Source organism: Echeneis naucrates, chromosome 11 (assembly GCF_900963305.1).
Source record: "Echeneis naucrates chromosome 11, fEcheNa1.1, whole genome shotgun sequence".
NCBI classification, from domain to species: domain Eukaryota; kingdom Metazoa; phylum Chordata; class Actinopteri; order Carangiformes; family Echeneidae; genus Echeneis; species Echeneis naucrates.
In genome coordinates this window covers 18,543,505-18,679,331 of record NC_042521.1, presented here as the reverse complement: position 1 = coordinate 18,679,331, position 135,827 = coordinate 18,543,505, and the positions used below count along the sequence as shown (strand labels likewise).

General features: G+C 40.8%; 5 protein-coding genes across 15 annotated transcripts in view; 2 read left to right on the top strand and 3 right to left on the bottom strand.

Annotated features, from left to right (window-relative positions):
- bag6l (BCL2 associated athanogene 6, like) overlaps positions 1–15,333 on the top strand; it is a 25,026-nt gene extending 9,693 nt beyond the window's left edge. The window contains exons 9-25 of the mRNA XM_029514205.1: positions 1,154–1,357; positions 4,020–4,248; positions 4,635–4,697; positions 4,825–5,108; positions 5,295–5,373; positions 6,403–6,716; positions 8,032–8,281; positions 8,362–8,531; positions 8,610–8,663; positions 8,795–8,897; positions 9,094–9,218; positions 9,313–9,447; positions 9,584–9,646; positions 12,767–12,955; positions 13,067–13,174; positions 13,566–13,712; positions 14,277–15,333. Of these exons, the coding sequence (XP_029370065.1) occupies positions 1,154–1,357; positions 4,020–4,248; positions 4,635–4,697; positions 4,825–5,108; positions 5,295–5,373; positions 6,403–6,716; positions 8,032–8,281; positions 8,362–8,531; positions 8,610–8,663; positions 8,795–8,897; positions 9,094–9,218; positions 9,313–9,447; positions 9,584–9,646; positions 12,767–12,955; positions 13,067–13,174; positions 13,566–13,712; positions 14,277–14,375 (2,616 nt within the window). The 3' untranslated portion in view covers positions 14,376–15,333. The remainder of the gene's footprint in view (positions 1–1,153; positions 1,358–4,019; positions 4,249–4,634; positions 4,698–4,824; positions 5,109–5,294; positions 5,374–6,402; positions 6,717–8,031; positions 8,282–8,361; positions 8,532–8,609; positions 8,664–8,794; positions 8,898–9,093; positions 9,219–9,312; positions 9,448–9,583; positions 9,647–12,766; positions 12,956–13,066; positions 13,175–13,565; positions 13,713–14,276) is intronic.
- Positions 15,334–17,116: 1,783 nt separating this feature from the next.
- c11h6orf136 (chromosome 11 C6orf136 homolog) lies at positions 17,117–35,565 on the bottom strand. 6 transcript variants are annotated; one of them, XM_029514238.1, is made up of 8 exons: positions 35,338–35,564; positions 33,666–33,917; positions 32,021–32,710; positions 23,979–24,067; positions 23,688–23,888; positions 23,494–23,563; positions 22,910–23,045; positions 21,295–21,429 (listed from the first exon to the last, which is right to left on the bottom strand). In XM_029514238.1, the coding sequence occupies exons 2-7, from the start codon at positions 33,762–33,764 to the stop codon at positions 22,929–22,931; spliced, it is 1,266 nt and encodes a 421-aa protein (XP_029370098.1). In that variant the 5' UTR covers positions 33,765–33,917; positions 35,338–35,564; the 3' UTR covers positions 21,295–21,429; positions 22,910–22,928. The 6 variants fall into 6 exon arrangements, with proteins under 6 accessions (XP_029370095.1, XP_029370096.1, XP_029370098.1 ...); XM_029514241.1 differs by having other exon boundaries at positions 22,910–23,031; XM_029514237.1 differs by lacking the exon at positions 21,295–21,429 and adding an exon at positions 22,015–22,813 and having other exon boundaries at positions 35,338–35,565.
- A 4,588-nt stretch (positions 35,566–40,153) lies between these two features.
- Positions 40,154–43,366, top strand: LOC115050772 (ADP-ribosylation factor-like protein 4A). The gene is made up of 2 exons (XM_029513821.1): positions 40,154–40,228; positions 41,121–43,366. The coding sequence occupies exon 2, from the start codon at positions 41,196–41,198 to the stop codon at positions 41,829–41,831; it is 636 nt and encodes a 211-aa protein (XP_029369681.1). The 5' UTR covers positions 40,154–40,228; positions 41,121–41,195; the 3' UTR covers positions 41,832–43,366.
- Positions 43,367–57,524: 14,158 nt separating this feature from the next.
- eepd1 (endonuclease/exonuclease/phosphatase family domain containing 1) lies at positions 57,525–83,761 on the bottom strand. 2 transcript variants are annotated; one of them, XM_029514325.1, is made up of 7 exons: positions 82,629–83,761; positions 71,466–71,517; positions 68,156–68,266; positions 66,656–66,790; positions 65,629–65,767; positions 64,691–64,885; positions 57,525–58,658 (listed from the first exon to the last, which is right to left on the bottom strand). In XM_029514325.1, the coding sequence occupies exons 1-7, from the start codon at positions 83,477–83,479 to the stop codon at positions 58,471–58,473; spliced, it is 1,671 nt and encodes a 556-aa protein (XP_029370185.1). In that variant the 5' UTR covers positions 83,480–83,761; the 3' UTR covers positions 57,525–58,470. The 2 variants fall into 2 exon arrangements, with proteins under 2 accessions (XP_029370185.1, XP_029370186.1); XM_029514326.1 differs by lacking the exon at positions 64,691–64,885.
- Positions 83,762–88,182: 4,421 nt separating this feature from the next.
- Positions 88,183–119,360, bottom strand: LOC115051268 (septin-7-like). 5 transcript variants are annotated; one of them, XM_029514602.1, is made up of 15 exons: positions 119,232–119,360; positions 118,373–118,374; positions 111,681–111,783; positions 105,613–105,719; positions 101,654–101,754; positions 101,418–101,552; positions 99,067–99,184; positions 97,582–97,674; positions 97,256–97,352; positions 95,650–95,701; positions 95,166–95,291; positions 94,720–94,740; positions 92,863–92,998; positions 92,608–92,753; positions 88,183–89,047 (listed from the first exon to the last, which is right to left on the bottom strand). In XM_029514602.1, exons 1-15 carry the CDS (start codon positions 119,284–119,286, stop codon positions 89,011–89,013), a joined length of 1,329 nt encoding a protein of 442 aa, XP_029370462.1. In that variant the 5' UTR covers positions 119,287–119,360; the 3' UTR covers positions 88,183–89,010. The 5 variants fall into 5 exon arrangements, with proteins under 5 accessions (XP_029370462.1, XP_029370458.1, XP_029370463.1 ...); XM_029514598.1 differs by lacking the exons at positions 111,681–111,783; positions 118,373–118,374; positions 119,232–119,360 and adding exons at positions 106,880–107,063; positions 107,511–107,564 and having other exon boundaries at positions 88,183–88,345; positions 88,984–89,047; XM_029514603.1 differs by lacking the exon at positions 94,720–94,740.
- Positions 119,361–135,827: the final 16,467 nt, after the last annotated feature.

The following is a 135,827-nucleotide window of genomic DNA, read 5'->3' as shown; positions in this document are numbered from 1 at the left end:
CCTGACAGCCTCATCAACCTCCTTCCACCTAGGTGGTCTAACATCCATTTCCTGATTTATCTCCCCTAATGGTGGCATGTCAGGTGGAAGCCCTACTACTCTATTCTGCTCAGAATCTGAATATGTATTTCTCAGGTACTATTTCTGTCTTTGTTGCTTTAAGCTGCCCTCCCTTTTCCTGGTTAAACAATCCTTTAACAAACTTGAATCAGTCCCTGTAAAACGCTTTATTTTTCCCAAGATCTTCAGCCCTTCTGAGTATCGCTAGCCTACTTCTCATTTCCTCTTGCAACACATTAATTCCTTCCCTCTCTTCCTCTGTAGCTCTTTTCCACTGCTTTCTTAATTGTCTTCTTTCTTTAACTAGTTCATTTCTCTTTGCAGTCTAGACTTAGCTACCTGTACTCTTTCAATCCTCTTTCTATCTTGCACCCCAAATCTTTCAACACCATAGGAGTAAATAATGTTTCCCATCTTCTCTAACCTATTGCTTGCGTTTCCTCCTAGTCTGCTCAGAATTATTGACAAGTCCCTGTTGACTGTCTCCCATTCTTTGCTACTATTTGCCGTAGGCCATTTAACTCTAGCATTCTGCTCCATATTTCTCTCTTTGACTGGCCTATTCACCTCAGTATCAGCTGCATCCCTTCTTATAACCTCTCTCTACCTCTGGCTGTGTTGTTAATATCCTTTGAACTGTGGTTTTCTACCTGTCACTGGATTTCATCCGACTTACTCACTTGACTTATTAAAATGTCCTGATGGTTGTAGCCACACTGTCCATCCTTTCCCACACATCTTCTCCTTCCCTGATGCACTCTAAGGCCTCTAACTGATGTTACTTTACTGGATTTATAACACGTTATTTTTAAAATATCTTTTAAAATGAACTTTCATTCAGATTTTTTTACTTTGTATACTGTGTAATACAGTAGGTAGGTATCTGATGTGTCTGAGTACAGTAGTTCAGCTGTTGAAAAATTCATGGATCCAGCTGTGAATCAGTCAAGGGAAGGACATATAGGCATATCCGCACATTTGTGGTTTTTAATGTGGTTTTGGGACATTTTTGTATTTTTGGATGTGTAGGCATGTGTGTTACATATCACACATACAAAGTAGACATAAAAGTAATTGACATATCCATTCACAGACACAAGAGCGAGAGGAGGATCAGCGTATTCTCAACCTTGTTGGAGATGCTTTGCGTCTCCTAGGAAACACCTTGGTCGTTCTCAGTGACCTGCGCTGCAACTTGGCAACTTCTCCTCCACGTCACCTGTATGTGGTTCGCCCCATGGCCCATTACACCCATCCTGTCCTGCTCCAGGCTGGCCTGCCACATATGCCCATTCCAGTAGGTTCCCTTTACTTTAGACTTTCGAATTTAAACTCAGCTGATTGTGACTTGGTTGTGTGTATTGCTTGCTGAGTTTTGTTGATGTTCATAAATGTGTTTGGTTTCTCACATGTGCTAATTTTTAACTTGATACCTGCCTGCAGCTACCTGAGCTCCTGGCTTCATGGTTCACACGAAGCTCCTGACTATAAACATGAATTATCAGATAAGGGGTGACCTGCGATAGTATAGACCTGTAATTCCCTGTGCAATTAGGTAACATTTGTTGGAGCTGACCTAGTCTTAATGAATGTAGAAGCAGCTACTGACTTCCCATGTGTCATCATGTTCACTCACTCAGCACTTTAATACCAACTCAATACAAATAGAAATGAGTGACAATAGAAATGAGTGACAAATCAGTTTGCTTCCTGTGGAAAATTTCACTGTGTCAGCTTAAGCTGAAACAGTTCTAATATCCAATCATTAGCAGGCTGTAAATCAAGGTTCAAGGTTCAGTTTATTGTCACTAAAAACATCAAATCAAATCAAATGTATTCGTACTCTTCCCATCCAAACTATTTATGGCAACAAGTTATTTAACCCTAACTGATGCAGTGAGTAGCTTCTCATTTCAAACAACCATGTTGGAAGACACATCCTCTGGTCATGGAAAACATGGTTGTCTTTTTCAGAAGGGTAAAATTATTGGTACACCTCAAGCAAAGAAAACTTCGAAGGAGATTGCTGAAACCACTAAAATTGGGTTAAGACTAACGCATTGTGAAAAACTGGAATGATAGTGGGGAAACCAATCATCTTCAAGGAAATCATTTACAAGTTTTGTGAAATCAAATCATAAGAAAACAACAATAGAACTCATGGCAATAGTGAAAATAAGAGCATTTTCACCCTCACAATGCGAAGGGAATTCAAACAGCTATGACCTGGGGTTGCTGCAGTTGGCCAGGTTTTGGTTCAGCAACATTATGTGCCCAAAGAATTAGGTCAACTGACTACCTGACATGCTAGAGAAGACTTTGCGCAGCGGTCCATCTTTCCCATCATCAATACAAGATCTTGGCAAAAAATGTATGCACCTCTGGATGGAAATAAATTTTGTGACATTGCAGAAGCGTATAAAAATTATGCCACAGCAAATGCTTGCTGTAATCAAAGCTAAAAGCAGTCCAACCTGACCCAGTCTGACCCTTTTTCTTTTTTTGGATGGGCAGTGCATAACACCAAATCATAACAAAGTTACATCAAAGTTAGGTACTTTACACATAGAGCAGGTCTCTTTATGGAGTTGTTATAGAGGCCCAACAAATTCCTCCAAGAGCAAGCACTTGGTGATAGTGGCAAGAAAAAAAAACTTCCTTTAAAGGGCAGAAACCTCAGGCAGTACCAGGCTCAGGAAGGGCAGCCATCTGTCTCAACTGGTTGGGTTGACAGAAAGAGAGTGAAGGAGTGAAAAGGTGGGGGTGTTGGGTGCGAGAAAAGAAGAGGCCATAAAAACAAACAAAACATTCAGATGTAAATAGTATTTGAAGCCTGATAACAATGAGTAAGAACAAATAAATGTTCACGGTAGGGAAAAATAGGTTTTTGGCAGAGAAGTAACAATGAGAAATGAATAGTAGTATGTAATGCTAACTAATGGTAACTATTGCAACGATTAAGTAGGAGCACGGAGCAGTGATGATTCAGCACCTGTAAGACAGAGAATGAGAGAGATAGACAGAGATACAAGGGGAGAGAGAGAGTGGTGCTCAGTGAATCCCCCACCTGTCTAGGCTTATAGCAGCATAGCCAAAGAAACAGTAATTATACCTAAACTTTTTAACTTCAGGCTTTGTTATAAACGAAGGTATTAAATACACTACCAGTCAAAAGTTTGGACACACTTTCCTATTCATTTGAATGAGAAAGTGCGTCCAAACATTTGACTGGTAGTGTAGATTAGACTGAGCTGGGCCATTTGTCCTGAACTGTCTGCTCACAACCTCCCAGCGTCCATGCTGCATCCACCCATCTGTATTTGAAATGGTAGGGGGGAGGTGTGGGGGGGTAATGAGCAGCTCCTTCCCTCCTTATCCCGCCTTAGTTCCTTAAGTTGGTTGCGTTGCTGGTGTTGCAGTTAAGTTAGCAGTCGATGCTAACTTGAGGCTTGTTGCTTGCAGGAAACAGAAGGGAGATGTGTTGAGTCTGCTGGCGTTCAGCTTGTCCACTCTTAGACATTAGGTAGGACTTCACATCACTACCATAGGCAGGCTTAAGAGTTGCCTATGTGTTGCTGTAATTTTATAGGTACATAGTCTCCTACTCTGCCTCTGCATCTGACACTGTCAGTAACACCAACAACATGCCTCATTTACTGTTAATGTTAAAAAAAAAAAAAAAAAAAAAAAAAGAAACTAATCATATTTTTTATCTAAGGGGCCAGCTGTGGACCCTCTTTTCACCCTAATGTTTATCAAATCCTGCCCACCAATATTATGGACTGGTGAAAGAGTGTGGAGTTGGTAGCTCATCAGTCAGAGCTGAGATTGAATGTGTACTTTTGTCCAGTAGCTCCTTGAATGTTTTGTCTCTGAGCAGTAATGTCTTCATGAAAAGTTACCCAATATGTTATTTAGGTGACTCACACTAAACTATGAAATTGATCTGTCTGCTCCAGATCAACTTCGGAACAACAGTAACTATGACATCTAATGGGAGACAGACAGCTGAGGGACAACACCACATCTCTCAGGGCTCTGGCCAATCAGATCAACAGGCTACTGACCAGGCTCCACCTATTCAGAACAACAGGACTATTCATCAACAGGGACAGGGTGGACCCCGAGTGATCCGGATCACTCACCAGACCATGGAGCCAGTGGTCATGATGCAGATGAACATCGACGGTATGTGAGTAGTGTCTGTTGAGGCATCAAGTGCATGATGTACTGCAACTTTAGAAACACAAGCAGTCAGAAAACATTTTCATCAATTGGGCAATCCATGAGCTGAAAATACTTACAAAAAAGCAAGGCATAAGCACACAGACCACAAAGATGTTATTAATTAATGTTTTCTGAGATTGCTTGTGTTTTTTCTGCTTAGATCCCCGAAAGTAAAATAAATCTGGCCCATACTTTACCAACTCTGACCCAGTACAGAGGCTTGTGGCCCATTTACAGCAGGATTGTCAGATTCCTCTTAGAGGCAGATGTGTGGTGTCAGACATATGTATAATGCATGGCTGATATTGATGTTCCGCCCTGTCTCCACCCTCCTGTTTTCTCACCAGGTGAGTCCACAGCAGAGTCTCAGGTTCCTGGACAGCCAAATCTGGCAGGTTCTGGACAGCCTGGTGAGTGCTGCTTTGTGATTTGGTAGTTTGTTGCTATTGTAATGGCTTTATCTCTGAAATGGTTGGGTCAATTAAACTTTAAGTTACATTCTCAAAGAGGATAATCTCCTCCCGCCCCCGTGTTCAGGAGTGACACCGGTCCACTTCCCAGGGCTGCCCCCAGAGTTCATGCAGGCCATCGTGCACCAGATCTCCCACCAGGCAGCGTCAGCAGGACACCCAGAACAGTTGGGGTCTGGCCCTGGCTCCACACCCAACATAGAGGCAACTGCTGCCCCACAACCCCTCCACCCCACTCAGACCAGGGTGGTCATCACCAGACCCTCCTTCTCTCCTCGCATTCCTCAGCCTATGGGAACTACCATTAACCTGAGGGCCACAGTGCCCACAGCAGGCCAACACCCAGGGCAGGTAACACCTGCACTGACCAATATTTTCATAATTGGCAGATATGGTCTACATGACACTTTTTAGAGACAACAGTATTTAGACATCAAAAATACAAAAAATTACATTTACCTTAGAATATGCTCGTATTTTCATAGCAAACTGGATATTCTTTGGAGAATCTTAACACTTCCACCTCTCCTTGTGCAGGGCCCACGTCTTGCTCCTTCCTCCCTCACCCAAATGATCAGCGGTCTGGTGGGGCAGCTCCTGATGCCAGGGCATCCAGGTCAGTGTGCACATCTCTACAGTCAGCCATACCAAATTTGCTTTTTGGTGTCCTGTTAAGAAATTAACAAAGCGTTTGTAGGAGCAATGTGAGAGTTTCTGGTGTGTAAATTCCTTGAATTTCTATTCTATTCAGCTCAAAGAGACTACAAATCAAGGTGTGTAAGCCCAGTTTGATTTAGTTGCTGTTTTAAATCTCCAGTTAGTAATTTGCCTGTAGCCATCTTGGTGGAGGAGGCAAAGTCAGGCCTTATTGAACTTTTTTTGTTTGGCCCTTTCTGGCTTTATTTTGATGGAACGGCTTGAAAATTTACAGGAAATTGGGGAATGACATGTGGCATGTAATATCAGCTGGAACCAAAACAGCATCGCCAACAAGTACCTAGTAGTCTCCTCTTTATGGGGCATGTGCTCGCCCCACTATACCATTATTAATTCAGTAACGAGGAAAATAGGCCATAAAAGAGGGGATGAAGAGAGAGGGGTCTACACTGTGATTGACAGACTGTATCAAACAATCAGGGCAGAGTACAGAGCAGATCAGGCCTAGCCCTCGCTCCTCCTCTGGTTCACTTTCTCTTCCAAATATGTTTTTTCCTGGTCAAAATTCTAAAATAGCCTGTAAATGAAAAACTATAGGATTCATTACATACACCAAAGGGTGAAATATTAGGACAGTATTACTCTCATTGTAATGACAGCTTTAAATCAGTTAGTCAATTAGTCAATAAACAGTTAACCTATATCAAATCAACTTCATATCAACTTTTTATTCAACAATCACTTTCCAGGCTGTTACACCATCGTTACACCATCTTTCAGATAAATTATATTGATGATTGCCAGCTGATTAGTCCACTAGAGGAAGCTGACTGGGGTGGTGTATGGGTAGAGGTTTCAAGAGATTTATCTAATATCAGATTGTTGTTTGATTTAGTATTTCTGCTATTAGTTTATAGACCTCAATCAATACAAAGACCAGCCTCTAAAAAGCTGCATGGGTTCAGCTCAGTCCTGTTCTTTCCTCCAGGTGAGCCTGCCTCCACATCCTCTTCAACCAGTTCTCAGTCCTCCTTTGCCTCACCTTCATCTGATTCTTTCGCCATGCCTCTCACACTTCACTCCACCAACACATCTGGACAGACATCCACTCACACCACAAGTACGGCCTCTGTGGGACAGCCGGCAGAAGGCAGTGCTGAAGGAAATCTGTCCCAGCTCCTTGGATCTTTGCTGGGAGGAACAGCTGAGCTGGGAGGTCACAGCTCTGGACTGGGCCCTTCTATCACCGTGACACTGCCAGGGTTGCCTGGGTTCTTCCAGGGCATGCCAGACTTCACACAGGTGAGTTAACTTGGCATTCACGCATAGGAGTGTTATTTTCCAAGAAACATGTTAGTAAATACTACAAAGGGAAGTCTCATCACACTCTTCCCTGTCTTCAGAACTGGTTTGCTAGAAGAAAAAGGAAGCAGCATAAAACAGATGGTGTTGGTGTCAAAAGAAAGTTATTTATTTAACCAGGAGATGTTGCAACCAAAAATACTGAAAGATAACTACAACAGGGAAAAAGGCTGACGGATTCTGCCCAAAATATGAAAAAAACAAACAAAAGAAGACTCCAGCCTAGAGCAAAGACCACAAATGAAAAGCATAGCACACACATAGACAGCATCTAGTAGAAAATCAACAAAAACACAGGGGAGGAGAAGCACCTTGAATTTTTCTATCAAAATTCTTACTAACCACGAGAGGAAAATATAAATATAGTAAATATAAAGTAAGTAAATATAAACCCAAACCCACTATTACTAGCCCATTAGTACATAATTGTCACGGTCAGACAAATTAACAGGCAAACAAAGCTTATGGCTTTCAAATCAAATCAAATCAGATTTATTTGTCATTATCATAACAAAGTTACATCAAAGCACTTTACATATAGAGCAGGTTGAGACCACACTCTTTATAAAATGATTTAAAAAAAAAACAAAAAAACCAACAGATCCCCCCATGAGCAAGCACTTGGCGACAGTGGCAAGGAAAAACTTCCTTTAAGAGGCAGAAACCTCAAACAGAACGAAGCTCAGGGGGGGTAGCCATCTGCCTCGACCGATTGGGTTTAGAAGGAGAGAGAGAGACAGACAGAGAGAGGCACACACACATGGGGGCAAAGTTGGGTAGAGGAGGGAGAGAATGAGAGCTGGAGGAGGGGATATTCAATACAGGTGCAGGCAGGAACATGTGATGCTGTTCCTCACACAAAGAGGTGAACTTCTCAGGTAGATCCAGCCATCCAGACTGAAGATACACTGGCTTTATATGTGTCCCACCTCCTCCGATTGTTATTCCAGGATTGACGCATTGCACTGGCAATTGTGCCACACCAATCAAGAACCCTGTCGCCAATCAAAAAGAGGGAGTAACTATTGGTCTTAAGCATAACTAGTCAAGGCACTGAAACAAGACACACACATCCACATACTGGGCCGTAACATAGTTAAGGTTTGTTTTAGTGGTCAATAAAAACTTGAATGATACTATGTGTGTATCTGACCTTCTTTATTTTTATCTTGGGAGAACAGCATGACTACCAGCCTCCTAATATTTACAGGCTGGTTTAAACATATTGATTAAGTGTCTGCTGTTTCATGTTCAGCCTCCTCCTAGTGACTCTGGAGCCCCAGTCCCCCCTCTGTCTACTAATGCTGCCCCGCCCCATGACAACAGCAGTGCAGGTTCAGAATCTCTGAGCCCAGAGCTCTTCACTGGTATTGTACAGGGAGTCCTGTCAACCATGATGAGCTCTCTGGGGGCACAACAGGGCAATGGAGAGAGCATTGCGCAGTTCATTCAAAGACTGTCCCAGACAAACAACCTGTTTACTCCAGGCTCTGGAGACGCTGTTGGTGAGTCATTAAACAGTCCCCACCATTAGACTCCCCTCTCATATCATTTACATTACTGACAAGACCTGTTATCCTGGCAGGATTCTTTGGGGACCTGCTTTCCCTGGTCTGTCAGAGCTTCTCCATGGTTGACATGGTGCTGTTGCTCCATGGGAATGCTCAGCCCCTGAGCCGCATCCGGCCACAGCTCACTGACTTCTTCAATGAGCACTACCTCCAGGGCCGAGAGCCCACTGATGCCAGCATAGCAGTAAGTTGTTCTTCAGGTGATGTCATGTGACACATGGTGATGAGAGTTTTCAGTAAGGACCCTGTGTGCTCTCTGCAGACAGCAGCTGAGGACCTCATAAATGGGCTGGAGGAGTACATAGCTGAGAGCTTTGTAAGGATGGCCACACACACACACACACACACACAGACACGCACACAGACACGCACACAGACACGCACACAGACACGCACACAGACATGCACACTGATACTGGAATATTGAGCTGTGAGTTGTGTGTCCAGGCCACAGTGACATTGAGAGAAGGAGTGGACATCGTTCGTACCAACCTGTCCTTCCTCAGACAGCAGTTCACACACATGGCTTCACACATCCTGCGCTGCAGCGGTAAGTGAGCACCCTTGAGCACAGCATGAGGCACTCAGCCTCAAGGCCATGGTAATGCTATTTTACCTAACCCTGCAGTCATTATTGTGTTGTTGTGGCATCATGTCAGCATCTCAATAGCCTCAAAACAGAAAAACAGGAGTGGAGACAAATACACTGTGTTGTGACTGCTAATGTCGTCTTCTTCCTGACGCAGATCACACGTTCGGCCCCCACCTACTGCTGCTGTGCACTCAGGGCTTGTTTGAATGTCTGGCTCTGAACTTGTTCTGCCTGGGGGGAGAGCAAAGGGCTCTCACTGCTGTCATCAACCACCGCATCGTCAGTATACATCATCTCTAACTTCCATGTGACGCTTTGCTCCTGTCATACATTGTGTCACTGCAGGTGTCTTTCTCCCTGTGTCTTTCTGTAGAGGAGGATGTCTGCAGAGGTCAACCCCAGTCTGGTCAACTGGCTGACAGGGATGATGTCCCTGCGGCTGCATGTCATCCTGGAACACAATCCGGTCACTGAAGACCAGATCCAGCACTACGTCATCTACACACAGGTAGAGTACAGGATCAGATCAGTGGGCTAATGATCCAAATGAAAATGCACATCCATTTGTATGAAACCTGCTAAACTCGGTGGTGTGATTATGGAGGTTCAGAGTCAATCACCAGGTCTAAACGGTTTGATTTCAGGGTGCCGTGAACCAGAGGGCAGAGGGTGAAGCACATCAGCCATCAGAGATTCCTAGTATGGAGGTGAGGTGGAGGTTATTGCGAGTGAAAACGCATTGTAGCATTAGTTTTGGCATGGGAAAATTGTATGTTTTTTACATATTGAATTAATTGACGAAGCCTTTCTAGGTGTGTTGAAAATTTTTCACTTTCTAAAACCTATCTCTCAAGGCTAGTGACGTCCCTGTCGAGGACCCAGCATTAACCTATGTGCCAGTACTGAGGGTTGATTCATATGTTGACCAGAAATTAAAGACACTAATGACAACTACCATATTCTACTTTTTCCCACATCTGCACTGAGTTGTTTTCTGGCCACTTCCCCGTCACTCCACTAGGTCTGGTTCACATCAGCCAGGCCTATATATCAAATCAAATCAAATCAGATTTATTTGTATAGCGCCAAATCATAACAAAGTTACATCAAGGCACTTTACATATAGAGCAGGCATATATAATAACAAATATCCAGACTCGGGTGAAAGGATGCTGTTGGTGGTACACATTATTAGAGCCAAGTTAATTTTATTTATAGAGCTGATGATCAAAGTACTGTAGATCACCAGGAAAACTCAATCAACAGACACAGTCACGAAGAGCGACAGACAAGTGACCATACCAAAGTGAGAAAGATGGCACAACTAGAACTGCATGATTCTAAAAATATATATTAATTTACTTTCAGTTAGAATTTTTTTCAGCATTTTATTTTTTGTTTAGATTCTGTTTGATGATATGATGTATGTTAGGTCTTATACCAAACGACTGTGTTCCCTTAGGTCCTGAAAATATGATCTTTCGCTCAGAGGGCGTCTGTAGCAGTATAATGCTCGCTGCACAACATTGATATGACACCTTAACCTTTATCACAAACAGAAGATGGATGTTGTGTCATTTCCGGTCACTGGCGGTTGTGCTCTCTGCTGTGCTCTGTGTCTTGTATGTTGTTTCCACTGTACGTCTGCTATTATAAATTATTTTCACACCAACACTAGGTTTAAAAGTCAATATCTCCCCTTTCTCCAAAGATTATAACCGGTTCTGCTCCTCCGCTAATCAAACTACCCGATTAGCAATGTCCTAGCTCTCTCTCCACTCTCTGTTCCTCCTTTTCCTCCTCCTCCTCTCCTCTCCTGTTCTGTGTGCCTCATGTATAGTTATTCTTCTGCCTCCTTTTATGATAGCACCTCTTGTCATAGATGTAGGATGATGGTAGAAATGGAGGCGAAAATTAATGAGTTAGAACACCGACCAGTTCACGTTTCCAACAGGTTCTCCCCTCTCAGCGACACACCCGCTGAAAAGCCGACTCTAGTGATTGGTGATTCTATTCTGAGGAACGTGAAGTTAGCGACACTGGCGGCCATAGTGAAGTGTATCCCGGAGGCCAGAACAGGCGACATCCAGTCTTATCTGAAACTGCTGGCTAAGCGTAAACGTAAATATGCTAATATTGTTATTCACATCGGCAGTAACTACACCCAACTTCGCCAGTCGGAAGTCACAAATAGCTGCAATATTTCAATCAAGCCTATTAATCAACCCCAGACCAAAATCTGGCTGCAGGTCTTTTGAAAGCCTCACTCTTAGTCTTTCCCACTCAGACTGGAAAGGTGATCTCCCTTGATTAATCTGACTTTATTTCTGGGTTATGCACCTCAGGCACTTAAGACCGCCGTCATCAAACCCCAACTTAAAAAGCCTAATCTTGATCCAGATGTTTTGGCAAACTATAGACCCATATCGAACCTTCCATTTATTTCTAAAATCAATGAGAAAGCTGTAGCAAAACAACTACACGGCCATCTGGATGGGAACAGTTTGTTTGAAGAGTTTCAGTCAGGATTTAGAGCCCATCATAGCACAGAAACAGCACTGGTTAAAGTCTCCAATAACATTCTAATGGCTTCAGACAATGGATCAGCCTCCATACTTCTCCTTCTAGATCTCAGTGCTGCATTCGACACCATAGATCATAATATTTTACTACAGAGACTGGAACATGAAATTAGAATTAAAGGAACTGCACTAAGGTGGTTCAAATCCTATTTATCAGATAGACATCAGTTTGTTCATGTTAACAACAGCTCCTCCTCATGTACTGTAGTCAGTCATGGAGTCCCACTGGGTTCGGTATTTGGACCAATCCTCTTTACGCTTTATCTGCTTTCTCTAGGCAACATTATCAGGAAACACAGCATCAACTTCCACTGCTATGCAGACTTTTGTCTCTCACATAAAACAAGTTAGTCGGGCAGCTTTCTTCCACCTGAGAAACATTAGGAAAACCAGAAACATCCTGTCTCAGGATGATGCAGAAAAACTAGTCCATGCATTTGTAACTTCTAGGCTGGACTACTGTAACTCATTCCTATCTGGATGTCCAAACAAATCTCTAAAAGGCCTTCAGTTGATTCAGAACGCTGCTCCCCTTCTCCCTCTTTTTCTTTCCTTCCCTCTCGCTCGCTCTCCTTTCCTCCCTTCCTCCCCTATCAGCCCATGCAAGGGGGCTGATAAGAACCATCCTTCTTAAAAAACACAGTTTCACCCAGTTCTAAGCATTTATACTGCATTTACTAACCATGTTCTGCCAAAGTCTCTGTCTCCCCCAGTTCCTCTCCTCTCCTCTCCCTGTCCTCATCCTGCAGGTGCTATTTCATGAATTCTGTACTACAGCTCCATGAACTTCATACAGCAACATGTTCCTGCCTATACCCTCCACCCAATGCTTATCTCTCTCTCTCTCTCTCTCTCTCACTCTCAACCCAATCGGTCGAGGCAGATGGCCGCCGCCCTGAGCCTGGTTCTGCTCGAGGTTTCTGCCTCTTAAAGGAAGTTTTTCCTTGCCACTGTCGCCAAGTGCTTGTTCATCGGGGGATCTGTTGGGTCTTTTTAAAAGTTTTTTAAAGAGTTTGGTCTAGACCTGCTCCGTATGTAAAGTGCCTTGATGTAACTTTGTTATAATTTGGTGTATACAAATAAATCTGATTTGATTTGATTTGATGTTACACCAACCTAAATATCTACCTGAAGACAATTGCGAGCCAGTGGAGAGAAGCCAGGAAAAAGAAGATGAAAATTATTGAATATTGTTGCCTAAACAAAGATAAGTCTGATGACACGTTTGTCTCCATCCCCCTTCAGAGTCAGTCTCCCACTGCAGCCATTACAGCAGAGAAGGCCATGGCTCCATCAGCTGATGGTGTAGAGAGGGAAGTGTCTCCTGGAGATGGCACTGCCTCATCGGGGGAGGCGCAATGTCCTTCCCGGGCCCCAATAGGTCCAGAGGGAACAGCACCTGAGGTGGAGCCATGGGCAGCAACTGTTCCACCTGTAAGGCGCGAGGGTCTTTAAAAGCTGCTCTTAGTGTTCATATCTGATTCTGCTGTAAAGTGCTGTCAGTGGGATGGATGGCTCTAACTCCACCATTATGATGTCGGGTAGGAATGGGTTCCCATCATCAGACGTGACATGCTGTCTCAGAGGAAGATCAAAGCCCAGCCACCACTGTCTGATGCCTATATGCACGGGATGCCTGCCAAGAGAAGGAAGGTGAGTGACAGTCTCATTCTGTCAGAGTTGCAGTTATTCCAGATAATTTTTACCCCTGCAGAGGAAAAGTCCGAAGCTAAACAGCAGTTAAAAAAAAACCCAGGTGCTTGGTATACACGGTACAACTGTACGGACAGCATATGGTAAGAATCAGTGTCTGTGGTAGAGCTAAAGTCCCTGGCAGTGCTCCACTATTTGAGCAGCAGGAGGGGGAGATGAGATGTTCTTTGGTTGCTTGGTTGCTGTGAAAGTGTGAAAGGCAACTTGGTTTAACACAGTGCTGCTAATAAGACAGAATAGACAAACAAAAGTTTGTGCTGACCTAGGCTGCCTTCATCCTAGAACTGTCTATGTAAGCATGTATCGAGAAATGTCCTGTTTCCCTCCTCAGACCACACAGTGTGAGGGACCACATTTGTCTCTGTCAGATGCTGTGAGCCGAGCTGCTCGGACTGCTGGAGTTCTGCCTGTCACCCCCTCAAACAGCCTGCAGGGGGAGCTGGAGAAGCCAGAGCTGCAGGAAGCTTACACCAAACAGGTAGGACAGATTCAGCTGAGTCAGGAAAAAGTAATGTTGATCTCCACTCAGATATAGTGATGCTGAGAACTGCACACAAGCTTTAAAACCAAAACTGACTTCTAAAGTTTCTAATTGAATAAAATGTCTCATTCATAATGAAGACAGGACCCTCCTGTCCAGATTTTGACTGATTTGGCTTTTAAAAAAGATTGGTTCACAAGTCTGAGAGCAGAGTAAAAGAGAGGTTTTATGTAGCAACAACAAATGATTGTCTTAACTAAGATTTCCTTTCCCTCATCGTTCAGAGAGAGGGAGATTGCTATTTGGGAATGCTACTAAGGTCTTTATACCTGTTGTCCTGGATCTCACTTCCAAACCCTAAGAAGATTGTTTCCTGTCAGGACAGAATAGGTCTCCTTGGAAATCTTCATTAATCTGTCTTCATCTCAGCTATTGAATGGCCATGTGCATGAAAGGCTTGCTGCAGTGACTCCAGACCTGCGTCACATCAGCAGTGACATGAAAGAAGTCCAGTGAGAAGTCAGGATGTTGTAATAACCTGCTGTGTCTCTGACTTGTCAGGTGAAGAGCGACATTAAGGAGCGAGTGCGAGACGACCCGGACTACAGTGCCCAGAGGTTCCCCAACACACGCCGAGCATTCTCTTTAGAGGACTCCTAATATTCCACAGCCATGTGCCACAGAGGAGCAAGGACAAATCCAGACTAGAAGAGTGAGGCCTGGCCCAGGGCAGCTGCTTGCAGCATGGAACTCTGGTACATGTAGTGTGATAATATCCCATCATAGTCCAGGCCTGAAAGGATGACAGCTGCTGAAGCTTCCTCCTCTTCTACTGTAGTCTGGTTAGAATGGAAACACCTGCAGACTGACTATGGCCCCTCCATGGCACATGGAGACCCAGTGAGCTCCCTCTGTTCTCTTGATACCTCTTCGAAAGTAATCATCTGAGTCAAGTAGTGAAATGTCACCATCATAAACACTGAACTTTAAATCTGGGTGCAGAAGAGGACTGGAACCATGAAGCAACTAATCCTCTTCTGTGATAGTCTGAGCATCACTGATCCAGACACATACCAACACCAGGACCAGAGGCAAACCCTAATGTACAGAAAAAAAACAAAACAAAACACAGGTATAATTGTATACTATGGGAGTCGAGCTGCAATTTTACAAGACACTGCTGCAATAATAATAATAATAATAATTGTAATTTAAAGGTTATAAAGAAGAAGTTGTACAAATGCAACAATAAATAGTATAAAGGGAAGAATGAGGAGTAAAGGGAGTAGAGAGATCCTGATGCTCTGTCATGCTGGACAGTGCTACCCCAGTTTGCATTATACGGAAAACTGTACATAGTGAGTTGGAGTGATTCATAGAACTATGTCAGTGTCAGTCGGGTTACCAGTGCTGTTGCTATGACGTCAGGTTTTTATCTTTTAGCGTTGTGTATTTGGGGAAAAAAAAAAAAATCACAGCAAACATTACGGACGATTCCATAAATATATCCTCAACATTGACGTCATCTGTGTGCACCCTCCTGCTGTAGCATGACAGGTCGTGTGTGTGTGTGTGTGGTTGGACTTTGTTAAAGTCACTGAAATAAATCAACATCAGATCAGCTTTCACGGCATTATTTACAAACACTCAGCTTTAGAGTTTCTTCCACCAGACGTGGCGTGATAACCTATTACATATAATTTCTAACATGAGCCCTTACAGCTTAGCAAAGTAATTGTACATAAACAGCATATAGTTTCTCACTTTAGCTAGCTAAACTAGCATGCAGTGCCATTTCCAATATTAGTTTAGTGTTAGATTGCCAATATAAAATGTCCTACAATCAATGATGGCAAACATTGTGCAGTGATTTTCAGACACTGTGGGAAAATATCCACTTCCACGAAGGGATCTACTGCCTACAGGACTGTTTTTGCTGTACCAACTATGATCCGGTTCAAAGACAATTGCAGAAATTTAGGTGAGCTGACAGAATTGTTGTCTGCCTACATTACTCTCTGCGAGGATTCTGTTATTTCCTGGAAATCAATGTCCAAATAACAAGCCATGAGCTTCAAGTCTGTTAAAAACAGTATTAATCAGAGAAACATTGGTTTTATTCAAAGGCATATGAATCTGCACAGAGTACTGCAGAAACGAACTAAAAAAAGAACTGCCACTTGTGAAGTGCAGGTATGAAGGTAGGATGGAGTGCATTTAAACATCGGTTCAAACTCAAATCCAAGTGATCCCAATGTATCACTGCTTCCTGCATGCTTCCTGCCCAGCGCATGTCAAGCCAGAGAACAGACCACAGTGACATTGCAGCTGTTCTGAATTCAGCAAAATACTTAACTCCATTAGATCCAGCTTTCATGTCTCATAATAACATAACTGACTCTGAGGCATGATAGTGACCACAGGTGTAATAGTTTACACACATCTGCTCTCACTTGTTGCCAATGATGTGATTAAATCACAGTATACAGATTGAGTTAGAAGGTAAAAAGAGAAGTGCTCAAGAAAACGTTCATCCCCTGGAGCTGTGAATATGCACAGGGGAATGTAGAGTGAGTTTTTCACATTTCAGAAACATCCTTCCTGGACCAAAATGGTCTCCATCACCATCGCTGTGCAAAGACACAAGACAACAGGAACACTCGTAACTGTAAATCATTAGATTGTTTATTCACACAACCAGGATTCATACAGACGTTATTGCAGGAACTAAGCAATACAGAGTTGACGAGTCATGACTGATAAATACACACCAGAGCAGGTTGAACCCCTGATACACCACAGCTACTGTTACAGCTTGCTTTGCCAAAAAAGACTGCTGTGTCAAACTTTACAGTAAAGTCACCACAGATGGTTTAGGTCCCCACTAGGAGTATTTACAGCCACTCATTTAGGCACAACTTCACAACCCTAACCAGTTCAGAAACTGTTCCTCAGTAGGTTCACTGATGGCAGGAAGCACTTTGTACAGGTTGCCTCACATGAGAGGCTGATGGATTAGGGCTAGGGTAACCCTAACCCTGATTTTAATGTTTTTGTTTTGAAAATAAATAAATAAAAATCCTACCCATTGTGTGGGATGACAAAGAACCTAAAGGTGTGACAGACACCTGATCGATAAGGGAAATGTGGCTTAAACTGTCCACTGAGTAGACAAAAGAAAAGTGTTGCAGAAATTTCACATATGACTAAGAATACCCTGTAAGAGCAGGTGAGACACAAAGACAAACAGGGCTAATATTACACTTCCACAAAGACATTGATGGTGTTGAGCTGGTCTGTTCAAACAAAATGACTGGTGAAGCTATATGAAGGATTTAATGGATATATATATATATATATATATATATATATATATATATATATATATATATATATGTTTATTTATTTATTTTTTGTTAGCATTAAAAGCTGTACCAAGAAAAGCTGCGATAAAACTTCCCATCCTCTGTCTCAAGAGGTGGAACCAAACACACGACAAACAACTTCAGTCACACAGAAAACACCAGAATGACCCCATTACAGTCCTGACCTGAGCAGGACAACCATATCAACCAGTCAACGCAGCAGCAACTTTAAATTACAAGTTCGAAGAGATGAGTTTTAAGTTTAAAGTGTAGAAGAAGAGAAGATATTTAAACAAAAATGCAGTCGTGGGGGCTCAGTTCTGTTCTCTTCACACTTCTGTCACTCTGTGTGTGGACAACTGAGAACAATGTCTCCCTGGAAGACTCATTCCTGCTAGACCACAGACAACAATGAAGGCATCAGAAGGCTGCAGTAAGGAGGAAGCGCAATCCCTATGGACCGCTCCAAACCTACAGTCAGCTACATTTGGAATAACTGAACTACCTGGTTTAATTAATTGTTCTTTTTTCAGTTGTTTGTGATTTAAGAGCATATCATATGTACAGTATCTTTGTGACAGATATGAACATCAGCAATCTGAGTTTCATCAGTGTCTGTCCCTCTGAAATATAGTTAACCAACGCTTTCATCACACTCATCACCTGTGATTTAGACAATGGGTTTAACTAAAATTGCCTCTACAAACATCAACTCCCAGCACTGCAACAACACATGCATCAAGTACTTCAGTATCTCGAATTAAACCTTCATCTATTACTGTGTGCTGAGAGGACCAGCTGGCTTTGAGTCTGTGTCCCATTGTGTTAAATTGTACCACATGTGTGGTGGGACTGCTGCATACAGGACCCAAACTCAGACCCAAACCCAGGCAGAACCCAGGAAACAGGCCCGGAAAGTCAGGGCAAACTTTGAGCTAATTCTCAAACCAGCAATTCCTTTGTGATGTATTCATAGATCAAGATGTTTATGATATCATCAGAGGTCAGACACATCCCCTCCACATGAGGACACTGTGATACTGATAATTTAATGGCATTATAATTAATTATTCAACAGTGAGATGAGAATAGATATTGATCCGGTGCCATTTATGAAGTTGGAACCAGGATGTGGTTAGTTTAGCGTTCAAAAGACATGAACATCTCTGCAGCTGTTTAACATGTTGTAGCTGGTCAGTTGTCAGTTGCACAGCTGGTTCCCCTGGCATCAAAGGTTTGATACCTTCATAGATCAGAGGGAAGTTCTAGCATGCAGCTCTCCATGATGCATCAAAGGGAGCACAAATGAATAGCTGATCTAGGAATTTTTAGACTAGACAAACGTCTCAATATATTTTCGGGGCTAGGATGATCAAATTTCAAACAATGATCTGATACTGATTTCAAAACTTACAAAATTCAACACCTAAAGACATACATCTCTTAATATATCTTTTCTCGCTTGTTGTGGAACTGTGAATCTGTGACCAGTCTCATGGTGACAGAAATGTACATACAGTGGAGAGTATGTATTTGATACACTGCCAATTTTGCAGGTTTTCCCACTTGCAAAGCATGTAGAAGTCTGTAATTTTTATCATAGGTACTCTTCAGCTGTGAGTGACAGAATCTAAAACAAAAAGCCCAAAAAAAAAAAAGTCACATTGTATGATTTTTTAAGTAATTAATTTGCATTTTACTGCATGACATCAGTATTTGATCACCTAGCAATCAGTAAGAATTCCGGCTCTCACAGACCTGTTAGTTCTTCTTTAAGAAGCCCTCCTGTTCGCCACTCATTGCCTGTATTAACTGCACCTGTTTGAACTTGTTACCTGTATAAGAGACACCTGTCCACACACTCAATCAAACAAACTCCAATCTCTCCACATTGGCCAAGACCAGAGAGCTGTGTAAGGACATAAGGGATAAAATTGTAGACCTGCACAAGGCTGGGATGGGCTACAGGACAATAGGCAAGCAGCTTCGTGAGAAGGCAACAACTGCTGGCACAATTATTAGAAAATGGAAAGAGTTCAAGATGACGGTCAATCTCCCTCCGTCTGGGGCTCCATGCAAGATCTCACCTCATGGGGCATCAATGATCATGAGGAAGGTGAGGGCTCAGCCCCGAACTACACAGCAGGACCTGGTCAATCACCTGAAGAGAGAGCTGGGACCACAGTCTCAAAGAAAACCATTAGTAACACACTACACCGTCATGGATTAAAATCCTGCAATGCATGCAAGGTCCCCCTGCTCAAGCCAGCGCATGTCCAGGCCTGTCTGAAGTTTGCCAATGACCATCTAGATCAGTGGTACTTTTTTTCATCATTCCTCACTTTGAACCACTGCGGATTTTCAACCCCCACTTGACCCCCGTCGCCCCAACAAAATTTTTGACAAATGGCATTTAATTTTATTGAACTGCAGCTGTGAATCCTAGACCAAGATAGCTCTCATCATATTTTCTTTTCAGTTGGATTTTTGGTTGACTAGGCCCGTCTGTCTTGTGTGTATGTGATGGTGCTGTCTCTTTTATGGTCCACGTCACAAATTTATTCATGTTGCTCACGGTTACCTACTAACTTGTTGTCCTGCTACAAATATTGGCCCGCTGCAATTAACATCCCAATGTCAATCATTGTTTTTGCACTTTACATTTACATCTTTCTCCCGGTCTCCTAATGCTCAATCAGGCCCCACCTGTCAAATCTCCATCCTCCACCAGTGGGTCATGCCCACACTTTGAGAGGCACTGATCTCGAAGATCCAGAGGAGGAATGGGAGAAGGTCAAGTGGTCTGATGAGACAAAAGTAGAGCTTTTTGGTCTAAACTCTACTCAGTAGTGGTTGGAGGAAGAAGGATAAGCAGAACACCATCCCAACCATGAAGCATCTTTGGGGATGCTTTTCTGCAAAGGGGACAGAATGACTGCACCATATTGAGGGGAGGATGGATGGGGCCATGTATCGTGAGATCTTGGCCAACAACTTCCTTCCCTCAGTAAGAGCATTGAAGATGGGTCGTGGCTGAATCTTCCAGCATGACAATGAACCAAAACACACAGCCAGGGCAACTAAGGAGTGGCTCCGTAAGAAGCATCCCAAGGTCCTGGAGTGGTCTAGCCAGTCTCCAGACCTGAACCCAATAGAAAATCTTTGGAGGGAGCTGAAAGTCCGTATTGCCCAGCGACAGCCCTGAAACCTGAAGGATCTGGAGAAGATTTGTATGGAGGAGTGGGCCAAAATCCCTGCTGCAGTGTGTGCAAAACTGGTGAAGAACTACAGGAAATGTCTGTCTGTAATTGCAGACAAAGTTTTCTGGACCAAATATTCAAATACTGATGTCATGCAATAAAATACAAATTACTTAAAAACAATGTGATTTTCTGGATTTTTGTTTTAGATTCCGTCACTCACAGTTGAAGAGTACCTATGATTAAAAATGACAGTGTATCAAATACTTCTCCCCACTCTATTTGTAATAATGCACCAGGTTAGAGGAAGAAATTACAGCTTTAGTTATGGAAATCTATGAAACATCTGTGAAAATTACAATTCACCCTATTGAAGCTTTGCTCTGTTCAAACTGTCACAGAGGACAAAGACTCTGCATCTGAAAAATGAAGCCAAACAAGGCCACAAACCACCAGATGACGTCACACTGGTTCTGAGCAACGGTAACATGAGCACGGACAATGTCACATTAAGACCCAGGGTGAAAAGTACTCTACTCTTTATGTCCTTGGACACAGACATAACTTAAATTATTACTCTTGCAAATAGATTATCATACTTCTCAACATGCTGAGCTTCTTCATGGAGGAAGAAGCACGAAGAGACTTCATTTGGAGCTGCAGGTTTTGCAGCTGGTCAATGTGTCGCATTGACTTTTGCGCTGCACTGGAGTGTGACCTCAAATGGAGCCAGATGATACTCTTTGATCTTTGTTTTAATGTGTTTAATGTTTCAGTGACACATGGAGCCTGTGCTCAGATAAACTACACTCAGGTGAAGGAAAAGCAGAGTGAGGACTTAAGTCTGTATTTGATTAAAAAAAACAAAACAAACAAAAAACCTCACACCAGATGGAAATAAAATGAAGCTTTCATGCTAACATTCCTATGATGACAGTGAACCAAGCTTTTTAGAGTCACAAGGACCTCAGAGAGGCTGCTGATTGGCCGTAGCACTGCCAGCAGTCAATTTCTGCTTTGACGAAGCGTGGACAGGAGGAGGGGCAGCAGGTTGAGTGCAGGTCGATGCTCTTGCACCCCCAGAGCCACCAAAGCTCCTGCCAGGAGGGAGGTCACTCTAGGCAGGAAAGGGATCTGAGTGGGCATCACCTATAGTAACAAAGAGAGACAAAAGTCAGACACGAAGCTCTAATATTAAGTAACAATAGTTGTGTTAAAATAAAAGGGGGGGCACTGTGAATGACCAGTACAACAGCATTGCCAGAGGCAAATATTAATCAATGAATTAAACTAAATTGTAAATCATAGCCAGTCTCTCTGAAGTATGAAGAGATTAACTTAACGAAAATGTATGATTTGTAATTACAACCACTTAGAAAAGCTGCACTGAATCATCATGGTCATGGGTAGGGTTCCATGTTATACAAAATTATGTTGGCAGCTATTTTGATCCCAGATGGAATAATCATGTTTCCATTTTCAATGTGTTTTTCAAAAGGTGATGTGATTTTTGCTGGACCTTGTTGATTTATGGAGAATATGATCTTACCCTTTACCAAAATATAGCGGCATATACAGTGGGGCAAAAAAGTATTTAGTAAGCCACTGATTGTGCAAGTTCTCCTACTTAGATAGGTGAGGTGTATAATTTTCATCATAGGTGCACTTCAACTATGAGACAAAATGAGAAAAAAATAAAAATAAAAAAATAATAATCCAGGAAATCACATTGTAGGACTTTTAAATAATTTATTTGTAAATTATGGTGGAAAATAAGTATTCGGTCAATAACAAAAGTTCAACTCAATACTTTTGGCCCATTCCTCCATACAGATCTCCTCTAGAACAGTGATGTTTTGGGGCTGTCGCTGGGCAACACAGACTTTCAACTCCCTCCACAAATTTTCTATGGGGTTGAGGTCTGGAGACTGGCTACGCCACTACAGGACCTTGAAATGCTTTTTACAGAGCCACTCTGTTGCCCGAGCCGTGTGTTTGGGATCATTGTCATGCTGGAAGACCCAGCCACGTCCCATCTTCAATACTCTCCTTGATGGACGGTGGTTTTTGATTAAAATCTCACGATACATGGCCCCATTCATTCTTCCCTTAACACAGCTCAGACGTCCTGTCCCCTTTGCAGAAAAACAGCCCCAAAGTATGATGTTTCCACCCCCATGCTTCACAGTAGGTATGGTGTTCTTGGGATGCAACTCAGCATTCTTCTTCCTCCAAACACGACGCATTGAGTTTTTACCAAAAAGTTCTATTTTGGTTTCATCTGACCACGATATTCTCCCAATCCTCTTCTAGATCATCCATATGCTCTCTGGCAAATTTCAGACAGGTCTGGAAATGTACTGGCTTAAGTAGGGGAACACGCCTGGCACTGAAGGATTTGAGCCCCTCTCTGCGTAGTGTGTCACTGATGGTGGCCTTTGTTTCTTTGGTGCTAGCTCTATGCAGGTCATTCATCAGGTCCCTCCGTGTTGTTCAACGTTTTCATGATCATTTTGACCCCACAGGATGAGATCTTGCGTGGGGGCCCAGAACGAGAGAGATTATCAATGGTCTTGTATGGCTTCCATTTTCTTACAATTGCTCCCACAGTTGATTCATTCACACCAACCTGCTTGCCTAGGGTAGATTCACTCTTCCCAGCCTGATGCAGGTCTACAATTTTCTTCCTGGTGTCCTTCGATAGATCTTTGGTCTTGGCCATGGTTGAGTTTGCAGTCTGACTGTTTGAGGCTGTGGACAGGTGTCTTTTATACAGTTAACAAGTTCAAACAGGTGCCATTAATACAGGTAACGAATGGAGGACAGAAGCATTTCTTAAAGAAGTTACAGATCTGTGAGAGCCAGAAACACAGATGGCAAGCCTTTTCACCAAAAATCTGCCAGTATACCAAGGTTGTTTAATTGCAGGTGAAGCCACAAGTAAAGCCCAATCAACACCTTTCCATTGTTAATAGGTTTGCATTTTTTCTCCAGACAGAAAATGCACAAAATAATTTGATCAGCAATTGTGTGTTTTAAAAGTTATTTTGAAGCTCACCAAATGGCCATTGTGGCTCGGTGCAAGCCATTGGAAATTAAGTGTTCCTGAGCCCATGGGTACCATTGTAATGTTCTGACTGAAGGTCCTATAATAGTTTCATAAAGTATTGTAAATGTGTGTCGTCAGGTGTATCATGGGGTTGGGCTTCTTACCTTTTCAACTTTATGACAGTGAATGAGTCCATTCTTTCCAATGTAAAATGTAGAGAAAGCATCAAGTGACCTTTGAAAGACAACACGTGGATAAAGTTAAATAATAAACATTTCAAATCCCACTGGTCTGTTTGATGCATATTTCACTAAAAAGAACAGCCCTAGCCACAGCTCTAGTCTGTGGTGTGTTTTACCTGTACATATGAGACTTGTCTTTGCGATAGAAGCGCAGCAGCAACGTGTAGAAGGGAAGGCCCCTGATCCTCCAGCGAGCCTTGATGGTCTTGTCCTCCATATGCTTGGTAAGTTTCAGTACCTCAAGCCGAACATCGACATAGTAGCAGAGAAACAGCAGGCGCCACAGGTACAAAGTGAGCTGGTACAGCACCCGGCCTCTGCACCAACACACAGCAATAGTCATACAAAAGGCAACACAATCAGAGAGTGCATACCTGTAGTTAGCAACAAAGATGGAGCACATTCACCTGGTCTTAGTGTTCAGGAGGCCGTTGATGAATTCCACATCCCTTGAGTACATGCTGTAATCGTGTCCCTTCCCAAAGAAATTTGGAAGCTGCAAAGCAGGTAAAAAAATCCTCTACTCAGTATATAATAGATGCAACTAAAGTCCAATGCAACCTGCAACAACAACTCCACAATCAGTTCAAATCAGATCTTCACCCTGTCAAAATACAGATAGGCTCAAAACAGGGCTTATTCAGAAATGAAAGATGGTAATGTTAAATGTAATTGAGGAATTATTCAATTAGCAATCATTTGATTCAGTAAAGGACAATTTATACAAAAACAATTTGTAAATAGTTACAGGGCAACAGTAAACTATAGTTTTCTGATTCTAAATACAAAATATGAAATAAATAACCAAAAGGCTCGCTGTCTCTGACCTCCTTTCTATCCACATCTTCTAAGTCCTTTGTCTGTTGTTTGGCCAACATGAAACAATGGAAACTACGTTACTCACAACTTTTCTCCACATAAGTCTTCTATTTGGAACAATGAATGTATCACTAAAAGGAGCAAATCGCTATTTATACACTTCTGGTCTCCGAGGCTACCAGGAACATCCTCATCATGGAGCTGACGGTGCCATGGGAAGAACACTTGGGGGAGGCTCATGAAAGGAAAAGGACCAAATACGAACATCTGGTCATCAGCTGTCGAGAGCAGGGCTGGAAGGCTAAGTGCATGCTAAGTGCATGCCCATCGAAGTAGGCTGCAGAGGATTCATGGGACAATCACTCCACAGACACCTCGGTGTACTGGGCATCACAGGAGGAGCAAGGACCAGAGCCATCAAAAGCATCACAGAGGCAGCCAAGAAAGCATCGAGATGGCTCTGGATCCGGAGAGAAGGTCCATTGGGACAAGCAAATGCTACTTGAACACACAGCACGGTCTGATTAACCATGGTGGGGTTGCCTGAAGGAGGGTGTATGATGTTGAGAGACCCAAAACATCTGAGGAGATCAGGTTACATCACTGAGTCTCCAAGAGTAAATCTGGAGGCAGATCGTTCAGTTATCAGGCTCCTCTTCTATGGAACCAACTCCCAGCATCGGTCCGGGGGGCGGACTCATTAGTAACTTTCAAGACCAGGCTTAAAACTTTCCTGTATGACAGAGCGTACAGTTAAAAAGTCCTCTACTCTTTAGGTATGCTGCTATAGGCCTAGGCTGCTGGGGGAAGGACTGAGCTTCTCTCTCTCTCTCTCTCTCTCTCTCGCTTTCTGTCTCTCCCTGTCACCCTCTCTCCCTCTTTCTCTCTAACTCCCTCCTTGCATGCGCTGATAAAAACCATCCTTCTTAAAAAAAAAAAAACAAACAAAAAAAAAAACAAAACAGTTTCACCCAGTTCTAAGCATTTATACTGCATTTACTAACCATGTTCTGCCAAAGTCTCTGTCTCTCCCAGTTCCTCTCCTCTCTCTCCCTGTCCTCATCCTGCAGGTGGTGACTCATCTCCATCCCATGTTCCTGCAACACCTGCTGGTCCCATATAGCATGAATTCTGTATTACAGCTCAACTCCATGAACTTCATGCAACAACATGTTCCTGCCTACACCCCCCCCCCTCCAATGCCTGCCTGCCTGCCTGTCTCTCTCTCTCTCTCTCTCAACCCAACCGGTCGAGGCAGATGGCCGCCCCCCCCCTGAGCCTGGTTCTGCTCGAGGTTTCTGCCTCTTAAAGGAAGTTTTTCCTTGCCACTGTTGCCAAGTGCTTGCTCATCGGGGGATCTGTTGGGTCTCTTTAAATAAATTTATAAAGAGTTTGGTCTAGACCTGCTCTATATGTAAAGTGCCTTGATGTAACTTTGTTATGATTTGGCGCTATACAAATAAATCTGATTTGATTTGATTTGATTTGATGATGTGTTCAGGTGCATCAGACGATGTATTCAAGAACTTTAACTCAAATGGGCAACTGCTTAGTTATAAAGATTTTCTAACAGAAAGAGCATTCCCTATCAAATTCAAAGACTTTAGTTTGTAATAAACTGCATTCCCAATGGATAGAGTTGATGAAAAGCTATAAAAAACAGAATGTGCATAATCCAACTGTTGATGCCCTTGATGCCCTGGTATACACTCACCGGCCACTTTATTAGGTACACCTGTCCAACTGCTTGTTAACACTTAATTTCTAATCAGCCAATCACATGGCGGCAACTCAGTGCATTTAGGCATGTAGATATCGTCAAGACAATCTCCTGCAGTTCAAACCGAGCATCAGTATGGGGAAGAAGGGTGATTTGAGTGACTTTGAACGTGGCATGGTTGTTGGTGCCAGAAGGGCTGGTCTGAGTATTTCAGAAACTGCTGATCTACTGGGATTTTCACGCACAACCATCTCTAGGGTTTACAGAGAATGGTCCGAAAAAGAAAAAATATCCAGTGAGCGGCAGTTCTGTGGGCGGAAATGCCTTGTTGATGCCAGAGGTCAGAGGAGAATGGCCAGACTGGTTCGAGCTGATAGAAAGGCAACAGTGACTCAAATAACCACCCGTTACAACCAAGGTAGGCAGAAGAGCATCTCTGAACGCACAGTACGTCGAACTTTGAGGCAGATGGGCTACAGCAGCAGAAGACCACACCGGGTGCCACTCCTTTCAGCTAAGAACAGGAAACTGAGGCTACAATTTGCACAAGCTCATGGAAATTGGACAATAGAAGATTGGAAAAACGTTGCCTGATCTGATGAGTCTCGATTTCTTCTGCGACATTCGGATGGTAGGGTCAGAATTTGGCGTCAACAACATGAAAGCATGGATCCATCCTGCCTTGTATCAACGGTTCAGGCTGGTGGTGGTGGTGTAATGGTGTGGGGAACATTTTCTTGGCACCAATTGAGCATCGTTGCAACGCCACAGCCTACCTGAGTATTGTTGCTGACCATGTCCATCCCTTTATGACCACAATGTACCCAACTTCTGATGGCTACTTTCAGCAGGATAATGTGCCACGTCATAAAGCTGGAATCATCTCAGACTGGTTTCTTGAACATGACAATGAGTTCACTGTACTCAAATGGCCTCCACAGTCACCAGATCTCAATCCAATAGAGCATCTTTGGGATGTGGTGGAACGGGAGATTCGCATCATGGATGTGCAGCCGACAAATCTGCAGCAACTGTGTGATGCCATCATTTCAATATGGACCAAACTCTCTGAGGAATGCTTCCAGCACCTTGTTGAATCTATGCCACGAAGAATTGAGGCAGTTCTGAAGGCAAAAAGGGGTCCAACCCGTTACTAGCATGGTGTACCTAATAAAGTGGCCGGTGAGTGTATATAGCTTGAGTAAAAAAATGCATTAATAAACATATTAGAGAATGTTTCTATAATGCTAGGAAAATAACACCATGAGGCAACCTTTTTTGTAATACTCTATTTGTAAATATTAATTGGCACAAGGCATGGCTTGATCCTTTTAGTTTGTATTACAAAAAAAAAAAAAAATCAGAGCATTAAATTAAAAAAAATATATAATAATACATATCCATCTAACACATATATTTCAAGATTCTGTGACATTGATAACAAGTGTACCTTTCATAAAACTGAAAGTGAAAGTGTAACTCACTTGTTCTATGGTTGCTCATATAGTAGTACATTTTGGAAAAAACTTGAGAACTATATACTGTGCAAAACAACATGTAAAATCAACATAGAAGGGAAGAACATTATTACTTATTTTGAATTTAAAGACAAAAGGATTTGCACTATTGTTGACTTTTATATTTTATTTGTTTATATGTTTATCAATTATGGCTGTTCATTTGGAGGTTTTTGGCCTTTGGTTTTTGCCTTCTGGCTCAGCTCCCTCTTCATCACAACAGTGAACGCGAACACAACACCGCCCCTACTGCACCGATTCTCCGGTCAATCTCATGCTCCATCTTACCCTCACTCGTGAACAAGATACTTAACTTTTTCACCTGGGGTAATTTCCTACCCGGAGTATGCATGCCACCGGTTTTCTGCTGAGAACCATGGCCTCCAATTTAGAGGCCCTGATCCTCATCCCAGCCGCTTCACACTTGTCCAGTGACAGCTGGAGGTCACAGACTGATGGAGCCAATAAGACCACATCATCCGCAAAAACCAGCGATGCAGCTCCCCGAACTGCAATCCTCCTCCCCCCCAAATACGCCTTGATATCCTGCCCATGAAAATCACAAACAGGATTGGTGATAAAGCACAGCCCTGGCGGAGGCCAACCACCACCTGAAACAAGTCCGACTTATTGCAGAGAACTCGGACACAGCTCTCACTTTGGGAATACATAGATTGGATGGCCCTCAACAAGGCCCCCCCTCACCCCATACTACCACAGCACCTCCCACAACATATCCCGAGGAACCCGGTCATACGCCTTCTCTAAGTCCACAAAACACATGTAGACTGGATAGGCATACTCCCAGGGCCCCTCCAGGATCTGGTCCTTTGTTCCATGACCAGGACGGAATCCGCATTGCTCCTCTTCAGAGGTTCGACAATCGGCCGGGCCCTCCTTTCCAGCACCTTGGAGTAGACTTTCCCAGGGAGGCTGAGGAGTGTGATGCCCCAGTAATTGGCACACATCCTCTGGTACCCTTTTTTGAACAAGGTAACCACCACCCCGGTCTGCCACTCCTTTGGTATTGTTCCAGACTTCCACACAATATTGAAAAGGCGTGTCAAGCACGACAGCCCCTCAGCCCCTGTTAACCCGGAGGAGAAAAAAATAAGTTTGACATATTGTGACTGTTTGCTGAACACTAAATATGTGCAGTAGCCATTTATGTTTGTTTTGGAAGCAGTCATTTCCTAGTTTGACAACTCAGAGCTATTTTTTTTCCCCCAAGTTGTTATGAATGCCTCATCATTGGCTGCTGGATCTCAACCAAGTTCTTCTGATTTGCTAGTGATGTCAATTCGGTAGAGCGGGAAACCTGCGTTATTACTCAATTGACTGATTGAACCTGACAATATCCCGTATCAAGTTGGTTTTTTTTTTTATGTTCAATTTCATTTATTGTTTAATCAGCAACACTAGCTGGAGATCGTTCACTGCCCCAGAATACTTTAAGCCCTGTCAAAAGAATGAAGAGTATTTATCTATAGCACACAACTCTCACTCTCTATCGTTTTTAAAACTATGACAAGCAGCAGCAGATGGTCAACTGCTAACTACTGGTAGTGCATTGTGTCCACCTAGTGGTAATTTTGAGGGATAGAAATCACATTCTGTTTTTGCTTTTGCTTTTGCTTTAATTCAAGATCCAGTATCACATCGTCCTTTTGCTCCATAAATGTGCTCCACACACCAAAGCCCTGGGTAAACTGAACTATGGACCAGAGGGCCTAAGTGTGTAGTGGTTTTTGAACTGGACCTGGTCTGATATTGGAGTGAAACAAAATAAAGATTTCACAAATTCAGAAAGAAGTTAGGTTTCCCTTAACCCTCTATAACTGCTGAATAACAAGCTGACTTTAGCGTTCTGAGAGTCCCAAGGTCCTTGTACTTTGTCAGCAAACTAGTCACAAAACTGAAAAGTCTCTGACCCAAACAAGATGAAACTTAACAGGCATACATACATCAAAACCGTGACAATAGGCTACATGAGAGCTTTTATCCGAAGGTGGCAAATTGTTTTTATATCAAACCTTTTAACTCTGTACTGAGCAACAGCTGCTGTTTCTGCCTGACATTAATAAGTCATAGTAGTTGACCTTTGACCTTTTAAATACAAAATTTAATTTAGGGCAGCAAGATTAATTGACTTTTAAGCTAAATTGCAATTAGCATATCTCAAAAGACTGCAGTGTTGAAAGTACTGCATGCAGTGAGTCAGACCCAGAGTAAAAGCCTGGCTTTCCAGCTTGTAAGACAGACATACTAATCAATGAAGTAAGCAGTTCTCCACGCTCCTCAATTAGAAGGGGCTTCAGCCAACTGTGCATACGCCCAGTTGGGAGGTGCAAGTTGACAGGTATTCATGTCACCCAACATGAAGACAGTTTGATCTGAATATAAAGTATGCAGCTTCTTTATTATTTGTCCCTGTAGACAAGTGGTACTTGGATTTTTCCAAACTCCCACAAAAAAACAAAATGGTTTAAAAGATCCCAACAGCAGCATGTAGTCTCTCATGCACTTTGAATTGAGTGGCCCATGAAGCATCTAATAGGAAGTACAGTCCTCAACCGATTTGTGGGATGTCACTTTATCACAGTCTACCCTGACATCCATCAAACCCAATGTCCGTGCTGTCCTTATGCAGCCATGTCTCGCTGAAGCAGATTAGGTTACTCTTTGGAAAATCCTCCTCAAGTCTGAGTTGCACTGTGATTCCATCAAATGTATTATTCAGTGATCAGACGTTACAATAAAAACTGGGAGCCACATTAAGAAGAAATACAACAAACCTTCACCAGCACTTGAAAAAGCTCAAAAAAATAAATAAATAAAAATCACAAATCAAATGCGATTTCTCTCAGAAAAATAAAAAAACCAAAATACAAATAGACCAGCCCTAATGTCTCTGCGTCAATTTGTCTTTAAGGTAAATTTATCTTATGATTAATATAAATCTGACACAATTTCACTCTTCAAGCAATTGAGGTCATGGTACTGCAGCTCATTATAGTGTACAAGCAGCACTGTTCCAAGTAAATTATGCTATCCAAAAGTAAATAACCATTACTAAGGTAAACAACCAATCTCTATGTTAAGAAATATTATAATCAATGCAACAACAACAACAACAACAATAATAATAATAATAATAATAATAATAATAAGCGTAACTAACCTGTGCACTTGACAGTTTACACATTTTTACTCTCTACCTTAATTTCTATTGATTATGCCTTGTTTTTTTTATTTTCATGTAATTTATTATTAATTATTTTTGTGCCAAACATTACACCATTTAATATTTTGCAGAGTGTGTTTTTTGTTTCATCTTCGCTGCTGCAACAATGGAATTTCCCCACTGTGGAAAGGCACATAAATATGAATTTGATTATTTGTTACATACCTAAAGAAACCCAACATAAGCTATCTATACAAGAGAACATTTACTATAGGTCTGAAATTAACCCTGTGGGCAAGAGCCACAAACTCCACACAGGCCACAGCCTATAAACTAAATAGGGACTGTTCATTATTGTATGCAGTGTAATGCACCAGCACATTGCTGCCTTGCTACAGTTAGTGTTCCAACATAGCAGGATGAAACCTTTTGTCCTACACATGGATTCTTTGTCAGAGTCATCTGTTTAGTCTAACCGTTTACAAAAGTGGATGTAGAATCTGGCTCTAAAAAGTGAAGCCAATGCTTCACCAAAGTGTCTTAAATGCATACTTTATCTAATGACCATCAGGGGGAGAGTCAACTAGTTGTAAAAAGAAGTCAGACTGTATTGAAGTGTGTGTGAAAATGTCTATTTCTCACTTGATTTATTGGAGGGGTGGTGGTTACTGTGATTGACAGACATTACCACCCAATCATAATAGAGTACAGAGCCAGTACAATCCAGCCCTCGCTCCTCCATAGTTCAACCTTCTCCTCGAAATATGGTTTCTTCTGTTTTCAAAGAACGGATGCAGTAAAACATATTGGCTCCAGTCCTGCCTTCCATAAATACACATTAAAAACTTGAAGAAATTAATGTTGACACCTGCTACTGTGGTTGCATGTACACCTCATGTTACTGGATGTGTGGGTTCTCCCTTCATTATTTCGGAGCAGCAGTAAATTCAACTCTAGTGACACAGAATGCATTACAGCCATATCTCACACAGATCTGACAGAACACAAAACTTACAGGGTGATTACTATTGCTTCACTCTCATAATCCAAGCCTGCATCTTGTATTTATGCTGAGTCTATTTTCTTGGATTTAACATGGGAAATTGCCACTGTGTGTTGGTACTGAACATGAACCCTATGTTAGACAGAGAAGTGATGTTGCTGCTGGTAACAGCTAGACTTTATGGCACCCAGATGTTGCAGTCTTACCTCTATCCTCAGTCTTTCATACATGGAAGCCAGTTTCTGCTCTCCTTCGCCATCTCCTTCAGAGTGCTCCCCTTCTGCTCTCTCTATAAGGCTACACAGAGTGGTAGGACGGAGAAGAGGCAGCTCCACAGGCAGCTGCTCATGCTTGTTTTTCAGTCCAGTATCCTGCTTGGATTTCAGCCCGTTGCCATGCACCGGCTCAGTGCCTGGGCAGTGAAAACAATAAAAGTGCGAGCCAGACATGAATGGTGCAGGACATCTCTCCTTTTCAAACAGGCTTCTGAAACAGCCATGTTCTCTCTTCACAGCATCAACACTATGTCTCTTCAAGTTGTCCATGCTGATGTCGTCCTCTCTCCTGCCATCCACAGTGGTTATATGAAAGGAGAACTCAGAGGGCTTGTGAGCCCCCAGGGCAAGGAACTCTCCCAGTTTATTGTGCCCAAGGAGAGGGATCTCAAGCAGGGTGTGCAGGCCATCTGATTCACCCTGCCGCACCAGCACACACATACCAAGAGCCTCCTCCCAATCATCGAAGTTTCCTCCTCTCTGAGGCTGGCTGGATTTGTGGAATGGATGGGACAGCACCGGCTGCTTAATGTTCTGATATCTCAGGCTGTTTGGGGGTGCCAGGGCCCATGATGCACTGTTCAAAGGTCGTGTCTGACGAATGCACAACCAATCACCTGCCTGAAAGCACAATATAGAACCTGACAAATGATTGTGAACGTATACTTTTGTAAGAAGAATATCTGTGGACATACTGCGTTTATCCGCACATATTAATCAGACGTTGTCCAACATGATACTGATGCTGATTAAAAGATAAATTCAAACTCTGAGTCTCTTGTAGGTACAGGAGAGGTTTGGCTTAGATTGTTGTAAAAAGGACACAGGTGGCCTTACTCTTATAAAATCAGTTTCAACACTGATGTTATATTTGATCAAACCTTTTTTATTGAAATATTTTTGGGGGGTTATTTTGTCTTCATTTCAATTTGTAAGGGGCAGAAAGGCCGACAGGAAATAGGGAGAGAGTGATGGGAATGAGCTGAAGCAGAAGTACTGGGCTGGAATCAAATCCAGGAAGTTGCGAAAACATGGCATGTGCACTGACCACTCAACCTGCCATGCTGCCACATTTGATAAAATGTTTATCTGCTGCTCCTAACCATCACAACTGGCGTTAAACAATGACTTTGCATGTTGCTCAAAAGTTGAACAATTATTTTCTCCTAACTCCTGAAAAGTGTGAAGAGGACAGAGTTTTGAGTGCATCCTTTGTTTCTTAAAGTTTTGCAAGCCTCAGTACTTTAAAGTGGCATTTTTTCATCATGATACATAAAATAATATATTATTATTGCAGACATAATTTTGATTAGAAGGCTCATTTTACATTTGATTTTCACAAAAAAAAAAAAAAAAAATGTTAAAAGAACAAAAACATCTTCCTTTCTAACTAGAGAAGATTATTCATCAGCCAGGGTGCCTCACACATTTGTGCTCCTGAGATTTTGATATTCTTATTGGTCATGTTGTGATTTTCATCATATTTTAATGTATTGTGCAGCCCTAACACACTAACATGACCATATGTATGCTGGTTGAACCTTAAGCACAAAATCACATATAAAATGATGATTACCTGAGAGCCAGTCCAGCTCTGTTTTGTGATGGGTTGCTTTCTGCCATGGCCACGGACACAGCCCACCCAGAAAGCAACACCCCCTCTACTCACAGCCATTCACAATAGGGGCCGAGGCAACCCCAGTCACAAGCTTAGCATCACCCACTGCACAGAGGATGTCTCAAGGACACACGCACACAGCGTCTCTTTAGGACTTTGTTGCTCTGAAATACTTCCAGCTACAGCAGCAAGTTTTCCTCCACGGCAAACCTGACACGAAAGAGCAGAGAATGCAGTGCTAGTTAGTTAGGACCCTAGAGTTTTCCCCCAGGCATCAAGAAATTTTCAACCCACAGTGTGAAAATCTTTCTGGTTTTCTCTACAATATGTGATTAAACTCCTTTGAAATGTTTATTCATTGCCTGGTCAAAACCAAATTCACTTTGGGTGGGTTTTATTTTTCACTATTGTTGACACTTTGCAGATGAAAAATTAATCGAGAAATTAAATGAGGAAATTCATCTTTAGTTGCAGCCCTCATTGGGACAGAGGATAAAATTGTCTCAGATGTAACATTACATATTCATATTTTTACGATTGGCATAGGTAATTTCTGCTGTGTTTATGTTTCTGTTGAGCCTTCATACTCATGGTCCCAACAATTAAGCTTTGTGTTTTTTTAATTGCAAGACTGAAGCTGGGCTATGAATAGACATGAAAAACAGACTAAAGACCCCGTAGAGGTGAGGGGTATAAATCTCTGAGTTTTGTCACTTTGTGGAGCAGCTTTTACAGCACTGTCATCTGATCCTTTAACGTACAGTTAATATGTGCACCCCTCAAGAGATCAAAATAATAGCAGACTCATATTGGCTCCTTGTTTACATTAAAGAGTGCCACTGTGGTAAATACAAATGGGTCAAGCCAGATTTAGTTTAACACACTGATGGATTTTTCTGACTGAGGAATTCTGAGCCAATGTTGGGAGCACATGACCTACAGCTGACCACAAGTTTATAATCAGAGACTAAAGAATGACAGTAAAGCTGGACGCTAACATGACTATAAACTGTTTCACAAGACTGCGCCCTTACAACCTGTGAGCAAGAACAGGATCTTCAATATGCAAGACTCGACTTTGTACTTTGTATTCAGCACGATAGGCATTACTGATGGCATGACGCTTTTTTCATGTCTGGAAACACGACCTGCCCTTCACAATGTCCTGCAAACATAACAAATTGCGTTACTAAATGCCCTCTGATCATTAGCTAGGTTATTTTTGGCCATCACACCATTACTGAATCAATTCATTGTGAGCAAGTAATCCCCCTGAGGCAACTGAAAAGAGACTAAATACAACAATTATAGTTTTAACTAAATTGCAGAGAAGGGATGATAAACGCCACTCTGTTCGCATTATGCTTGTGTTTAATGTCAAGCACTGAGAACGTTGAATTGCACATTAGGTTGCTTTTAAAGACTGCTAGGTTACATGTGTAAAACGCAATAGCCTCCACAAATAGCTGGAACATAGGGTCGACATATCTTCCCTTAACCGTTGACACTGCCGCCCATACTGCTAGCTAGCGCTGTCTACCCATCATGACACCCAATCATACCAGCTAGCTTGCTAGGCTAGGTACTGAGCAGCTAGCCGCCGGCTCGTCTAACGTCCCTGTAAAGTTACCTTCTGGCAGGAAAAAAACCCAGTGAAATGTGTCCAGCTGCGGCGTTTCTCCGCGGAGACAGGGTAGGCCGTTATGGGCAGGTTTGTGTTGATAACAAACTAGTCAGCATTACTTAGCTAACTCACATAAATGTCATTCCAGCCAAATTGTGTCCTTGCACGACCGAACACAACTCATGCAGCCAATGGCAGAGCGGCTTTCACTGAAACTGGAAACACTGCTGCAGCCCAGACACCACAGCTCCTTCTTTTGCTAATGACGGCTGGAAACCAATGGTAAGGCTCTTTAGCGCTTCCCGCTGGGGAAATGGCCAGGGTGAATAACGCTGAAATTTAACAAGAATCATATATAGCTCAAGCAAGTTACCGTGTTGTAACCAATCCTTTCTCTTAAGATGATAACGTTTAATGTTTAGTTTTCTACCACTTACTTGTTCTGAGTTACCTCTGTAGTCTTGCTTTCTGAGTAAAGATGAAAATGAAATCTATATGAAAATGTTCCTATTTCTCCCTTGATTAATTAGCTCAGTATACATTTTCCCTAATTGGTCTGTGGTCTCAGTCATTAGTGTCAAGTCTTCAATTCTTACATTTTTTAAGTGATGGCCACTTTTAGGTCTCTGTCTCTGTGATGTCCAGGGTGTACCCCCTCCCTCACCCAATGCGAGCTTGGATTGGTTCCAGCACCCTTCATGACCTGGAAACGGATATGCGGTAGAGCATGAATGAATGAATAAATGTTAGCAGTGACACTGTGTGGCAATTACAGGTAATTCATTCAATACAGAGAAATCGTGTGCCGGTGACTGTTTGATTTTTGATTTTTTTTTTTTTTTTATTCCCTCTTTCGGCTTTTCCCTGTTTGGGGTCGCCACAGTAAGTCAGCTTCCTGAGACTGTCATGATTGTTTGGCTACAGTTTTACTCTGGATGCCCTTCCTGACACAACCCTCACATTTATCCAGATTTGGGACCTGCACAAGAGTACCACTTGTGCCTGAGGTAAGTCCATGTATATGTGAGGAAATTGAACCCCGATCTCTCGCATACAAAGCATACATAATCAACACTATATTAATAACCAGGCTCAGATATTGGTCAGGTAAAAAAAATGTGTAGCAAAATGTAAATATACTTGTATAAAATCTGAAAAGGAAAGATAATAAAGAATCAAAATTAAAGGGCTCCAGTCCAAGATCAATGATAGAAAATCTCATGGAGGACATAAAGCAAATCAGACTTCTGTTTCATGAATTAATAAGATAGAGTCATTCATATGATGGATATTGAAGTTACACCTGTATAGCATGGTTTCTCCTTTCAAAATTCAAACCTTGCTTCTTGAGTTAAACTTTAAACTGTATTTTTTACAGTTCAACTTTGATCTGATTTTGTAGGTTATGTATGTATAAATTAAAAGTGCATGTTAGTGGGGACATGTGGAAGAAACCCAAATTTAATATTTCATCAGATCAATATTTAACCAAGACCAATACTATTCTGCGACCTTAACTTCTTTCTGTGAACATTTGCAACAGGTAACACATTTGACACATTTTGAGGATGTTTTGGGGACGTTTGCAGTAGAAAATGAATGAATGAATTTCCTCCGAAATTTTGAGAGTGCCTTGGGGAGCTGTTGCCGGGGGATGGAATGCTGTGTCTGTCACTCAGTAATGTATGAATACAATGAATACAAACAATATTGATTTAAATTTTTTGAATTTGTGTTTGTCTGCCTGTGTGTGTCTGTTCTTGTATGCCACTCATCGTGTGTGTCTCTAAATATCTGTCTGTGTGTATTTGTAGTGGATTTAAGATCGTCCACAAGATGACAGATGCAGTCACCGGTAGATCAGTGGTAGATCTGCACATTTATTCTATGAAACAGTAACACAGGGCAAGTCTGTACACGTACACAGGGCAGCAGAGTCTCTCTCTGTCTCCATAACAACAGCTTCCCAAGTTTTTTTCTTGTTCAAATTTACTGCCATAAACAAAATGTGTGCAGAATGAAAATTTATGCATTTTGCAGTAATTGTAAGAAAGCAACAATAAAATCAAAACAAAAATAATCAGTGGATAAAACTGAAATACTCTGCAACAAAACTTTTTTTTTATACTAAATGTCTCTCATCTAGTTTGGTATTTCTTCAGTAGAAAAATAAAAATAAATATTCAATAAAGATCTCACTTTCCTCTGTCAGGCTATTAACCAATGCAGCTTTTACATATAAGTACACAAAACTATTACAGATAACGGTTGAAAACCATCACGCACCCATGAAACAGTAGCACAGAGCAAGCCAATACGGACACACAGGGAAGCAGTCTCTCTCTGTCTCCTGACTAGGGTCAGAGAATTTGCAAATGAGGCAATTTTTAACACAAATAATGGATGTTTTAAACCAAGACAAATTAATTTTAAACAAGCTAGCTTAAACAAGACAAACAGCAGCAGAACGCACGTCTCGCCATGACAATAGCTTCCCAAGTTTTGCCGAGAGTCTGCACCGACGTCAATTACGTTACGCTTTATAGAACTGTTGTACTGCCATGTTAATTAAGCCCCCGGCCATGCTACAGGTGAAACAGAACCATACAGATATTCAGCAATATAACCTATACACACAACAAATATCACACACAGGTTTTGAGAATGTTCATTAAAATTAATACAAATAAAAACTAAATAAACAACATACTGGCTCAGCTAAATATATATATATATGTGCGTGTGTCTGTCTGTGTTTCAGTTGATAAACTGACACATATACATGGACTTAACCCTGTCTGTCTGTGTGTCAGTATCTGTGTGTATTTGTATGTCTCTTATTGTATATCAGTGTGATGTGTGTGTGTGTGTGTGTGCAGTTGATCAACTGCACTCATATCAGAGGAGTCTGCACCTCAAGCACACACACACACACACACACACACACACACACACCTGCAGCTGTCACCTGTAGCTCCATGGTTGTCAGGACAACACCCTGAGAGCAGAGGCAAAGAGCCCAAAATCAGCTGATTTTTGGCCTGCTGAAGCCCTCAAACTGGGGTAACTTACGGCAAAATGGTAACTCCTATCAGAGAGCTGACTAGCCTAAAACGTGAACAATACATCAATGTAAAAAACTGAGATAGTTCTGATGTTCTCCTCAGAAATTGTAATGGAACAAATTAGAGAAATAGATGGTGGACATGTCTTCCAAAGGCTCACAGATCAAATTCTGTTTGACTCACTGTTAAAAGTAGACAGTTTGTCTGAAACAGGACAAAAATCTCTGTTACTTTGGAAAAAATGGTGTGGCTGCTCAAACTATGTGGCCATGAGGATGATTTATGATTTATATTTTTTTCAAATAATTTTCACCTCAGTTCTCTCTAACTAAACTAAATATCACTCTACCTCTGAACATTCCATGCCACACTCATTATAAATTGAAAATCAAGCATGACACTTGTGAACATGTGTTGCCCAAGCAGTGTGAAAGATATAAATGACTGAAAACTGTGACAAATAGACAAGAATCATTTAAGTCTGTAGCTGTAACTACGGGGAAGAAGTTGTGAGTCAAACTACACTCAAAAAGTGTAATAGACGGCCATTCTTTTTTGGCCACTTTTTAGGCCACCAAAAACCAGGCCTCACATTTTGACATTTGACACATTTACTGTGTTTTTCTCAAAACCCAAGGACAAGTGAGGAATCAAAGATTTGACGGAAGAGGAAGACATACACAGGATAGCAATGGTGGATGGAACTCTATAGCTAATGCTATTGAGGTTCATTTACTCTGTGCTGGGCCATGAGGAATTATTAATAATGACTGATGAGAAATCTCACATAAACGGGCTTTTTCAATCAATCGAGCAAATTCAACTCAATAGCGTAACTACCCTGTGCTGAGATTTAAAGCAAAGCCAGGGTTTTCAGAGCAAGTTAACTCTAAGGCATGTGCTTTGTGGAGCTCTTGTGTCTCGAATAAATAGCAACATTCATACAGGCAGCGGCTCTCCTTAGAAAATAAATCGGGCTAAGACATAAACAGGGTCGAACTAAAAAATAGCGCTCGTGTACTCAATCTGTCCAGCATGTTTTTGAGAAGTTGTTTCTGTCCGAGTGACGGAAACAGGTGACGGGCGTGAGCGTCTACTCGTGCGCGTTCGACTGTGCGCGCGACCGCGGCAGGCGTTGTCCACCGCCAATCACAGGGCGAAAAGGATCCGAGTCAAGTCATTGATAGTTGGGCTGAATAAAGTCGGAAAACTGAACGAATCCTTTCATAATAAAAGCATGGGATCGACCCATAGTATATTAGGAAGTGGTGTATTACCAAAATAGAACGTCTGAAACCAGAGAAATTTGTTCAAGTGCCTTACAATTACAATTTTATTTATTTTGTTATTTTTGATTTCTAAAACGTCAGAAATTACAGTAGGCCCATGTTTTGGAATGGCACTAATTTGAACAACCACAAATATAAACAAAAAAACTACTCATTGTTCTTTCTGAACCAATTAGATTAGTCGATTTTATTTGAATTGATTTATAGTCCCTTATTACCCTTTTACAGCAATTTATTGAGGGCGTCCTTCACAATTGAGTTTGATGACTTGAGAAAGGGGAAAAAAGAATTTTAACCATTTGCTAAAGGGCAGGACATTCTACTGTTTTGGCGCTTTATTTTGAAAAGCACTTGCTCAAACGCTACTGCAGAGTGCTTAGCTTGACTTTCCTGTAGAGTGGAGGGGTGTGTGTGTGTGTGGGGGGGGGGGGGGGGGGGTCCTTCCAGCTGGGTGTCTCAGTTGATGTGAGGATATGAGCGGAGCACCAGCAGAGACTGACCAACTGTGGATACTGACCCTCATGGACTCACAATTTTGTCAAGGTAAGTTGACTATGACTGCTGTCATCAGACACCTACAATCAATTTACCCTGAATGTGACAATTATACGATCACCTAAAATGACCCTTATATGTAAACGTCTGTGCCATTTAAACTAATGTGATCTGTTCAGATTGAATACATTTGAATAGCATATGAAATAATTTTCATGAACACATGCTGGCTCCACATTTTAAATCCAAGACTTCTGTGAGGAATTCTGACAGTTAATAGCCTGTCAGGCTTGAATCAGAAGCTAATACTTATCCACTAAAGAGTCCACAACTCTGTTGGGCCTGCTAACCAACTGTAGAAGTCAGGATTTTATTGTAGACAAATCCCTTGCATACCAGCCACTCATAGCAGATTTAGCATTTATCAATATGGCTTTGTGGTTTGTTACAGATGCCTTCTAGGTGCACAGGCATTTGATAATTTACAGATTTAATTGTATATGCCCTTATCCATTCCATGTAAGAGACAGTCAGTCAGTGTTGCCAAGCAACACCTTTTTTAAAGCTATATCTCCATGTCAGTCTGCAGGGGTGTTGTTAAAATAGCCCCGCTCTGATCGGTCTCAGAGGACTGGATAAACAGTGTAATCTAAAATTTCAGTGGGAGTGAAATCTTTCATCCTGTTGTTAACTGATTCACAAAGTTAATAGAAATTAGTGTATGAATTCTCTGGTGCTGTTTGTGGCTCTGTATGTGCAAATGGACCACATCCACCTTGCTGTTTTATTTCTGATTCGTCTAATACTGCCAGAATAATGCAAAGCTCTGTGGTCCAGAGGGAGTTGGGGATATAGTTAGTTGTCGGTGTTTTGTAATGCAATAGGCTAACGGTTGTTTGTGTGCTCTGACTCATTACGCATACTGTTTTGACCCCATCAGGCTTGAGCAGCATGCCCAGGGGATATAGATCAGCGTGGTGAATATTTGGTGACGTATCCTGCTCTGTGTAAGAAGATGGGGAACGGATCATCAGATCATCATTCTCTCTTCCCCTGCCTCCCTTCCTTCCAGGCTCTTCACATTGTCATTCTAGGACTCGACTCTGCAGGCAAGACCACCGTACTATATCGCCTGCGTTTCAATGAGTTTGTCAATACCGTCCCAACTAAAGGTTTTAACACAGAGAAGATCAAAGTGTCTGTTAAAGGCAGCCGACAGACTGTGTCCTTCCACTTCTGGGATGTAGGGGGCCAGGAGAAGCTGCGGCCTCTGTGGCGTTCTTACACGCGCTGTGCTGATGGCATTGTGTTTGTTGTGGACTCGGTTGATACTGACCGCATAGAGGAGGCAAAAACGGAGCTACACAAGATCACGCGTCTGGCAGAGAACCAGGGCGTGCCAGTTCTGGTGGTGGCTAACAAGCAGGACCTGAGGAATTCACTCAGTCTGTCTGATACAGAGAGCCTGTTGGCACTTGGTGAGCTCAGCTCAGCCACACCTTGGCATCTTCAGCCTGCTTGTGCCATCATTGGTGAGGGATTGCAGGAAGGTCTGCAGAAACTCCATGCGATGATCATGAAAAGGAGAAAGACACAGCGGCAACAGAAAAAGAAGAGATGCTGTAATAAGAGTGGGAACTATAAAGTATGAGCTTAATGTAAGCCAGAGAACGACTGTGCGTTGCACACAGCCATCTGGTTGATTGTGTTTGCTATGAAAGAGGCACCAAAAGTCCTGTCCAGTTATTTGGCTGCCCATTTTAGGTCTGCTTGACCAACTTTGAACATTTGAGTACAACTGTGTAGGTCAGCCAGTGTTTGGCACCCACAGAGGACAGAGGGACTGGGCATGCTTATCAGACTTTGGGTGCCAGCATTCTTTTCAGCAACATGGCAGTACAACAGTTCTATAAAGCAGCAAGCTATGAAATTTACATTGATCTCACTGAGAGGACACTGAGGACACTGAATTTTGCTTTTTGTTATCAGTTGGAAGATGTGCTGCTTTTATGATTTTATATTTCTATTCAGAATAAATAAAGAGAAAGTTGATCAAGTTGATAAAAATTCTTGATGTCAGGAAATCTGTGGTTTGAAAGAGTGCTGGAAAATTATTCTTAAGGAAAAGTTTTGTTTTTATTCAAGTGGATGTAAAAGAAAATGTGTAAAAATATATCTCTACAGTTGGGCTCTTACAGCCTGCGCATACAGGTGACTCCTCTTCTGCTCAGCTCAGAAACCAAATGGGTGTCATCATGGTGGCTTGACACTTCGGCTGCCCCATATACTTCCAAATCTGGAGTCTTTTAGTTCTAATCCAACTGAAAGATTTTCTGTGCACCACACATGCATCACATCTGTCCAGATGTGAAAGTGTTATCTTACAATCATGATGTATATGGGCCAGATCTGAGCCGTGACAATGGGTGCATGCTAGGCCAGGGAGAAAAATACATGATAACCCAAATACAAGCCAGGTGTATTTTTCTGTCTGATATTCTCCTCTGCACAGTGAGTTACAAAAATCAGTTATTCCTTGTCTGAAGGTCACTCTCACAGCCACACAGAATTTAAAATAAAACTGAGCATGATAACCTTCATGCCCCTGCAATGGACTGGTGACCTGTCCAGAGTGTACTCCACCCTCACCAAATGTGTAATAAGATTGGCTCCAGCAAACCCCGCGACCCAGAAATGGATAAGAGGTAGAAGATGAGTGAGTCATGAGTGAGCAATTATAAGCTTCATGAAAGAGGATTTATTAAAAGACTGCAGACTGCACCAGGTTTAACAAGATGTCCATCCATCCATCCCTCTTCTACCACTTTTCTGTTTTCCCAGGTCACAAGGTGCTGGAGCCAATCCAATCCCAGCTCACTCTAGATGAGGGCGGGGTGAAAAACAACCGCTTGCACTCACACTCAATTTAGACAATTTACCACTTAACCCAAACATGATGTCTTTGGATGGTGGGAGGAAGCGGGAGTACCTGGATCAAACCCATGCAGGCACAGGGAGAACCACTATGCTGCCATGCTGCCCTGTTTAAGAAGATGTTCGAAATAAATTACCAACAAACTGTACAATAGTTTTTATTGGTTGCATGCACAGACCCCAATGTGTTGCTTTCCACACTGTTCTAATTTGGGAATATATTCATTGAAATAACAAAGCATATGCCTTTTAGCCAAAAGATACACTTCAGTAATACTAATGTTATCATCTAATATAATGAGCAGTGTACATTTGTACATTGTACATTTTCACAGAAGTCTTTTTTTACTTCTACTTGAGTAGATATCTGTTAATAAGTGACAGAAGTGTGCCGATGTCTTCATTACCAGTTTATGTTAGTACTGTTTTATTGCTGCTCTGTCTTAACCAAGATAATGTTTCCTCCATCACAACACCAGAAGATCTGCTCTAAATTCAAAATGAGACTTTTCTTATAGTTCTTTTCATTATTTTGACCTGCTATTGTGCTACCTTAACCTAGCTGTCAATGCTGGTTCATCTCTCTCTCTCTCTCTCTCTCTCTCTCTCTCTCCATTGCAGTATGTCTTGAATCAACACATAAACTTTTTTGTGTTGTTTTTGTAACCTTAGTGTGGAGGATTGTGATGTTTATTACAACTTCATTGATAACATGCAGCTCCCCTGAGTCAGTGTAAAAAGAAATTTTTAGTGTTTATGAATTGGAAGAACTCAATAATTACAAAAATGCTGTATATTGCATCTGATAATCAGGCCAATAGTTTGTCAGTTGCCAGTTGAGGCCATAAAAGTAATGAAATATTCAAAAGTATACAAACACGTTTCTTGCAGTTTGTTTGTTGCTTTGTTACAATAATGTCACAGGGAGTTACAATGTGAATGACACATCAGCATTGTAGTGACAGTATTTTGTATCCAAGTTGTACAAATGGAGTTTAGTTCAGAGTTTTACAGGAGACAGCAGAGGTTTCACATGTGGTTTTGTTGTTTGGTAGTGTCCTCTTGCGGCTGTATGTTACTGACATAACAAAACTAGTGGTTCTGTTTACACTCAGTAGCAGTAAGAGAGAGATTGTCAATCTTTTTGATTCCCCAAAATATGTTTTGTAGTCTGATATCCAGCCTTAAATGCTACAATACATACCATCAATGTCCATTTATTTATATGAAGCTAATTTAATAGTATCGTAGGTCATCTGTCAATCATACCATTAGTATGACCAATTTTCCTTCTGTTGTACTCCTAGCTTTATTTCATTTATTTCATTCATTAGTGAATCTGACATCTGAACATGAGGTCATACACTGGGGTGTAGGCCTGGTACAACTTCAGCCCATTTTCAAGAAACCTGATTCGACCCACTATCATCAGGCTTGTATCTGCTGTTGCAGTTGTATCTTTAGTCCAAACAGAAAAATGAATTCGACTGACTGTGATAAAAAGTATTAATCAGCTTTTATTGGCGGGTTTGACCATATTAGATATTCATTATTATTTTGGTCTAAAATTTGTGTTTGAAGGGAGTCTTACAATTCTGAACCAATTATTAACTGTGCCTAAACATCTTTTAGATAGCTACTTAGCAGTCTGGAGCAATGGGAGAGAAAATCACTAACAGTTCAATACTGTATGGGCAAGTGTCAGAACCATCCTCATCTATCTGAAGACAACTTTAGATGTTCGTCAGGGCTCATGTCTTTTGTGTTTGATCTCCCATAATGCAAATGGACACTGGTTGTTTTTACTTTCATAGGAGATTTGCTGCCTGCTGGCACCAGGTTTCAATGCCATGCTCTGTTTGCAGGATGTTAACCTGTTAACGCCGACTGTCGTAAATTTGCAACATACGCAAATTTCTATCTATTTTATTCGCTATAGTCAAATTAACAATCTCCACTTAATTTAGCATCTCATTGAAAGGAAAATCACAAATACTTTAATACACTTGTACATAAATTCAGGTATTAAGGGGTTAAAATGTATATATCTGTCCACCGTTGACTTGGAATAAAGCACCAAAAAGACAGGGACAGCATGCTTGACGTTTGTTCATCACGTGTTGACAGAAAAATGGTGAGTTAGGGACTTCTTCGGCAAAGAGACCTGTCCTCGTTATGTGGAGCAGACAAACACCAGCTGTCCTTGCAAGCACTGGAAGTGACGTGCAATCATCTTCTTCTCCTCTCTACTAGTTCAACCTTTTAATATTATGAATATGAGTTTGTCTCATTAGTAAAAATATTAGAATACAAGCAAATGAGGGAGAGAGAGTACATGCATTTACATTAGCTGCTATTCCAGAGAGACAACATCCTGCTGCCTAAAATCTAAATGCTCTGCAGTTCATTCATTCATTCATCTTAAACCACTTATCCGTTTCCGGGTTGTGGGGGTTGCTGGAGCCAATCCCAGCTCACACTGGCCGATGCCGGGGTACACCCTGGACAGGTCAGCAGTACATCGCAGGGCCAACACACATAGACGGACAGAGACCAACAACCACTCACACTCAGTGCTCTGCAGTTTGCCTTTGATATTGATTTGCCAGAGAAGCTCATAACGAGATGAGGTCAAGACCTATTCAAATCAAAACAAATCACACTTTTATACTTATACTTTTATATTTATATAGCACTTTTCATACATTAAAAATGCAGCACAAAGTGCTTCACAGAGTTAAAACAACAACTTGAAAAACATGAAAGTAATATAAAACACAAAGTGAAAAACCCACCCCCTCCCCCGAAACACACACAAAATCGCACACGCAGTATAATGACATGATATAATGATATAATGAAAATATACATTATTCAAAAAATTTCTAAAAATAAGATGATTTAACTTCTTTGCGCAGTCCCCCTAGTGGTTGGGACGCCGGCGTCCCAAACTAATAAACATTTGAAAAGCTTCCTTTATACATTGAAAGTAGGCAGGGTTTAATGAAAATTTCGACGCAGACGTTTTTAACAGTTTCAGCTACATGCACAAAAATGTTGACGTTACTGGGTGCTCCGGTTTTATCGTAGTTACTGAAAATGTGTCGGACAGTAGGAGACGATGGCAAGACAACAATTGACGTCACGTCAACAACAAAGGGACTGTAAACATATGTGTACCATCTTTACACTGTTTCTTTCAAAAAATCAAAAAAATCGCATACTGTCATAGAAACAACACCATAGTGCAAAATTTGAGTTTATTTCCCAGTAAAGGTTTCAACAAACCTGCGCACCAAAAAAACAAAAAAGTCGCACGTCGTTTTCTATCTCCGTGAAATACGAATATTCTTCGATCAAACCCCGACTAAAACATTGAATAAAACCACAAGCTTGGCCTCATTTTAAAGCTGATGATGTGCCCAACAATCCGCGGTTCAACTTTGACCATTGTGTCCAGTTAATCGGACATTTGGTCCGATTAACTGGACACACAAATCCACATTTTTCCCCCTCTGAGCTAACGCTAATTTAAAAGCCCGTCAGACTGCGCATCTACTATGCGCAGGCAGCGTCTCCTGTCAATCAAAGTTACGATGAAAACAATCTTTCCCTCCAATAGCAAAGGAGGTTTCCTCTGACGTATAACAATCCCTGATTGGGCCGTTTGTCCCCCCCAAATAAGGGCTGCGTAACGGGACCACACTCGCACGGGACATACACGCAGTGACACACCCAGACGGCCCGGATGTCACTTTAACTCGGTGTTAAAGAGTTTTTTACCGTCGTTTTTGTTACTGTCGTGGAAAAGTCTGACGCTTTTTTTACACCAACATGGAGAATATGGTGTTTATGCCGACGGAGCTGCTGCAAATGTTGTACAGTAAGGACGAAAAGGAGGGCGACGCCGACGACGGCCGCCTGCAGCCAGCTGGTTCCTTTGTTGGCTCTCCTCTCCGTGTCAGCAATGGACATTTCGACTAAAAGTGTTTTTTTTACTGTAATTATGAAATTTATTATAAAAGACAGTACAGGAAATTTCCTAAATTCATATTTCGAAGGTCTTTGTTAATTTCAGCCATCACTGATAGTTGTGGGTTTATGTCTGGAGTTATAAAGCTTCAAAATAACAACATAAAACAGGCAAAAATAGGTCAAATTTGTGTTTGGATAGGTTTTGGACACCATATATTCAGCCCTATAAATGCAATTTTCAAATGAAATTTTACGTTTTGGATAGGTTTGACGCACTGGAGATCGCCAAGGGGCACCGTTTGGTAAAACCTATAGTTCCTCAGTGGCTTTACCTATCAACCTAAAATTTGGTACACACGTAGACAGGGAGTGTGTGAACCATATATGTATATAACCTGTTTCATAGTGAAAATTTGTCAATATGTATGATGACCCCACACTCCAAAGACATGCATGTCTAGGTTGAGTGGTTGAATTAGATGGTTGAATTGCCCGTAGGTAGGAGTGTGTTCGTCTCTGTCACTATTTGCTGGACCTGTGATGGACTGGTGACCCTACAGGGTGTACCCTGTCCTTGACCAATGTGAGCTGATATTGGCTCCATCACACCCGCAACCCAGAAATGGATAAGTGGTAGAAGATGAATGAATGAATGAATGCATGGTGACAATTTCTTCTTTTATTCTACAGCTTTTTCTACGACTTTATAAAGCAGTTTCTGGCTACACATCCTTTATTTGATTTTGCCATGTGTTCTTGCCCAATGGGCCCTGCTATCTAAATTATTTATACTCGTATTTAGACCCTCTCTGGATTTGCTGTTTATTTCTTGTCATATGAATAAAGAATGTATTTTTCATACAGCAGTCCCTATTTCCAGTTTATTCTGGGTTCTCTATGTTGTAATATTGTCAGGTCACACACTCATTTGATACAGTTGTTCTATAATAAATAATAATATCATAACTTGTTCTGCCTGAGGGCAAGATTGCCCACTGGAGACAATTTCTCAATGTCCGTAATATTGTTAAATCTTTCCTACTTAAAATATAGATGTACCCAACATGATCTTGTGCTTTACTGTGCTCTGAGAGTATAACCATCTCAGTGAAGAGTGTGTATCCAGCAGGAATGGTATGAAGTTTGTTGTGCCTGAGCTAAATGATATCTGTGTGAACTACTAAAATCATACCCAGTCAGTGTGAGCAGCAAAGGGTGTAAACTGTGCACTGAGTTGAGGACAGGAAAGGAGATAAGGAAAGAGGAACCACTCCCAGCCTTACTCAGCTTCCTGAGAAGGGTCTGGGTGCCTGCCACTGTAACCCCAGCACCTAAAAAGACCAAATTACAATAGCAATACCATAACCTGGCAAGCCCTTTTTAATGTTAAAGACAGACTGTTCTAAGACTTTTCACAGGTCCAAAACGTATGTTAAGATTTTAGACCCTATGCTCAGAGCAACCTTAAGAATCATCACGTCATCTGTATTCATCTAACATTCAAGGATGACAGAGAGTCAGAGGTACAGACTACTGGAGAGAAAGTAATATACTATCATATACAGTGGGATGACATAAATGCAAGAGAGAAAGAGAAACGTTCTCAGGACATCATGGGGGTATCCCTGGCAGACTAGGTATAAAACATAAAGCATAACTTGATGATTCAGAGCTTATCTGAGCCAGCCTTTACTCTGTTTCAAAGAGAAAGTTTATAGCCTTATCGTAAAGAGGAGTCTGCTTCTTGAACCCTGGGAAGCTGGTTTCACAGCAGAGGAGCCCAGCTAAAGGCTCTGCCTCCTGTCCCACTCTTAGTGACTGTTGGAGCCACAAGAAAGGCTGTATTTTCAGAGCAGTGTTCTATTGAGATAACAGAGTAGTATGAGCTCTTAAAGACACTATGGTGCCTCACAATTTACAGCTTTGTAGGTAAGAAGGAGGATTTTAAATGGGTGACTGGCTGCACCTTCCCAATGCATGCAGCTCATTTTTGACATAATTCAAAAAACATAAACTATAAACAAGTTCAAGTATGATGAACTGATGGAACATAAAGGGTCACTTGTGGTTCATTGGCGGTCACTGCTCTTTCAGAAGGGGTGTTCTAGATCTGATTGGGAAACAGCATAGTCTTTAATGCTTTTGTCTACAGCAAGAAGGTTGTGGGTTCCCAGGCGTGGGAATTGAACCTTTCTGTTTGGAGTTTTCATGTTCTCCTTGTGCCCCATCTCCTATGGGTACCACAGTCCTCCCACCATCAAAATCCATGCATGTCTAGGTTGATTGGTGACTTCAAACTGTCCTTCGGTCTGAGGTGAGTGTGAATGATTGTTAATCTTTGTATGTCTCCATGTGTTGGCCCTATCATAACACAATAAGATTAAATGTTTAGTAAGGTAAACTTCATATTTTTGTGTTTCACAGACATTGTCAACAGGTGAAAGGACAGAAGTTTTCAGTCAATGGAAAATTTGTTCCTCAAATCCAAAAACAAACACACAAACGTCAGTCTGTTTTTCTCAAATGCAAACTGGTGAAACAGTTTACATGTGAAGTTTGTGTTGTGCATGAAACAACAAACAAATTGCACACGTCACGGTAGAGTTGTTTGTATTTTTAATTGGGTAAAATATCAGTCGATTGATGAGTAGTTAAGCAACTGAAAGTACAATTAATTTACTAAAAGTAACATTCATTAACTTCTTCAACATGGCAGAGTTAAACATTAAAGAAACAGTGCTGTCTCTGGGCAGAGTGGTTACCTCTCAATAGCCTGGTTTGAAAATGAGTCCATGATTGGAACCAACTGCAGGTCTGAAGCTCCTTCAGTGTGATGTCACAGAGAGCATAACAGCAGCCGCTCTAGTTCTGATAATCTGTTCTCAGTGTTATGTAAGAGATGGTGTTCCTCCTTACAGAGGTCACTGAGTCTCACTCTGTGCTCACAGACTACAGCCAAAATGACAGCAGCAGCTCCAGTACCACTATGCTGCCCGCCCCCCTAAATAAACACTAACTGTGTCCCCCTCAACAACCATTTCTTTTTATCTTCTCTCTCATGTTCATCATGTTTGTATTCCTTGTTCTTATTATATATTGAACAAAAATATGATTTATCACTATTTACACCAGTCAAGACAATGTATATTTGGCACATTTTTGTCATCCCAGCCTGGACCCCCACATCAAGCCTGCTGTCCACTACTGCTGCCCAGCCTTTCTCCTTCTCTGTCTCCACTCTCTGTTCCTCCTTCTCCTCCTCCTCCTCTCCTCTCCTGTTCTGTGTGCCTCGTGTGTAGTTATTTCATCTGCCTCCTTTTATGATAGCACCTCTTGTCATAGATGTAGGATGATGTTAGAAATGGAGGCGAAAATTAGAATCCCGGTTCCGCACTTTAGCTAGCCCAACTTATGCTAGTGTAGCTAGCCTCCCCCCTGTAGCCGGTGCGGGCAGACCTAGACGAGCTCATACGACAGCCCCCCCCCCCCCCCCCCCAGTGGCTCCTGAGCAGCCGGGATCTAGTCAGGGCGGCTGGGTGACTGTCCGAGACGAGAGGCAGCCCCCGGTTCGCCACCGACCAGTTCACGGGTTCTCCCCTCTCAGCGACACACCCGCTGAAAAGCCGACTCTATTGATTGGTGATTCTATTCTGAGGAACGTGAAGTTAGCGACACCGGCGGCCATAGTGAAGTGTATCCCGGAGGCCAGAGCAGGCGACATCCAGTCTTATCTGAAACTGCTGGCTAAGGGTAAAATTAAATATGCTAATATTGTTATTCACGTCGGCAGTAACGACACCCGACTTCGCTAGTCACAAAAATTAATGTGGAATCGGTGTGTACTGCTAAAATGATGTCGGACACTATGATTTTCTCGGCCCCCTCCCCAATCGGCATGTCGTCATTTAACCGCTGGCTGTCGAGGTGGTGTCTCGAAAACAACATGGGCTACATAGATAACTGGAAGTCTTCCTGGGGGAGGCCTGGTCTAATTAGGAGAGATGGTGTCCCACCGTGGACGGGGCCGCTCTCATTTCTAGGAATATGGCCGATTTTATTAGAAATCCGAAACCCTGACAATCCCGAGTCGAGACCAGGAGGCAGAGCCGCAATCTGGATGGGAACAGTTTGTTTGAACAGTTTCAATCAGGATTTAGAGCCCATCATAGCACAGAAACAACACTGGTTAAAGTCTCCAATGACATTCTAATGGCTTCAGACAATGGATCAGCCTCCATACTTCTCCTTCTAGATCTTAGTGCTGCATTCAACACCATAGATCATAATATTTTACTACAGAGACTGGAACATGAAATTGGAATTAAAGGAACTGCACTAAGGTGGTTCAAATCCTAATTATCAGACAGACATCAGTTTGTTCATGTTAACAACAGCTCCTCCTCATATACTGTAGTCAGTCATGGAGTCCCGCAGGGTTCGGTACTTGGACCAATCCTCTTTACGCTTTTTCTGCTTCCTCTAGGCAACATTATCAGGAAACACAGCATCAACTTCCACTACTATGCAGACAACACTCAGCTGTACCTATCAATGAAGCCAAATGAAGTCACTCAGATAGTCAGACTGCAGGCATGTCTTGAAGACGTAAAAGTCTGGATGACTGGAAATTTTTTACTTCTCAACTCTGACAAAACAGAAGTTATTTTACTCGGCCCTGAGCACCTCAGAGAAATACTATCTAATCATCTCATCAGTCTGGACGTCATCACTTTGGCTTCCAGCTCCACTGTAAGAAACCTTGGAGTAACCTTTGACCAGGACATGTCCTTTGTCCCTCACATTAAACAAGTCAGTAGGGCAGCTTTCTTCCACCTGACAGGCTGGACTACTGTAACTCATTACTATCTGGATGTCCAAACAAATCTCTAAAAGGCCTTCAGTTGATTCAGAACGCTGCTGCACGAATATTAACAGGAACTAGGAAAAGAGATCATCTCTCTCCTGTGTTAGCTGCTCTTCATTGGCTGCCAGTAAAATAGAGTAGAATTCAAAATCCTTCTTTTAACAAAGCTCTTAATGTCCAAGCTCCGTATCTCAGAGAGCTCATAGTTCCGCTCTCTAGATGGAGGTTTACTTGTAGTTCCTAGAGTCTCCAAGGGTAAATCTGGAGGCAGATCGTTCAGTTATCAGGCTCCTCTTCTATGGAACCAACTTCCAGTATCGGTCCGGGGGGCAGACTCTTTAGTCATTTTCAAGACTAGGCTTAAAACTTTCCTTTATGACAGAGCTTATAGTTAAAAAGTTAAAGTCCTCTACTCTTTCACTATGCTGCTATAGGCCTAGACTGCTGGGGGAAGGACTGAGCTTCTCTCTCTCTCTCTCGCTGTCTGTCTCTCCCTGTCACCCTCTCTCCCCCTCTCCCTCTTTCTCTCGCTCGCTCTCCTTTCCTCCCCCCTTGCATGCGCTGATAAGAACCATCCTTCTTAAAAAACACAGTTTCACCCAGTTCTAAGCATTTATACTGCATTTACTAACCATGTTCTGCCAAAGTCTCTGTCTCTCCCAGTTCCTCTCCTCTCTCTCCCTGTCCTCATCCTGCAGGTGGTGACTCATCGCCATCCCATGTTCCTGCAACACCTGCTGGTCCCATATTTCATGAATTCTGTACTACAGCTCCACTCCATGAACTTCATGCAGCAACATGTTCCTGCCTATACCCTCCCCCCAATGCCTATCTCTCTCTCTCTCTCCCACTCTCAACCCAATTGGTCGAGGCAGATGGCCGCCCCCCCCAAGCCTGGTTCTGCTCAAGGTTCGGGGGGTGGGCCAGCAGTTTTAACTTCCTTGCCACTGTCACCAAGAGCTTGCTCATCAGGGGATCTGTTGGGTCTCTTTAAATAATTTTATAAAGAGTTTGGTCTAGACCTGCTCTATATGTAAAGTACCTTGATGTAGCTTTGTTATGATTTGGCGCTATACAAATAAATATGATTTGATTTGATTTGAATTTTTTGACAGCAGCATAGCAGTTAGTGCTGTTGCCCCACAATAAGAAAGTTGCGGGTTCGGTTCCTATGCCTTGGGCCTTTGTGCTGATTAAGCATGTTCTCCCCGTGGTTTCCTCCCATCATGTTTGGCATCATGTTTGGGCTAATTGGTGACTCTAAATTGTCCGTAGGCCTGAGTGTGAGTGGTTGTTGGTCTCTGTCTGTCTCTGTGTATTGGCCCTGTGATGGACTGGTGACCTGTCCAGGAGTGAGCTGGGATTGGTTCCAGCACCCCCCATGATACCAGATAAGTGGTAGAATGGGAATGGATAAATGGATGAATGTTATCACAATAGCGATGGACTGGCAACCTGTTCAGGGTGACCCTGCCCTTGCCCAATGTGAGCTGGGATTGTGTTGAACACTGTTGATCTTGAATGTGCTCACACATCACACTATCTAACAAAATAGTCAAGGAGTGGTCCATGGCTCACCTCATGGCCCTGCAGAACGCTGACAATCACAGAGTCTACGGCTAATTTTATAATAACCCTTGACCCAAACATGCTCTTATAGTCATTAGTGCAAAGCAAAGGTGACAATACACACCCCTGAGATGAGCCTGTGGAACACAACATGGCCTCAGACAGGGTTTCATTAATGACGACTTCACTACGGCCTAGTCATCAACTAACCAACATATGGTTCCAAAATCAACACTGGGGATTTTTGAAAGCGTGTTAGCATGGACATGAGGCTGCATGCAGTTGAAGGCCGATGAAAAAACATCGTCAACAAAACATAGTCATGCATGTGTTTTACTGCCCTCCAGGTACCTGACAACAAAATCCAACAGTGTTGCCACAGCATTCTCTGCCCCTTTCCTGGGATGGTAGGCGAATTGACTGATTTTAATTATTCTTCCAGGGTGGAGTCAGATTTGTCCTGAATTTCCATCACAGACTTAATTCCTCTCCAAGCAGAGTAACAATTACCCATCCTAAATTCATCCAGTCTCTTGTCCTTGTACTGCATTTTGGCCAGCTCAATTTCTCTTTTCACCATTTTTGTGGCTAGTTTTTCTTGAATTATATCTCCCTGATAGTAAACTATAATCCTGAGGGATTTACTTAGCCAATGCTTTATTACTTTTATTATTACTATTTATTTTATTATTAGAATACAGTGGAATTGTCTTTCTTGGGATAATCATCTCTTCAGAGAAGGTAATGTAGTTTACCACAGTGTAGGTCAGTTCATCTCAATTGGAGCAAGAGTCTTTCAAAACATCCCAGTTTGTATAATGCAAACAACCATTCAGTTTATGAATAGCGCTCTCTGCCGGGAACCGATCATCCCCGTCAGGGTCACCTGAAACACCTGTTGACCCCGGGTTCATCAGTGAAGACATGCCCAAGTAGCACCGGACAGTGTATGTTAGAAGTGAGTTATTTTTAAAAGAAAACTTTTCGTAAATGACACTCTGTAAAAGCCCATTTAGAGGCACCAGTAGTGGCTCAGGGGCTCTCTACCTCCCCCTATTGATTGAAATTGTTCATTGAAATGAGTCACTTGCAGCGCTGTGTTTTACAGGGTCATGGGATGCTGCCTGTGCCCAATAGGGTTGACCTTTGTGGAATCTTTTCACTTTGACTGTCTTGCAGCTTTCATTAATAATATTATTATATATATAATAATATAATATAATAATTAATATTTTCCAATAAAGGCTCTTTTCTATTTTTATATCCCACATTGTCTGTGGTGAATATTCTCTTTCTTCTGAACCGGACTACACTGGGTTACTAAAGATGGTACCTAAAAATGATTACAGTATGAAATATTGACAACTGGTGCCAGGTATTGTTTCAGTATACAAAACTTGTCAAAATTAATATTTTGACATTTTTTTTTTTCTTTTGTTCACAATAAGTGCAGCAACAAGCTCAAGTTGGAGGGAAGGACCCTAGACAATGTCCACAAAGTTCTTGATTGGAAGGGTATGTGGTAAAAAAAATTTTAAACTTTCATCCCTTAAGACAATTATTAAATACAGACTTCAATTCATAAAAATATTTTCCTACGAGAAAAGGAAGAAGGACAAAATGGCCCCTGGGAATCAAAAAATCTATCAATCTGCAATTGTTTCCCTCCCTTTTGGTAGTTGGTGCAATAAACTACGTCCTAGTTTTTTTCTCCTAGTTACTAGGAAAACCAGGTGCTTCCTTCTGCAAGTGGTGCTTGAGACAGCTAATGTATGCAACCAGCAGCAGAAAAGTGCGACCAAATTAGACCCCGGTCATAGAGCAGCACATTATGGAAATGTTGTAATCTAAAATTTACATCTTGTAGATGAGTTGTTGGACAATTTAGTTTCACTTTGGGGATCAATAATGTCAATTGAATGTCTGAAACTTGCTGTTTCATGTTTCTTTGGTTCTGTCATGTTTACACATCTGTGGCAAAATTTTCTTTGAGTAATTGAACCTGTTTTATGAGTATGGAGAAGCTACCTTGTTGGGGACAGCAGTGCCTGGTGTCGAAATTAAGTGCAAAACAGTCAAATGCAATATGTCCATGCGGGACGTATTCCATTCTACTTTCAGAATTTGCTGTGGGCCAGGGCCACAGTTTGGACACCCCTGGCTTACAGATTGTTTTTGCACCGCTAACTGTTTTTTTTTTTTTTTTTTTACCCTAACCCTAACCAGTGGAAGAGTGCAGGGGTAGAGGCTGGAAAACATTCTACGAGCCCATAGAAGTTGGCTGTAGAGGATTTGAAGGACATTCTTTCTGTAAGGTACGCACTCGTCAGGAGCAGCCAAGAAGAGGGCCGTTCAAAGTGCCAGTGAGGCCCAGAAAAAAAAATTGGGTGGCTTTGGTTAAAGACGGATCCATGGGATCCATGGGTAGCTGCTGGAATGTACAAATGCATGTTGATAGTCAGCCTTTGAGCGAGTAGGGGTGTTGAACACTGTTGATCTTGAATGTGCTCTTACAGTGTCTGGTTGTCTATGGGGTGTGGTGAACATTTTACAGGCGCTGCAAATTAATAAATGGCTGCCTGCCCTTGCTCAGGTTATGTGTGCGTGCTGGTCAAACCAGGCTGATGGCTGTGTGTAGTTTTTCCTGTCATCATTGTACTTTAGTTGGCGTTGCAGCCCTTGTCAAGATAGCAACTTCAACAGATTGGCAATACAACATGATGCTCGTTTTTAAACGATGGTCCCATTTGGAGACAATTTGTCAGGACAGACTACAGAGCAGATCAGATCCACCCATCACTCCTTCTCCAGCTTGTCCTACAAATATAGTTCATTATTTAAAAAGAAAACTAAGATTCTCAATGGCCAAATTACGAACTGAAACAGCTCACAAACTGTGACATCATGACATCACTTGTTGAGAGTTGCCACCAATAGTCATTAGATGGAATGTTTAGTTTCTAAGTTTTAAGTTGGCATTGACTTCACATTTTATTTATTGATCCTGAACCCAGTGCAGTACATCAGGCCTCTCTGGATTTACCCCCAGGTCCCCTCACCTCTCTCAGATTGTTGCTTCACCTGTACTGGAGTACTGGAGTGTACTGGAATTCCTCGGTTTTAAAATCCCTGGATGCAGCAGCAGGGACCAATAGGACAGTGATCAGGCAGGATCAGCGCAGCTGCTACAAGCAAGAAGAGGACTCACTCTGACACAGACATGGGAACCAAACAGAAGGACAACACAGGAACAACAAAACAGAACAGACACAATACGACCAGGGCCGTAACAGGGTCTGCTCAGCTTTTGGTTACTGAATTTCTATTTTTGTCTTCAGCCTGTGATTTTTCTTGGTTCTGACTCTTTCCAGCATCAGCTTCAGACCTTTCACCCTGCTGTCCCTGCTCTACTCACTTGCTTGTCCTCCATCACACCACCTTCCAGTCCTCAGCTCGCACTCATCCATAGTCATCTGCACTGCTGTCTCACAGTAAGTTCCTGGGACTACCTTGGCCCTCATTACCCTCCAGTTAATACTGTTAAAAGACTCTCCAAATGCACTTCCGATCCCCTTTTTACAGCCCGTAATTAACTTTGATCACTCCATTCTGTTGCCTCTGTCTGTTTTCTGCGTTTCAAATTCCAGTAGCTCTCTGTGGCGTCAAGTCATACTGCTCATGTTTTCTTAAATTAGGATCACCAATTGTTATCAAAAGAAGAATAAAAGATAGTGTTCCGTTCTGCTGATTTAAAATCTCTACTGCTGGGCTAGGTAATAAGGTGCTCTAGTGCAGAGGAAGATGGCAGTTCACACGAAGACAAACACTGAGAAGCTTCCACAATTTACAAATCCCATATTACAGCTGAGATGCTATTTCCCTCTTCATTGACAGAGAAGATAAGTGTTACAGCCAATCCAGCGATGAACTGGGTCACTGGTTTGATTCTGTTTCTGACAATTAAATGCATGAATCATTATTACTGAGGCACAGCAGGAAGTTCTACCAATGCACCTTTATTTCATATAGACATCGAAAATCTATGGCACATTTTAATGTACATTATTATATTTTTTTTGTCTGACATTTGCATGATTCTATATACCAGTTAATATTTTACATTGACCAACTGAAACACAGAAGGCAATCTTGGTGCTTCATCATATTCATAAAGAAACTTGTAGTAATTTTCACCAAGAATGAGTTATATATTTAGAGTGACCAATCAGAATAAAAATGAATACAACAATGTGCAAAGTAATTTAACATGATTAAAGTTCATTTTTTCTGAGATATTGAAAATGAATCTATTTATATGTATATATAATTTGTCATTATGTTTAATCATGAAAGTATGGCATCTTAAATTTAACCTGACAGATATATATATATATATATATATATATATATATATATATATATATATATAAACACCTGAAACACCTGAAAATTGTAGCTACAAAAAACTGTGAGAACTGGGAATTTTTTCCATCCCAAAAAAATGTACTTGTCAGCAAAGGAGAGATGTCTACTCACTCAAATTTTTGGCGATTTTTTTGGCACCTGTATCTCTAAAACAAAGACTGGCTGTTTAAGAACAATGGTGGATCTGACACCCAAGAGAATGATATAAAAGATGTGCTTAGATGCAATGTACTCAGCTTGACTCTGGAGTCAGCATGGGCTTATATCTTGTTGCAAGAATAAACTCTATTACACTGCACTTTGCCCATCTCCAGGGGAGTTTTGGGGATTTCAGCATTTTTATTTTTTTGCAGGAGAACAGTATTGAAGTAGAGGATCAGAATTTGTCTCTGGCACAAAACGGAGCCCCTCAACCACCACCAAAAAAAAAAAAAAAAACTCTTTCTTCCCAGGCTGCCCAACATTAAGCAGGACATAGAGCCAGACACCACCCACCAGTGTCTCCATTGTGGCAATGGTGTTGTCACCGCTCATGTTTGGGCATAATGTCTCTTCTGTCCACAGCCATACCAGGTCTGCTCAACTCCTTTGTGGATACATCAGCATAAAACTCTGCCACCACGGGACAGTGATCTGATGCCACACCACCCCATGACCAGTTATCTGGGATCCAGGGGTTAGTCAAGCCCTCTCGTATGACCATGCAGTGACCTGTCAGACACAAAGACACAAAGAGCAGGCAAATCAGCCAGAATGTGCGAAAGCTTGCGAGCTGTGTAATAACCCTGTTAGACACAATGTACTGAAATTATTACAATTTGAGGTAAAGTGGAAACAAATTTTAATAAAATAATTTAGCAATGACTACATTTTTGATATGAGGCATGATTTTTGTGAGAAATTTTACATTTTCTATCTACTGGAAAAAATTTAAATATATATGTAAAATATAGCAACTACAGAAAATATTGTAATACATAGACATATCTAGAAATGGTTAGGTGATCAGCAAAAATCACATTCATTCTGTAGTACCAAATGTTTCAATATAATAGTCTACATTTTATCTTCAGGTGCAGAGCAGCTAGTAGAAATAGAAAATTGTTCTAAGCCATATTGTGGCCTGGATATATATAACACATAATATTTTGATTAATTGTTCAGCCGCTCTCTGGGGTGACAAATGGCTCTGATAAAGGCTGCTGAAACTTAAATCCAACTGTCATGAAACACCAGAGGCTGGGTTGGATGTGAACATTCATTGAGATGGCAGCTGGAAATTCAGAGAAAACAGAGAACCAGAAATTTTGAAAAAGGGGAAAAGTAATCATGGAAAGAGGCATCAAGTCAAACATAAAGCTGAAAAATATAGACCTGACACTCTACATGTACTTGACTATTGTGAAAATTAATTTAGCTGACACTTCAAATTGATTTGATGCATGAGTTTTGACTGGGTGAAATCCAATTAGTTCAATCAGCTGTGCAAAAACTACAATCTAAAACCTTGTAATTTTAATGGCCAAAATTCTGAGCTCTCATATATTTCACTTGACTTTGTCTTGAGCAGTCCAGAATGGGCTTGAATGACTGTGATTTGAGACTTATTTTAAATGAATTATTTATTATTTAAGTAAATGGCGGTAGGCGATTTACGTCATCTCCGGTCACTGGTGGATGTGTTCTGTGTTAACTCGTGTGTTGTCTCTACTATTCTTTCCTATTCACTCGATTGATCTTGTATACAACTTAATATCTCTCCCCTTTCCGAAGCTTAGAGCCCATTCTGCTGCTTCGCTAATCAAACCACACGATTAGCAATGTCCTCTAGCTCTCTCTTCCTCCTCCTCCCCCTCCTCTCCTCTCCTGTTCTGTGTGACTCGCGTGTAGCTATTCTTCTGCTTCCTTTATGATAGCACCTCTTGTCATAGATGCAGGATGATGGTAGAAATGGAGGCGAAATTTAGTCAGTTAGAGTCGCGGCTCCGCACCTTAGCTAGCCCAGCCTATGCGTTGCCCCCTGTAGCCAGTGCGGGCCAACCGAGACCAGCTCCTACTGCAGCCTTGAAAGTTTCCTCCCCCACAGTGGCTCCCGAGCAGCCGGGATCTCGTCAGGGCGGCTGGGGACTGTCCGAGGCATAGTCGAAGGCAGCAGCCCCCGTTTCACCACCGACCAGTTCACGTTTCCAACAGGTTCTCCCCTCTCAACCACACACCCGCCGAAAAGCCGACTCTAGTGAATAGCGATTCTGTTCTGAGGAACGTGAAATTAGCAACACCGGCGGCCACAGTGAAGTGTATCCTGGGGGCCAGAGCAGGCGACATCCAGTCTTATCTGAAACTGCTGGCTAAGGGTAAACATAAATATGGTAATATTGTTATTCACGTCGGCAGTACCGACACCTGACGTCGTCAGTCGGAAGTCACAAAAATTAATGTAGAATCGGTTTGTATTTTTGCTAAAACGATGTCGGACACTGTATTTTTCTCCGCCCCCCTCCCCAATCGGACCAGTGATGACATGTACAGCCGCATGTCGTCATTTAACCGCTGGCTGTCGAGGTGGTGTCCCGAAAACAACGTGGGCTACATAGACAACTGGAGGTCTTTCTGGGGGAGACCTGGTCTAATTAGGAGAGATGGTGTTCATCCCACCGTGAACGGGGCCGCTCTCATTTCTAGGAATATGGCCGATTTTATTAGAAATCCAAAACCCTGACAATCCCAAGTCGAGACCAGGAGGCAGAGCCGCAGTTTAACACGCTCCTCTGCACCTCAGTCCGAGCTGTCACCTGCCGAGAATAGAATAGTCTCTGTCAATGTTTAGGTCTATAGAAACTGTGTCTGTCCCCCGACCACCTAAATTTAGAAAAGACACGAAACCCAAATTAAACAGAAGAGGGGCTAAAAACAAAAACAGAGGAGGCTGGCTCCCTGGTATCATTCCCAAATCTGTGCCTTAAAGCAGACATCAAGGATATTAGAAAGAAATTGGCGTTCCAGTAAATTGGAAGAGCTTGGAAAAATAGCTTAAAAACATATAAAAAAAAGCTCTCAGCAGTGCTAGAAGATCATATTACTCAGCATTAATATAAGAAAACAAGAATAACCCCAGGTTTCTCTTCAGCACTGTAGCCAGGCTGACAGAGAGCCATAGCTCAGTTGGACCAGTGATCCCCTTAGCTCTAAACAGCAACAATTTTATGGACTTTTTTACAGATAAAATTCTCACAATCAGAGAAAGAATTCATCAACTCTTGCCTACATTAGACAAAAATCTCATACTGAATACAGCAACTTCCAAATCAACTGCAATGCCTCTTTTACATCTGGAATCATTCTCACCTCTGAATCTCTCAGAGCTAGTTTCTATAGTTTCATCATCCAGACTGTCAACCTGTCTATTAGACCCAGTACCAACTAGCCTCTTTCAAGAGATTTTTTACTGAATTGAGCCATTCATTCTAGATCTGATTTATTTGGCCTTATCTTTTGGTTATGTACCTCAGACTCTTAAGACTGCAGTCATCAAACCCCATCTTAAAAAGCCTAATCTTAATCCATAGTTTTGGCAAACTATAGACGCATAATCGAACCTTCCATTAATTTCTAAAATCATTGAGAAAGCAGTAGCGAAACAATTACACGACCATCTGGATGGGAACGGTTTGTTTGAAGAGTTTCAGCCACAATTTAGAACCCATCATAGCACAGAAACAGCACTGGTTAAAGTCTCCAATGATATTCTAATGGCTGCAGACAATGGATCAGCCTCCATATTTCTCCTTTTAGATCTTAACGCTTCCAGCTGCACTGTAAGAAACCTTCGAGTAACCTTTGACCAAGACATGTCCTTTGTCCCTCACATAAAAAAAGTCAGTGGGGCAGCTTTCTTCCACCTTAGAAACATTAGGGAAATCAGAATCTCAGGATGATGCAGAAAAACTAGTCCATGCATTTGTAACTTCTAGGCTGGACTACCGTAACTCATTACTATCTGGATGTCCAAACAAATCTCTGAAAGGCCTTCAGTTGATTCAGAACGCTGCTGCAGCGAATATTAATAGGAACTAGGAAAAGAGATATCTCTCCCGTGTTAGCTGCTCTTCATTGGCTGCTGGTAAAATACAGAGTAGAATTTAAAATCCTTCTATTTACATATAAAGCTCTTAATGGCCAAGCTCCATCATATCTCAGAGAGCTCATAGTTCCTTACTGCCCTAGTAGGCCACTCTGCTCTCTAGATGGAGGTTTACTTGTGGTTCCTAGAGTCTCCAAGAGTAAATCTAAAGTAGAGTAAACCATGTTTTCCCGAAGTCTCTGTCTCTCCCAGCTCCTCTCCTCTCTCTCCCTGTCCTCATCCTGCAGGTGGTGACTTACTGCCATCCCATGTTCCTGCAATGCCTGCTGCTCCCATATCTTCATGAATTCTGTACTACGAGATGTAGTACAGAATTCTCTCCATGAACTTCATGCAGCAACATGTTCCTGCCTACACCCCCCCATGACTCTCACTCTCTCTCTCTCCCACTCTCAACCCAACCAGTCGAGGCAGATGGTCACCTCCCTGAGCCTGGTTCTGCCCAAGGTTTCTGCCTCTTAAATGAAGTTTTTCCTTGCCACTGTTGCCAAGTGCTTGCTCAACCGTGGATCTGTTGTCTCTCTTTAATTAATTTTATAAAGAGTTTGGTCTAGACCTGCTCTATGTGTAAAGTGCCTTGATGTAACTTTGTTATGATTTAGTGCTATACAAATAAATCTGATTTTATTTGATTTGATTTGATGAATTATGAGTCAACCTGGCCTTAAATGACTAACTTGTCCTGAATAAGAGAACTTTGACTTGAGATTTGAATTTCTTTCAATTATATTTTTCATGAGACTCGACTTGAACTTACTGTAAATCATTCAAGGACTGAAATGCACTTGTCATGACCTTTTTCAAATATTCTGAGACTCAACCCAACCCTTTAATCCCAATTGTATCATATTCATTACATTCCTTTCTAAGGTCTCCTTCTCAGACACAATATCAACACAGCTGATCCACTTTGCAATCTGACACGTGTCTTGTGCCCTCTGGTGGATCATCACTGTATTACTATCTTTGAATGCCATATCCAATATGGCTGCCTTCATGGTGTGATAGACATAGACAGATAGATACTCAATAAATACACGATTCACATCCCACAATCGCCCACTTAAAAATTATATAGAAATAATAGAATATATTAGAAAGCAAGAATAAGAATTGAGGCCAAAGGTTGGAGGGTGGGGGTGCAATGGGCTAATGCAGCCTGGAAAGAGAATGGTTGGTACAATTTACCAACGCCAGTAAAAAAGTTCAGCACAGACAGTGCAGGTGATGGGCGTAGACTCATTGTACTAAGTCTATTTCTATTTCACACCTTCTGTGTGGTATTTAAGAGTTAGATGGCATTGGGAACAAAGGACTTCCTTAGTCTGTCTGCAGAACAGAAGTCTGCTCAGAGTCCTTTCCTCTGCAGCCGTTAAAGGCTGAACACAGAGCCAGCTTTCCCAACCAGCCTGTCCAGATGCCCAACATAGATTTTTTAGTCCTGCCATCCCTGTACATGCCAGCATAAAAGAGTACACAGGCCACTACAGACTGGTAGAACATAGCAATGGGCTTCCTGCTGACCCTGAAGGACCTCAGTCAGCCAGCTCTGCCTTTTCCTGTGGAGGGCCTCAGTGTTCACTGACCAGTCCAGTTTACTATCTAGGTGGAACCCCAGGTATTTGTATGTTGTGACCACCTCCATGTTGACCCCCTCAATCTACATTCTCCTCCTGAAGTCCACCACTATCTTTTGGCCTTAGTAGTGTTTAGCTGGAGATGGTTGAGCCTGTACCATTTCACAAAGTTGTCCAGCAGGCGTCTGTACTCCTCCTGCCCATTATTTTGTGATTTCATTTAAATAATAAATTATTCAAGGCAGTGTGGCGTAATAGTGATTAGCACTCTTGCCCCACAATAAGAAGGTTGCGGGTTAAATTTCCCGGGCCTGGAGCCTTTCTGTGCGGAATTTGCATGTTCTCCCTGTGCTTGCGTGGGTTTCCTCCCATCGTCCAAAGACATGCATGTTTAGTTTAATTGGTGACTCTAAATTGTAGGTCTGAGTGTGAGTGTGAGTGGTTGTTGGCCTCTGTTGGTTTCTGTGTGTTGACCTTGTGATGGACTGGCAACCTGTCCAGGGTGTACCCTGACCTCACCCAGTGTAAACTGGGATTAGCTCCAGCACCCCCTGCTAAGCGCTAGAAGATGAATGAATGAATGAACAAATTATAAAATGTAATGTTCATTATTTTTCGTGTCTTAAATAAACATTGCAGTGGCCAATAAATTACCATGACGACTGATGTCTGATTAATCAACTGTGATACAAAACGTTGTAATGCTCAAAACAAATTTTTTTTGGGAAATTTTCCCAAAGGTCTGATGACAACTTTTGTTCTGTTTTCTGGCACTGAGTTAATATGTCAGGCTTTCGAGCTTGTTTGAAAGTCCAGCTGCATTTTTCCAGAATTACTCAAGAGTGCATTGATGCTTGTCTCAAATAAGATGGGAGCAGATTGGTTGATTTGTAATTTTCACTTCAGACCCAAAGCAGATCTGTTTCTAATGACTGACTTGAGACTGCACTTGAGCCTCTAATGAATTCATTAAAATTCAAAGCCACGACTTAAGATAGCTTTCACACAAAGACATTTACACCTACCAGAACACATTTTCTTGAGGGAGCGGCTGACCCAGATATTATCCAGGCAGTGTGTGCCCTGTGGTGAGCGTGTGCTTATGTTGGTGAACTGGGTTGATGGTATCAGGGCGCAGAGCTTCTCTTTTCTCAGTATGTCCAGCTCGGAGCTCTGAGGGGGGCAGCCAAAATCTCCCAGCACCAGCAACTCCTTCTCACCTGCAGAGAGATAGGTCAAGAACATAGAATTTATGCCCAAACAGAGCTGGAGGATGCACTGGGTGTGATCCGTCATTCCCCATTTGGAGATATTGTATGAATCCACCCACAGTGATTGACACTGTGTGAAAAGTAACTTTAACAAAACAATTGCAAATACCTGGTTAGCTAAACTCAGCTATTCATGCCACACAATGGAGTGATTTACAGCTACAGTGAGTTTTTTGTTGATTAGTAGAAGATTATAGTGCTGTATACTATAGTCAACTGTTTGCTGAGGTTTGGTCAGGTACATTGTGGGTACATTACTATCCCAAGGCAGTGGACAGTGAAAATTTACAGTTTTCTTAAGCGCAGTAGTGTGCATGGTGTACAGTGGTGACTTAATTTCATGTCCCATGGATTACTTAATTCATTCATCTTCTCCCGCTTATCATTTCCAGGTCGCGGGGTTCTGCTGGAGCCAACCCCAGTTTACATTGTGTGATGGCAGGATACACCCTGGACAGATTGCCTGTGCATCGCAGGGCCAACACACAGAGACACCAATTAACCTAAACATGATGTCTTTGAATAGTGGGAGGTAACCAGAGTACCCGGAAATTATTAATTGTTTGACTTGTGTAAAACGGCACAAAAAAGCTTTGCTATGTATGACATGGGGGTTTTGTCGTCTCTGAGGATGAGTTGGGTAGCCCTCCCTTATCCACACTTTGAAAAGCTCTGGTGGCTAACAGACTGACCTTTGAGTGCCTCCTGGATACTAGTGGCGAGCTGCTGACTCTTGACTTCATCTGTGTTGTGGTTCTTGCCGCTGGACTCTCCTGGTGAGGTTGTGGTCCACAAGTGGATGTTCACCACTGTCAGGTCGTAGGAACCAACCTAATGGTGAACGTCAGTCATGTTTCTGGTCACAATATTATAACTTATGGGCAATTAAATATCATGATTCACATACAAAGGACAAGGATGCACACAAGCTTCAGCTCACTGTTGGCATTCTACCATCATGTGTAAATAATTATTGGTTAATATTTCTACTGTCATTATTTTCACGCTTCTTATTGCTTTCTGTTATTTTACCCTACTAGTGATATTTACTAATGTACTATTATGAGTAGGATCAGTCATTGTCTTTATCATCAATACTATTTTTGTGAGTTTTCCTTGTTCTCTTGTTCTCTCTCTTTCTCTCTGATTGTCTCTCTCCCTCTCTCTTTCTCATCCCAGCGAGTCGAGGCAAATGGCCACCCTCCATTAAATCTGGATCTGTCTGAGGTTTCTGCCTCTTAAAGGAAATTTTCCCTCCTCTGCCACCAAGTGCTTGCTCATGGAGGGATTTGTAGGGCAAGCCAAGTTCAGGTAGTCTGTGGTTACTGTGACCTGAACTTGGACCACCAAAATCTAACCAAGAATAACTTTTGGACTTTTCAGAATGTCCTCATGAAGCTAATTCAGCAATTTGCTCCACCAAACAACTGCCAAATTATTCCAAAATGTGGACTAATGCTCAAAGTGCTCTGCTGTTTTGTTTTAACTTCTGTTTCTTGTCATGATTTATTTGTTCTGACCCTCAGTTATCTGCCTCTCCTGTGGAGTATTTTATTGTGTGTTATGCACAGTGTATTAGTATTTGTGAAAACGGGCTCATTATAGATCTCATTGAAGGAGACTCTCTGTTTTAACAAAACAGATTATATCTGCTTGATAAATTGGCTAACATATCTTATCTAAACATTACAATCTGGTTTTGGAATAACCATCACTTACAAAAAAGTGAGCCATATAGTGTCGAGGGCAGGGTTGATTCTTGTTGCTATTAACAGCAGGAGACTCCAGGATTGCAATGTCCTTCAGGTCAATACCAGATGAGGTGTCCCAAAGAAAACCAGAATAGGTCATGCCCTGTGAATACAGGATTGTGGCAAAGGGTGTTTTTTCAATCGCTTACTCATGTAACAATCATAATAATGAATGTCTTATGCAAATGTGCCCTGTCCATTAAGTGGATTATTTTCTGTAGTAGCAGGGGTAGTGTGACTGGACCCTCCACATAATCCTCTGCTAGATAACACTATTCTGTTTCAACAGGTCAACTCTTCAGATGTATTTCTTTGTGGTACAAACCAGCACAAAGTGTACTGTTTTACACAGTCTAAACAGTTAAATACATGTTTAAACAGCAAGCACACTTGTTCTTATTTGTGCTATAATGGGCCAGTTGGTTTTAAAATGAGGTGTGGTCAGATACATTGTTGGCGCATTTCTATCCTGTGGCAGCAGACAGACATTGTGCAACAAAACCCTGATCTGAGGTCAGTGTTGCAGTATTTCCCATTTACTTGAATACACATTATGAACAGCATAACGTGGATCTACAGAGAGCACATGCACAATGTTCTTCTGATGTTTGGATCAGTGTCACATGCAGAATGTGAAGGTCAGGGCAACATGTTGTCTCTCGGACATTTTTATCCTCGGTGGTCAGGACTAGTCAGGACTCTCTGGGCACAGTATTAACTTTTCAATAACAAAACCTAATTTGGTGTGAAACAAAAAACTATCACGATAACTGGAAATGGACACTTTTTCCACAAAATACACCCTAAAATAGACAAGATGACTTGTCAACTGTGATCTACATATATTTCAGTAGCCCACTTAGGGATTTCATAGTTTGAGTATTGCACACCTTTCCAGCCAGTGCGGTTCTCACCAACATGATGTCCTCATTATGCTCCAAAATTATGAAACTTTTTAATTTAAGCCAAACTGTAGTGTTAGTTGGTTCGAGTCTATATTGTCACAACACATGTAATTTTCCCCCAAAAAATTCACCAGCTTCACCAGATTATTTGACTTTTAATTTACTATACCACAGTGGCTCATATGTCGATATTTACTAATTTGACTGTGCCTTGAAAAAGACTTTGGAGGCTTTTGATAGGCTAACAGACATGAGCTGAACTAAGTGGAAGTCTCTCTCCTTTAGCATTTTTCAGGATGCTTTGCTGTAGATGAGAAAATAAAAAGTGGTTTGGTCTCAAACTCTGAAGACTCTAGTGTTGCATAAGATTGGCCCTTGGAATCAGCCTGTTGAAAGTGAGGGCCTGGCTAAGTGTGGGTTGATAAAATCAGCATTGGTAGAATTAGTATCCACTACCTGTGGATACTAATTTACTACCAATGCTGATTTTATCCACTAGTGTAGCAGTAGTTTTCTGTTGCATTTTAATGAATGTGAGGGGGAACTTTCTGTTTAGATCATACCTTGATGGAGCTCCCTGTGGGTTTTTCAGATACAACACTCTTCCATGAGCCTCTTGGCCATTTCCACTTTCGTATGCTGGCCAAAGAGCCTTGGTTTAACTCCACACAGAACTGCAACACAACAACGACAATGAAAAGAGTGCCATATTGAAACAGTAAACACATATACAACACATTCTGATATTATATTTTGGAAATGATATATGATATATGATTTTGTTTTTGTTGTTGAAGTGTCAAAAAAATAAATCCTTATTTCTCTGCTGTTCATACAATTTATCTCAAGGAGACTGCTGTCCTTTCCCCTAACATGATAGTATTATTCTATTAGATTAGTCTTTCTCATTGTGACTTGAACAGGAGGTGGGGTAAAGAGTGAGCCAGGAAGCAAGCAGCCATCATTTACAACCCCTTTGTCTTTACAAAACAACTTTTTGGGGCAACTTCCTGTGAGGGGGCAAGAGTTAGTTGCCAGTTTGGCCATAATCAACCCCATCCACCCAACAGCAGAGCTCAATCAACCAAGTCTAAGGGAGGTTGAAGAGGTCATCAAGGCAGCTTGATCAACACCTTCCCCAGGCCCCAGTGGTGAACCCTACCACACCTGCCCAGAGCTTCTCCGGCACCTCTGGAAGATCTTGAAGGTGACCTGACAAAGAGGGAGAGTTGCTGACCAGTGGAGGTGTGCTGAGGGAGTTTGGATCCCCAAGGAGGACAACTCAAAAAACATCGACCCGTTCCAGACAATCTCACTGCTGAGTGTTGAAGGGAAGGTGTTTTTCAGCATTGTCTCTCTGAGGCTGACACAGTTTCTCCTCAAGAACAGCTACATTGACCCCTCGGTGCAGAAGGGTGGGATCCCTGGATCCCCCGGCTGTTTGGAGCACAGGGGTGTTGTAAGGCAGCACAGAGAACAGAGGCGACCTTACTGTGTTATGCTTATGGATCAATACCACACCAGCTGGTTGAGCTTGCACTGCAAGTAAGATTCAGGTTTAGGGTCACTACATGTCAGTCCCAGGGTGCAGGTGGATCTTAAAAGGTCTTGAGAAACTCATCACCTGGGCTAGGATGACATTTAAGCCCTCCAAGTCAAGGTCCATGGTGTTGAAGAAGGGGAAGGTGATTCCTAATCTCAGGAACAGTCATTCCATCCATCACAGCAGAACTTGGGGAAGATGCAAGCTTGAAAGATAATGCCACGAACCAGGAGTCAACAGAAGAGCTTGACACTTGGCCCACCCAGTTGGACAAATCAGGTCTACCTGGTAGACCACCAGCGGATTATTGTATGGGACAAGAAACGTCTTGTAACTACCATTCAGTGGACTCAAAGAAGAGTTTGTGGTGGCTTGCACGCAGGAAGTCCTCCAGTACAGGGACTCCAGGGATGCTAAAGTGTCAGCAGCCGGCATTGCTGTGAGAACAGGAAGGAGGTGGAGAGCAGAGACAGCATTGGAGGTCACAGAGTCACACCTAAGGCAAAAGGCATTGGTGGACACTGGCAATCAACAGAGTGGGTCTGGGTTAGTTCCAAAGCTACCAGGTTCGCAAGGCCTAAGGCAAGGAGAGACATCACATTCTCCAGGAAGAGGTCGAAGCAGGTGTGGAGGAAGAGTGAGTGAGCAGGGCAGTAAGACTCGGCAGCAGGGAGCTTGGACCAGATGGGAGAGTACACTGCAGCGCAGGATCACCTGGCCAAACATCATGCAGGTAGATTTCTGTTTCGTCCGGTTCCTGGTGTAGGCAGTCTACAACGCCTTATCAAGCCCAACAAACCTCCACACCTGTGGAAAGAGCAAGGCACCTTCCTGCCTACTTTGCTCTGGAAGGGGCTAATTAGAACATCTCCCCAGCGGCTATCCAAAGGCTCTGGCAGGTGGCTGCTATCAATGGCAACATGACTGGGTGCTTAGTGCTTTTGCTAAGAGTTCAGTGCCAGCCATTAACATCGGCAAACACCACCAAGCACCAAAGAAAGCAGTCACTTTCATCAAAGCTGGAGAAAAACCCCAGACTCAGCCAAAACCAATAACAGGCCTCCTCCACAAAGCCAGCTGAAGGTTGACCTGGGAAAGTGGCTGACTTTCCCACAGCACATTCCACTCCATCCAGACATGGTCATCATCTCAGAGGCCAAAAAACACCTGATCATGCTGGAACTGACAGTAACTTGGGAAGATTGCATTGAGGAAGTTAATAAGAGGTAATAATTAACATGCCACGTTAGTGGAGGAGTGCAGGGGCAGAGGCTGGAAAAGATTTTACGAGCCCAAAGAAGTTGGCTGTAGAGGATTTGCAGGACATTCATTCTGTAAGGGCCTCACTTGATTGGGCGTCACAGGAGCAGCCAAGAAGAGGGCCATTCAATCTGGTTATGAGTCAGCAGAAAATGGAATGGATAGCTGCTGGGATGTAAGTCGGGTCCTGATCAACCCTGGCTGGGTCGCCTAGACGAGAGTGTATGTTGTGAGACCCAAAACACCTTATGACCACTGGTCACAATGCATCCCAGTGCATCATGGAGATGTTTCTTGAATACTGAACCAGGTAATGTTTATATATTGGGGTCTGATGTCCTCTAAGGTTCAGAATCTATGACTTTGACTAGACTTAACTCATACTATATAACGAGGAGGGAATTCATCAAGAAAAAAGTTCCTTTAAGCAGTAACTGAGACTGAGATTAAAGAGAAATATCACTCTGTGTATTTGATCCCAGTACAGTATCTGTTTTTATTAGGTAGTAGTAGGAGTGAACATGTTTAAAACTGTGGGGTCAAAAACAGTAAAGCACAGACATCCTGTGCTGCTGAGCAACTTGAAAGGCTTCTGTGATTATTTACTGCATGTTTGTGTGTCATTTCTCTTCTGGGAAATCTGGTTGTCACTGCTCCCAGCAGTCAGAATAAATGTGTCAATGTTTTTGAGCATTTTTTCTCTCTTATTTAAAAGAAAAACAAAACCAACCAAATAACCAAACAAACAAAGAAAACTATCTGAACCAAAATTTAATCCGATGTTCCCTGGTTCCTCTGACTGCTGAACAGGATACTCTCCAACCCATGGAAATCATATTTATAGTCATGAAAACACAGGAGACCACTAACACAGAGTCAGGGCCTAGAAATAGAGGACATTTACACTCGGGAGTCATAGACACACACAGAATTAGCAGAAGCGAAAGAGGAACATTTGCATAAGAGCAACACATGAAATCATTGTGAAACACTGGCAGAGTTTCTGAGTTTGTTACTGAATGCAGCAAATTCAAGTCAGCACCTACAGAAACAATCAGAGAAGACCTTACCTTATCAAGAGCCTCCCGCTCTAGCAGACCCTGCACAGCCAGTAACTTGATGCTAGAAGCAAAAAGTGACAAATTTCATAATTACATCTTTAGATTCTGACTGTATGTTTTATTACACTTTATATAATAGCAGTAGATTAAATTATAATTGTATTCCTTTGGAAAGAACTTAAAGTAGCTATTGTTGCTATCTCAAGACCCTGAGGGGCTTGGCTCTTCACAACTGGCTGCTCTGCCGTGCTATTACTCGTATTTACTATGAAATGCTGCTGGTAAAGCTGCTGACTGTTTATTATTGTCAACTAATTTTTGGAGTTGTAGACGGGTTTAAACTTTGAATATTAGGATTTTGCTGATATTATATTACAGTGTACACAGCGAATTGCTCTGCAATATGAGGTTTCATATTTGAAACTGTTTGCTGTATTTGTATGTTATTTGTGTGAGAAGTGTTGATTTTTAGTTTGTAGAGCTATGAGACAACCCTGCTTAAAATCTGTGCTTGTGTTGTTTTCTTTCAGATTCTAACTTTATTATTTATTATTATTCAGATTATAAAAACCTTATTTTAAATATATATATATATTTATACATGTATCAGGCCATACAAAAGTACTGATTTAACTAAAATTAAATCAGTACAAAGTGTCAGTTGCAAGTTGCAGTTGTAGGATGAAGATGATTACAAGGTAATTCTCTCCTTCGGTCAGTTATTTCAAAGACATGATGAATAAGACTGAGGAGATTGGATCAAGAAGAAGAAACTAGTATCATGATGATGTGTTTATTTCTTCACCCATAACAAAACTTTCTGAAAGTATCTATTAAAATCATAATTTTAATGGTTTCATGGATTATCAGATATTTTTTGTCTTTATTTTAAGATAACACGTTATATCTTACAGTCCTAAAGAACAGTCATACAGAACCCCACTAACAAGTCCTGAAGTTTGAAGTTAGTGACCAAATATTCCACTAGATTATTTAAATACCAACCAACCTCCTATTGTCTGTAAACCAAAAGACAATAGCAGAACATTTCTAAATTTACAAACTTGATAAAAAAAAAAGGATAAAATTTAAGGAAAAGATGTACCAGAACCACCTACACTGTCGAAAGATCCAGATAGTTTACAGTAAAAATCTGATCTGAACTGATCTGAAAACTGAAGTCAGTTTTTAGTCATTTCAGATTGTTCTGTTCCACAAGACAGTGAAAAAAACAGCCTCCTGGTTCTCAATATAACTACAAACCAGAGAAAACCACATCAATCCAGACCACCAGGAGACATTACATCAGCCGTTCAGGAACCAACTGACAGCTAATCGACTGAAAGTATAGTTATACTGTTTAACATGTGCACTAATGTACATGGAAGTTTGGACTAAGGCTGTTAGTTAAAAGGAAAGGGGGGGCCTTTCCAGCCAATGAACATTTATTCAACAACTTTATACCTATAAATTCCTTTTCCAGGCCAACAGTCAAAATAAAAAGCAATAGCGCCAGTGCTTTTCCATTTGGATTTGGCTCTAAAGAGAAACCATTGTTGTGATGTCATTAGTGAGACAGGTAAAAGGAAAGAATTTATGAATGAGCAAATCAGTCAGTCAGTAAATAGGTTGGAGAGTCCAAGCGTAAGCAGGTAAGTAGATAGGTCAGTGGGTAGGTAGACTATTGGGCAGACAGGTAGACAGGTCAGTAAATAAGAAGGTAGAAAAGAAGTCAGGTAGTTGGAGTAGATGACCTGCTGCTTTAGAGGTATTATGCAGTCTGATAATAGTGGGATTCATGTTATTAGAAATGGTCTCTGCATGTGAAGACTCTTAGAGTTTTACGGTTAGAATGAAATGTAATAATCCTCCAGTGTTTCTTAATTTACAGAAAAGAAAAGAAGAAGAAAAAAATACAAGGCAATAATACAGACTGATATACATACGCTATACAACACTTCATCTCTTCATCTGCAGTCCCACATGCTAGTCCGACTGATTGTGACAGACTGAAACGTAGTCGGTTACAATGCTTTGACCTCAAATTCAGAATCAGCCGAACAGGAAAGCACATTGCTTAACAGTCTTTTGTATTTATGAAATGCTGCTGCTGAACATTAAAGACACTGTTACTCCTCCACACAGTCACAGTCACCTCCACTGAGGGGCATCTGACAGCACCGGCTTCATGTGCTACGCAATCAGTCCACAGTTGTGAAGGACAGCAGTTACAACACACATCCTCTTCGAAGTTGCACACCTCACATTGTCGAGGCTGTGAAACTGTGAAGGGCAAATTGCAGATAGTGCAAGTCATCACACTCAGATACAGGAGAGTGGATGTGTTGACAGACCAATTCTTTTTATGTGTGACAAGACGCCATTGGAAATTGTTGTGATATTTCCATGTGTATCACACATCGCGAGTGTGTGCTGTCTTTTTTACTTTCTCATCCAAGGCCACCAAGAGCCTCAAACATATACCAACTGGAGAGAAATACTTAACTATATACTGACTATATGTCAGATAAGTCACACTGCCACTTTGATCCCATGTTCTGGCTTCTCAGTATGTGTTTAACTAGAATATCAGACACAGTTTAAACTTATCTAGGTTACTTCATACCAACTGCAAACATCAGACAAGCAGGATGCTAACAAAATTTATTATACTTCTTTCATCTTTGCTGCTAAAACCATTGATTTCTCTGTTCCACTTATAAGTTGCAGAAACTTTTTCACCTTGGTCATTAGTCCCAGATCCTGTTTTCAGAACAAACATTCACAGAGATGCGACCTCTTTCCTCTCCTGGTGTGATCACTCTGCCCGGTGAAAGAAGAAACTCTCACACTATTACACTCCTGGTGGTGAACACACTGATCCCCCTGTTTCCATTGGCACGCACTCAAGCCCTGCTGACACTGAGCTGATGTGGGGTTCAGCCATACAGTCAGTATATGGTGGATGATGCTGAATCAGTGATTCAGCAGGTGCTTTGAATGCACTGAAATGTGCTGCGTTTATAGGAAATAATCCAATGGACATCATATTTCAGAAAAAAAAAGGATATAAATCAGACATTGACAAGGGTAGAAATAATAACAAAGGTTACCAATACACAAAGCATGCAGTGTTACCGTGACAACAGACACTTTTATCTATATTTTGACCGATCTGATCTGATCTTGATCTGACCGAATTTCAGTTCCACATCTTCCTGCTGCTCCATAGATGAGCACAAAATAATGAAGCAAACTGTACAAGTCTAACTCAAAATGAAGTAAGTCACAGGTCATGTGTGAGTTTTCATAATAATAAGCAGCAGAGATGACCTTGAGCATAAATAATGTCTCTGGGGTCCATCCTCATCTCACACAGGAAAAGGGCCTGGGGCTGCAGATCACCACAACAGACATACACACTTATACAACAGAACACAACATGCACCATGACAGTTATCATTTCTGTTCTGAGAGTGTCTCTCCACACAACTCTCTTTCAGTGCTCTCATTCATATTACTGTGGGATTGAGATTAATTAATATAAACTACATAAATAGATAAATAAATTATAGCACTATCTATGCTTGCTGGAGTAACTAGTTTTTAACCTTGAAGCTTTATAATTATTAGAGATGCAGCATAAACACTGTGTAAACACACAACTGCTTTTAAATAACATGTAACCATGTATTTTATAAAGTCCACAGTCAATTACTGATGACTTCAGTTACATATGAATACACATCTGTTCCCTGGGCATCAACATTGAAATACCCCATGACGATGAAAGGGAACTTGAATAATTTTCTGTAGAGCCACCACAGGACATCCTGGGACAAGAGAAAAATGTGTAATAATGAGAAAGAGCATTTTCATAGAGCTACAAGGGAAAAAAGCCCATAGGAAGGAAACAGAAAATAAAACAGTTCCATATTTTTCAACAGTCCCTATTTTAAATGGAAAAACAGCTAGTAGCAATAAGTTTGAGACAGAAAAGGTTAAATAGTGAGAATGAGAGAACCTCTTTAACCACTGACACTGAAGGAATCAGACCAGGAGAAGCTGACGCCAATCACTCTATGTTGTATGTCTATATCTAATGCTATGATGTTACCCGATACTTGTGCCTTTTGTTGTATTTACTGGTACGTTTCAGGAAGCAGTGGCTGCACACTTTGTTTTCTTTTTGTCCGTGTCCACTTTGAATGACCAAGCAAATTTACTCTCATCAATGTAATGCAGTAAGTAAAGTAAGTAAGTAAGTAAATGCAGACAGCTTTGTGTTGGCCGTGATACAGAAGAATTACGACCACATGATCTGCATCTGAACTGTGTGTGATATGGATGGCTGCTTAATTAGTGACAGCCTGCAAACTGGAAGCTTGTCCCTGTCTTTATACAGAAAGCAGCATTATCTAGAAAGTTGTTAAAAGGCTTTTTGAGTTGTGGCTGGCTGTTAAACAGTGTGACCATTTGTAGATAATACAATAATAAGTGCTGCAGGCAGGTATATATGTAAAACTGATGGACTTGATGGTCTTAACCAACATAGAGAAGAACATCTGTTGCTTAGTCAAGAGACACTGTAGAATAGACATATGCTATATATGCTGCATATGCTGCAACAAAAAAAGTCTTTAATTTAAACTTAATTTGAACTCCAATTGATAAGGGTCAATTGAAAAAAGAAAAAAAGAAAAAAAGAAAAAAAAATCATTCTGAAAGGGTGTATTATCATAGAACATAGACCTGATTTAGAATCGAAGAAGACATGGTTACAGTATCTCCCTTTAGATTTTAAATAAGCCTTGATAGAATCAATTGCTCTTCACATCTCACTAAAGAATTAACAAAAGCAGTCTCTGTGAAACATTTATAGCATGTGAATTAATGTTTACCAAACTGACTCATCAATGACTCATACCAAACCCATGAGAGGGATGCTTGGACAGATCACTTCCTCATGACTGTGCTGTAACTTGATTCTGCGTTTTCTCTTTTAGCCTCCTGTTTGTAATGCCAGGTAGGTGGGATATAAATTGAATAAATATGCAAAGCCACACTGAACAGGGATATTTGCTGCGTTTTACATTTTTAACAGCCAGAAAAGATGTTGTTGGTTGCATCACATTCATGCATCATGAGGTTACAGTATACACCAGGTAAATGAATTGAAAAGAAGCAGCTCAGTGAGTCTGACGGAGTCTGCCTACAAACTTGCACACAGAAGTAGATTTGACAGCAAAGCCAAGCCGTCTCTGTCAGCGCTCATCCACACCTTGACCCATAGTAACCCCATTGGCAAAAGCTCCAAGCTGCTGTTTCACTTCCTTTTTGGCCAGCGTGCAAGACTCACTAATGCTGATTGCTAACATCAGCAGGCTTGGGAGCATGTGGCGGTGAGCACAGTTTGGTGTGTAACCTTTGGTAAGAGAGAGTTCATTGAACTCCAAAAGCTTTCTGCTTGTGCCTGGAGCAAAGCCAGTGAGTGTGAACACTCCCAATATTGTGATTCCTCACACAACAGAAAATAAGCTGCGCAAACACCCAGTATCTCTTCCACAATCTTCCTCTGTCTTATTGAGTGGGTTGTTGTGGGTTGAGTATGAATTACAGAGACATTGCGACTAGCTCGTAGATCTGTGTGTAAAAATGATGATGATGATGACAATAATAATATTATATATTTATTATAAAAAAACAAAAACAACAATAGTGGAAAACACCAACATCCATGAGGCAACTTGTTTGCTGTAGCTATTTGCTAACCCATGCTGTCATGAAACCAACGCCCAAAACTAACATCTCGTGAGTAATTAGGGCTCAAGCATTTGTATACAAATAAATAAAGAAATATGACAAACATTAAACACCTGTTTTTTCAAATTAGGAAAGAATTTCCAGATGGTGCTGCAAATATAACTTTTTATTTTTATCAGAATTTTATGCTATTTATCACTTTTTTTTTTAATTATTATTATTATGTCTAGATCATTTATAAAAGAGATGGAAGAGAAACCTCCTGAAACTGAAAACTGTTTAGGAAACACTGCATGAAGACAGATCTTTAGAGGACTTTAAAGATGGCTCACGAAGCATCCCATGACACAGCCCATAAATTAAGGAAATGCCTAATTATATAAGGCAACGGACCACATCTCACATCCTATACTAAGTCGATAAAAATGGATGTAGACTCTGGGTCTCAAAAGTGAAGCCAACCCGAAGAACCTTGAATCTGCTTTCTATCTAATGACTGTCAGCATGAGTATCAACAGGTTGGGTTCCTCAAATGGTTTAGATAGCAGATTGACAAATTACAAGCTACAAACTTCAAAACAGCAGCTGGCAAACCAACTAGCCGATGGCATGAAGGGCTGATGTTGATGTTACAATGTGTGATCCACATATTCCAACAGTTAAATATACTAAATGTCTCTTTTCAAGCCAGAAGAAACAATATTTTTCAGTAGTCTGAAAAGAATCTAGGGATTTTAAAAGAGGAGTGGGTCAATCATATTTTCAAAATTGGCTTTTCATGAAGCATTGCAACAAGAAATTTGTCACCTGTCCCTTCGCACTGTAGTACAATTCTTGTAGTCAAGAATTTATAGTACGGGTGAAGTCAGTCCACTTAACGTACCTAGCTTTAGTGAAATATACATTTATTTAACCAGACCAAAAGTCTATGTATTTTATTTTTCATACAGTTCATACAGTTTTGAACTCTTCTTGACATCCAGAACACCAGTCTCTCTCTATTTAAATATATTCTTTCTAATAATAAAGATTACTTGTCACCAAATATTTTGTTTCATGTAAAAAGTAATAAATGTGACTAGCAACTTGACATGTTAGTAGTTGTTAGGATAAAGCTGTACTTGAAGAATATTTTGACTTAGGACTACTACGATGTCCTAAATCCATCTCAAGGACCTGGGGGTCATATCACAAACCTGGATTAACATGCCCAGAGCTTCTGCAACCAGTGGCAGTCCCATATTTCAACAGTGTGGGAATGAACTCCATCCCCAAAGATGAAAAACACTTGCCCCCACAAAGCGGGGTATATCAGAGACTGCAAAGGATCGAATGGACTGCCAGCAGCCCTGACCTCAACCCCATTGGCTGACTTGTGACAAATGCTGGTTGAAGAATGGGATGCCATCCCTCAGTGGTGTGTGACCAGGGGGGTGACAAGCATGAGGAGGAGGAGCCAGGCTGTTGTGGCTGTGTATGGTTCTTCCACACATTACTGAGGCTCCTGTTTGTTCAATGAATAATTTGGTAAATTGCCCATATGTCTTGTTTCTTCAAACTTCAATCGTTCAATCCACCAAACACCGAACAAGAGTCGATGGCAGAATAAGCTGTTTGGCATTGGCAGAGAATATTTGGCAAATTTTTCATGGACACAACCCCCATACTCAGCTCTGCTGATCATCCCACAAATGCATGTTCCTTACTAATGTAGCACAATTTAGAAGGGAAATAAACAGGCTTTCCAATGGTATAAGATTTATTGCCAAGAAGCATTGATGCAACAAAGAAATAATCTACCAAACACAAATTTCCTTTCTTTTTGTGCTAGGTTTAGTTAAAGGCAAACACTTTTTACTTTGTAGGCTAAACATCCAAACTTTACTTGAAACACAAGTTTTCCACATCTAGATTGTGTTGTGTGCAGTTACACCCATGCAGATAAAAGGATGCTCCTGTTCATGTGCTTTTGTTGACCATAACTGGATTTGCATGGTGTGATTTCATAATACTGACAAAAAGTGACCTGGCAGTAGAGAGAATTTGGCTTGATCAATTCCTAGGTACTGAGATGAAGGCTAAACTCAATCAGTTTTATTTTAATACATGCACGGACACATACACTACCAGTCAAAAGTTTGGACACACTTTGCTATTAATTTGAATGAGAAAGTGTGTCCAAACATTTGACCAATAGTGTACCTCCTGGATGTCAACAAGGGTGATGGAAGAATCTCTTTTGTTTTTAATTCATGAATTGGAGAGGCCCACATACACCATTACACAGTCAGGCACACACAACCACATCTCCATTTTCCATATATTTGTGAGGACACGCCATTAATTTTCACTAAATCGGATTACCTACATTACATACATACTATTTATTTCATTGTCTGTTGTAAAAAGTATAAGGTATTTATAAAATGTGAGCCCGAAAGGGTCAAAGGAACAGTTGTGTCCCAGATATGATATTCTTTAACAGTCTTCACCAAGACCCTTAGTCAAGCAATACTTTTTTCAGTGCCCTTTCTGCTGAACCTGCTGCCTTTTAAATTGGGGGATGATGAGGGTCGCCCCAACTTCAGACAGCATCTGGTTGATGACAAAGCCTTTGTAATTTGTAACCTCTCCAGGCTCAAGTAGGCAGAAGATTGCTGACTGTTGTGTAAATTTTCTGTCTGATATTGAAGCAGTGAACAGCTTTTAGACAAAGATAATCACACCGCATGGGGCAATTACACCTTTAAAGATCTTGGTGTCTTTGTAGGTGGAGAATTTTTCAGACTGGAAGGTGAGTGATGATGGCGTCTCACGTCTGATTTCTGTTCAGTCTAGAATCACTCCCACATTGAGACAATACTGTGCAAACTTCGATGGCACTGTTGCTTGTACCTGTTCCCCTGTCATCCAAGTTGGCATTGATCCCCAAAACAGTGAAGAGGTAATTTGCCCATGTAATGATCGCTCTGCTCACTGTAGTGGTGCTGATGCCAACAGCAACTTGACAGCAGTAGAGAAAGAGTTTGTCTATAAGCGTAAGACTCCTGTTATGACTAGGTTTCTCCAGTGTCATGATATCACCTGTCCTCTGGGCTCTACTCTGGGTTCTAACACAAACCTGGAAGAAGAGGTGATGATGGATTTCCAAAATGACCAAAACACTTTCTCAGACAGAAAGTGGGTGTAGAACTGGAATCCCTTGTTGATTCCTTGTTCTCAGTTGATTCAGAACGCTGCTGCATTAATATTAACAGGAACTAGGAAAAGAGATCACATCTCTCCCGCGTTAACTGCTCGTCATTGGCTGCCAGTAAAATGTAGAGCAGAATTTAAAATCCTTCTGTTAACATATAAAGCGCTTAATGGCCAAGCTCCATCATATCTCAGAGAGCTCATAGTTCCTTACTGCCCTAGTAGGCCACTCTGCTCTCTAGATGGAGGTTTACATGTGGTTCCTAGAGTCTCCAAGAGTAAATCTAAAGTAGAGTAAACCATGTTTTCCCGAAGTCTCTGTCTCTCCCAGCTCCTCTCCTCTCTCTCCCTGTCCCCATCCTGCAGATGGTGACTTACTGCCATCCCATGAGGTTTACTTGTGGTTCCTAGAGTCTCCAAGAGTAAATCTGGAGGCAGATCTTTCAGCTATCAGGCTTCTCTTCTATGGAACCAACTTCCAGTTTTGGTCCGGGGGTTGGACTCTTTAGCAATTTTCAAGACCAGGCTTAAAACTTTTCAGTATGACAGAGCTCATAGTTAAAAAGTTCAAGTCCTCTACTCTTTAGCTATGCTGCTATTGGCCTAGGCTACTGGGGGAAGGACTGAGCATCTCTCTCTCTCTCTCCCTGGACCTGCTCTTCATGTAAAGTGCCTTGATGTAACTTTGTTATGATTTGGTGCTATACAAAAAAATCAGATTTGATTTGATTTGATCCTTGTCAGTCACTCAGTACCTGTTCATTTTCAGCGTGCAGGACAGAAACCAACAGAGATCAACAACCACTCACACTCACACTCAGACCTACGGACAATTTAGAGTCACCAGTTAACTCTGATGTCTTTGGACAGTTGGAGGAAACCAGAGTACCTGGAAGAAACTCACACAGGCACGGAGAGAACATGCAAACTCCGTGTGTTGGCCCTGTGATGGACTGACAACCTGTCCAGGGTGTATCCTCACCCATTGTGAGTAGCACCCCTGAGACCCGGATATGCATAAGCTGGAGAAGATGAATGAATTAATGTATGAATGTGTTCATCCAACCTCCTCCATCCCTTCTGGCGGCTAATTAGTTGGATTGGTTGGTGTGAGCAGTTTTCAGTTAACAGTCATCATACTATCCCAGCAGACTGATGTAACAGGGTTTCTATAATTGCAGTCTATGAGAGCTTGAAATCTTAGCCGGCCAGGGTCAGTGTGTGGAATGTGTGTGACTCAATTTCTGTGTCCCTAAATTGACCTCAGTGGGACCCCACTGAGGTCAATGCTGTAAAATGGGTCTGCAGCCTTTACCTGAGTGATGAGGTTGTGATCTGGCAGATGTTGCGTTTCTGCTCATATTTATCAACTAGAATGCTAGTACATGTCATTTAAAAAAAGGTTCTTTCTATTTGGAGTTAACATGTTCTCCCTGTTCCTGTATGGGTTCCCTCCAGGTTCTTCAGCTTTCTCCCACAGTCAGGAGACATATCAGGTTCCTCCCATCCCAGTGTCAGCTAGGATCACCAGAAACAGGGATGGTCTCTGGTAATATCCTGGTCTTGGCATGGCATTAACTGTTTACACTGATCTCTGGATTGGTATAAGCTATTTATGCCAAGCATAAATCCAATGTGGATCAGGTGGCACTGCATTAAAGATAGCCAGCACAACATGGGCTATTAGTAGCTGATATTGGATGACTGTTTTAATGGCAACACTAAAACTAGAGCTAGTGGCAACACTAGAGCCAGAGTCACACTAATGGTTAGAATTTCTCAATCCATATAGACCTGAATCAGCAAACCTTCACAAATCTGCACTACATCTACTGAGCAACTGCCTGAGAAATATAACACTGACAATGGAAACTGTGGTGTAGCTAACAATTTTATCCAAATTTAAATTATTCAACAGGTTTACTCAGGAAATCGTAACATAACAAATCTCAAGCTCCTTACAATAAATACCTCTAAAAGATCCATTTTGCGTTGAAATTATGTTTCTTTTTGCGTGTTTTTGTTCTTTTTCTTGTATTTCAGTATTTCATTTTTCTACTGTAATCACGTATCTATCCTATTCGTCTGTTAGACTAATGATGGCAAGGACATTTGAAAGTGTCTCTGCATCACTCTGATATGAGAATATGAAGTTAGTTTTCACGATGCTGGACTATGAGCTCACACTTCTAAGCAGGGGGTTCAGATACTCACTCATTCTCCAGCAGGGTCATGCACACCACCTCTTTGACTCCCGGGTTGTTGGCCTTGTCACAGGAGCATTCCTGCAGGCTCCAGGTGGCCAGACGCACCACGGGCTTCCCGTCCCGCAGCCCGGGAGGAGGCTCAATATTGGGCCGCGCTGAGATGATCTGGGTCGGACCCCCGGGCAGCAGGTCCAGGTCGTCACTCCTGAATGAGCTGAATGAGGTCGGGCTAGGTTGGGACTTCGAGGTGCAAGTCAGCCCTCCATTGGTGTTGGTCGACGGCGCCCTGGAGCGCTCCACAAACACCTGGAAGCGGATTTTGTCCAGCAGGGAGCTGTTGATGTGGCTGACCCGGACCAGATCCTCGATGGTTTTGAATGGGCCTTGTTCCGCCCTATAGCTCACGATGTTCTTGGCGATCTTCTCCGTGATACCGCGGATGCTCATGAGCTGCGCCGGCGTGGCGGTATTGATGTTGATCCCGGTGCAGGGCTGATGATCCAGGTCTTTGCGTAGGGACGACGGGGAGTGCTGGGAGGAGCTGGTCCTGCTGGAGACGCAGATTTCTAATTTGATCACCTCCAGTTTGGAGGCCCCGATCCCGCTCACCAGAGCCAGGTCCTCAACCTTTTTAAAACCTCCGATACAGTCCCTGTATTCCACAATATTCTGCGCAACGATGCGGTTGACTCCCGGGAGAGTCATGAGCTCCTCCTCGGTGGCCGTGTTGATGTTCAGTCGCTCCTGGTTCACTAAAATGTGGCCAAAGTTACAGGCGGCACTGAATTTGCGAGTCCCGGCGCTTAAATCAGTGGGGTCCCGGGGAATGGAGCGGTGGCAGCCCAGACTCCCCCCCATGCTCGCGGGTGAGGGCGGATGACTGGCCTCTGCGGAGACACAGCAGGCTGGAGATGAGACTGTCCTCCTCTCTGACACTGAGCGGAGTTGATGTTGGACATGCGTACCGTTCAGCAGCTGTTCTCAGTCCACTACATACTGCAGGTCCTCTCCGGTCTGTGTCCCCGGAAGATAAGACACAGATAGCCACGCAGCTCAGGAAACTTTGCCCCGGAACAGTCCGCTACGTTGCTGGCCACAGGTCGGCCCTCACGCCACAGTTTCACAGATCTGTCAGGGAGCCCCGGCTTAAACTGCCACAGACGGAACTACAGCCGTTGGATTTCAAAATAAAAGCCACGCAAAGCAAATGGTCTACAGGTAGTCATCCGCGTAAATTGGGTCTGAGTTCTATGTTAACCTATCAAAAGTTTCTGTCCACAAATGAATCTTACAATCAAGAGTTCTGGAAATGTGTGTTGTCACAACAGAGCCGTAAAAGCCACAATGTGTATTTTCCATATAGCTACTATACATTTACTTTTATTCATTTGTGTCGATGTGTGCTTGATTTAATCATATGACAAACGTGGTTTTTATTTTGAAAGGCAGCAGCAGGAATGATGGCAGTTTGGGTAACCAAATATTATCTGTAGCAGATGACACAGCTCATTACATTGTGATAAAGGTCTATAAATTTCGACTTGGCTTTAAATTTGGTTAATAATTAGTCATGGCTGGCACAGGTAATGGGATTTGGCCTGTTGTTTATCAAATATGTTCTTGGCTCAGGATTGGGGGCTCTCTTTGTTCTATAAAGATATTGATTTGGTGCACATGGTTAAAAAAATTGCTGCTTGTATGTGCTTTCCATCACTGGAAGAATGTAATTACCAGTCAGCTCTGATACTGTCTGATTGAATTAGTGTAAGGAATATAATTTCAAATGAGTCACATGCCTTGGTTTCATCATTCATCAGCAAATTCTGTGGTTCTCCATTTACCTCATGCCTTTTACCTTCTGTTAGGATGATGGAAACATCATTCATGGATTGGATTATCGATTGGCACTATTCACTTGTAATAAACCCAAAGCATTCTTGGCAGGATGGCAGGGGATTCTTAGGAGGATTACAGTGCTCCAAAATTGGGTTAATTCTTTTTAATCCACATCTCTTAGTTTTTGGGGGGTTTCTAGGACCAAAAAGAGGATCCTTGATGTTCTGAAAGGTTTCCATTGGTCATTTGGGGGTTCCAAGGGTCCCAGTGACATCACTTACATAAAAGGTTATTTTTGATGTAGGCGCAGAGGACCTTTACAGGTTACCTTGGTTATTGGGTCACAAGTGGAACTTCAACATTTTGTGAAGTTTAAAGGGTTCAAAGGGTTATTTTTGTTACTTCCCTCATCCATAGTTCTACATTGGGAACATTACATATAGTCATAGACAGTTATATAATCTATGAAAAATCCTATCTGATGAATGTAAATTCAATGAGATGGATCTCTGGCTCTAACAGAGATACAGCGTAAAATGGAACCATTTTCAATAACCTATTATTTAGGTTTACTTTTGTGGCTGACCTCTGAGCTAATGATATTAACAAAACACAATTGGATTGAGGAGTCATTGTCGCTGAAGACATGCCAGAGCTACTTTGATTAATGATTAATACAAACATTTGAAGTTATGCCCTTTAGTTTAACCCTGTCTCCAAATGTCAGATGCTCAACAATTAATGATTAGTTTTAAGCTGCAATGAGTTTAATACAGTCTAGATGTTCATCAGTCAACCAAAATGTTCTATATATTGAGAAGGTTTGGTGCTGAGTGCATGAATCATTTAATGCCCTGAATGTTGTGGAGATCTGATTGGCAACTTGGCTGAGGTCACAGCTGCCAACAGAGGTTTGACCGGTTATTAAGTAAGTAAGTATTTTTACTTTGCCGTCAGCACTGTGGATGCATAAAAGATTAAAATTGTTGGTTTGGTATTAGTTGGTGCATATTTTGCTTGTCTATGTCGGAGACTTGGATGAAGATTGGTTCACAATTTCTGACCAATTCAGGGAGAAAATGGGATGAAACCAAAGAACTCACATATTTTTACATGCCAGTGTGTTAAATGCAGATAATCTCATGTGTCAGGAATCTTTGCGGGACAAAAACAGACACAGGCATAAATAGTTTGGACGTGTGGCCATGCTTCACTCTGTATTTCACACTTGCTCTGTCATCTACTAACAGAAGCAGATGCATTATTCCCAATTCGTATTTTTTATACAAACTGCTTATCCATTCAAGCCTGTTGCCTCAAGTCCCTGTGAGGCAACAGAAAATAGAATACGACAAATGAAAGGGCTGGTTTAATCCAATAAAATGTAATGACTTGACTGCAAAACTGTCCACCTGGGCTGTGTTTTAATAAGGCTCATCACTTTTCTTCTCTGTTTCCTGCCATTAAATTAGCAAAGGTGATCTGGAACATAAATGCACTTGAACCATTTACACCATTAACGTAGAGTCCTGAGCCTTTTTGAAAGGGTTAATGTAAGGACACCAGCTCATGAATTGAGCACAACAGAGCAGTTTGGTCAGTTATTTGGACTGGAAAAAGGTAGGGAGGTGATCCCTGTGTTTGAAAGTCCCTAAAGAGGGTGATTTGTTTGCCATGTGACACGATAGGTTTCTATGTAAACCTCAGCAATTGGCTCAGTGTCTTCACCTGGTTGACCTGAGGGTACAGCCAACCAATCAGCAGGAGGCAAAGCCAAAGCTAAATAGCTGTCGGAATGGGGTGGCTGTGGGGTGATGCACAGCACTGCATGTCTGTGTGTGTGTCTCTCTACAGCAGTGACGAGTCCAAAGGGCTGAACTGTTGTTTGAATAAGCCAGAGGAAACAACATCTGAGGTTACATTCAATAAACTGCGTTTTAAACATGGAACATTTGATACAATCTCACTTGATACCTTAGGCACTGGATCTGATCAGCATGTTAATGTCTGCAGGCATATCTCACTTTGACTGATAAACATTTTAAATGGTCATCTTCTGTTAAACAGTCAACAGGCAGTAAGCATGGGCCCAAGTTGTTACTTAGCTATGCAAATCATATGAAAGAGGTTTCAGCATCCTAACATGAAAAACACTCTTAACTTTCCTAGTATTGTTGATGTCAGTTTGAGCCCATTCAAAATGCAACATCTCAAAGTAAATGGTTCAACTCATTCTTTTTGCTTCATATTTCATGACTTTTCCTCATTTAATGTGGAAAGCTGGGTAAAATCTGGGTAAATCACTGGTTTTATGTTTTTAATGTATACTGGCCCAGCACGCAATGATACAGCCTTTAATAATTCTCAAAGCTTCTCTTTGGTTTTGGGCCTCTATCATAAATGTACTCTGAGCTTTCTCTTCATGCTCTATAGAGTGTCTGAGACTCAGTCTGAGTCTGAGGGTATTGAGGATGTTGAGGAGGACCCTGCTGATGAGGATTCCTCTCAGGAGATACAAGACCTGTCAGTCCAGAAGGAGATACATACATTATACGCTTGTGCATGGGAACAGCTGGAAAGATGGGGTGCCTTTTTTTTTTTTTTTTTTTTTTTTTTTTTTAACTAGCCATGTTTCCCCTGAAGTCTCTGTCTCTCCCCATTCCTGTCCTCATCCCGCAGGTGATGAATCATCACTACCCCGTTCACTAGCCTGGTTCTCTCTGACGTTTGTACCTCTTGAAGGAAGTTTTTCCTTGCCATTGTTGCCAAGTGCTTGCTCATGGGGGGGATCTGTTGGGTCACTTTAAATAATTTTAGCAAGAGTTTGGTCTAGACCTGCTCTATGTTTAAAGTGCCTCGATGTAACTTTGTTATGATTTGGCGCTATATAAATAAATCTGATTTTTTTTTTTTTTATATTTTGAATTGTGAGACCAAAAGGAAACAACCTTATACGCTCCATGAATGTGTCACAAGTTATGCTGGAGAGGCAGGGCTGATTAAAGCCTGACAAGCTCACTGTAATACAGGATGTTTGGGACAAGTGAGCTGAGCCACTAAAATCAGGGCTCTATTCCATAGACCTTCACCTAAAAATGTTCCCTTGTATAGCTTATTTGTTTTTGGACACCAACATTTTTGTTTCTGAAACCAGTAGAAACGGTATTTGGGAGAGGAGTGAAGGCTGGATCTGACCTGCTCCGTACTCTAACCTGACTGGATGGTACAGTCAATCAGACATTAACCACTCTCACGGTATTGATTATCCGTAAGGGTCACAGGGGCAGCCGGAGCTGATCCCAACCAACATGGGTGAGGGCAGAGTACACCCTGGACAGGTCATCAGTCCATCACAGGACCAACACATAGAGACAAATAACCACTCACACACAGACCTACGGACAATTTAGAGTCACCAATTAAGCTAAACATGCATGTGTGGACGGTGGGAGGAAACCACACACAATAACCGCTTCTTACAATTCATCCCGTTTTATGGTGTGTTTTCATCTAAATTGGAAAAATTTAAATCATGCTGTATTGAAGACATGAGACTGAGATAAATATATAAATGAAGGGAGTAGGAAAATTTTCCTATAGACTTCAATATAATCTGACTTCTTTTTTATAGCCAGTGAAGTTGCCCACGATGGCCATTGGATAGAATGCAGGTTTAAGGCTCTTCAGTGTTGGCTTCACTTTACAGACACCATCTGTTATTTTTCCCCATCACAATTTTATTATGTGACTTTGTACAGTAAAAACAACACATTAAAAAAGCCGTACACAATCCCGTGCTAAATATGACAGAAATGTTAACATCTGTTTGACCGATGAGTTTCAGCTTTGGCTCTTTCCATCCACCATCCAACACATACGCACCACAACCTGTCCCAGAAAAAGATTTGTTTCTGTAAGTGAACAGTTTATACAGAAGCACTTCATGAGCAGTCTGTTCAGTTTGTTACACTCAGTATGAGTGATGCCAAAAAAAAAAAACATTAGCTATGATGCTGGAAACTTAATGAACACACTTAATACCATGGCCAATACAAAAGGGGAAAAAGTAATAAAATGTTACACATGAATGAGGTAAAACACCGCAACACTGCAGTTTTGTGGTTATATAATATACATTACGAGATGAAAGAGTGTAACATGTTGGGAGGAAATGAAAGGTGATCTTTTTTTGGCATTAAGACAGTCAAACATCTAGCTGTCCCAAAACAGAGAAGAAGAAAAAATGATGAGCAGTTGTGTTTTTAAATGAAGATACTTGTTTGTATGAGGAGTGACCAAAACATGACCTTAAGGGCCTTTAAAGAGGGGGGAGACAGGTTAAAATCTGAGTCCAGATAATACTGACACCCACTTCACTGTGTTTATTATACAGTAATACAGTCAAAAAGTTAAATGTAACTGATGCAGTTGTGTGATAGATGCTCTGTGGATCTGCTGACAGGGTGGCCAAAAAAAAAAAAAATTAAGTAAAATAAAATAAAAATAAAAAATAAAAAAAATCATACACTGTAACATTAGGTCCTCCAGAGTGATTAAAATATCTTCTTCTTTTTGTTCTTTTCCAGGGTCCTGTTGACAAAAGAGGAGGGAGAAGTCAACATTTATCAGGATGCACTGTCTCCACATTAAACAGTCTACTTTGTCTGAGACACTTCTTCCCCTTTTGGGTTTATTTTGGTACAGAAATTTTGCTGGCCTTCATCAACCTGGACAAAATGATTTTGTGAGTTGTATGTGAAAACGACCAGGGATACACATACATGACTTCCATTCATGGAGTAATTGGTATGTCTGAAATGCTTTTATTGTCCAACAGTTCTGAGACCCTAGATCCTGTTTATTAGTCTGCCCTCAGGTTCATCATTGGCGATGAGTTTATCCTTCCATGTTTAACACCAGTGGGAAGCACTGATACTCATTTATCTATAGAGCCCTGGTACTCATTTGATATGGTATTTCTTATCCTACTCCGGCCCTTTAGTCTACAGTGAACCCACTACTCTATGAGCCCTGGACATCACAACTAATCGCTGCCTTTGTTATCAGTGCAACAGTTTAACAAATTATCTCCTGAATACTTGTCTGGGACTTCAACACCATTACTGTACTAACTGTATAGTTGTTACTAATGTCTGCTCTGGTTTTTCTTGCTTCTGTTCATCATTTACAGTAACTCTTACCATGATATTTGCAAAAAAGGTTCAGGTTCAACTTCTGAAAGTGTACAGGTTTTGTTTTGTTTGATGAAATTGTTGTCAGGTGGGTTGGATACTTGCTCACTTGCTGTAACTGTTGATGTCATATCTATTTAGAATGACAACAGATCCTCCTATTTCTGTTTTCTGTTAGAAAGCATTATTGGATGCCTGTTGTCTGTTCATGACTTATTGGTATTTCTGAATTTTTCCCCTTTAGTGCTCTATATTTGTGATGCAATGTACATGATTCAGAAGGATGGGGCATGGTGCAATACGTACTGCTGATATGGCAGACTTTCCTTATGCTTTCATGAGTGTCATACTTTTTATACAATAGCATTTGTGTTTATAACTTGGTCATTCTTTGCTAACCAGGGGGATTTGTTGGGTCTCTAAATAAAGTCTGAATAACTCTTTAAATAAGAGTTTGGTCTAGACCTGCTCTATGTAAAGTCCCTTGATGCAACTCTTTTATGATTTTGCGCGACATAAATATATTTTGTTTGAGAATTGTATGCATTTTTCATTGCCCCATCTGCAGTCTTTCATTCTATGGTCAGAACGAATCATTCAAATATCATTCATTCATTCATTCCAATTCAAATGAATCAGAGTGACAGTTATGAAGTTCTGACAAAATTCTGATAAATATTGATGTTATTTTTAACATTCAGGTCAGTACTCAAAGGCTTCTGGGGACAAACTATGAGTCATGTTTTTGTTCTGCTGTAAAATTGTTTTTTGGAGATCCAGCAATTTGGAAATGAATAACGAATGTCATTGGCATGTTAGTAGGGAAATAATTTGTTTCTTCACAAGAGTGTGTACAGGCTAAAGAACAGTGGCTTAAGGACCGACTCTGGTGGAACCTCGAAAAGTTAGATTGAAATTAATCATTTAATACAGTGGTAGGCAACCTTTAAGTCCAAGATTCCTAATCTTGGTCTTGGTGAAAGGCGAGAGCTACCTATTTACCGTATTTTCCGCGCTATAAGGCGCACCTAAGAGCCTTCAATTTTTTCAAAAGCTGACCATGCGCCTTATAATCCGGTGCGCCTTATATATGGATCAATATTGATATTGATCCATATATATATCTGCCAGTGGATCGTAAATGCCTGGGCTGATATATCAGTCTCAACTGTGGTCCGAGCTTTAAGGAAGGCAGGAATTGTCACTGAACTGCCAGACAACAACAGCGACACTGACTCGATTAATGACGACTTTGATGAGACGGAGCTGGGCGTTTTGGATGCTGCATTCGCCCAGCTGTTCAATTCGGACACTGAAGAAGAAGAATTCGAGGGATTGGTAGATGAGGAATGAACGGATAAAGTGAGCTTTACGTGTTTCTTTTGTGTGTTTACAGTTGAACAAGGTTGGTCAGATTGTGAATATGGACATTAACGCATAACGTAACGTAACGTAACGTAACCCCAGCCTCTACTGTAGCGCCTTATAATGCGGTGCGCCTTATATATGGAAAAAGTTTTAAAATATGTCATTCATTGAAGGTGCGCCTTATAGTGCGGAAAATACGGTAATTGTTAATTGCAAAAGACAGCTAACACTGTACTTCCATCTTTAGGCCTTTTATTTGCCTGTGTATGAGTTACATGCACTTTGGTGGAGACTGACATATCAAAATCAAAAGTTGTTAATACATACAGTAAAATATACAGAAAATCTATAACAAGGATCCACAATACTTTTCTGATGCTTCACTGGCATAGTGCCATCTAGTGACCATACAGGGTTTATGCATGTATACATCTGCAGTGAATGAGTTTCTGAAATTGGCACTAGGTCACAGCCATTTTTAAAAGTAGATACTGAATGTATGTATGCCATACATACACACTTGTCTTTCACTAAGGTAAATAAAAATTATTCTTCCCATTCTAGGTGGAAATGATATGTTTTTGCCTTCTAAAATTACCTATGGAAACATAAAAGCTTTAAAGACTTTTTTCTTTTAAGTAGGAAGAAAACTAGTTCAGATCAAGATCTGTTAGGTCTACTGAATCATGAGGCCATTGAGTTAAAATATCAGGCTAACAATGTCATGATAAGAGTGAGTAAGATTCAACTTTTCTACATTCATTGATTACCTTCTGAAAATTGCCTCTTCGAAATACTGGCTCTGAATTACAGCATGTTTGGGGTGCGATTAGTAATATCCACCCCGTAAATGTCAGATTTGAACTGTTTGATAGTGATTTTAGGAGGTGACTTACTTCAGAGGGACAACATTGCAACTTAAGCTGTGTAATTGTCCTACAACCATATAAAATTCACCTGCCCAAAAAAGAAAATTAGCATTTTGTTTAAATGACTTTAAGCACCTCTACTATTAGTAACATGATAAATGACTGATTTATCATTGTTGATCTATGAAAATATTCACTTTTTTATTTTGTTTAAGTCTCTAAAGTTTCTCTGTGGTGATCAGTAAATACAGGGCGTAGTGGTTAGCGCCGTCACCCCACAATAAGAAGGTCGCGGGTTTGGTTCTCGGCCTGGGTCCTTTCTGTGCGTAGTTTGCATGTTCTCTTCATGGGTTTCCCCCGGGTACTCCGGTTTCCTCCCAACATCCAAACACATGCGTGTCTAGGTTAACCGGTGTTTCTAAATTGACCGTAGGTGTGAATGCAAGCGTGAGTGGTTGTTCGTCTGTTTGTATTTGTGTTGGCCCTGCAATGGACTGTCGACCTGTCCAGGGTGTACACCGCCCCTCGCCTGATGTTAGCTGGGATTGGCTTCAGTAGCCCTGCGACCCGGAAATGGAAAAAGCTTTTGAAGATGAGTGAGTGATCAGTAAACACCCTTTAAACTCGAAGGTTAAACTTGTGTGACATCTCCAGTCTACTATTCAACTTGCCTCTCTATCTCTATGGGCCATGACCAATTATTCTATGTTTGTGCGTTTACCTGGAGGCGTCTAGTTTTTGCTGCTCCAGAATCCTCTGCTGGGCCTCCCAGCTGGCCTTCTCCTCCTCATGTTGGTGACGTTTCTCCTCCAGTTCTTTGTGCTGGGCCTCTAGGTTCTTCTTCATTTGCTCGTGACGCCTCTTGAGCTGAAAGGTCAGTGAAGTACAAATTGTACAAAGGCACACAAACTACTACATATGGACTTTAAAGAACAGCAAAAAAAGCAAAAAACTAAACCCAGCATAATTAATCTACCTCAGCCTCAGAGTCTTTAAGTTTTTGGAGCTTCTCTTTGACCTTCATCTCAAACACTTGTTCCATTTCTTGTTCCATCTTCTTCATCTTGGCCACATGCTCCCGTCGCTCCTCCTCCATCTGGGCTAGAGGACTCCTGAAGACACACATTAGGTTCATTCATACAGCACACACTGGGAGTCATGTGGATGGCCACACATCTATGACAAACCTCATTCTACTTAAAAGGTGATATGAAATGAGAAGAAGCGCAACCAGCAAGGGAGGAAAGACTGAGCTTGCTCCCCCTAGAAATCGGCTGGAAGAGCCAGATTCCAGTGAAGCTGGGTTCTTGCTGGAAGGTGACAGGGGCTTTACATAACTGGAAGTACTCTGTCATGCATAAAGGCATCCATGGGCATAAATCAGCAAAACGTTGTTGAAAGTAGGAGCCCACTTGACAACCCCAGTGATGTGTCTGTCCAGCTGCCCACCACCCCCACCCTCAATAACATAACATCAGAGAAGTGCAGTCTCTCACAAAGGTATGCGGTCGGGCACAAACTTGGCTAAGGGAAGGGGTTGCCCCTGCCTTGCAGAGTCCACAGGAACATTGGATTGTTTGTATCCCATTCTGTATAATATAATTCATGTCATATTTGTAGCTGAATGACAGTTGGTACCTGCCAGAGATGCTACATATCTACCAGACAAACTCACAGCTCAGAATTCAAGATTTTAACAATATGATGCAACTGTGTGGTAAACAAAACCTGACAGAACGGCTACTGTGATTGCAGACCTCCCTTTCAGATGGTCCTTCTTTTTTTTTTATGTCCAACTGGAAGATTGATTAGCATGTGGCTGTGTGGTATCTAATCATTAGTTGCACAGTGACAGCAAGTAAATTGGTCAGTAGGGTTTGACAACAAATGTGAAATGAAACAGCAAAGCAAGCAGTGAAGACACCTGAAGGCCAGTCAGCTGAGAGAAAGACAGGGTTCCCACACCTGTTTTCTGATTCTTGATTGTAATTCTTTCAAATTTGATCAAGCTTTCAAAGACATCAAGGAGTCAGGGGAACCCCGAAATTACACTGATTACATATAGCAGCAAGAAAAAGTCAGTGAGCTACTTGGAGTGACTTGGTATTCCTCATGAACTGGTCATAAAATGCGATATATTCTTCATCAAAGTCCAAAGTCTTGACAGATAAACCTAAATGTCTTCCTTAGTCACACCCATTGGACAGTCACAGTGGTGGCGGAGAGAGTAAGTAAATAAATGGTCTTGAAGTGGCAGTGGTAACCTGAACTTCAAATAGCTGCTGATCAGACCAGTGCAATGTTCAGAGGGCTGTTCCTCTTTCCAGAGCAGAGGTTTTTTCACAGATTTTCTTTTGTTGAAACCATTCTGTAGCTGGTTCTGAAGTCAACTTCAATTTCATCAGTCCACTAAAAACCATTTTGTGGTGGGTCAAAGTGCTCTGTGGCCAACTTAAGGATCACAGGCATGTTATTTAGGAAAGCGGTAGTTTCCTCCGTTGTGGCCTGGTCTATGTTTTGTGTGAAATGTGTGATGAACCAATGTTGGGTCTTCTTCTGGTTAATAACTGGTGTAACTTTGATGAGGATCAGACCATATTTTAAGACAAATTCAAACATGAATACATGTCATTCCAAATGGTTCACTTTTACAGCCACTGTATTTTACAAAACTAACACAGAAGCGTTTCAAATGTGATATTTTTATCACTTTTTTAGTTTTTGTTGTCACTGTCCTTGTAGTGAAACAGATTTCCAGGCAGGGGGAATGAAAGGCTGGCAAGAAGCAAAGGTAGATTCTTTAGAGGTTATGAAGAAGTGAAGTAACACTTACATGCCATCAGTCGTCTCAGGTCTAGAAACAAACAAATGCACAGACACTTAGCGTGCTGCTATGAACCATGCATTAGCTTCTATGGGTGCTGGTGATCACTGACAGCTGCAGCCAGATTAGGAGTCAGATGGTACCTGAATTAGTACTGAGAGATTAGACACAACTGATTCTGGTGACTGGTTATTATGGTGTCAGTGTTGGTGTGTTTGGGCCTGGAAATGGTTTAGTGAAGATTTAGCAGCTTTAGTGACAGCTTGCCGATTTTAATCTGCAGGTCACTCGCTCCTAAATTTAGACCTCCAAACTGCAGGTTCCTCCAGCTACACAGTGAATAATGCAGTCATCAGGTCCCGGTCTCATGACCAACAGTATCCAGACACAATGCGAATAAGTATTTGACAAACATCAACAGCGCAGAACTGTGTACATTTTATCCCTTAACTCACTTGGTAAGCTGCCCCTTGTTCTTGTTGTTGTCCACACCATTGTAAGTGACTGCAGCTAGTTTCTTGCTGCGGTAGTTTTCATAGTGAACATTGTTTGTCACGTCCTTCAGGTCCTGCATGTGGGTCCTGGAAAACAAGAGGCATATCTTTCCATTAACGCTGTTTACAAAACCAGTCCTCTAAGCTTGCACTTGTGCAAACCTGCACAAGTATAGGTAAATTGCATTATGTATATGTATATATATATATATATATATATATACATTCATACATATACATACATATACATATATATATACATATATATATATACATACATACACACACACACACACACACACACACACATAGTATACTTGCATGAAGACATGTAGAAAAAAATCCTAAAATCACAATATTAAAACAAACTTTTCATATTTTTTAGCAAGTACAATAAAAAAAATAAATACACAAAATAAAAATGTTATTAGGTCTTTTTGCTCACCTGATGAGCATGTTCCGTAGGATTGTGAAGTCACAGTGCTCTCCATTTTCCACTATAGGTGGAGAAACAGAGCAGAGTTAAGATAGAATAGTGTGAAGTACATATATATATATATATATACTGTTGAATTTGACTGGCTTCTATGGCTTCCTAGGAGCCTGGCCGTCTCTCTCTCTCCCCACCCCAATTCTATATTTATTCTGACGTGGAGCCAAAAACATTTTTCTGTTCAAAAACTCACTCACTAGCTTGACGATAGAATGCCAGCTGTCACCCAGCAGTCTGCACTGTGCTGCACACAGCTGTGCAACACAACTAAAGCACAAACCCAGTCATAGTCAAACTGTAACAGTGTCCTCATAACATTAAGATGAGGACCTCATTGTGTTTTGCATCAGGCCCCAGTGAGTCAGTCAAAGAGCACTGTCAGGTCCTTTGCTGAGGAGAAAACTGTTCCCAATGGTGGTGCCAATCTATCACTGTCTTTTTACCATATCGGTTATACTTGGTTGTGTTCTTTACTTATAGAATTAAACATCCCTGTCTGGCCCCCAATATAAATTTACTGTCCAAATGTGTGTGTGCACACGCATCCCTGTGTCCTGGTGTGGCATGTGATGTGCTGAGCGTCATTGCTCAATGAGTTATTTTTTCCATTCAGTTCCAGCTCAGCTCCTGTTCTACGATCAGTAAATAATAGCAACTGTGGGTACAGGAATTTAAGTGTTGAATCAAAAGAAGAAGAAGAAGAAAAAGAAAAAGATCATCTAGTTATATTGATGAATCTGACCCTGATGGAAGTGAACACTATAATCAGTCATATAGGTTTTATGCTGAGACATAAACATGTTTCAAAGATACCCAGAGGAGGAATCTTAAAAACGTCCTGTGGCCATTTAGTTCTTCTCACAAAACATCATGAAAACCTAGTGTCTGTATCACTGAGACCTACCACCTGTGCTTTTATTTTCTCAAGATATTTGCAATGCTGTTTTGGTGTATCATTATAAAACCTGTATGTTTACATTGATCAGGGAAATACTGTTGGTCAGTATTTGATTATAATGTTTTTTTTTTGTTTAAAAATAACCAAATAAAATGTTCTTCTTGTTTATTAGCCTACTTATCTACATGTGTGCTGTAGGTAATCTTATATCTCCATGTGCATTTGTGCGCTTGATGCTGGGATGAGAGAGAAACAAAAACTCACAATTTGTGTTGTTGATGAAATGGGATAAAAATCAAATATCACAACAATTCCCATAGTTAACAGTGCTACCACAATGTTGTTAAAATGTACTGTAATATAGCAAACTGATTTCAGTTTGTTCTATAAATAAAACAATCTTGGACCACGATGAGAACTACAGATTAAAAATTGTAATAGTTTCATGTGATGACATAACTCTAAACAGAAATGAACAATTGTAATAAAGTGTAGAGTCATAGCTAAGATCTCTCAGTAACACTACCTACCTAGCATTTCTACCCTGGTTTAACCAGATTTGCAAACAGCCACAGATGTTTGGTTTGTTTGCATTTGTGTGACACTGAGACTCTGAGACTGAATTTGCTGGCTGGGATCAGTGGACCTTTGATCTCTCACCTTCAGCCACACCCCATGGGTACTGCCTGCCACGCACTCTCTTTCCACTGACCTCGATAATGGTGTTACTACCAACAACAGCCAGGGGTAAACGATCCTGCAGGGAGAAGGGAGAGGAAACAACTGCAGTACAGCTCGCATGTAACAGATAAAAATACACTGGAGGCTCTGACTGCGTGGGAACAGACAGTTATGGATGACATCATTCAAAAAACACAAGCAGATGTAACTTTATACAGAGTTTGAGTGGTACCAAAACATGTGCCTTACAACAGGTATACCCAATATTATTGAGTTTGCTTCAAAGTTACAGTAGAAGAACATACCTTGATTTTCCTGATTATCTTCATCTCCTCCTCATCGTCTATCTCTGGGAACTCATAGATTTTGATTTTATGTTCCTGGATCTCTTTCATGATCTGAATACAGGAAAGGTGAATATGCAAATAATTTCTTAATGTAAAGGAGTGAAATGTATGTGGAAGAAGTCCACCAACAGTTGCACTGGTGGTCGGTTAACATACAGTTATATAAGCACATACTAGTTGTTGTAATGATTACTACATACTTAGTACCTGTATGCCAACATAATATGTTAAGACTTGTGAAGCAACATTGTCGAAGTAAACAGGATAACATAAAAGTAAAAAGAGACGTAAGAGTAAAGACACTGCAAAAAAATCTTTCACTTTGACCTCTCTTCACTGCCACAGTCATCTATGATGTACTGTAATCCAACATCAGTAATGTTGCCTTAGAGAAGGACCACATTTACACGTCAATAAAAAAATTTATATAAAAAAAAAAAAAAACAACAATTCTGAACACAGAATTCCAATTATTAGAGATTTTTGAATAGTGCCTTTGCTGGTCTTTGCAGAAGTGTTTTTGTCATTCCTGAAAGGATGAGCACATCACATACATGATCTAGAAAAGATGTTTGTATTTCTGAAACTTCACAATTTTAATTTAAGCTATGTACCACTACCATATCACAATAGTCATTTGGGCACTGATTAACAGTTACTTTGGAGACTTCAATCTTCCAAGGCCAGGGGTTAAAAGATCACAAAGGAAAGTTGTGATCATGTGGCAATCAGGGTATTCATGGAGGAACTTATAGTGATTACATTTACAACTACACATATCCCACTATTACTGTTGTTATTGGGAAACTGTAAGGTCATTTAAAAAGCATATTTTGTTTGGATATTCCAAATTTGAATTTATTCTGAATGTATATTCCCATTCAAACATGTAGAATATTTTGATAATATGCAGATAGTAAGTGAATTTATTGGACATTTATTCAGAGGATTTTCAAATGCATCTCTGAGGAGGTTTTTAATACAGTTTTCATCATACAGAACTTTGCTTTGATAAATGTAACTATGACATTTGTGTGTAAATGTTAAGATTAATGTTTCATTAGCAATGTAAATGGATTAGTAGAATTATCATTTAACAACTTTTTCAGACTCTCTCCCTCCGCCCACGACCCAGATCAGTCATCATTTTGCGCTTCATGTACACACCCTTATCATGGAAAACAGACAAGGCAATGCATAAGATGCAGCTTTCGAGTTAAAGTCGATCGATCGAACCAACGAAAAGGCGAAATCTTTCTGTGTAACATCATTCCTGCCACATGCCATTTCCTCCCATGTTTCTAACACCCGCGGCTTATAAACAAGTACAGCCTATATATGGACAAAACTGTTTTTCTCTTTAAATTTAGTGGGTGGGGCTTATATTCAGATGCGCTCTATAGTCCGGATATTATGGTAAATTTTGCCAAAAACAAAACATACCTGTTTCTTGAACTGTTGACACTCCTCAGGAGTCATTGTGTCAGCTTTGGCGATTAGGGGGATGATATTTACTTTTTCATGTAAGCGTTTCATGAATTCAATATCGAGGGGCTTCAGTCTGTGGAGAAAAAAAAGAAGAGAGGAGGCAGAGAAGGTTGTCATTGTGTGTGTAGATGGTCTATTTCATCAGAGCCATTCAGTGGAAGATTAAAAAAAGATGGGATATGAAGGTTACTATTCATTGTGAATGAGACCTGGCTTGTAGTACTGCCCTGCTCAACAGATAAAAAAAAAAAAAATGCTTCTATTCTACAAACAGGATTATTAACTACAACATTCCATTAGACAATTGAAAATATTTAAATGTTTTTTCTTTTACTTTAAAATAAAATTAAAGGTTGAAGAAAGAAGTTGATTTGTCCCACTTCTCTATGATGTCTCAGGACAAACAAAACGGGGGAACAGCATATAGAAACAAACTGTAAGAATTATTGTTATGTCTGGCAGCAGTGAATTATTGTGTGGAATGTTTTCCTCAATAGCTTCCTGCTCTAAGGAGCTTTTAACATTGCAGGTCTTTGAAGCTATACAGGTTGAAACCTTCAGCAGTGCAGAAGTAAGGAAGCCTTTGGATGAGATGTGAAATGCCTTGGACTACAAACCTTTCTTTCAAGTTGCTATTCGTGGGGAAAGAATTAGAGTTGTACAATTCAGAAGTTGAGCAGATACTGACACAGTTTTTCATTAGGACTACTGTCAAAATGAACTTCTTCTAAAAAGATCTTTAAGGTTTAAGGAGTGAAGAGAGTCTTTTCAAAACCTCTGAGATATTTTACAATGAAGGTTACAAAAGGTAACCTAGGGAACATAGTTACTCTCTAATAGGGCTACAACCTACTATTACATCATAAGGAGCTATTTAAGCTCCTCCTGAGCAGCTGAACACATTTGTTTTCACAGGATAAGCATAACAGAGCAAATAAACTGATCTTTCCTTATCAGAAAACATAAATCAGTGAAGTTGCACTTGTCTCTAAAAAGCCAATGCTGGTGTAATAATCTGATGGTCTGATTGTATGGCCTCACATACAAACTCTCACAAACAGTGCAAAGGCAGACGTTTAAAATCAAAGGAATGATAAGGTGCTTTTCATTTGCCAGAGAGCTGTCAAAGGTCAATACCTCAAACTATGGGCTGCCAGGATAAACAGCCCAGGACTGAAAAGCCACCCGTTGTTGTAGGCAGAAAAGCGCGTGTTAATGTGTGTGCTTGTCAGTGGTCAGAGCCAAGATACAGCGCTCTGCTCTGCTGTTGTGCTCATATTTCATGTATTGATATGGAGGGACTATGGATTTTACTTCTAGTACTTCTAGGTTCTATGAGGCTGAGGGTTAGAAGAGTTGGAAATCTGCTATCACATTCTGTAAGGGATATAGCAGCTTTAGTTTATTTTCAATGAAACCAGAATTATTAATTTAGAACTGAAGGTGATTAAAGTGAATTGAGATAGGAGGTTCATGATGGTTCAAAGTGGTTTTAGTATGGTTAAAGTTTAGGCAGTTAATAAGGCACTAGCATGTGTGTCTGTTTTTGTGGAGAAACCAGTTGTTAATGGCATCTTGCAGCTGAATAATACCACAACAGTGGGTGTGTATCTGTGGAATCCAGACACATTTTGTATGGTATCTGGAAATGGGGAGGAGACTGCCAGTGGCTGGAAACTGGCTGTGAGCCACAGGGCCTTTTGCAGGGGTTAGCAATTCTGGGTGTCTGGGCCTGTAACACTACAAGCCACACCTCTGATCTTCAAAAGGGATTGATATAGGACCAAACTGGCCTAAAAACTTTCAGACAGCTTCCTCTTCTGTTGGGTGTATGGATACATCCTGCTTTCATTTGTGGTCTGTGGAGGTTGTGACTTTTAAAGACTATGGCCATCTTTTGATAGAGTCTACTCTTTACATGTGTACTCTTCAATGATAACCTTTAAGAATGTCATATGAGAGACCGCATACATTTCTAATTCAATTGTATTTTTATGTCTTGATCTTTCTTTACTGACATGCCAATAAACTATTTTATCATTCTGCAAATGTTTTACAGAAAAACATTCTGAAAGGTTAAATTCCTAATTCTAAAATAATGTGATTATCTCATTTTAGTAAAACTGATTCATTTATCAAATCAAAAACCTATTGAGTATTTGTGTTACTTCTAACCTGTGACAGGACATCTTTTCTCAAACTGTCACATACCACCTAATGCGACCAAGATGTGAGAGAAGCCTAATTGTATTCTATTAAAGAGTACACCTTAAAAATTCCACCTCTTTGCCCCATGTGATACCTACCCATGACCTGACGGGGCAATGAAGTACAGACAGCAGTGCACTCTGTTATCTGGCATCTGTCGTCTGTTGACCCGCGACTCTGCATTGAGGTAATCTTCAAACTTGCTGTCGATGTGATCGGTGACTGGCTGCCAGCTGAGGACCACACAATAGTCAAATCAGTTTCAGGTTCAGTGATACATCCACAGAATTATATTTTTATTATAACATACATAAAAACAAATGGCTGAACGCACCAGTTACTGTTGTCAACGGCATCACCAAAGCCTGGGGTGTCAACGATGGTAAGTAGAAGATGGACTCCTCCTTCCTTTACAAGGACTTTTGACTGTTCCACCTGAGGAGACGAAAATATTGACAGGAACCAATTTGGAGAACTTTGGAGAATTTTGGAGATCAAGTGAGTGAATTTATTTATTTAAAAAAAAAAAAAAAGGGAATACTCTACACGAACTCAAGGTACCAAAATCAGGGATAAAGGGGCATAAAATATCAAATCCCTCTCCAAAGGAATTATGACCACTAACTTTATAGCTACTTCTTCACATACCCAGCACACCACAACAAAAGAGCCCTGCAAACCAATCACAGCCAACTAAAACTATTTAGCTTCCACTGAGTACACAACTTCAGAGGAGCACAGAGCTTTGGATAGACCAAAGAGGGATGAACAAAACTGTGCAGTGGATGGATGCAGCAAAAAAAAAATCTGCCTCTGAAGCAGTGTCAAACAGGCCAGAATGGCTAAGCTTTGATCAGCATGGCGTAGAGGCACAACCCATGATTAACAGATGAGCTTTAATTTTAATTGGTTCTCTGAACCAGACTGTCAACCAGCCAGCCAGAGGTTCAACATACAGCAAGCCAGACATAAATATACAACACTTGGGAAAAGACATATGGAATATGTGGGTCTGAACATAGACCAGATAAGGGAAAAAAAACAAAAAAAACGAAAAACCTTGTTTTATCAAGAGGTCTGGTGTTCAGCATTTACATTTTTCAGTATCCAAGCTTCACAGAAAAACACTAAATATTGCTCTGGAATGAATTATTTAATTAGACAATCTTGTTCTGTTCAAAGAAATTTCTTAAAATCTAATTCAGTTATACAGGAGCATGATTAAATAATGTCTTTCAATGTGAACCTCTTTAATTATTTAACTAAGCAACATGTCTTCCATATGCTGAAGGAGATTGTTTTTCAGCACCATCTTCTTTGCATTTCCAATTAAGAGACTTAAAATTTTCTTTGGCAAAACATCATACATCGTATATGATGGACCAAAAATTATCAGTTTCTCTCTGCTCATAAATTTAGGAAAAACATATTTAATTTATTGTAATCCAACCGTTCCAACACTGCTTATAGCCCCTGTAACAATACTGAAGAATTTCCCCTTACTGTTGGTAAGTGGCTCTTACTGGTCAATCTTATTCCTATATGGAGCTGAGTACAGAAGAGCAACAACTGCATTTTTCAGATTTTTTTTTTTTATTTTTTATTTTTTGAAAATCACTATGATTCAATTAATTGGTTAGATATCTATTTGTTTGTGCGACACATGGTTTTCAGTTTAATTTCCAGGGTTGCATCATTACCCATCACCATAGAAATTTTAAATTATGAATTATAAATACAATATAAATACATTTTATTGTAGATTTTATTCAAACTGCACATTACTACAATCCATGCAGTCATATAACCTGGCTAAAACTCTTCCTCTGCCCCACCCTCACAGCTGACTGAGCTGACTGCAGGCTTGCGGTTCCATTTGCTGTCCTGCAAAATACAGTATCACAAAATCCTGCAGCATGAAATTTCTGAGTTAAGTGTTTTTTGACTTTTACTAATCACTTACTGTAATATACAAAGGTTAACTTTCTTATATTCTTATATCAAACACTAAAGACCTTTCAAAGGTATTAGGATATAATATGCCATTAACCCACTTTGTAGAAGTATTGGAACAGACCGGATCTGTGCGACTGTGTCTCTGTGTAGGAAAAGAATAATCTACAATGCTTAAAACCTTTTTAACTATATAACAATGGAACTCATTTTCTTGTTATAGTAACAATACAGATGTGGATAAGCTCGTTATTATTATGCAAGTGTGATACATCAACTTCAGCAGGAAGCCACTCCATACTGTGCCAGTGAACATCCAGGGTCTGGACAGAGAGATTGTGGAGGAGTACAAATAGCTGGGTGTTCAACAATAAATTGGACTGGCCTCTTCCATCTTTTATGCAGTGGTTTGCAGCAGCAGTGGAAGTTCAGATAGCAACAGGAAGAGGCTCAACATGCTGGTCAGGAGAGCTGGATCTGTCCTGGGCTGCCCTCTGGACTCCATTGAGGAGGTGGGTGAGAGGAGGATGTTGGCCAAAATCACATCCATCATGGGCAACCCCTCCCACCCCCGTCCTGACACGATGGGAGAACTAAGCAGCTCCTTCAGCAACAGACTGTTACACCCACGGTGCAAGAAGGAGCACTACAGCAGGTCATTCATTCCAGCAGCTATCAGACTATATAACGCCTCTCTGTCGATGCAATAAAATCTGCACTCTGGATTAACGAGTTACATCGCTTTTTTTTTTTTTGCATTTTAACGTTTTTTTATCATCACTTGATAATTATCACTGTGACTTTGTTTTTTTTTTTTCTTTGTACTTCTACTCCTTGTTTCTATTCTTGTATTTTTTCTATACCTGTGGTTGCTGCTGTAACAACAAATTTCCCATACGTGGGATAAGAGCAGGTCTAGACCAAACACTAAAATTATTTAAATAAAGTATCTTATCTTATCTTGGGTGCATTCCATCTTGTATCATGAGTATTCTTACTTTGATATATGTGCTGGGAACACAGTGAATGTGGCACATGTGGTGCGGCTGCCAATACTCATCTGCTGCTGTAAAACATGCATGCAATAACGCCAGCGGTGTGTCTGCTTTTACCTCTCTACAAAGAGTTTACAGGATAACTGAATGTTCAGCTTCAGCTGGTGAGATATTGAATATCTAGATCAAGTGACGTGTGAGTTCGTTTCAGCCCTAGGTCTTTCTTCAGCTCAGTGTCATTAGTTGTGATAAGTAGTGAACAGAAATCAGTAGTATGACGGGCAAGATGGCAAGAAGACAAAAATCCAAAGAGTGAAAGTTGTGGAAAGTTATGAATGATAACTTCTGGTCTGGACTTTCAGAATAAATTCAGAGTGGAACAAAGATGCAACGATTTGTATCTTGGGTTTTTAGCCTTAGCTAAAAGTGACTAGCTTTGCATGCAGGAAACCCTTTCCACAATTAATTGTATTCAACTAAATCTCTGGAAATACCTGTGAGACGGATTATTTTCTATCCAAAAAGATAGTCATCACCCATGTTCCCAACATGGGAACAGGCATGACTGTAGCCCTCATACATTAAGTCTGCCATTAAGTCACCATACAACTAGTTAATGGCTGACACTGTGATGGTGATATCAACACAGCTACTGTAAAATGAAAGTCTGGTTTAACCAGTTAACCTTGTGATAATTAACTTTTATAGTACACTGTGCAATTACTAACAAAGGTAAAACAGCATGGACATCACCTGATTACAGTCAGCACATACCTATTAACGAAAGTGGTGCTCAACCAGAGGGAATGGAAGAAACAACGAAGTAGATCACAGTCACAGTAAAAGCCAGCAAAAGGGGTCAAATTAGGGTATTCATTTGCCATGCCATTGTGAATACATTAAAGGTACTTTTTCGGGTATATTTGAGTTATTTGCCTTGTTGGTGTTTTGGTATCAGTCCCATCCTGAAAAGTTGTATCTGTTGATCCCTACTAACAACAATCAACCACAGTTACATTGCCCAATACAAAATTGCTATGCTTTTAGAAGACTAAACCGTCTCTGTTAAAGCAGATGAACTGGTTTCTCTGTCTCACATTCACTCATGGGTGACAGCAGTTGGGAGGTGCACATTTGTAAGGCATTATCTCAAACAACAGCCTCTCTGATCAAAATACCTGGGACACACCTGCATCGTAGCAGCCTCAGACTCTTATGCCTAAATTGGCCAGTGTCATGGTGAAAAAAAAAAATGTGTTTGACTAAAACACAGAGAGAGGGTAAAGCAATTAAAAATTTGTCAATGAATAAATTTGCACTTGTCCTTAAGAAAAAAAGAATTTACCTGTACAGTCTTTTTTATTCTATGCGAAGGACCTGGGTAATCAGTGGAGTAGAGGTCTGTCAGAAAGAGTGAGTTGATCATGGTTGACTTCCCCAGCCCAGATTCCCCTGAAAAATAAAGAGCCAGAATGAGCTTGTAGGAGTTGCACTTCATACTATACTTGTTTTCCTAATTCTCCTTTATATATCAGACTAAGGCACATGAAACAATGTCCAGATGTTTATCAGATACATTAATAATGCAGTCCTCTGCCGTTAGACGTTCTTTACATGTTTGAGATTAGGGTTAGGGTTAGGGTTAGGCATTTCAGGAATCTAATCAGAGAATCATGGGAAGGGAGGAGATGAGAAAGGAGAGTTTAAACCACTATAGTCGTCTGTAAGTCTCACTGTAACATAAACGGAGGAAAATTAAGAAATCAAAAGGCACAGCATCTATATTCAGGTCCAGTTTTAATCATCACTCCAAATGAGCATTTAAAAATGTTAGTAATAATCAAACGTTTAGGTTTCTTCTCCTCTCTTCAGTAAATTATATATATTAAAAAAAACCTCTGACAGGGACTATGTAGATAGGGGACCTGGGCATCAAATCTCAGATTAGAGTTCTGATTGAGCTGTATTTAGCATATAGATAACTGTCCAGTATCAAACAGTGGTCTAAAACATGCCCAGATTCACAATGTTTTGTTATTCCTTCTCTCATCTCACATTCAATTTTGGTAATTAATTTAAACTATCTTTTAGAGGCAAAGTTCCTGTATGGTTACTTGTCTTGAGCAAAATTTCACAGGCTACTTATTTTTCTCAATTTAAAATACTGTAGTACTGTTTTGATACTATGTAAATGTTACATAGTAGTATATGTTATTTTGCACGAGCATAGTTTTCAGAGGATAGTCCTGTTCCTTTGGCTGCAGAACCTATCCCTATATTCAAGGAGCTCTAATTTTGGATAAAGGTATGTGTGGCAACATTGTTGTGTGTTCTTAGCAACAAAAATATTGTGGTATCTTGGTCGACAAATCATATTTTTCAGATGAAAAGGAACATGTTTGTTTGAAAATAACCACCTCAGATTTCAGAAAAGGTCAGTTGCATCCAATATAAATACAAATATGTTTTATGCAAAAGGGGGGAAAAAAAAACCAAAACATTTTGATTCAACAGTTTATTTATTTACGAAGCAGAAATTTTGATCCTCTTAAGCTTAAATAATAACAAAAACAAGCTAGTTCAAGCAGATGAAGGCTGTAGTAATTCAATACCATCTACCATGTGAAGACTAGGGTGAGCGGAGGGCAACAAGGAGCTGCTGAACAAAGGCCTCAGTGTGAGAGAAGAGGCAGTCATACGCCTATCTGCCACTACAGCCAAACAGCTCCTGACCTTTACAAGTGACAAGATAGGCCACCACTGCCAACACCATTCAGTGTTCGATGAGAGGAGAATCTGATGATGAAGAAAACATTACACAAAAGGATCCTTCACTCAACACACTCAAATATTTTCCTCAGAGTCCAACGATACATTTATCTTACAGGCTGTAAGAAATGTTTCATTGATTGTAACTATTCTGTGATGAAACAAGAGCAACCAACAAAAACATTCCTTCAAGGCTGAAAGAGAATGGTCATCAGAGAGGGGGCTGTGTGCAAACACTGGGCGAAATGTATATATTCCAAAATGTAAACTTGGGTTAAGGGGGGTAAGAGCTAAGAGAAACATCAGGAGATCAGAGTCAACCAGAGAGATGCAGATCCGATTCCAGGTCTAGGCACAGTATAAAGGGGGTGGGGGCAACCACTGATGTACACAGAGCATAAGAGTTTAAACAGGAAGCAGATTGTCTACTCTGTGCCTAGTCGCTTAGGTGTTGAACAAGCGACTGAATCTTACCAAAGCAAGGACATCCTTCTCCATCTTCATGGAAACCATCTGGCATTCCCACCCCAAAATGTTGTGGTCTGATCTGCCCTTGTTCCCTGATGTCCCTCAATTGTCACTCACTTTAGATAAAAACATCTTACAAATGTGTAAATTGAAAAGTTTTAACAACCGTAAGATATAAGGAGAGACAAGGGTTTCTGAAAGTAAATATCATCTTATAGCCAGGTTATACAGTGATATGCGAGAACAAGCTGGTCATGGGGACACAAAAACATAGCTTGGGTGCGGTTGTTGATTTCTTATGTAATCAGACCAGGACAACACACATTCTGAATTAAATTCAACAAACATAGATGTCTGCATCAATGTTTCTGTTTTCCTGAAGTTTTCTTTCTGCCTCTGCAGATTAAAAACCATCAGTTTACAAACTAAAACGTGACCAGCAGCATTTCCAAAACTCCAAATATATTAGCTTGCAGACTCCAGATTATGACACAGTTCATGTTTGAATTTTATTGCACTACATTTATTTATGTGTGAATTTCATGGCCTTTTTAAGTTCAGTATTTTAATTCTATTACCTTAGGTCTTGCTTATTTTTACTTCATCTCAAGTTCCTTACTGTTCTACTGATTTGTGCAGCACTTTAGTCAGTTTCAGTTGTTTTTACAAAAAAGAGTGAGTTGATTTAAGTTGCAACCTATCTTAAACTATCTGACATTATTTTCAATCTTCAATTGACCACAACTGGGACATTCAGAACATTTCTAACTATGAAACATTGGTAAGCCTATGCAGATGCAGACAGCTGACAGTCTGCTCTCAGCAAAATGAAAACATGAGAAAGTCATTGAATTATTTCCCCAAGGGTTTTCAAGAACTCATGGAAGTCCTGGGAGCCAGGACTTTGTTTGGTTTGTGACCAATTTTTGTACTTTATTGCTGTCTAAGAAAAAAAAACCTCATAGAGATAAGTGCTAAGATCATTTAATGGAGAGGAAAAACTATACTGACAAAAAATTATATCTTCCCTTCAAGGCTGATGTAAGAGCCGCAAAACTGGTGAAAAACATAGTTTTTCTGAGTTTTCCAGGACACATCAATGGATAGAGGGATACTGTTTTCTACAACTAGAAATAAAAAAACTGTTTCACGAACACCCTTTATGCCAGACAGACATATAAAAAAAGCCATTGAGTGTCATTGCAGCCAAACACCCCAGCTAGAGTACCAGAAGGGGCCACTCTTGTTGAGCTGGCTGGATGCACAGCTGGCTCTCAGCCAATATGTTTCCTTTAAAGGAGATTTCCATGGGAGTTTATTCGAAGACACTTCCCACTGTGTGGAGGAGGCAGTCAGAGGGAAAGTACATTCGACAGGGCTTCCAAGACATCAGGATAATAATGTGCAGGTGAAATGAAAGGTTCTCCTTTCAAATATGAAAGGGATTTTTTTGTGCATGTGCAAGCAGTAATCTTCTCTCCTCTGTTGTTATGAATGGGATTTTCCTTAAAAGGAGGAGACAGTAAAAATAAAAATGTAACACTGGGACATGATAATCTGTGTTTCACGAATATCTATTGGCAAAGACATCAATTTTCCAACTATAGTTTATTTGAAGGTATCCCCCCCCCCCCCCCAAAAAAAAAAAAAAAAAAAAAAAAGTGAGAACATTCAGCTCTTTTACCCAGGACCAAATGCACCAAGGGCAGCAGACCTCCAATGCAGTTGCCGCTAATGTGTAAATCACAGTCAAATATTAACTTTAACCAACAAATGGCTGTGGCCCACTTTCACTTGTCCACTGACAATTGCAGCTCACGAACAACATTCACACCAACACTAAAACATACTTTGACCCTTATACTCCACAAGGCCATTTGGGGACCTTTAACCATAACTGAACCAAACGCATCTTTTGTTACCTGAAAATCCAAATACAACATTTGTCACATAGAAAACACTTCTGAACTGCAAGCATAAATCTAATTAATTACAGTATCGTAATAATATTCGTTTTTATAAAACTTACACTAGTACATTTCTTCAACTACCATTTCTTCCTCTATGGATGAAAAGTATGTTTTTTGTAAGTTGTTTGTTTTTTTGCCTCTTCCCACTGTTGGCTTTTCCCTAATGGGGCTGCCACTGCAAGTCAACTCCATGACTTGCACAATTGTTTTGGCTATATTTTTTACACCAGATGCCCTTCTTGTCGCTACCCTCCCCATTTATCCAGGCACAACCCTTGTGCATGAAACTCAACCACTGAGCTACACCCCGGGCCAATATTTTGAAATTTTCTTCATTAGATTAAATTCTCTAAACATGAAGACCTCCACCCTGGAGGTCAATTAATTACTTTTTATGCCAAAAAAGTTTATCCTTGTGTGTGGCTTCCTTGTGACTTGGAGAGCGATTTGGAGCTTCTCACATTAATGGAAACTTTTGAAGCTAACGTTTCTAACAAAAGCATTACCATTTTCACAAAAGTCTACAAGAAAGTTTTCACTATGCAATGTAACAAAATCAATGGAAGGCATTATCTGAACCTGGGAATAGCAGGCCTGCTATTATCACTATGAACAAATGTATTTGAAACAATGCAATCTCAGACAACTAAAAAGATGTTTTTTTCGTGGATGAATTATCCTTGAAAAACATTTTTAGTAAATGTTTCATGTAAAACCAAAAACAACCATCTCGTAGACCAATTGGTTCTTTGAACAGGAAGTCTAACAGAGACAATAGCAAGTTTTGTAGACATATTCCATTAAATGTCCGTCATTAAAGACAGCTTTTAGTAGAACTTCTTAAAGAACTCCAGATGTGTTTCTGTGTACATAAGACACATCCTCATCCTCAAATATTGACCACCAGCAATGCCATTAGAGCAGTGGTCTTCTAAGTGTGAGGCAACAACCCCATCTCTGGGGAGGCAAAATGGTGTAAAGTGCAGTGTCAATAGCCAGTGCTTTCCGTCCCTAGCTGGCAATGTGTTTTATGACTAAAATTCAAAAAAGTAATGCTGGGGACAAAGCATCTTGTTTTTGATTCTGTTATCAGCATACTACCCATGTGAGGTATGCACTGTGTGAACAAGAGATTTTGACGCAATTGTATGATATACATAGAAAAGACCTATTGATGTAATTTTGATATAATTTCAACAATATGCAACCTATGCGGAAAAGAAAGTAAATTTTTTAAACAATTTCAGCAGCTTTATGTGGAGAAAATTTCAAATGTAGTGCAACTTAACACAAAGTCGTCCTGCAAACTCTGTAAGGATAAAGAGCCACAGCAGCAGCAATGCAACAGACTACTAGTTAGTGTGACCATGAGTGTTTTTCCATAACAAGTAAGCAACAGCAGCCCAACACACACCAGCCATGTGCCATGTCCCTGGCAACCTGGCACCTCATAATGTCAAACATAGTAGCAAATTACCCTGCTTTTGGAATTACATGCTGCACACAAAATTGTCAGTGCATAAAGTGGGGCATCTCTGGTGTGTGACTACATGAATGCAGCCAGGAGACAGAGGGTGCTCTTATTACCATGGAGACAAGTTCTTTAACCTGTAAGGCAGGTAGACACTTATAGCTAGAAACTTGGTGGAAAGGATACGACACTGTACGATAATTGAGTGCAGCTTCCTGCCTAGGTAGCCCTGGAAAACATGAAGCAAAGAAAGGAAAGGTTCTTTGGGCGTGTTTCCTTTCAAATCAGCAGCTGCTCAGGCTATGACTTTGGCTGCACTAATGGAATGAAAGGAAACACCCCCCAACCCCACAATCCAAGGGAAACAAGGCACACACAAAAGTGCAAACACAAACATGCAGCAGTGGTGGACTGCCTGTGCTGCTGAACTGCAAACATTTTCTTTACAATGGTTTCCCTCATCTTGTTTTATGTGCAGCTTATCCTCCTCAACTCATAGTTTCTAATCTATTTTCACAGCCAACTGTTAAAGCTTTCTGTCAAGCTCCACACATGAACATGCACAAGTGAAAACAGAGATGTCGTCATATATGTATCTTTTAAGGCTTTTAAAGGAGAAAGTAAAAAAGTCAACATAATCCAATCAGTGTCTCTTCTTGTAAGATAGAAGCAAGATTGTGTGACTGAAAAGAAACATATAAAAATAGCAAAAACAAAATCAAGATTCTTTCTCACCCACAACCATGAGTGTGAACTCAAAGCCTCTCTTCACTGATTTTCTGTAAACTTGGTTGGGAAGGTTTGCAAAGCCCACATAGCCCTCCAGGTTCTTCTGTTGCTGTGAACCAAAATATACATACAGTTGATACTTTTCTAGATTGGAAACAAGACTTAGAAAAGGAATACGGACTGTGGCAAATTTTACCATCAGCCAGCATTCTCCCATCATCCGAAGACATTCATGTTTGGGTTGATTAGTGACTCTAAATTGTCCGTAGGTCTGAGTGTGAGTGGTTGTTTGTCTCTGTAGGTGTTGGCCCTGTGATGGACTGGTGACCTATCCAGGTTGTACCCTGAGTTCGCCCAATGTCTACAGGGATTGGTTCAAGCACCCCCCACAACCCAAAAATGGATAATCATAAGAGGATGAATGAATGAATGCTCTTAGATTAATATACACTAGTGAAACCATCGCCTGTTTAGTGAAAGTAAAAAGAAAAGTTCTAATTTCACATCTCATAGGCTATAGATGTTTCAATTCAAATTACATAATTTCAAATATCTAAAAAGAGAAAGCAAAAAGAAATCCCCTTTATGAGCCTTTGGTTAACAGTGATATTTTATTGGCTATTTTTACTACATAGTCTATATAGTCCAGAGGCTGATGGGAATTAGAATACTTACAGCTGGGTTGGAGAGTAGACAGGTCACCATGATGACAAAAATATGATATAGAGAGGCAGCAGTCGAAGTAGGTAGGTCCAGCAGGCACAAAAAGAGGGTGAAAAAGAAACACACATTTATTAGAAAAGGAACACTTTAAATGAATGACCCCAGTATACAAAATATCAATACAGTTTACAGCACAATGAAAACATTTAGACTAGACTAGAATAGCCTTTTTCCAATGACAGTAGACATAAAATACAAATAATTTAAAAACTAGGTTTCAGTCCTTTACAAGTTATTTTACAGGCATGAAAGCTATGCAATGATGAGATGTAAAATCATAGTTTTCAATATTGATTAGTTAACAATCATTCTGGGTTCAGGGTCTGAAGGCGAGGCCTGTGGCCTCTCTGTGTGGAATTAACATGTCATCCCTGTTCCTGTATGTAAAAATTAGGATCTTCATCTCACACAACAGTCACATAAACACATACACAACAACGCAAGTTCTTCAACAGAGCTCAACAATCAGCCTGTGGGTGTCAAGCTCTTTAGATGGGCTGCTTATGGCAGAGATGAAAAAGCAAATAACATGCTCTAACTCACACTGGGAACTCATTTGACTCTTCTGATGTTTCTGGATTTGTGATTAATTAAAAATAAATAAAAAGACTACAAAGACAGGCAGTTCAATGGGCATTTAGAATCTCATCAATTAATCTACTCCCCTTATCACACAAAACTTCTCTGTGGGAATGAGTAAAACGTACTGTACGTGACAAGAGTCTGATTTAAGCTGAATCAGTGACTGCTAACAAGTACTTTGCATACATCATGTGACACCAACCGCTAGTTAACCATATATGTGATTGAACGGTTATTTCCTTTGTGTTCAGAGGAATGTTTGTGCATTATACATCTTTCACCCCCTTGACACACACACACACACGCACACGCACACATGCGCACACACACACGCACACACACGCACACGGTGCCCAGGTATGTCCTATGCTGGAGACAGCTGACGAACAGCAGAGCAATATGAAAGAGACACACATAAGACAGTAGTAGCAGGATGTTTATATATTGACTTTTTTTTAGATGCAATGAAAATATGTACAACACTGTACTGACATTTCCTTTTCGTAAAAAGCATCACAGACAAATTTGAGACTACGCTGTTTTGTGGGTAAAGTGACAACTGGAGGCATCATGTACATGTGTTTCAATGCTTCAGAAAACTGAAGCCACATATGTCTACAGATTGTTTCATAAGGCAACTTGTTAAAACTGGTTCAGATCCTGCAGTGAGTTTAGGTTACCAATAGCTATAGTGTCTTACTACTCAGTCTATGTGATTTTTTTTTTTATTATTATTTTATCAAATTTATTCTAACAACAACAAGAAGTGGGAAAATGTGATTGTGGTAATTATCAATGTGACACAATGTTAGATCAATGTAAGCCAAAAGGATGTTGTGCTGTAAACAATGTGGGGAGCCTCCAGGAAGCTGGAGGTCCACCTGACCAAGAGGCAGGGCATGAAGCACAAATTGTGCATTACCAATAGTGGAGATACCAGTGCTTTCTGAAGGCCTTAGGATACTACAGACGTTTCGTGCACCACTCTGCACTGGACAAAACTTATCTAAAATTGCATGATTACAAGTTCACACTGATTTATTTATTTATTTATGTACAAAAATGCACATATGGGAAAATGCATTTAATTCTTTCACTGTCCTAGGTGACATTGAAGGTCCCATATAGTAAAAAGGTAGATGTCAATGTTCTTTATAATTGCACATCAAATCTAGGTATGTTAATCTAAGTATATTAATCCAGTCAAAGTATCAAAGGGTCTCAGTCCTCTGAGAAAAGCTCACAGCCTATGTTCAGCAACTGAACCTTAAAACCAGTTGTCCAGCCCTCTGGAACTTTGTGATGTCACAACAAAGTAGTTATGTTAATAGCTGGATATTGGTCTGCTAGATGACTCGTAACATGAACCAGTTTTTAATGTCCGATTATCCCTAAATATAAGAACACATTTGATCCTTGGGATATCTACTTCCAGGAGGTGATTTAAAATAAATTATTTACCAAGTTTTTGCATCAGGCACTTTGTTAACTCATTGAATACATAAATAATCCCTTGATAAACAAAATTTATTAGCAAATTTCCTGTAGTGCCACCATCAGGCCAAACTTTCAAAGTAAAGAGAACGTAACTGGAAAAGTTTGTTTAAATCTTGGATGAACCCTATTGACTTTGGTGATCCCATGATCTTTCATGTGCTTATTTCTATTGTTTTTATTAAAATTTTTATTAACATATTTGTAGTCACTCACCATTAAGTTTCTCTCACCCCCATTATGTGGGATTTTCAAAGTTTTAGCAGAATTTTAAAAAACATGATAACAATGGTCAGAATATGAAAGTTTTTATTTATAACGTGTGTGTGAGAGAAATACACAGATTGTAGATCATATTTTTCTTTTAGGGCAAGGGGACAGTCAAGCTTTCAAGTATGCACTTTGCAGACACAACCACTCACACTCAGATCTACGGGTAATTCAGAATCACCAATTAACCCAAAAAGGCATTTTTTTGGACTAACCCTAACCCGGAGTACCCAGAGGAAACCCCCAGAAGCCACAACAGTGCCACAACAGTGATGCAACAGTCGAACCATTATACTGCCATACTTACTCACAAACATATTTCTTGCTTTGAGCACAGGTCATACTCGTGAATAATATTGGGTGGGACAAACCTGGCACCTGCAGCATTTCCTGCCTGTGGTATCCACCATTCCAGATGTTGGGGTTCCTCACCAGGATGTAAAATGTAATCACATGTAAATATAATCACATGACAACATTTTATGCCCATACAGTCTTTCAGCCTTGTCAAGCATAACCTTCGTTCCCTGATTTTTTCAGGTGCTTCCTCAGGGAATTTAACTGTGTAAACCTGGATGTTGCCGACATATAGCTGGACTGTCCATCATATGTGGCCCAAATTTTGATGCATATTTAACAGGTTTAATTTGCATATATTGTCAGAATGGACAATTCCCACCAATCACAACCAATCGTTCATCAAAAGTCAGCATAGCAAGAGCTAAAGTTCTTTTGGGAATTACGCTTTCCCTGTCCCCTTGTGATGTATCCACTTAAAAGTATCAACTCTACACCTGCAAGTGTAGGAATCTGAGGCCACACAAACAGTGACACAAACAGACATGTTTTAGACAGCTGAAATAGCTTTGGGTAAAATTGACCCCAGAGGAAGACCAGTATGTGCAAAATGTGTAGGGCAAAGTATCATGATAATTTTATGCTTAACCCCTTAAATTAGGAAAAGTAATGAAATATGAAGCCTAAAAAAAAAGTGAGCTACTTCTTTTTTATTTTCATGATAAACATTGAATGGGGTCAAATTGGTAGAATTGTAAAAAAAATATATAAAGTGCGTTTGTGTGCATATAAATTTATAGATATATATGAATGTCGAAAAAGCCCGGACAGATGGACAATGGACAATATTGCGCGAGAACACACAAGAGACTAAAGAAATTGAAAGGGAAGGCTGCATCTTCATTTACTGAAAGATTACTAAATTTAGCTATGTAAAATAGCCTTGACAACATTAACACAAATTGCACAGATTTCAGTAATTTAACTTGAGCCTATGAAGTGATTTCACACTGCCAGCCTGACATAGGCCTGGCTACAGCCATATACACAAACTTCTTCCTGCATATGGGGGATGAAAACCCCAATTTATGCCCAGGAACCTGACCAGTTTACACTCAATTGCAATGACAGACCAGAACAAACCAAGAGCGCACTAAGGTCAGTCATCATAGTGTTTCCCCTGGTATTTGACCACCATGCCATCTGACACTGCGCCAGTCTGGCCGAATGCCTGACTTGCCCATCTGTGCTATTTCACTGCCACTGTGCAACAGCATAAACAACACGCTACCCAGCTCTGGCTGCAAGATACAACCAATGATAGCCTTATCATTAGATTACTCAGTATGTAGCAAATGAATCTACCATGAATGTAGGCATTATGGTTTCAAAATAAAAAGTCTGATTTTTTTCACGCTATGTTGGATTTACAATTTTAATCAAATTTTCACCCTTCTTCAAAACAAATTAAAATGACAAATTATCCAGAACAAATTTTGTTTTTATTTAGTATGATTTTTCCCTTCAGAGATCTGAACCAAATTTTCCCTTTACAGGGGTACAGTGTAAAAAGTTCTTACACTGCAATCAAGTCCGGCACCATTTTTGTCCAAGTGAAGTTGTCATATGTGGCTGTCCAAGATAATGAACCCGACTGCCCATCACTGTATTTATGCAAATCACTGCGTTTGTGCAAATCACATAGGGTAACAACAAGCTTAGCCCACTCTAAACTACGGAAGCCCAAGACTTTGCCCAAAACTGCAGAGGTTAGAGAGAGAAACAGTCCTCATTGAAAACAAATCACTTTGGCCTACAAATTTGAATTAATCAATTCAATAAATGTATAGCTCAGCCTCACATGAAAGAGTTTCTTTTCTCTGGATGATAAACTGATTGTGTTAGGCAGAAATTTCAATATAATTACTCAAAAGGATCATTTTTAATCAGAAGGCCTGCAACAGCAATATTTGTGTATAAGTGTAACAATATGTCACCAATCATAAGACGATAGATTCAGAAAAATAAATATTCAAGTGGTTGCCAATGGAGATGATCTATGAACGTTCCTGGCCTGACAATGAGGATTTAATTTTTGTGACAGCGCAAAAATGGTGCATGCAATATTCCAGTGCGTTGTAATTTCCTTACATTCAAATGCCCTTTGTCCTTCTTTCTTAATTTGAGGCCACACTCAGAGCATGTGGTGCACAGATCAGAGGAAAGGATCTAACAGGTGGAGGTACAGACAAAAGGGCTGTTAATTTGGTGGAAAATGTGTTGGTTTATGGTGCAACGGCAATCTGTTGCCACAACTCAACACAACAAACAAACACATAACAATGATGGAATAATGTTTAAGAAGTAAAATAACTGATTTTAATGAATCAGTCCCTAGAAAGCAGAGGGGCTGATTGCGTTAAAATCAGTAAATCAGTCTGCACTGACCTACAGTACTGATCCAATTCAAATTTTTAATGACACACCTATAATACACACACAACCTTTGAGAGAGCAATGTGAGGAAGGAATTTATGCAACAAAAAACCTGCACAACATGAATTTCACCCCACATGCAACATCCAGACTGATACATTTTAATGGTCGGTTTTGAGGTAAAAAGAGGTCTGTCCGAATTAGCATTTTGGCTCCTTTTCTGAAACGTACTCCATTCATACCAAACTGACAATAGAGTGTGCACAGCCTCATATTCAGCTATCTGAGGTCAGCAAGATACATATGTTGATATGTTGACATATGTTGATGCACTCTTCATATATTTGAAGAGTGCAATGGATGCACCGCGTTGCTCTAACATAGGCCCATACAGTATAGTTTGTACAGTTTGTTTAAGTGGGGGATATCATACAATAGAAGCTCATTGGTCCTTTAGGGAATTTCCTCCTCCCAAACTCACTGGAGCATTTTATGCTTTATCGTTTAGTGCTACAACAATGGTACAGGGGGAAAAAAAAAAACAACCTCAACCACACAGTACAGACTGGAGCTGCTCAGGTCATGCAATCAAAAATCATTCAGACGGTGGAGTGATTTCCTGGAGCCGCCTCTTAACTCCGGTGAGCTATCGTGTGTCAGTGTTTGACAGACTGTTTAACTGCAATGGCACCAGTGATTTGATGGCAGACTCGGAATAATGATTACCACACCCCACCGTTAATATTCCACCTCAGCGAACCCCGTAGTATTTTTGTGCACCAAAGTGAACTAAAATTGCAGGTGCGTTTGAAGCCAGTCCCGCTCAGTCGGTGTGAGATCACTACGGTGGCTGCTTTCAGTTTTGCGGGCCGATCTGTTTCACAACCTTAGAGAACAGCTGGACCTGTGCAGCTCATTCTTCCTCATACTCGGTAACAGCATTAGATAGATATACTTTATTTATCCCAGGCTGGGAAATTGCAGTGTAGCAGCAAGTCCACACTCTACAAGTTACCACGTTAAGTTTCAAAGCTCATCACAGTGACAAACCTATAGGAAATGTCAGGTTTACTTATATAACAGGAATGTAACGTTAACTGAAAAGTTATTTGAAATAGTCCTAACCAAGCTCCATTTCTAAGTCTACCAATGGTGCTATCTACATTGTTTAACCAATTGGTCAGACTTCGTCTTAGATAATTTGGAAAATACAAAGAAATTGAATTCCGAATATCTTCGGCCTATGTTTAAAACACCGAGCAACGGACACGGCCTCGGAAATTACACACTAACATCTGTTTCTTTTTTTTTTTTTTTCATCTGCCTTACATTAACAATGTGTAACGTTACACCACAACACAGCATAGTGGGCGGCAGCAGCCGTTGTAAACTTTGTTAACGTTCTCTCTCCAGAAAAAATTGCTAAACAAACCGGAAGACCACGAAACCGAGGTGCAAACACTGTACACTGTCGGAAAATAGCACCGAGACAGTAAACTGAGAAATTTTCCACAGAAGCCAAAACAAACAGCAGTTAGTCGGAGCTAGGCTAACTGTAAGAACAACATGAGCACTAGCAAGGGGAATCAGACTTTCCCCCGCAAAGCATTTCGCTTTCCTGCTTTGCCCTGGAAACGGGTCGCTAAACAAAAACCTGTTGTTGAGAAAGTTCACGTCTCATTTGTAACGACACTGCAAGCAGACAAAAAATGGGAGGCGGGGGTAAAGCAGGTTTTAAAGTATAAGAGAACTCACCCATTATGTCGCCGTTTCCGTCTGCCTCAATTACCGACGTTTCTCCACTGAGCATTCCCTCTGACCCTGCTGCCGGCTCTGCGGACTGCTGATTGTACTGCTGGAATGTGCGCTCTGTAGCACGCAACACTACGGAACTGACGCGAGAACGTCAAAACAAAATTGTGTATCTCATCTGGTAGAATACCAGCTATGACATATCGCGAGATTTCTAATGAACCGATATTACGTCAAATGGAAACCTCTAGTCAAGTAAGTATATTAAATGGGATTTAGAGCTACATGATAAGTTTGATTGACATCTGGAGACACATGAACTTAGACAAAAAGCATATACATGGAGCAATAAAGATGGGTCTCTTCAATCACGAATAGATTTCTGGTTAATTTAATCGGATATTGAAAACAAAGTGGATTCGGTTACAATAGAACCAACAGTTCTCACAAATCACAAAAGCGTAACAATTAAGATTAATATGAAAATAAGGAACCATTAATCTAATAGTGAATACTGGAAACTAAATAAAACCCTGATACATGACAAAGAATAAAAAAAAAAAGCCCAAGAAATCATAGACAAATATTGGAAACAAGCAAATTTCAAACAATTTTGCTGGGAGCTAATGAAGTTTGAAATCAGGAACCTAGCTATATTAGTAAGTAAAAAACTATCGAAAAGGAATAAAGAAAAAGAATTTCAAATTGTTGAAAAAATGAGTTTATCAGGTAAAATAAATCTGTCAGAGGAAAAGGTGATAGAAAGGTGACAATAGCACAAGCAGAACTTGATAAAACAAGATAAGGCTAGAGGTGCTTTTGTCAGATCCCAAAGAAAATGGCTCGAACAAGGTGAGAAAAGCACAAAATACTTTTTTAATTTAGAAAAAAGAAACTTTGAACAATCTTCATTGAATAAACTCAGAATCAATGATCTCAGATGTGATGACGAAAACCAAATGTCACAGTTTGTGGGCAATTTCTATGAGGGACTGTATGGGGCAGATCAGTTAAGTGAGGATGATATGGATGTGTTTCTGAAAGGAATAGAATCAGAGACTAAAAAAATTGATGATAATCTTAAATCAATATGTGATCAAAAAATCTATATAATAGATGTACAAAACTGTATTAATGCTTTAAAAGACAACAAATCTCCGGGTAATGATGGACTAATAGGTGAGTTTTATAAAGATTTCAGTACAACATTAGCTCCTTTTTTGGTAGCAATGTTTGAGGAAGTTCTGGAAAAAGAGGAGCTGCCCCCAACACTGAAACAAGGTCTTATTAAATTAATTCCAAAACTACAAAAAGATAAACTCAACTTTGAGAACTGGAGACCAATCAGTGCATTGAACAACAATGCCAAGATTTTTGCATTGATATTTGCCAAAAGATTAAAGTTGGGATTAATGAAATTATTAATGAAGAACAATCTGGTTTTATTCCTGGTAGAAACATAACCAATAACATACGACTAATACTGGATATGATTGATTATAATGATTATATATTGGATGATTGCCTTATCTTGTTTATTGATTTTTATAAAGTATTTGATACCATTAGTCACCAGTTTATTACCAAAATTATTCAATTCTTTGGATTTGGAGAAGGATTCCTCAAAGTAGTCAGAACTTTATATAAAGGTTGTAACAGCTCAGTGAAGCTGATAAACAGAACAACTCCCAGATTTGATGTTAGACAGGGAATTAGACAAGGCTGTCCACTGAGTCCTCTTTTATTTCTGTTAGTCACACAGGTTATGGCAGTGCATATAAAAAATTATCAATTTCTAGGAGTTAGAATTCTAGACAGAATTCAAATTATCTCAAGTGGCTCATGACACACCAATATGAGGTGAATACAGCCATTAGATATATTGGAGAATTCTCAGCTGTATCGGGCCTGAGGATGAACTTAAATAAATCTGTGCTGTTTCCACTTAAAAAAATGCGATCTATCACAATTTGACAATATTCCTGTTAAAAACTCAGTTACTTATCTAGGTGTTGTGATTGATAAAAATACCAACATCCGCTGTGATCTGAATTATAATCCAATAATTCAACAAGTAAGTAAAAGATTTAATATGTAGCTGGTGAGGGACCTCTCACTGAATGGGAGGGTGCTTCTCTCTAAAGCTGAAGGTATATCAAGGTCTGTTTATGTATCCTTAGCATTAGCAATGCCTCCTGAAATTTGCAAAAATTTAGATAAAATTCTGTTTATCTAAATCTAAACTTTATATGGGGGAATAAATGTCATTACTTAAATAAAGGGATTATGTGTAACCCCAGGAGTAGAGGTGGTATGGAGGTACTGAGTTTTGAAACGTTGAATAATACTTTTAAAGTGAAATGGTTATCCAATGTGATCAAAGAGAATGAAAACATCTGGAATACATTCTATAAGCATGTCTTTAATGGTGTTGGTGGAATAAAATTTGTACTGAAGTGTCAGTATAAAATAGAAAAATTACCGGTCAAACTATCTAACTTCCACAAATAAGCCCTACTCACCTGGAAACTGATTTACAAGCATAACTTTTCACCAACCAACCTTTACATCTGGAAGAATGAGCATATTCTGTATAAAAACAAGTCACTGTTTTATCAAAAACGGTTTGACCATGGTATTGTAAGTCAACTTCTTAATACAGAAGGACAACTGCTCCATTACAATGAATTTCTTTCTAAGTTTCAGTTACTATGGCATATTTTCTTTTCACCAAGAGAATATGCCATAGTTTTTGATGCTGTACCAAGGGGTATACTGCACCTCCTCAGAGGATCAGGAGTCTCTAACCAGAACTCACTCAGCAGTGCAATTTTCATTGATGGAATAGATATCACAAAGAAAAGTTGCTCCAATAAACATATTAGAAACTGCTTACAAATTACAACTCTGCCACCAGGGCAGTTCTTCTGGAACTCTCAGTATGGTGACATTAACTGGAACAAAGCGTGGTTGATTGGTGAAAGGTTCTGTATTGGAAACAAAGTAAAGGAAGGTTCCTTCAAGATAATGTACAACATCTATCCAGCTAAAAAGACTCTGGAAAGATTTCAAACTGATATGGACTTTCTCTGTGTTTTTTGTGGAAGGGAAAATGAAACAATACAGCACCTGTTCTATAAATGTATGTACTCTAAAATGTTCTGGACGGACATTCAACACTTCATAAGAAGAACAACTGGACAAACAATCACTCTACAAGAAAAGGACATTTTTATCTCTTTTGAAAACAATAAAATGGACAAAAATACAGCATTCTTCATACAACTGATAATGCTCATGGCCAAATTCCACATCCACAAGAAAAAATGGGCAGAATCCAAACCCAACCTGGAACAATTCACCCAAGAAATCCACTAATATGCAACTTCAATAAAAGACAGTAAAAGTAAAAAAGCTATAAAAACAAATTGTATTTTTGAGAGGCTCAATATAGCCCCACTCTAAGAACAATAATGGACGCTATTTAGGAAAATTTTTGACAATATTTACTTTCCTTGTTTGGCTGTTTGTGTTCTGTTTTGTTTTGTTTGATTAAAAAAAAAGAAAAAAGAACTACAACCGTCGACTATGTGATGATTAAATCCCATCAACACTTCTCTCGACAGGACATAGATAACATAGTGACACAGCATACAAAAACTAAAAACAGATATGAGCTGCATTGCGCCATGAGGGATTTGAGTTTTTCAATGAAATTTTTGTAATCGTAATAATTACGCAATACTTTATTATATAACTGTTCTGTATCATAACACAAACTCCATCGCTAAATGATTACCGTCTTTGCTCAGACTTCTCCCTGTCATGTATTATCCTATATGAACTATTTTCAGGATATGAAATAGACGCTAACGTGATTATTTGTATCATTTTACTTTCTCTAATGATGCCGCTTTAACATTTCAGACCAGTACCAAGAGATGTCATTGTGGATGCTCTGTAGTTGGATGTTTCCTATTATTGGGGCAGGGAGGTCCAGACAGGGTTTAGAAAGACAGTTATTAAAGCCAGCATGACCACAACCCTAGGCAATTGTCAAACCAACAACAACATTGTCGAGGTGTGTTTCAGCCCCTAATTATCTCTGCAACTGATCCACAAGTCATTCACTATGTGTTTTTACTGTTAACAGCAGAAACGAACTGCTGTTGTAAATGCTGTCATTCCGATAGAAAACATCCGGATTTGAAGTTGCTAGGCCTCTTATATTACAATTCATAAATGGTCCTGCCTTTGACTAGGGATACTCCATCTTTTATGTGGTCTGTGGTCTGTGTCACTTTCAGGGCAGAATAATAACAGAATTTTAATTTACAATCAAATCATTACAGACTTCTTTGTTTAACCTTGACATTGTGTTCATTTCACGTTAAACTATTTTGTCTTCCCTGTCAAAAATGACCATTGACCATGCCTCTGTAGCACGGTTCTTCCATGCAAGGATATGGTATAGTCAAGGAGACTAGGTTTAAGGGTATTTATTAAAACTATTCACAAAATTAGCAAAGGGTTTAAATTAAACTGAGGTTTTCCCCAACTCATGAGACAACCGACAAAAACAAGGAAAACCAGTCTAAACAACCTCTCTCTCCCCAATACCTACAGTATACCACCAACTCTCCACCCCAACAAGGCCTAAATGGCTACCTTATAAATGATAAGCCCCTCCCATCAGGCATGACATAAAAAATTTCTTTTGGCAGTCAAATCTCAAGCCCTCTATCAAACCTGGAAAGGGTCAACGGGAAAGGGTGTACAGGCATGTAGAACAGCGAGTGTGCACCCTCGTACAAGCTACAAGAACTGTGGGGAGATGAACCAGAACGGGGTCACGAGTATACTGTTTATCACAGACAACTTTGGGTCAAAGTTACCAAGGACATTTGCCTTGAAACCATTTCAAATTTTTACACAATCACATAAAGTAACAACTGTTGTGTTCCAGGTTGAAAGTGACCAGGAAGAGTTTAGTTGTTTACACAGGAAATTATCCCCAAAACACTTGGCAATTTCACAATATTCCAAGTTCGTCAACATCTTAATAAATTCAACTAACAAGAAAAATAACATAACAATAGTCATCAGTGTATCAGATGTATATTTGCCTAATAGCAGACAAAAAAAAGAAAACTGATAAAATCAGTTATCAGATGGCTTTCTCGGGGACAGCAGTCTAAACAGAGAAGCTCCTTCCTTCTCCCTGGACACTTCCTTGAACTCTTTCAGGGGGATCCCAAGGTGTTGTCCGGAACACCTCCCCAAGAAGGCATCCAAAACAGATACCCAAGTTTCCAAAGTTTGTGACGGTAGGTGAGGGGAGGCACATAGATCAACTGGTAAATCGAGAACTTTACCTTTCTGCAGCATAGTGGTTTGCACTCTTGCCCCACAATCCGAAGACCACAAGTTCGGTGCCAGTGGCCTTTCTGTGTGGAGTTTGTATGTTCTCCCTGTGTCTGCTTGGGTTTCCAAAGACATCATGTTTGGGTTAATTGGTGACTGTAAATTGTCTGGTTGCTTGTCAATGTCTGTCTCTGTATGTTGGCCCTGTGATGGACTGGTGACCTGTCCAGGTGTACCCCACCCTCAACCAGTGTGAGCTGGGATTGGCTCCAGCAACCCCCACAAACTGGAAATGTATAAGTTGTAGAAGAATGAATGATTACTTGCTGGACACCACAGTCATTCAGGACCAACTAAAGAATGTTTAAGATGCATTAGTCTACACTGCCATCCAGAGGTTATTCACCATAGATACTGTTATGGGTTTTTTCCTTAAAGCTCAATGCAGTCATTCATTCATTCATTCTCCTACTGCTTATCCATTTCCTGATCGCGGGAGCTTCTGGAGCTCACATTGCTTGAAGCCAGTGTACACCCTGGACAGGTTGTCAGTCCACAGAGTCAACACACACAGATAGACAGAGACAAACAACCACTCACACTCACACTCAGACCTATGTGCAATTTACAGTCACCATTCAATTTAGACATGCATGTTTTTATGCAAGTGTGGGGCCAAACATACAAATTCCACCCCAGCCGCAGGAACCGACCCCGAGACCTCCTTGTTGTGGGGCAACAGCGCAGTGTTTCTAACAAGTTTAGTGGAAAATGTTGTCTCTCAGTGGAAGTAACCTTAAATATTCATCTTTGGTTTGTGCTATACTTAAATTTAAGGAAGGATTGGGAAGCCTATTGTGATGTATGTTTAATGATTAATGTTTTAACGATTAATGTTTAAAATGAAAATTATCTTTTTTTTTCTCCTTGGTTTTTATAAAAATATCAGATGGTACCAGCATGTCACATGGTTAGGAGGTAGGTGTGTTACAGCAGCGCACATTGATTGCGGTTGAGTGACCTTGGTTGCAAGAGAGGGCATATAGATAATTAGATTGTCAGGGGTGGTGTTGTGTTGAGGGTGGTGGTGTGGGAATGAGGACCCAAACGCAGGAGCCAGGAACCAGGTTGAGGTGAAATTGATACTTATAATTAACAAAACCAAAACTACAAAATAACAGACACTGACGATGACCAAAACCAAAAAACTACAAAAGAACTGAGACGGAGGGACAACAGAAAGACAAGCAGAGAGACACAGGCAGAGACAGATACTGGCAGAGAGAGACACTGGCAAAGAGACAGGCAGAGAGACAACAGAAACGCAGGCAGGCAGACCAAACGAGAACAACAAAACAGAGACACAACATCAACAGGGACAAGAGACCGGCAGACAGGCAGAGAGGCAGAGAGGCAACATCACCAGAGACAAGCGACAAGGATCTGATATTGACTAACTAGAAGACAGGACTTAAATACAGTGACTAGACAAGACACAAGTGAACCACATGAGGGCAGGGGAAGCAGTCAACAGGAGAGAACAACCAGGAAGTAAGCCAATGGGTGACACAACAGAATCCCGACTTCAAAATAAAACAGGTAATAAAACAAATTACACAGACTGAACACACTAGACAGAACTCAAAACATGACAAAACCGTGAAACTCAAAACCCCAACAGTGAAACCAAAACCATGACACAGCCTAGTTGTCCTATACAATGTCTTCCCAGTGGATGATGAATGTGTCAGATTTTATGGTTGATTTTGATGATGTCCTTGTATGTTCCGTATGTCTTGTTCTGATCCACAATGTCTTGTTAATACTCTGGAAGAATGGTTGATGAGATGTTTCACTGACTGACAAACTGACTCTATAAGAAAGATACCGAATGCATACCATGGTGGTTAGGAAAACAGTTAACTACCAAAAAGCAGAGCAGATAGTAACCATCCTACACAAAGCAACAGTTAAATCAATGTACAGAACAGCCTCTGTCAACCAGACAGAGATGATTGAGCATGTTGCATCATACAACAGGAAAGGGTTGCGTATTTCTTGCAGATGTTCCTGCTGAATGAGCAATAAACATAAACTAGAAAATTCCAGGGAAATTTTGAAGTGCCATGGGGCCCGTCGCCTGGGCGAGCAACCCACGTACCGTCCTGCTTTCAAAAATCTTCCCAAGCGAATTTCGGTTCGGAGAACCGATTGCGCTCAATTCAATAATTTGACAGATATGACTTTGACCTTGATGAATGACAATATTTGTGTGTGCGTCTGGATATTTGTCTCTGTTTGTGTCTGTGTATATGTGTGAGCGCGTCTGTATATTTGTCTCTGTGTGTGTCTGTGTATTTGTCTCTGTGTGTCTATATATGTGTGCAATAGCGTCTGTATATCAGTCTGTGTGTTCTGCAGTCTAACAAAATTGTCAGTAGTAACAGTTGATCAGCAGCTCTCATATCAGAGGAGTCTGATGACATCATTGATTTGTCAGAGTCAGAGAAGAAATCCCTCAAAGTGATGGCAATAGTCAGTGTTCGTCAGCTGTGTGTTTGTGTCTCTGTTTCTGTGTGTGTGTCAGCTCTTTGTGTATCTCTTTGGGTTTGTCTATGTCTGTTTGAGTCTGTGTATGTGTTTCTGTATATATAATTGTTCCTATGAACAGAGCTTACTGTCTTTCTGTGTATTTGTGTCTGTTTATGTTTCTGTGTGTGTCTGTGTGAGTGCGTCTGTATATTTGTCTGTGTGAGTCTGTGTCTTTGTGTGTCTGTATGTGTGCGTTCCACTGTCTCTGTGTGTGAGTCTCTGTGAGTTTGTGTGCATGTCTGTATTTGTGTTTTGTGTCTGTGTCTCTGTACGTCTGGCTGTGTCTGGGTGTATGTATATCAGTCTCTGTGTGTCTGTGTTTCTGTATATCGGTCTGTGTGTGTGTCTGTATATCAGTCTCTGTGTGTGTCTGTGTTTCTGTATATCGGTCTGTGTGTGTGTCTGTATATCAGTCTCTTTGTGTGTTCTGCAGTCTAACAAAATTGTCAGTAGTAACATTTGATCAGCAGCTCTCATATCAGAGGAGTCTGATGACCATTGTCATAGTGCTCATCAGCTGTGTCTGTGTATGTCTGTATATGTGTTTCTGTATGTATGTATGTATGTATGTACTTATGTATAGGGTTGTCAGTGTGTATATTTGTATGTTTTTCTGTGTGTCTTTATATATATATGTGTGTGTGCGTCTGTATATCAGTCTCTGTGTGTTGTGCAGTCTAACACAAATGTCAGTAGTAACAGTTGATCAGCTGCTCTCATATCAGTAGAGTCAGGGATGAGTACATGGATTTGTCTGTCAGAGAAGAAATCCTTCAAACTGATGGCCATAGTCATTGTTTGTCAGCTGTGTGTTTGTGTGTCCGTTTCTGTGTGTGTCTGCATGTGTTTATGTGTATGTGTCAGCTGTTTGTGTATCTCTTTGAGTTTGTCTGTGCCTGTTTGTGTCTTTGTATGTTTCTGTATGTACAATTGTTCCTATGATTAGAGCTGTATATGAGCTCAGACCGGAGCTACGGTTTGCTCACATTTTGCAGTCAAGCAGAACCTGGTCAGAAGCCACTTTTGGGAGACTTTTGGGGGGAATCTGAGCACTGAGCAGAGCGAATTCTCAAATCACCGTGACAACCACAGGTCCCTTAGCTCAGCTCTGTGTGAAGCTGTTGGTATTGGATCAAACCCACCCCTCTTTTGAGCCACACTGCTTCGTCATACTTTGTCAAAGTTTAAACGGGTCACAAGACGTTGAACTCTGTTGGTGACAACAGGCTTTTTGATAGCTTACTACACAATCACAGTTCAAGAGTCATGCTGGTCTCACCTAATTTCTGCTGAAAATTTTAGTTTCCCATGAGTGTGAGCTCACGCTGTCTGTTGGCTGCGGCCATCACTTTGAATGATTTATTCTATGACTTGGGCAAATCAATGTACTCATTCCAGACTCCTCTGATATGAGATCAGCTGATCAACAGTTACGAATGACATTCGTGTCAGACTGCAGAATTCACACACATAAAGATATAGAAGGTATAGAGAGACACGCACACACACACACAGACAGATATACAGACACACTCACACATACACAGACACAAACAGAGACAGATATACAGACGCACTCACACATATACAAGACACAAACAGAGACAAATATCCAGACGCACTCACACATATTCACATACATAGACACAAAAAAAGACAAATATACGGACGTACTTACATATACACAGACATACACAGAGACAGATATACAGGCGCACTCACACATATACAAAGACACAAACAGAGATAAATATCCAGACGCACACACACATATTCTCATTCATCAAGGTCAAAGTCATATATGTCAAACTATTGAATCACGTGCAATCGGTTCTCCGTACCGAAATTTGATCGGGAAGACTTTTGAAAGCAAGACGGTACGTGGGTTGCTCGTCTGGGCGACAGGCCCCGTGGCACTTCAAAATTACCCTGGAATTTTCTAGTTATTATTATTATTATTATTTCATGCCACGGGCTTTAGCTCAGAGGCACTACATCTACAGCAATAGCATACAGACATACGCAGGCACATACACACACTTATAAACAGACAGGGACCAAAAAACGCAGCCAGGCACATACAAAGAAACACAAATATTATAGAGACATACAACCCTATACATAGGCACATACATACATATAGAAACACATATACAGACATACACGGACACAAACACACACATAAACACATAAAGACACACACAAAAAAACCAGACACAAAGACACAGCTGATGAACACCATGACTATGGCCATCAGTTTGAAGGATTTCTTCTCTGACTCTGACAAATCAATGATGTCATCAGACTCCTCTGATATGAGAGCTGCTGATCAACTGTTACTACTGACAATTTTGTTAGACTGCAGAACACACACAGACACTGATATACAGATGCAATCACACATATTTACAGCAATACACAGTGACAAATATACAGACGCACTCACACGTATATATACACACACACACACAGACAAATATACACATGTACAAAGACAAATATACAGACGCACACAGGGAAAATATGCACACGCACACAGCAACGCACATAATGAGAGAAACAGAAACACAGCTGACACACACAGACACACAACAGATAGACAGCATTAGTCAGTTTTTACAATAGTGTCACAGAGTGTATGTGTCAATTAAATAGTGTGTCTAAAGACATACGTCTGTCCGTGTATGGTTAAATCAAACAGATCATAGTAATATCCGTCCAACAGTTGAATGGAAAGCAACTGAACTCAGGACTTGGGTTTTGTCAAAGAAGCTTTGCCTCTTATCCAAAGGGCTTCGAAATTTCTGCCAAGGAATTTTCTAGTTATTATTCCTCTTCCGTAAAATTTTTATTTGCTCCTCATCGGAGGGTTTTGAATTCAGCCCCACGGACCAAAGCCCATCATCTGGGGCCTGTTTGGAATTGGTGTGATATCGATTTTCTTGGTAGAATATGATAATTTGGCGCTGTAATCGGCGAAAACGTGGCCAAAAAACGTCATTCATTTCCAATGATAGACGGCCAACATCCTCAAAAAGTTTAAGCTTTTTCAAACCTCTGATACTTTGACATAAGTCCAGCTACACAGTCCATTTTACCTTCAAAGATTTGTTGTCTTTTAAGTCGTGTATTTCCCTGATATCTTTTATACTTTTCAATCAGCGATTGTTCAAGTGTCATGCTCGTCTCACCTCATTTCTGCTGAAAATTTTAGTTTCCCATGTATGTGTATTGCACGGAATGTTGGTGGCTTAGAGTGGAGGAATCTTCAGTTAGAGTGCGTTGGTGAGCTGATGATTATCGAAAAAATTATTTGCAAATCACCCTCACGGGCACATTGTTTAAGGTATGCGCGTCATTTTCTCCAAAGTAGTAGAGATTCTAGTCCTCTCTTGAAAAATGTGTTTACTTTAACAGTCAGACAAACCATATTTGAACTGTGCCCCTCTGAAGGACATGCTCACCCCTCGTCTCTCGTCAAAAACACAGCCAGACGCAGAGACTCAGACTCACACAAAGAGACACAAATACACACACACAAATATATAGAAAGACAGCCATATACAGCCCTATTCATAAGAACCCACATACATACAGAAGCACCTATACCAGCAGAAACAAAAACACACAACCCCAAACAGATGCACAGACACACACAGCTAAACACATACAGACACATAAAAAAATCAGAGACACAAACACACAGCTGCCGAGCACTATGACTAAGACCATCAATTTGAATGAGTTCTTCTGTGACTGTGACAAATCCATGTACTCATCAATGATGTCATCAGACTCCTCTGATATGAGAGCAGCTGATCAACAGTTACTACTGAAATTTGTGTTAGACTGCACAACACACACAGAGACACAAATATATAGACACACGCACACACATACACAGACAAACATACAGACGCACAAAGACAAATAAATAAACGCACATTGACGCACAAATTTACACACAGAAACACATGAAGAGAAATAAACATAAAAACAGCTGACACACAAATGGCTTTGTCAGTTCCTAACACCTCAGTCAGACTAGTCTGATGCACGCACTTAAGCGCACACGCTTCTGGAATTGCGCCAAATGGACGTCCCGGCAAAAAAAAAATAATATTCACATATTGTTTCTCTACAAGGAGTGAGTACAAAACAATGGTTTTAAATGATTGTTTTAAATCATGTGAAAGTTGTGTTTTCTCCCTGTGAAGGGGTTACTTACTAGGGTCTTTTGTAATTTTCGTGCGTTGTTCAAACCTCTGTTGTAATGAAAGGAGAGGAGGATATTCACACAGAATGTTTCTCTCTCTCTACTCAGGGTTGACTGGAGAGGAGGTAGGTTTTCACCCACTGATCCGTCCATAATCAGTCTCCTAGTGTGTCCACACCCCTGAGGTTACAACCAATCAGATTATATGGGGGGTGGGTACGAGCAGAATGGCGGCAAATTCATTTCTAGGTTGACATTTCTAGGGCAAAGAGGGAGGACGTGTTTTGCTAGAGTGAAAGGAGCAGATTGAGTATGTATTAAAAAAAGGATGATATTCACAGTGTTTCTCTCTCTCGCTCTCTCTCTCTCTCTCTCTCTCTCTCTACAAAGAGGGAGTACAAAACAATAGTGTTAAATCATCTGAAAATCATCTGAAATTTAAGAATCAAAGGTCTGAAGAAGCTGTCTTCACATTACAAGATAGACAGAGTGTGTTGAATGAGAGTCATTTTTAGACTAATCTGAAAGTTATGTTATTCTCTTTATGCAAACCTTACAAAGAACAAGTCCATCTTCTCATTCCAAGAAAGGACAAGACCCTGACTCTGATGTGTTTATTACACTGGGTGAAAAGTTTTGTTTATATATGAAGGGTTAAAAAAACTATCAGGGTGAGTCTGGAGGGACTCTAATGTGTTTATTACATATCGTAAAAATCAGTGTGAATGAAAGGTTAAGGGACTCCGTCTTCACATTACAACATAGACAGTGTGTTAAATAATCTGAAATTTGTGTTTCTCTTTAGGCAAACCTTAAATCAAATCAAATCAAATCACATCAGATTTATTTGTATAGCGCCAAATCATAACAAAGTTACATCAAGGCACTTTACATATAGAGCAGGTCTAGACCAAACTCTTTATAAATTTATTTAAAGAGACCCAACAGATCCCCCGATGAGCAAGCACTTGGCAACAGTGGCAAGGAAAAACTTCCTTTAAGAGGCAGAAACCTCGAGCAGAACCAGGCTCAGGGGGGGCGGCCATCTGCCTCGACCGGTTGGGTTGAGAGAGAGAGAGAGAGAGAGAGAGAGAGAGAGAGAGAGAGAGAGAGACAGGCAGGCAGGCATTGGAGGGGGGGGGGGTGTAGGCAGGAACATGTTGTTGCATGAAGTTCATGGAGTTGAGCTGTAATACAGAATTCATGCTATATGGGACCAGCAGGTGTTGCAGGAACATGGGATGGAGATGAGTCACCACCTGCAGGATGAGGACAGGGAGAGAGAGGAGAGGAACTGGGAGAGACAGAGACTTTGGCAGAACATGGTTAGTAAATGCAGTATAAATGCTTAGAACTGGGTGAAACTGTTTTGTTTTGTTTTTTTTTGTTTTTTTTTTTTAAGAAGGATGGTTTTTATCAGCGCATGCAAGGAGGGAGTTAGAGAGAAAGAGGGAGAGAGGGTGACAGGGAGAGACAGAGAGCGAGAGAGAGAGAGAGAGAGAGAGAGAGAGAGAGAGAGAGAGAGAGAGAGAGAGAGAGAGAGAAGCTCAGTCCTTCCCCCAGCAGCCTAGGCCTATAGCAGCATACCTAAAGAGTAGAGGACTTTTTAACTGTACGCTCTGTCATACAGGAAAGTTTTAAGCCTGGTCTTGAAAGTTACTAAAGAGTCCGCCCCCCGGACCGATGCTGGGAGTTGGTTCCATAGAAGAGGAGCCTGATAACTGAACGATCTGCCTCCAGATTTACTCTTGGAGACTCTAGGAACCACAAGTAAACCTCCATCTAGAGAGCGGAGTGGCCTGCTAGGACAGTAAGGAACTATGAGCTCTCTGAGATACGATGGAGCTTGGCCATTAAGAGCTTTATACGTTAAAAGAAGGATTTTGAATTCTACTCTATATTTTACTGGCAGCCAATGAAGAGCAGCTAACACGGGAGAGATGTGATCTCTTTTCCTAGTTCCTGTTAATATTCGTGCAGCAGCGTTCTGAATTAACTGAAGGCCTTTTAGAGATTTGTTTGGACATGCAGATAGTAATGAGTTACAGTAGTCCAGCCTAGAAGTTACAAATGCTTGGACTAGTTTTTCTGCATCATCCTGAGAGAGGATGTTTCTGATTTTCCTAATGTTTCTCAGGTGGAAGAAAGCTGCCCGACTAACTTGTTTTATGTGAGGGACAAAGGACATGTCCTGGTCAAAAATTACTCCAAGGTTTCTTACAGTGGAGCTGGAGGCCAAAGTAATGCCGTCCAAACTGATGAGATGATTAGATAGTATTTTTCTGAGGTGCTTAGGACCGAGTACAATAACTTCTGTTTTGTCAGAGTTGAGAAGTAAAAAATTTCCAGTCATCCAGACTTTTATGTCTTCAAGACATGCCTGCAGTCTGACTATCTGACTGACTTCATTTGGCTTCATTGATAGGTACAGCTGAGTATCGTCTGCGTAGCAGTAGAAATTGATGCTGTGTTTCCTGATAATGCTGCCTAGAGGAAGCAGATAAAGCGTAAAGAGGATTGGTCCAAGTACCGAACCCTGCGGGACTCCATGACTGACTACAGTACATGAGGAGGAGCTGTTGTTTACATGAACAAACTGATGTCTATCTGATAAGTAGGATTTGAACCACTTTAGTGCAGTTCCTTTAATTCCAATTTCATGTTCCAGTCTCTGTAGTAAAATATTATGATCTATGGTGTCGAATGCAGCACTAAGATCTAGAAGGAGAAGTATGGAGACTGATCCATTGTCTGAGGCCATTAGAATGTCATTGGAGACTTTAACCAGCGCTGTTTCTGTGCTATGATGGGCTCTAAATCCTGACTGAAACTCTTCAAACAAACTGTTCCCATCCAGATGCTCGTGTAGTTGTTTTGCTACAGCTTTCTCAATGATTTTAGAAATAAATGGAAGGTTCGATATGGGTCTATAGTTTGCCAAAACATCTGGATCAAGATTAGGCTTTTTAAGCTGGGGTTTGATGACCGCAGTCTTAAGTGCCTGAGGTACATAGCCCAGAAATAAAGTCAGATTAACCAAATCTAGAATAAACGGCTCAATTACATAAAAGATCTCTTTAAAGAGGCTAGTTGGTACTGGGTCTAATAGACAGGTTGACGGTCTGGATGATGAAACTATAGAAGCTAGCTCTGAGAGATTTAGAGGTGAGAATGATTCCAGATGTAAAAGAGGCGCCGCAGCTGATTCAGCAGTTGCCGTCTTCAGAAGGGGATTTTTATCTAACGTAGGCAAGAGCTGATAAATTCTTTCTCTGATCGTGAGAATTTTGTCTGAAAAAAAACTAATAAAATCAACACTGCTTAGAGCTAAGGGGATCACTGGTTCAACTGAGCTATGGCTCTCTGTCAGCCTGGCTACAGTGCTGAAGAGAAACCTCGGGTTGTTCTTGTTTTCTTCTATGAGTGCTGAGTAATATGAACTTCTAGCACTGCGGAGAGCTTTTTTATACATTTTTAGGCTGTCTTTCCAGGCTCTGTGAGACTCTTCTGACTTACTGGAACGCCAGTTTCTTTCTAATTTCCTTGATGTCTGCTTCAAGGTACGGATTTGGTAACTATACCAGGGAGCCATCCTCCTCAGATTGAATATTTTCTTTTTGAGAGGGGCGGCATTATCAAGATTCGAACGCAGTGTGGCCATAGTGCTAGTCACAAGGTCATCAAACTGCGTATGGGAGAAATCCTCATTTAAATTTAGATTTAGATATGGCATTGTTGGGAATGATGACCAAATGTTCTCTTTAAATTTAGCCACAGCAGCTTCAGATAAACATCTTCTATAGCTGAATTTATTCCTCAATGCTGTGGAGCCCATTAAAGTAAACTCAAATGTAATAAGGTAATGGTCAGACAGGAGAGAATTTTGGGGAAGAATTGTTAGCTTGTCAATTTCAATGCCATAAGTTAGAACAAGATCAAGGATATGATTGTAAAAGTGAGTGGGTTCATTCACGTGCTGGGAAAAGCCAATTGAGTCTAGTAGGGAAAGAAACCCAGAACTAAGGCTGTCGCTTTCTACGTCAACATGTATATTGAAATCTCCCAGAATAATGATTTTATCTGTACTAAGTACTAACTCTGATATAAACTCAGAAAACTCTGATAGGAATTCTGAGTACGGACCAGGTGGACGGTATACTGTAACTAACAGAACTGGTTTTTCACCTTTCCAGTCCGAGTGGGAGAGACTAAGAGTGAGGCTTTCAAAAGACCTGCAGCCAGATTTTGGTCTGGGGTTGATTAATAGGCTTGACTGAAATATTGCAGCCACCCCACCTCCTCGACCTGTGGTACGAGGGATATGAAAGTTAACATGAGTTGGGGGTGTAGCTTCATTAATGCTAACATACTCATCCTGCTGCAGCCACGTTTCAGTTATACAAAATAAATCAATATGGTGATCAGCT

Coding starts and splice junctions, on each gene's coding strand:
- LOC115051268 (XM_029514597.1), bottom strand. CDS start 107,549: ATGGTTTCCATGAAGATGGAGAAGGATGTCCTTGCTTTG. Junction 99,185..101,417: donor ATTGCCCCGTCAGGTCATGG/GTAGGTATCACA, acceptor TTTTCTCCACAG/ACTGAAGCCCCTCGATATTG. Junction 92,999..94,719: donor CCTGAGACGACTGATGGCAT/GTAAGTGTTACT, acceptor GTGTGTCTTCAG/GAGTCCTCTAGCCCAGATGG.
- eepd1 (XM_029514325.1), bottom strand. CDS start 83,479: ATGGGGGGGAGTCTGGGCTGCCACCGCTCCATTCCCCGGGACCCCACT. Junction 66,791..68,155: donor CCACAGGGAGCTCCATCAAG/GTATGATCTAAA, acceptor CTGTATTCACAG/GGCATGACCTATTCTGGTTT. Junction 65,768..66,655: donor ACTATATGGCTCACTTTTTT/GTAAGTGATGGT, acceptor GTTCACCATTAG/GTTGGTTCCTACGACCTGAC.
- LOC115050772 (XM_029513821.1), top strand. CDS start 41,196: ATGGGGAACGGATCATCAGATCATCATTCTCTCTTCCCCTGCCTCCCT.
- c11h6orf136 (XM_029514235.1), bottom strand. CDS start 33,764: ATGGCTGTGAGTAGAGGGGGTGTTGCTTTCTGGGTGGGCTGTGTCCGT. Junction 32,711..33,665: donor AGAGCTGGACTGGCTCTCAG/GTAATCATCATT, acceptor TTGTGCTTTCAG/GCAGGTGATTGGTTGTGCAT. Junction 23,564..23,687: donor GACAAGTCTCATATGTACAG/GTAAAACACACC, acceptor TGTCTTTCAAAG/GTCACTTGATGCTTTCTCTA.